Here is a 127,516-nt window from a genome sequence, read left to right as displayed (position 1 = left end):
GTGCTGGGTGTACACTAAACGTTGTATAATATGGTGAGAGAGTGAGTGAAGGAGGGAAGGAGGGAGGGAGGGAGAGGAGAGAGAGAGGGAGGGGGAGAGGGGCCTAAGAAAGGGAAAAGACAATGACGTATAACGAAATTAAAAACGGAAGAGACAGAGATTGAAAGACAGACGAATTAATATTATCCTCGCTTCACCTTTAATTTTCATCAGCCCGTGCTGCCATAGCAACGGCAAATCATCACTCCGTGCCTCTCTGAAAGGGAATGCGTTCATGATCAATCAAGAGCTGCGTGAGAAGCTATAGTGATAAGCTACACAAAGCTCGTTTGTCGACCAATCGGTGAGCGAGCATCCCTACGGTATCAGCGTGTGTTATCGTGTCGTTCCAGTATTTCGATGAAGCGAGCCTTTCAGCAAGTTGAATGAGTGAGTGAGCTCGGTCAAGTCCCCGCCTTATGCGTATATTTATCGGATACGGGGATTATTCGTGTGGTCATAAGCAAAACTGACGCCTTTGATAGAACGCATGCAGGTGTAAGGGCTGAAACTGACTGTGGGCAAAGTCAAGCGTAGGGCCGACAAATTGTTATCGACTCCATCACATTTTGACTGAAAGGTAAGAACAGCATCCCATCGTCTTGTGTTTTAATTAGAGTATAATTATTGTTTGATTTCTTTGTTTATTGTTTAATTTCTTTCTTTTTTATTTCTATCCTTCTTTCTCCAAAGATCACGGAAGTGTTCATCTTGCCGAAATTATTTTTGTCGAAATTATTTTTTTGAGTTGCAACACGAAAATTCAATATTCGTTTTGGATGCCATAACAAGGTTTTGTCACATAAATCATAAACATTTTCATGTCATGTAGGTAGCATTGGATAACTCTATTCGTATAATTTATGACTGTATGAATGAAGATAAAAACAAACCGAAGCTGATCAGTGGAAATTTAATTTGTACATCATAAGATGGTTTCAAAAATGGTCATTATTTTGTACCTTAAAAATAAAACGTCTCTGCCTCAACTGCCTTCCGTGAAGATTATTTCTGCTACAACACAAATACATCTGATTTTCCACTATTTGCCAGAGGCACACATATTATATTTCTAGAGAATCTACTCAATTCGCATTAATTATTGTCTGTGATCCTCCGCCACGACAAAGGGAGTCCGAGTGGATAACTTTGACATTTTCGAAAGAAAAAATGTGCTCTTGATGTCATGGTAATCTGACATTAACGACGGTTTTGTGTGAATCTACGAGATATCACCACACATGTGCAATTTTATGCATATGAGATTTGAACAAAAAAAATCAAAACGACTTTCTTTCAAGTAGCTCATTGATATGTCATACAGGAATTCTTCTCTCTGAGAATATATCCTCCACATCTCGGTTATGTGTAATGAAGACTTGCAGACAGTTTTCGATAACTTAACGACGGGAAGTGATTTTGGCGGGCAGGTTTACGCATGGGCGCCCTCCACAGAAAGTAAATTTCCAGGTACGGGATAACAGGATACAACAACTACAACCAGGTACACAGAGCAAGGTATACATGTATATTGGCGCGTATGAAATTTGAGCAGAGGATAGAATATGTGCCTTGGAGAATGGCCTGGGGATGAGTCAGGGGAAGAAGCTGTCGAATATATGACAGTTGCATACGACAGGACCAGCGTTGGCAAAATACAAGGTCTGCACGCATTTTGGAGGGTTTGCGATATTATTATCTAACGAAAAAAAAAAAAGAAGAAAAGAAAAGGCGCCTGTTGATTATCTCAGTGCCAGAATACAAGCAGGGAGGTGGTACCTCCCTGCTACAAGGACTGTACTATTATAATCATTCGTGCAGCAGTCCAAAGTCAATCAAACTGAATGAATTATATAAATGAAGCGCTTAATAAAATGAAGCGAAGTCTTGCCGAAGTGACCTTGTAGAGTGTCCAAGTTAGTTGAGATATAGGCCTGTAGATACGCTCAGCTTGTCTTACGTTGAATCGAGAAATGCTCACGATTGAATAATGGCTAAATTAAGAGTGTTCGTGAAAACGGTTTTCTTCCTAAGGTACCATGGAACAGATTCTACGTTAAAAAACAAACAAACAAACAAACAAACAAAAGCAAACACAAACACACCTGTCTTCTTTTGTTTACACCAAGGCTGCATGTCGTTAGAATAAATCATTCCCTGTCGTGCCCGGAGTTAACAGCAAATCCAACCTATCAAAATTTGATATATGTATATTCCCTGTTTTTGTCAAATAACCTTGTTGTTTAGGTAGCTATGATATACTGATGCATACACTGAACCATATGCATTTTCAATATCACTGGCAGGTTGCATTGTATTATTAATTTTCCATCGGCGCGGAGGCATTTTCTTTATCCCTAATGACCCCATTAAGGGTAGCTTGCTTGATACTCGAGTAATTTGGCGTCTGCTCGCGGGTAGATGTGACATCATTGAAATGGAATCGATGTAAGTTACAGACACAGCTCATGTGCGATGTATGTGCGAGTGAAATTCTGAGACTGACTCTGTAACCCTGTATTGTCCACATTAGGAGAGTCACATCGCTAATTGACGGAGACATTTAGGAAGAAATAATGAAAATGGGTAAAAGCATTTGGATGAAATAATACTGAAAATAGAGAAGCTGGAAATTCAGGATGCGAGATATCGACATTTCTTTGATCTGCCGCATTTGAACACACTTTCTCTATATAGATATCGCCATAGGGGTGAAACGGGGGCTTTGCGAAGGATATGTTAGATATCACACACACACACACACACACACACACAAAATCTCAATCGGACCAAATGGTCCTCCCCCCCCCCACACACACACACATACATTCACTCATCTGAGGGTGAAAAGTAATACATTCTATGACAAAATGATCTTGAATATTAAAAGCAATGTCTTTAGTGGAAAAAAAAAAGTCTTCAAGTTCAGAGAGCCGTCATTGGTCCTTTTTTTTTCTATGTAGGAAAATATAGATATATATTCATAATATTTCCCTATATAAAGGAAATATTTCAAGCAATATAGAATATTGTTTGAAATTTCAGTAGAGTTCATGTGAACACCTGTATAATCTATTTTTTTTTTTTAAACCCAACAACAACAACAAAGGGGCATTCAAAGGGTGGACAGTTTTTCCGGAGATGTGCACAAATTTCTCTACAGTTTGGAAATAACGTAGCAATGTAGCATAAGATAGTGCTGACATGAATTGATAGCATAGCTTCTTATGGGCACATGTATTTTTTACACGAGCTCAAGCAGAGTTAATAGTGGGTTGTGGGAGAAAGTTATCATTTCAGAGGCATAAATCACAAGTTAAAGATAGCAACACACGTTTTGTAGCATAAACATTTGTCTGCGGGGGTATTGAAAATACACCCTTTTTTGTTACTTTATAGACGTTGGGTCATGTTTGTCCTTGACAACTTCCACTTTTATACGGTCACAATCATAACAAAGTAAACCAAATAAGCTAGCTACAAAGTTCATCCATATTAAGAGCAGCTTCAGGCGTTTGAGGAAAGAAAATGAAATTCGAGAAATGTATTCGTTTATCATTGCTAAACCAATGAATAGGCCTGTACTTTGGACTCAACAATAACACACGCTATATCATTGACATCATGTCGACTATTTGTACGAACATGTCAAAGACCTTATACATTCGAAAGATTCAGAATATAGCTTGAGACATAATTCCATCCTTATAGGTAGGCCTACTTGCATTTTCAAATCTTCTTTGCGTACCATTACAGATCCGCAACTCGATCGAAATGGGTGACAGAAAAGCAGTGGTCAAGAACGCCGACATGTCTGAAGACATGCAGCAGGACGCTATCGAGTGCGCAACTCAAGCCCTGGAAAAGTTCAACATCGAGAAGGACATCGCGGCCTTTGTCAAGAAGGAGTTCGACAAGAAGTACAACCCAACCTGGCACTGCATTGTGGGAAGGAACTTCGGTAGTTACGTCACGCACGAGACGAAACACTTTATCTATTTCTACCTTGGACAAGTCGCCATTTTGCTCTTCAAGTCAGGTTGAACATTATCTACCTATACGGACTGCGGGTTGTTTGTTCAGCAACATAATGAACACTGCCACCTCCGCCTATCACTTGTACATAAGAATTATGTATCCACCTGTAATACACCTATCATACACCATGGATTAATCTGCATGCAGCTCTTCTTTCCCTGTTCTACGCTACAAAGCTGACTTCTTTGTAAAGAAAAATAAGTAATAAAAAATGGCTTTTGTGAATTATCCACTGACAATCTTTATACATCAGCTGTATTTTGACCATACCTGAGGTCTAATGCGTTGTTATTACATGTAATATATTTGATTTTCCCGCAGACAATGGATATAATGGAAACGTGCCTACTATAGAATACTTTCCACGTTAGCCGACTAATTGCCTCACATAAAAGCAAAGAATAAAAATGATCTTGTGCGTGCAACTACATACTCATCCCAGTGATTTATTGATTCAACCATATGAATTCTGGAATAAAAGCTGTAGAAGAAAGCTTGCACTTAAATAAAACAAAACATTCTCTTGTAATTCAGGAGCAAAAACTAAAGAACAATCAAATTTGAAAGTGCAATTTTATTTATCACTGATAATTTGCAACCTAGTTATTTCAGTAGCCCTGTCCTGCACTGTCTGATGTGAACTCAAATCAAGCACACAGTCCCTTGCACAGTACTTATACTAAAAGTACATACTATTATAGATTATATTTTGATTTTCCAGACTCCCGCCTGGGGGGGTGGGGGGGGGGGTAATGATATTTGAATTATCGCTTCAAAGGACCGATATAGCATATGCTTGCTACTGTAGCATTAAAAAAAAAATAGTTTGAAGGAAAAAAAAAATCATTGGATCACATAACTTACCCCAAAAAGTTAATTTGTATAATGAATTTTGTGCCATAAAGACTAATTTGTAAAGAATTTTGTGACATGAAAACTTTAATCTGCTTACATTAAATGAATATTTATGGATGCGCTGTGATGATGAAGATGTATTATATTTCAATAAAGCTTAAAATATTGATTCCTGATACATTTATGTCACGCTGATTGATGTCATTGATCTGTCCTAATCGGAAGATAGGTCATCCCTCTGAAAATACGTCACAAAGAAATAAATAAACTCATGTACTACTTCTATCGCACAATTACAAGATGTTCCGACATTTATCCCGAAAAACACATTTAATTATCTAAACTGACCTATGTCCGATTACTTATGTTTGGTTTACTGAATTGATCATTTTTAATATGATTAAACTGTCTGAATACTATTTCAGGGTCTAGAAATATAGCATCTTACCTATAATATTTTGCAGAAAACCCCATCCAATTTAGTTAAGTGGTCACAGAGAAATGTGGATCGTTCAGTAAAGCATGTCATGGGTCTGTTTCTTCCTATGATGCTCTTGGAACTGCACACACTGTACCGGTATTAATGTGTAAACACAATGGACGGAACTTGAAGGGGAGGGATTCCTGAAAATGCTCTACAAAAACCTTCGTTTCTCTTTGACCACTGAATCAAATTGGCCGGGACTTTCTGTAAGATGTGGGTAAGAAGTTATACACGTTAGTTTCATACTTTGAAATTGCATTTGGATTGATTCACTATTTCTAAAGTTACCGTTGCGGAGGATCTCGTCAGAATTGTATTGGGGGGGGGGGGAGGGTGACATGGGTATGTACGGATCAATTTCATGATGAGTGCTACCTCTCCGAATGGCCCGTCCGCAGTGGTATCAAAAGAAAAAAGGAAAGAAAAGAAAAAGAAAAGCGCGAACATCAAGGTGAGGTGTGCGTGAGCATTAAAACGTGGAGGCGTGTGTATCCCTGCTATGTGTGTGGTATATTACATAAGTAATCATTATGTCAATCCCATGAAGCGATGAAGCAAGTTGACATCACTTGAGAGTTTTGCAGTTAGCCACTGCTAATTCTCATCGGCATGAATAATTATACGTGTACATGTATAATTTGTAGCAAATTGTGAAAACGTGTGCGTGTGTGTCTGTGTGTTTGTGTTGTGTGAGTACGTGTATGTGTCACATTAGTGAGTGTCATATGGGTCACAATCTGCAAAATTTCAACAATCTTTTTATCAAAATGAAGCAGATTGAATTAAGACTTAAAAGGGACATGACATTTATGAGCTTCAGCTAATGTGCAAATAATGACAGCCAATATATGGGTCAATAACACATGTAGCTTGTTTAATTATCTATTTTTCTGATTGTATCCATGATTATATTCTCAAATCTTCATATTGATCCGGGAGCAATACTCAAGCTATCTCAACGATATTTCCTAGTGTGGGTTGATCTCTTTATTCAAAACCTTGTTCCTTAAGCTTGAAAGAGCTCATTTTATGGGGGGGGGGGGGTTACATTAGAGTGTCCATTAAACCATTGTCAAGACTCCTGAAGAAGGCGTAGGACGCCGAAAATTTGAGTCGAATAAACTCATGCTTTATTGGTCAAAAATGCATCGCCAGTTTGTTTCTTTATATATATATATATAATATTATATATGTGACGTGCATCACAAACCAACAAAAAGTCTCACCTCTTGATTTTACGTGGGGGCCTAAAAAAGGTGAACGGCTCAGCTAAGTCAATCTCGACTTTTTCATATTTTCTGAAAGAGCTATTCTTTTCAACATTATTCCTGAGTTTGGGATCATGAAATGAATGGGAAAGTCTGTTTTCAGCAGTTTTTCTACAACTTTTTTTTTTTGGTAGAGTAGTGTGATCAGGTATGTTTTATAGACTGATAGAGGCAAACATTTCTTCAAAAACCCTTTACACATTCTTCCCTTTCAACTTTTGAAAGGATAAAGCGATACTGCTTTGAAAGGCAACATTTCTTTTTAACATTCATTGCACAACTAGCACGGCTTAGTAAGATTAAGCGCTTGAATAGACCCACTACTTTAGAGCCTCTTTTCTCAGTATACACTTTTCCAGATTATGTGTTTTCTTTTCTATGTTTAGATGATTATGTTAGGAGAGTCCATTTGAATTGAGTTATACAGAATTCTAAAGCTCAGAATCTGCCTCAGAATCTGCCCCTAACTAAAAAACCATGTCGGGCGACTTTTTGTTGGTTTTGTGATGCAGGGTCATATATATATGCATACATTTATTTATATGTATAATTATATGTTTATTTATTTATTTATTTGCCTCACACGCCCTCTATACCTGAACACAACACCGACAACACACTCGTCCAAACCAACCACAAACCATGGAGCGCCGTGCACTCCATCACATAACAGCGGCTGCTCATCGCAAAATGTCTGTATACTTTTTTACGTATGTTAGTATCATATCCGAATGTGTGTGTATGTGTGTGTATAGGTGTTCTGTATATGCCATTTGCTCACGTCATGAATATAGTGCTATGTGTAGTGATATTGCATGTAAGTCATGTTATTACGATATCACTATAGCAGTGGCACATTTGTCATTTTGCGTTTTTGTTTGTATAGATCCTGATGAAGGCCTATATGGCCGAAAGCTCGAATACAAAATAAAGGAAATAGGAAGAAGAAGAAGCTACGTCTCCAGTGGAATACTATACTGTCTTTCGTCTATATATTTATCTGTATAAATCATAATCTATATGATAATATATATAATTGTGCATAAAAAAATCATTTCACATTGCCACAGCTTAGATTGTTGAAATTGCCGCTCCATTTTAAATGTCGACGAAAGAGCACAATTTTTATTGATTAAAAAAAAAAAAAAATTACAACATGGAGTTCTGGTAATGTACAAACAGCAAACTGAATTTGATCAACGTGACAATGAAGACTTAGCGCCCCAGAGTCGACTAAATTGTTGCTAACTGGCGGACTGGTATGTAGCACAGTGTGTTTCGAACTCCTTTCCGAGTGAAATTTTATGAGCTTGTCATGCGTTAGCTCACTCAAAGGCGCCCTCACATCCAGCTCCCTTTTGTCTTCTGCTGACTTGACAAAGTCAACAAAGTATGCAATGATTATAGATTCTGGATTTGTTTGATTGAAACGTGTGACGGGTTGTAGATCATCTATCTTATGTCTGTTTGGGGGTAATTTGTTTGTTTGTTTGTTTGTTTGTTTTGCTTCAACTAAGTTTTGTTTCTGATTCTGGCCTTTTTAGATGTCAAAAAAAATCTATAAGCTATCAAAAAGCCTCCACAATAGAAGACAATCAATGGTCTAATACAATATAAATTTAATGTTTGATTCTGAGAGTCACTGTGAGGTTAAAAATGTATTACAAGATTGAGTGCATTATATATATATATATATATATATATATATATATATATATATGTACATATATACATATACTGATGTTTGTAGTCCGCGTGTAACAGTAGAGAGAAGATGACGAGTAGTGTGGTTGAAATGTAGGGTAATTGTTCATGTCGACCCTGAAGACGTGTGTATACGTCGAAAATTTGGTTTGAATAATTCACTGTTGGATTGAAATGCATCACTACACTACTTCGTCATCTTATATATATATATATATATATATATATATATATATATATATATATATATATATATATATATATTTGTATATGATCACATAAAACGTGGTATTGTATGGTGTAAATTTTCTGTGATCGCAGATTATTGCAACATTTTATTATCAAGCCATCCATGAATTTGTGATGCTGAAGTAATCATCAAATGGAATATTGCAGAGGAACGGCAATGTACGCCACGGGAACAGGAGTGTGTGTGTGCGTGTTTTTGTTTTTGTTTTTGTTTTGTTTTTTGAGGGGGCAATTGGAGAGGGTATCGATAATTCGTTTATGCAAGCCTTTGGATAATGCGTATGTTCTCTTTATGCAGGGATGGGAGAGGCATGAAAATCTTGATGCATATTCCCTCAACTGTACACGGGTCATATCCGTACTGTACACGTGTGGGTACCGTGTTATTTAAATACAATGAAAAAAAGAAAGAAATGTCTTCCATTTGCTTCAATACTCAACCTGATCCTTGGGGGAAATCTGACATATTAACAAATTACCAATCTAGTGACTCACATAATCACAATCACATAACTTGCATAAGATCAAGATTTTCCTTTGACCACCTTCCTCTTAAAAAAAAAAATGGAGAAGACATAAACTCTACGTATACGTGTTACAATGCCATCGTGCACAATAATCAAAATCAATATTATTTCCTACAGTTTTATATGCCTTAACGCAGTCAATCCCTGTATGTGATGATGATGACAGTAATTAGTGGCATAATGTACTCGTTATACTTCTGAACCAAAAACTAAAACCTTCATTTTCTGATGCTACTTAAACGTTTTTACCATTTGTGTTTTAAAGTGAGGGGGGAAAGGAGGTTAACATAATAAGCAGAACGTTGTGAAAATATGCCTTCAAATAGACGGGGGGGGGGGGGGGAACTGCGCTATTATAGCTACACCCTTTCCAACCCCAATGATCCGGGCACAATATCCCGACAACACCCAGTGTGGTCAATCGTCTCAACAAGAAAGACCCATTCTTTCCTTTCTGTCCCTCTCTTTTTTGTTATCTCAAAATACACATACATCATTACCATTTACCTCCTTTTTCAGAATCTTTACACAAGCTAGTGTAACTATTGACGGAGCATCACAAAACATGAGGGAGTGCCAATCCTCCGACAAAATATGCCGGAAAGTCACGCAACTCTGCACCACCCACACAAAGTGATTCAATGATGACGTTAGCGGGTCTGGACGCCTCGCTGGGTAGAAATTAAACATGCCGCTCCCTGACAACACAGTTAAAAGCTACGGTTACAAGCTACTCCAGATGCAGAATACCATCCAATGACGATTCTCCCCAGGTCGCTATATGGATTCATTGAAAAACAAAATTGTGTAAATCCAGCGCAGAGGGGGAGGTATTAAAGCATTCGATGTTGACGTACATCAGAAAATTGATGAAGCCATGATGATGAGAATGAATGGTCCAGTTTGTTTCAGTGAAATTTCACGAATGAGCTAGATAAATCTCTCGGCTTTTCTGCATACAACGTAATATTGGTGTATATTAACCTTTTCTGTTGCAATGGGTCAATTTATTGTGCCCAGACCTCAAACACAAACCAATGGACAGAAAAAATGAGGCACAAAAAGGGTTAACTGATTAGTCCTGCGTCCCGAGTAAAGAGAAGTCGTGTAACTCCACTCACAATATTCACCGATATCGCATAATGTCATAACAAGAAACCCAAGGAACGCAGACGAAAAAAAAAAAAATGTTTCTTTCACCAAGGAGTGATACAACCAATAACTGAAACATATAATCAGACAATATTAATCATGAGGTGAAATAATGTCAACAACATAACAAAGAGGAAAATACCTGGATATAGGTAAACCATATGGTTGGAATGAGGGGCTGTGGAGTCAAAAGCCCATCAAACGCGTTGCTCTTCTATTCATTATAGCACACTAGCTAATAGTAGGCCTAATCCAGATGAAACTATTGTTTATCATCATTGATTTACCATTATAGCCCGGACTGCAATATAGCAGCAGCTGTCGAGTGTCAACATAGACTATTACAATCTATCACATTGTTACCACGAGCTTCGTTATGTGAATTTTTATGCGGTTTTTTCTTTTGTTGTTGTTAATGTTGTTGTTTCTGGGGAACATAATATATACCACATTCTTTCCCTGATGTCCATTTGTTGTCCCAAATATTGAGGAACGGACGTATCTCTTATACACTCTATTCGTCTTCTTCAACATAATGTAATGATACTAGCAGTGGATATGCCATAGTATACGTTAATTCGATCATAGACTTGAGGACTACATTCACGAGCTACAACCAACACGCCCACTTTTCTACATTTTTCTCTTTTCAATTCCACGTGAGCTAAACACCTCACTGAATACAAAGCAATCACGAGCTTGAGAATTTCTCTTGTGAAAAGCTGCTGTGAAAAGCTTCAGGATTCTGAACATTTTACCCAATGAAATCCTTTTCCGCCAGACTGACCTAGTTTTCCAGATTGTAATCCATGCTTCTCTGGAAAAGGGGAGTGTTGTGACTTTTGTCGAATTAAAAAAAAGCGCATTGAATCGCTCGACTGTGTAAACTTATATATATATATAAAAAAAAAGGTGTGCTTTCAAAGAGGTATGTTCAGTCCAATTTTGGTTCAGTTCGTTTGAGATCAATAGACTGTCGGGTTTTAACAAAACCTCAAAACTTAATCTTCTTCTGGCTAGTTTCTTCTTGCGAACTGATTGAAATCGTAAGTTTGTATAAAACTACCGCATTTTTTTTCTTTCTTACTTCCCTATATAGGGAAAGTGTTTCTTCTTCTGACTACTTCACCTGACATTTAAATTTCCGCATATTCCTATCATAGGAAATGCGTTGAGCTAGCCCTCATCTGATTGCGAATACCGAATGTTCATTCTTGTTAAGACTTAATTCTTGTCTATACATGTATACTTTTCTTCTTGTCAGCATAACCTCGAAATGACAGAGCGAAAGGCAGTGGTCAAGAATGCTGACATGTCTCAAGACATGCAGCAGGACGCTATCGACATCGCCACTGAAGCCATGGAAAAACACAGCGTTGAGAAGGACATCGCTGCTTACATCAAGAAAGAGTTCGACAAGAAGTACAACCCGACTTGGCACTGCATTGTGGGAAGGAACTTTGGCAGTTACGTCACACACGAGACGAAACACTTCATCTACTTCTACCTTGGACAGGTCGCTGTTCTACTCTTCAAGTCAGGTTGATGAGTGACTTGCGTTTTGATGATGTGGATATACGTTCCACCAGCAACGCCAGATGCATTCGGGATAACCATGATGTGTCAGAAGCATCTCATTGCCCGTACAATCACGTCATGTCGCAGAGGTTCTCAAAATTGTTTAATGTGGCCCGGCCAACGGCGGACGGCAGATATTTCATCAAAATAGTTCTTCAGAGACCTCGTGACAAAAAATATTATAACACTCTAATTACCAACAAATTACTCTCAAATGATATATTTTGTGACTATAGTCTGTGTTGGATCATCGCGATCATTATATTTCTCCGATTGTTAATTTTTTTTAATGATATGCGAATGAGATGTCGGATCTACTTACTGCCTTGTTTGGTGCTTTTTAGGAGACCACTTTGCTTTTAAAGGGAAGAAATGTAGAAAAATATTTTACTATTTGTAATTGTAGTTACATTATAGTCCTGTCATAATGTCTGTTGAGCGTCCGGACCTCCGCATACAAAGTTTGCTGTTGTTCTTCTTCTTATTATATTTGTTTGTTGGGGTTTAACTCTTAGAAAGATATAAGAGTGTGTTGCTCAATATAATCATCGCTATAACATATCATTTTCGTGATCGCAGCCTAGGGACACTAATGCATTATCAATTCAAATTCATTGTGTATTCGTTCTCTCTGGTTATGGATAGGGCAACGAGTGAATGAGAGAGTGGGTGACTTACGATCTTATTTCATTACGCTAAAAATTTTACTTTCTCCATGTGCTTTTGCAAATCGATTCAAGTTTAAAGGAGAGGAACAGTTTTGTTTTCTTCATACATTACGTCATTTTATTTGTGAAAAGAGAAATGAATTACCTTTAAATTCTTATTGTTGAGACAACTTGAATGAGAGAAATATTACTATGAAATCGCATTAGAAAGTTCTTGAATGGCATTGTGAATCATTTTACTCTTTGTAGTGTACTCGTATTTATAGTTGTACACTTACAAAAGCATTTTTAGAAGAACGTAGTGTGATATTGATTGTAGTGTTAGATAGATATTCATATGATTCAAAGCACCTGTGAAACACCTGCAATACAGTGCATAAAATTTCAATCTATCTTTCAAGTCAAGTTTATCGGTTCCCAATCTTATTAAAGTCAGTTTTATTGTTGTTGTTGGTGGTGGTGGTAGTGATGCTGTTGCTGATGACGATTTACAAAAGAGAGAGAAAAAAAAAAATCTGGTCAAACAGGATAGGGTTTCGTTACCATTGGTTACAGCGCTAAGATGGAGCAATGATCGTTCACTTGACCTGTTGAGCAAAGAAACTCTTTAACATGCTAAACATGTTCACTGTTAAGGTATAGATAATTTTGTCATCTTGTTAATTAAATATGTAATAACTACAGTTCTGCAAACCTTACAGTGACTTGCACATTATTTTTTTTAATTCATGCACTCGAATTCTTCCAAAGGACCCTCAAAATGATATATGTAAAATGATCCTTAAAAGTAGCAGTGATCTATACTTTCTCTCTTGTATGCAAAGACCGAAATACATCTGAGCTAATATAGACCGGCTCTGTAATGTATTCAGATTTTATGCATGCTTTGTTCACAAAAGCTGCCCTAAGAACCAAAGGGGCTTGACCTACCTGGCAACAACTGAGCGAATTCTTGCATAATGGAAGGAAGCAGGCTGTAGGAAAATAGGAAAAGAAGCATCCGTGTAATACATTACAGAAATTGTCTATTTCACACACACACACAAAGGTTTACTTTTTTTTCCATTCTTTCTTGGCCTATTTTATCGATTTTGTCTTTATCCTCTGTGTTCTGAAATCAAAGGCTAGGTATGTATCTCCTTGTATGGCTTTATATGTAAGTGATGTGTGTGGTGAGTGTGTGTGCGTGTGTGTATGTGAGTGTGAGTGTATGTGTATGTGTGTGTGTGTGTGTGTGTGTGTGTGTGTGTGTGTGTGTGTGTGTGTGGGTGTGTGTGTGCCTCACTGCGATCGCGATGGGCACATGCCAGTACTTATGACTCGTCATCTCGCAAAAGACTTTGGCCCTATCTGGAGAAGATAGTCACTGACTGTATATACACATGTACCTACAAAAAAAAAAAGTTTCAATGACTGTTATTCCTCTTTTGTTCGACCATTCAATGCGACAGTGTATTGTATTTTGTTTGCTTGTTTGCTTCTTTGTTTGCTTGTTTGTTTGTATTTTGTGGTGGATATTTTCGGGGTATCACTGTTTAAATTCAGAGTTCGTCTCGCACATACATTATGTTTAAGATGCACACACCAGACAATCATTACAGGACAATGATACACTGTAAAAACATGGGTGTTAGATTTAACACCACGGGTGTTAGATCTAACACCGATCAAACTTCAATAAAGGACCACACCCACATGTGTTAAAAATGCACTGTGATGGTGTTGAAAAGTGTTCACCTGACACTTCGTGGTGTTAATTTGACACTGTACCTGGTGTTAATTTGACACTGTACTGGTGTTAATTAAAAAATGACACCACATGGTGTTGATTTGATACTTGTTGGTGTTAATATCAATGGTTTAACACCCGTCCAGCTTCAATAAGGGACCACACCAGCTGGTGTTACTTTGGTGTAAAATTATTTTCACATTTTTTCAAAAATCTAGTATTTTAATGTAAAATTCTTGATCGTCTTGTTTAAATTAAAAATCAACAAGAAGTGCAGTTACTAAGAAACTCTTCAAAAAACAGTTTAAAATTTGGAAATGACACCCGGGGTGTTAATTTAACACCATAAATGAGCACCGAAAATTTAACACCAGCTCGGTGTTCACTATTTAACACCGGACTCTTTGCAGTGTAGCAAGTATGTATTATGGTAGTAATTACCAAACATCTTCACTTTACACCCACAGAGTTTACAGTAATATTGCGTGTTCTTTAATGACTTAAAGGGAAAATCTGCTCTGAAAATAAGTTTGTGTGAATGCAAGCAGAAAAAAAATGAGAGACAGAAGGCGGAAATTGGCCAAATCCTGATCAAATTTAAGAAAGTTATTTATTATCATTTTGAAATGGGTGATCAAAGAACAAATTCATAAAGGCGTAAATCTATAAAAATTGCTATAACTTTGAGAGGTAAAATTTTAGTCTTCCGTTTTACCCTCCCTCAAAAAAAAAAAAATAGAACAAACATAATATTATACAATGCATATTTTTGGATAGATTGTAAACAAATTGGTACAAAATGCAATGGAAAGTGAAAATTACGTGTACTGATCTGTTTTATTTTGCTCATAACACAATAATTTTTGGCAAAAAAAAAATAATATTTTACAGGGGTAAGAACTAAATTGATGCGAACATACAATACATTGTAGGCCGGGTTGTACTACATCTTTAATGTACGAATATACATATCAGACGATTATGCAGTCTTTGTTATACTCTACAGAACGCACAAAACTGTATAAGGACCTGAGGACCATTTTATGAATTCATCACTTTTGACAGTCTTCAGTGGTAACAAATTAGGAGTTCAAAGATATCTTGCCGGAGCTGTTCAGTGCTTCATCATGCTATAGTGAATACATTATATTTGTCTTCCTGGTTCACGACGCGACGATCAATAAAGTGGACACGACTACATGTAGGTCGTGACACGCACAATCCCAACGTTGAGTGCCGAATAGATGTACAGAGCACACACAATTCAAGTCAAGTGATCAACAGTTTTGTTATATGTTTAAAGACAGACACTGGACACCGTAAAATTCGATCAACTAGGCAACATCGATAACAGAGGAAGGAGAATGGAAAACATTAAAACGGTGGTAAACGACATACAGAGTGTAATATTTGAATGACAAATTTACTGTTATCTCATTTTCAAGGTGACAATTGAAAGGAAAAACTGACCAGCGCCATTCACTGATCTTCGATAAAGCTGTAGGTCATCACCTGCACGTTTGCGGCTGTACATGTTTCCGTTGACGTTGATATGGAAACTAGGAGACAGAAGTGATGGAGTGACTGAAACTCGAGAGCATCGCCATTTTTCTCATTTTTGTTTACTCATTTCACTGATGCTTTGTAGAAGAGGATTTTCACAGAGAGCTCCAAGGACAGCTATTCTTTTCTCACCGATTCACATACTTGTGTCGAATTCAAAATTGAAGTTTGCTATAGGGAATTACGTGATTTCACACCAAGATATGACGCGACCCGCAGAAATGAGAGATTAAATATATCTGGGGAAAATATAATCATATATACTTTTCCATTTTCACCATACGCAATTGCTTTAGGTCATCAGTGGCGGGATAGAGATATGGCCGGGGTGAATGAATTTTGCAATTGGATCGGCTGTCAGATTAGCTTATCCAATTCTGTCTGCATTAAATCAATCAGTTGAAACATATATACAAATTAATATGTGCCCTTAAACTTTTCCAGATCTTCCCTCGTCATAAAAATCAATATGTAACAATCCATAAATGCAAAATATTAATCTTGAGAAGCAAAAATGATGATTAACGGTCAGCAACCAGTTGTTCGTTGTCGTCGTAATGGGGGCCAGAGTATTTCATTGATGTGTAATATTAAGAGGAAGGTAAAACATTATTGTTTCATGTACGATGGAAAAAAAAAACAATTCTCCAAAGGAACTAAAAACCTCTTTGATTATAGACATGCAAACAAATTAAGAGAAGAGCAAGATAACAAAAATACTAGCGATCAGCCCGAGTGCGCGCAGACACACACACACACACCTCTTCTCTCATCTCAATTTCAATATTGTCTCATACATCTCATTACTCATCTTTCTTGTCCTCCTTTTTCGCTCTCTCTGTCACACGCACATACACACACTCATGACAGACTCTGCAAATGAATGCATGTACTACAAATTTAATGTTCTCTTTTCGTTTGTCGCCGGCGAATTACAATATTGCACCCTCGGATTTTGAATCCATTTTTGAGGTTTCCTGGAATAAAAAGCTGATCGCAAGTTGGAAAAATCTTCATCACTTGGTATAAAACGCAAACACAATTATTGTATTAAGATTTTAGTCTCTCAGAGGCATTACAAAACTGCCAAGATATTAGGCCTACCATTTTACTCGGAAAAAACACATATTGTATGAAATAAGTGTGTATTCTTAGTTGTATAGACAAGTTTTCATTACAAAAGAAAAGAGGGTGTTAATAGCGTATTGTTGACGAATAACAGAAGGCATTCATTTTCGCTTGATTTCCTTTGGATAGAGAAAAACGCTACAGTATTAATTGTCAACTCCTCACTTGATCTCCCCTTATCAAGTAAATGCAAATATTAGGACATGCATGGTTAAAAGTATGAAAAGCCTGGAATTTCATATTATACCTTTGCAAGAATTCACCGTGACGTCGATGTTACAAGCTACTGTTATAAGCTACCGTTGACCAAGAGTATCATGGGTTTACTCATCTGCAGAAACAAAGTCAATATTACAAAATATTTTGGTGTGGGATGATAATGGTTAAGCTAGTATAATATCAACATTGATGGTTGATCCCCTTGAATGCATAAGCCCAAAGAGTTACAGTGATAAGGACCACGCATACAACGATGATTTGATATTCCACTTTGCCATTAATCTGTCGCATTCTTTCTGTCCAGGAACTCAGTTACAGTTTGTTCATTCATACAGTGCTGATAACCATATTACTCTCCAACAGACTATTCATCTAAGGGGTAAGTAGATATTTCTGAAATACTCCATCTGGAGATGTTTGTCATCATGGTCATACTGGGTTGTCAACATTTTTGTTGAACGAGCAAGATTTCATCTATATTACACAAATCTTCGTGACGTGTTACACGGGAAAAATAAATAATGTTTTAGATAAAAATGTCTTTGGTGACCGAAGCGTGCACTTTTCCATTAATTGTTGAGTTGTTGCAATACACAGTCACATGAACGTGATTGCTAATGCTAACTTAAAAGATAATAACATTTCATAGGTTAAATTCATGTGTATGTATATATGATATATATATATATGTATATATATATATATATATATATATATATATTATAATTATACATATACGCATATATATATATATATATATATAATTATATATATATCCGTATATATATCATACACTTGTAATGAAATCAGTGGGTAACAGCCAAAGAGCAATAATTCACTGAACATAAAGAAGTGTTACAGTTTGAACAAAGATTAACACATTAATGTCACAACAAGCAACAACCGGTAACACTTGAAATAAAATAGCACGTATAATATAAAACTATTTGTATTTACTTTTTCCGGGTGCGTGTGTATCTGTGTCTATAATACTACCTACAAGGTATTGCTATCTATGATTTTTTTTTTTTTTTTGTCCTTTAGAGGAAAAAACCAGCCACAGACCTTATGAAACACCCCGGATTGGGGGGGGGGGGGGGGGGGGAGAGATAATGCTATATAGACAATCCAAATTGCACTGAAAATCTAATTTCATTCATTCAGGGCCCCACTTCGAGAATCGGTCTCCATCATGACGTCGAACTATAAAGCCTACGATGGGAAAGCAAAATCGGTGATCAAGAATGTCGACATGCCAGACGACATGCAAGAGTTTGCTACGTCTACAGCCGAGGTCGCCATCGGCAAGTTCTCCATGGAGAAGGACATGGCGGCCTACATCAAGAAGGAGTTCGACAAGAAATACAACCCGACATGGCACTGCATTGTTGGAAGGAACTTCGGCAGCTACGTCACACACGAGACAAAACACTTTATCTATTTCTATCAAGGCCAGGTTGCCGTGTTACTTTTTAAATCTGGGTAGTCTCGTCGGTCAGAGATGCTTTTTTCTGAACAGATCCATAATAGGAAATTGATAGAGTATGCAAAATCGTGAAGACCTTCAACCACAAACTGGTTTACGACAACAACGGCCACTGCAGGATTATAGCCTATCCAATTTACCTATCTACCTATAAGGATTATGATATGACAGTTGTCTACTCTTAGATGTAATGTGTATTCATTTGCATTCTATCTGCTACGGAAAAATGAAATGCATGTCATCCACACAAGCATTATGGTAATCAAAAAAGCACGATGGCGACAATTTCTCTTTGATAGCAGTCGGTCTTAGTTCTCCAAATGTTGATATTAATCTGTGTAAAATTGGTGGGGGGGTTTTTTTGTGTGTTTTTTTTTTTACGAAAGAGAAGGTAACGCATAAGATTGCATTTCATAAAAATTTTCAAACATTTTGGAACCGCTCCAGACTTGAACACGAGTGAAGGGAAGTTTACGCCGAGTCGCGCCGAGTAGTGGCAAGTTGTCCCGAGGATCCCGATGAGCTCTTCACGAGTCATTCCGATATTTTAAAATCCAACTCGTCGACACTCTCCACAACTCGATACTACTGTACAGCAAGACTTTGCAAAACCTCGTTTTTGGTTGGTGGAATATACACAGTGTAGTTTTTGTGTTTTTTTTTTTTGCCTCTGTGAGACTGAATTCTGACTTCATTCGAAGATTTCGGGCACTCTTGGGAGAGTGCACTCCTTCTGCGTTCAATCTATAGGCGACCATAAACTCTATCAGGAAAAAGAGGACGTTTTCATCAAACGTCCATTTTTTTTCCTTCTCAGATTTCATTCCGTGTTTTGATTGTGACTGTATCAGTGAATATATCATCAACACATACCGGGCGATGCAATATCTGAGTACGTTCTACTTTATTGTTCATTACTGATTATTCTTTTCCTACTTTAAAGTGAACCGGTAACGAAAAAACGCGACAACAATTTATTCTTAGATGATCAAAGTTTTAATACGGGTTTCTTTTAATTATGATGGTGAACACAATGAAGTTGTTAATTTGCCTTTAAAGCGATGTGTAATCTCAGCTTGTAGGTAACAGAGATGAAAATGTCCACTCAATTTAGTCATTTTTGCAGCCTCATGGGAATCGCATGCATGTTTAATAATGTGGGGGCGCTGTGGCATAGTGGAATAGACTCCCGACTCCCAATCGGAGGACCAGAGTTCGATCCCTGCCCAGTGCTGACGTTCTGACTTGGACAAGATGTGTTTACTCAAAATTTCCCTTTCGACCCAGGTGTACAAATGGATATTATAGGGTAATACTAATGGCAGTTCCCTCTGGCAGAGCAATGGAAAACACTAAAGAGGCTACCCTTTAGATCTTAATATCTTTTCATTCATTTAGTTTGTTCCATTTCCAGAAGAAACATGTAAATATTTTACAGAAATTGAATACATAAAATATATAATAATGCATAATAAAAGAAAAGTTTACAGAATATATTAGTGTACGGAAATGTTGGAAATGGGAAGCAATGCTATAAATTATGTGTGGTGTTGTCATCTTAATCTACAGTATCGTAAATAAGCAAGAATGAAACATTATTCCAGGACTGGCACTATTCTTGTAGTCAGCATTGGCGCTTTTACAAACTGACAGTAAATATGTTTATTACAATTATTGTCATCGCGTTGCAGGTACATTAAATCTTATATGAGGAATGAAAAACCAAATACGCAAAGCTATCGCCTCTGTGTTATGTATTTCGTTATTAAACGCCACTCAGTCTGTTATTAGAATGTCATCGCCTGTAGATTTGATTCGTTTCATTAATTCAGTACCTGTGTGTGCTGCTGCTGGTGAGCGTGTCTTTTTCCGTTAGAATGTATATGAGCGAAAGAAAAGAACATAATTATTATGTTATACAGGACTACAAACGATTAAAATAGCCAGGATAATCTACACAAGATCATGGAAACACGGGTGGACGGCCGAAATTCGCTTGTGCCTATGCTTCACAGAAGGGCCCCGTTTTATCAAAAGATAAAATAAATTTTAATTTCCTTACCACACAGGCTGCCATAGACTTATAGTTGAAATCAACTATATAATCAATTTTAACTCTTCATAAAACAGGGCCCAGGGCTATCAGGCATTCATGAATTGTGTGTTTATGTGATGCGTAAATGACCCTCCAATGTTCATAATGTGTCTTTCTGCGTAGTCGTAAACCTATCTATCGTATGTGGCGCCCGAAACTCCGAAAATTGATTAGTTTGCAATGTGAAATACTCTTGTATTTTCCACTGAGCTAGAAGAGCAAAGTTTTTTTTTCTTCATATCATTACCGATTGCCTCTTCATGTATAGAAATCATAACAAAGAAATTGAAGATGTCTTACTGTACCCAAAAACATTCTAACAAGTCTAATCAATCACTCAGTCTATATAGGCCTACATGTGCACGTGTATATCTCAACACGCATTAACTTTCTTTTCATTCTTTCTTATACTTTTTCACGTATCATCTTGATGAACCGATTGATGATTAGGCCTAACCAAGTTCAGATTGCATATGAAATAATAATTATAAGCTGTGATATAGCCAATTGGATCCAATTCCTTTGTAAAAAATGAAAACTGTATGAAAGAAGAATACCCTGGCATTTCAAAATACTATGCAATAATTAATCATAAATGGATTTGCAATGCAGAAGATAAAAACAACACGTTCATACTATCAAAAAGATCAGTGAGCATATTCCCTCCTCTTCTCTCTGTTCTCTCTCTCTCTCTCTCGCTCTCCCGTCACATGCCCATCATGCGCCAACGTGCAGCAATTCCGCAATAGCGCCATCTGCCTCCAGTTAACACCCAACCCCACCCCATTTTTTTTTAAGATTCTGTACAGAGATTTCGTACATAACACGTGACAGGTGGCTATCACACGTCATGGGTATACATCACAGTATGTTACTCTTCATCACATAACATGAGAAACATGTGGACATATCGGCTGACTAATTTTTTTTTTTTCATGTTTTTAGTCTGCCGGCGTATCAGTCAACAAAATAATGATATGCATAGCATGCATGGTCACCGTAAATTTGCAACAAAAAAAGTATGAAGGTTACATCGTACAACCGAAGAACAATTTAACAATTAAAGTTAGGCCCTTATACGTGTTTCTAGGTTTCATGAAAAGTTCCACGTTGCAAGACAGAATAATGATAGACAATAGAATGTGGAAAGCCCAAATAAACAGACACAAACAAAAAAGAGACAATGCGAGAGGAAGGAGAAGGAGAAATGTTAAATTGAAGTCTTTGAACGCTAGACTAACATTGCGAACAATGTCACTCGAAATTAAAACTGACATGGAGACGGGCGCTTGCTCTATTGTCTTAGGCAGCATGCAGACGATTATTAATTGCTGTATGCAATTTCAATTACATCCAGTGGCTACCGCCGTATGTCCCCATTCAGTTCTGGAAGTTAATTGCGTGCCCTGGCGCGCACACACATACAGACGCTTTATCTCACGAACACTCGCAAACCAGCGACACCATCATCACTGATGAGGAAAGTGAAAGCGGGAGAAAGCATGGTGTTGTTAAAAGCTACAATCGCCCATGGTCGTCTCGACCAATCAGCGAGCAGTAATAACAGCCCAACCGTGAAGATTTACACACTTGGCTTGCAAATGTGATATTTTACCCTCACTTAATTAGTCCATATGCGGCGGTATCGCGCGAGAAAGTCACTCATTCATGTCCACATCTAATCAGATGCCGGAGGTTGATTGTTCTCACCGCGTTCTGTCACAAACGGGCGAAGATTACTTGTAAAAGAGCCGGACCAGTGCATAACACGTTGTAGCAGTCTCAGACTGTGATTGCAGTCTGATGCTGAACTCAGAGGAGAACGGGTATACCATCAAATGGATGCCAGTGATTCCAAATCCTCATCAGTGACATCATCACCGCAAGCATTGTTCCTGTCTCGGCGATGATGAGGCATCTTTAATGAAAGTAGGTAAAAGTGTACGGGTACTTCGTGTGACAATCTTGTTTGTTTGCATCGTATTTCTCACCTATTTGCATGTGAATTATACCCACTCTGTTTGGTCGCCACACTTTTGTTGACGGTGTTGGAATAGAGCAGCAACAGAATAAGGTAAGAATGCATGAGACCGTGAGAGCGAGGATCTTGAGATGCTGAGAGGGAAAACAGTGGTGTTGATACAGATGGAGACGAGTTGGAGAGGATATTAACGAAGGCAGCGAACTCGAAACAGACACAACAATGAATGATGACGTAGAGGATACATGGTGTTCCATACCAGTGACATGATGAGCAAGAATGATTCTTCTAATTATGGCTTAAGAAAAAAAGTGATTACAGTGGTGGTTATGGTAATGATGATGTGTAATGCATGGTGGTGATTGTAGTGGAAATGTTTTATGGCGGTGGTGGCGCAATGTACTAGCTGTTTCTGCATGGTGGCCCTGACGATAATGATGCCCCCTCTCGGTGGCGCCACAGTGGTAGTAATTTTTAGGATGGTGGTAGTGAAGTGCTGGTGCTGGTTGCTGCATGGTATCCTTTTCTTTTCTTTTTTTTTTTGGGCGGTGGTGACGGTGATGATTGCATTTCTTGATTGTTCCAGTGGTAGCGGAAGTAATTAGAATGGTAGTCAATGGTAGAGTGAAGTGCAGATACCGGTGCTGATTGTTGTTGAGATGGTAGTCATGATGATGACGATGACTTTTCTTGGTGATGATGACTTCTCTGGGAGGTGGCAATGGTATTGATGGTGGTTATGATAGAGGTCGTGAAGTGTTGGTGCTTAATGCTGCTGGTTGATTTGCTGCATTTTTTGTCGAAGTTAAATGGTTGAGGTGAAGATTCAGCTTTTAACTCTTTGCGAGATATACATGGAAAACACTTTATGTAATGTTAACGAGCGTACAATTCTAAGAGGCATTCAAAGCTTATTTGTTTATTAGTTTTGAAATAGCTGAGATGTCGAAACAAAGTTGAACCAGGCGATCCTAATAAAGGGTGGAGCCCACCTTTTATTAGGACCGCTGTGCTTTGGATATCTCAGCCATATTCCAGAAAGAAGTTTCATCAATATTAAAATTTTGATTCCTCTTAGAATAATCATTATGCTCTTTACAGATTTTTTTTCATTATCTCCAAAAATCATCATAAAAAATGCTGGAAACCTGGAGCCTCATCTCAACCCAAGCTGCACTATCTCTTTAAGATGACGACAACGACGATGGAAGCAAGGGTGATGATTGGTGTTTCAGTAATTACTGAATACGGAGGTGCCAGCGATGGTATTGCTAATCAGGTGCTAACAGTGACAATGAGACTGGTGTTGACGAAGGTGATGATGATGGTGGTAATGGTGGTGATGGGGGTGACGGTACACGTTGTCAGAGGTAAGAGAGTATTTTGGCATCGTTGATGGTGCTGATAGTAATGATGGGTGTGGTAAGGGTTGCAATTCCTGCCACTGTGACCGTGGTGGCGGAAACTACGTTACGAGTTGGATGGTCTATATAGACAAATAGAATGTACTGAGAGATTTGTCTGTTTGTTTGTTTTTCTGTCTGTTTTCCTCCTTTTTATAGGGTGGTGTTTGGTAATTTGCACTGAATATCATAGAATGGGATAGTCAGCGTCAGAAAAGACAAGTTAGTTACATAGAATCAGTAGTATGTAGTATTAAAGACATGAACGGACAGATGAACCCATAAGACTTGTAGGCTCTTAAGAGATTTACGTAGTGAATGAGCACGAGTGATAAGATATCAGAGGTGAAAAGTCGCGAAATGCCCGACGGAAATCCGTTGATAATAACCATGAAAGAGGATCAGCTCATCAACTATGATGACGTTGCTTGCCGCAACGTTGATTTCAATGTTGCATTGGCCAAACTGTCGAATTGATTCTGGCTGTATTACCACTCTGGCTACTCAAATCGCTATTATTTTAAGTATGAGAGAATTTTGATAGTACCTCTTTAAAGAAAGAATTTTGAGTACCTCTTGAAAGAACTCAAATGCCAGTTTTAATTGAAGACCTGATTATAAGAAAGACCCAAGTCAAAATTTTGGCCAAATTCAGTTTGACATGGGAAATTGTAGCTTATGCATGGACTCATCTTGTGTATAAATGATAAATCCTAAGTACCCCCGAAAGTGCCTGAAATGAATGAGTTAAATCTCATATGAATGTAAAAATGAAGGACTTGGGTCATTCTTACATTCATATTATAGCGCCCTCTCTCATCCTTCTCTCATCTCTATAGCAGAATATCATGTATAATGATTCAAAGAACGACCCAAGTCCATCACACAAAATAGCCTCTCCACAATTAATGTAGATGTTAACTGTCATGATAATATATGTTCTAATTTGTAGATGTTGCCTTCCCATCACAGTTAAATAGAATATCATTGGACAAATAAAAAGATACGATTTTTTTTTTTAAAGTTTACTCGAAATGGTCTTCCATTGACTTGGGTCGTTCTTATATTCAGATACTCAATTATTAATAAGTTTATGTGCTTGTCTTCCACAGCCCCTGCACCACGGCCATCAATCTATCAAAAGTTAGAGCGGACCATTTCTTCAAGTGCAATTTGAGAACATTAAAGGTCATCAACCGCCTCGTCCTCTATCAGTCTATTAAAAAGGCAGACAAGAGGAAATGCCGGAAACAAATGCCACATACACGAGGACGATGGATGATCACAAGGTCATGATCAAGAACGCAGACATGGCGGATGGCATGCAGCAGGAGGCCGTCGACTGCGCTGCTTTTGCCTTCAAGAAGTTCACCATCGAAAAGGACATCGCGGCCTACATCAAGAAGGAGTTCGACAAGAAGTACAACCCGACATGGCATTGCATTGTGGGTAGGAACTTCGGCAGCTACGTCACGCACGAGACGAAACACTTCATCTATTTCTACCTGAACAAAGTCGCCGTGCTCTTGTTCAAATCTGGGTAGATTTTCCGAACAGAAACATTAATTTTCCGCTGAAGAGTGGAAAAGCATCAGGAACATGATTGAGCAAAAACAAGTTTCTTCCAGGTCTGAGAAGTCCAACCAAGCATGCACCGTCTGACAGTGCCAACAGGAATGATCGATTGACGATAGCAATATCTTGTGACCGTGTCATGTGTTTCGTGTTGTTTGACTATTGTCGTGATTGTGTACAGTGTAGTGAAATCAGTCCGGTGTACTGCAACCAGTCTGTTGGTGTCTACGTATCGTAATATTTTGAATGTCATCAACAAAATCACTATCATGGTGTTATATTTTTAACAAGGTAGATTAAAAGACATTTTTTTTTTTTGCAGTCGGAAGATTTGTTACGCAATCATATCCATAAAAAGACACATCATAATAATATTTATCCTCTTTATGATCCCATACTGAAATTGTCAATGGTCACATCGTATCCTTTCAACGGTTGCTTCACAGTTTACAGCACTCCCGTGATCGTCGCATAGCGCTGCTGAAGAAAAGAAAAGTCGCTCACGTAAATTCAATAATAACATTCATGAGGGACCTTTCCCGGAGACCTTTTAATCGTACATTGAAATATTTGCTCTGCAGACCACATCAGATGACTGCAAGTGTAGTACAAAAAGAATCAAATTGTTCTAAATTAGCATCCAGTGATACCTACTCCTGTGCCCAGCACGCACACCGTTCCTGACGCATATCTTTGTACTCAACGACAGTATGGTATTATTATTCTACCAGTTAACCTGCAGTCTTCAAGGAATAGCTGCTCTAATGTACTAATGAATGTATATACGCTGTTGCTCCATATTTCGTCCTTGTAACTTTGAATGAAGAGCATTTCAACGACACTGTAATCGAAATATGATGTAAATGGCCAATCGTTATTATACAGTAGATATTAGAGACGTGTTTAATATGTTAATAATTGTATATTTCATCTTGTATTTATTTTGTAGTTCATGACTGTAAAGCTTGTGATGTGTTGTCTTTAGTGATCAGAGGGGAGTGACAAGCAGACAAGGGAGTAGAAACCAAGTATTGCAATGAACATATTTTATTACTTATATGAAAAAGACATGGACATTGGTTGTTTTAGAACTTGATGCATTTATACTTTTGTATAAGAAACGTTCGGTGCCTCAAATAATGATGATGACATTCAATGCTACGGCAAAATGAAGAGTTGAGAAAGTATACATGCAATTGTAATTGTTTGTAAAGATGTGTTCTGAATGACTTCAGTGGATCAAAGAAACAAACTAGGTACAGTTCAATTTACATCCCGCGTTAAAAAAGGCGGATACTGTTTGTGCCAACATTCACGAAAATCTCCGTGACGGTGGTTGTTCTTGTTGTTTTAGCTAACTTTCTTTTTTTTTCTTCAGTCAGCATTGATCCCATTAGAACGAGCGAACATCTATAAAGTTCAGTTGTAAAAACATCCTGGATCTGTTCTAAGTTAATTTTTTATTCCCAAAACGGGATTCAGGGAGTAAATAACACTACTAACATTGACTAAATAATAGACTGCAATCTGTGCATGTAAACCTTCAATTGCACGCAGGCAGGATGATGATGACACAATTAACAGTCATTTTACTGATGAATGACGCTATAAAAGTAACCGCAGGGAAAATAAACTGAATCATTATTTTCATCACCATCACAAAAATATATCTTCTGTCATCATTGCACCATCATAGTAATTATACACGAAAAAATATATATAACCAATATCATCAGTGCGTGCCATGCTCAAACGGTAACATTGCAGATATTCATGCCCTTTAAATTTGTATCGACTGTAATTTGAGATAATGTGACATTATGTAAATACACCTTGATTGAAATCAATGTAATATTGATGACTAGCACATTCTTCTGAAATGTTCGTATAAATCTTTATTAGAACAGATTTGTAATATTTGGTATAGCAACGCTCAGATTGCATTATAGGCATAGGTAAAATTCATTATTGGAGCAAGCAGCTTCGAGGAATCCATATTTTGTGGCATAACAATTATTTTGATATTCAGTTGCACTGAACTTTAGACTTGATCGTAAATGAAACCACCCCACACCTGATCCAGATTTTTCGGGGTTATCCCACTATACCGACACCCACGAGTCATACAGCCCATGAGTTCGACAGTGAAAACAGGTCCATGAGTCATACAGCTCACAAGTCATACAGCCCACGAGTTCGACAGTAGGTAAAAACAGCCCACGAGATCGACAGATATCTCGTGGGCCTTGTTAGCTTAGTGTCGAACTAATGGGCTGTATGACTCGTGAGCTGTATCACTCGTGGGTGTCGGTCTCGTGACGTGCACCCGATTTTTCTTTGTATGCCAGTTCGGATGTTGCACAATGTTTTGACTATCTTCGTGTCGTTTGAACAACCATATTTTCTATCAAACTGTCTATACGTGAGCCTATTCCAGTTTTCAAAATTAATAATGTCTTCCACGTAGTAGACTCAGTAATAGAGGAAGTGCTTTAAGCCGTAGGTTTGAAAAGCACACCAAAATAATCTAAAAGTAGACCACAATATTTTGCAGCTAAAATTTACACGTTGCTTGATTAGGCGTTTAATCTTTGACGAAATAGAAGGAGTAATTTTTTGCCATTTCACTTAGTTATTAGCCATAATGATTTGAATACCATCGGTATGACAATGACAAAGGTGACTTGAATAAGTCAAATCAGATATCCCCTTTAAAAACAAAAAACAAACAAACACTCCTTATTCTTGTAGATTTTCCGTCATCTCCCCCCCCCCCCTAAAAAAAGGCATGCATGACTTCAGGAGAGTGATGATTTACTCAATCGACAAAGCAGTTGTTTCCATTATAGTGAAAAACAGACCTACACATTGTTCCATGAGTTTTACCATGAGCGTCATGAAAATGGGAAAAGGATAGAGGTAAATTGAGGCTGCCCTTAGCTGAACGAAGAATTTTTTTTTTTCATAAAGTTGATGTATTCCCTAAACAAGTCGCGTTCATAAGTAATAAAACAAACGGAGCACAACCAACGCGGATGAATGAATCTTGATTTGAGTGTCATAAGCAACTAGCAGGGACAAGTAATTATTGTTGAAATCATATTTGGAGGTAATTGATGTATGTGCGTTTATGACAGTGTTGTCTGTGCTTGTGTGTGGTATGAGTATTATTTCATGTCTACATAATTTTATATGATACATTTAATATGCGTGTGTATGTATAATATAAATAAACATATTATATAATTATATATTGTATAATTATATACATACCTATCATAACACACACACACACACACATATATATATATATATATATATATATATATATATATATATATATATATATACAGTATATATATACATATTACATTTATCAGATTATAATCACATTAGTCCATGATATACTGGTTTACAAAGTAACTACAATTGGCATCGCAAGTACACCCACACAAGAATGAGACGGTTAAATAATAAATGAATAAATTAACATTTATCCTTGTTGGTGTGACGAATTCTTAGATTTCCAAAGTTCAGCGAAATAAAAAAACAAAGAAAGAAAAATGATTATATCTGTGTAGCTCAGACGACTGTCAGAGATCTGTGGTCGCTGCAATAATTTTATCCTTTTTTTATACTGCATTTCTGTTTTTTCATAAAATGAGGCCGTGATTACCATCTGTAGAGCTACTACACACAATCCAAAGAGGGCGTCCTAATTATAAAGAATAGATTGAATATAAAGAATAAATTGAATAGAGTTCCTTCATAGGAACTCTCTAGTTGTGTGAAGTTACAAGGGGCCCCCAAAGTGGTGCTGTGCTTCTTTACAGAGGTGAAGGCCCTATAATACCAATAGGCTGCTGCGGTTTTCATTCATTTATTTATTTTTCCCATTCCCTACGGAAACATAATCATAGATATGTTACTGAAAATAAATACATAAATCACATCACAATACATAATAAAAGATAAGCTTACAGAATATTATAAGTATACGGAAATGCTGGAAATAGGAAAGAATGCTAAAAAGCAGTGCTTGTAGGGTGTATTTCCCCCCCCCCCCCCCACCCCACTGCTTTACATAGGAAGCGGAATTACAACAGAAACTCACGATATGGAAACTAGACTAACCTGAAACAAATACCCTGGACAGAATTGAAATCCACACACCGTAAAGTCGCTGTCAGGCAGGAAGAGAGAAGGAGGGAGGGAGAGACGAGAGAAACTGATTACCGAGATGGTGTGAAGATTAAGACAGAAGACTATAACAAGAGAAAAGTTCTAGTCAGTGCCCTGTTTGGAGCCGCTTAGCATATAATTGCTTGATTTAACGGAAAATAAAGTTGGATTTTCCATATCTTTTGTAACAATTAAAGGATCAGCAGAATTTACGATTTCATGATGGTGAGACATAAGACATTAATTTTGGTGATGACACTCAGATAAATTCTCATAAATAATCAAAACATTTTCTTCAAATCAGCCTATTTTCTAAAATATTGGGGACACTCTTAACTATAACAGAGATCATTCCAATATTTACGTCTAGCAAATGTATAGATTGTGGGGGGAAAAGGAATAAGCATGAAACTTTAGAAAAGCGTGTGAGTTCTGTGAGCATCAGCTGCTTGTTGTACAGCTTAGGCCTATTTGATGAAATCAAGATCGCAAAGAAATGAATTACTGATGGAAATCTCTAAATTTCATTTGTAGGCCTACATTAATAGAATGAACATTGCAAGGTGTGGTCGTGGAGATGGTGGTGGTAGCGGTGATTGAACCCACTGATGTCCACTGATGTCTGTCTTCTTGATCGGGGCTTTCAAATTTAGCGTTGTAGACAAAGCACGGAGCTGTCCATACTATGTTGTGCGAGATGGGATCAACAGCTGAGCGGAAGTAAACAATCATTGTTGCATCGATCATTTTGGTCTCACCTCCCTGTAGCTAGCTGAACTCTCTATCACTATCAGCTTCGTTCGTGGAAAGGAAAATTCTGCATCGCAGCCATGTTTGGTGCGAAAGACTCTTCAAAAAAGTCCGATCTCCTCGACAAAGCGAAAGCAGCCAGAAATGAACGTGCACTACTTCGTCGCAAAGAGCAGGCAATCATATCGATACAGGTAAAATAGTATTATTTCTACCTGCAGTAGCTAGGAGCACAGCTACGAATGGCATTGTGTAGTCCCACATACTGAATTATATGTTTGTTACGTTGGCATTCTTTCTGTACAGAAGGACTCTCACTTGGCTTGTTGGAGGGGGTATCTACAGGTGTTATTAAATCAGTTGTCAGTTGATAGGAAATTTTATCTGGTATCTCGGCCCTCGGGCTAAACTAACGTGGTAGTTTACAAATGTATCAACATTGCATTTGCAAGTACAAGTAGACTCTATTCATTATCTACATGTATTTTGATTAATTATCAGTGATTATGGAAAAGTGTCAATGGGTTCTACCTACCGTACATGTACCTCAATAGTTCTAGCTAGCTGGTGCATTTGCCATTGCTATTGAGTGTATCATGATGATCTAAACTTAATAATGAGTAAATTTACTTAACAGCATCAAAGAAAATGTATAAATTGTCAAATAAACTGTCAACCAGTTAGAGACAGACGTCCCAAGGTCAGTCTAGAGATAAATTCAGTTCGGGAAACCCACTCACAAGGGGGGGCCCCTCCTTATAAGTAACCCATCCCCCTTATAAGTAACCCCCGGGGCACCCCTTATAAGGAGTCTCCACGCTTTTTTGCAATGCAACGCGAAAATGAAAGGACTGCGGTAATTCGCTTGATTATGTCCATAAAGCTTCACAAGTTTCCTAGTTACTCACGAAATTTGAGCAAAATCGGTTCGAGGCATCATATCTAAAATCATGGATTTAAATGCGATGTCAAACGACCCATGTGAATGCTGAAATGCGAGCGATTACTGGCGTGAGTGTCGCCAGGCGCGGCGGCGCGGCAATGCTTGAGTGCAGACGTGGCGACTGAGTACGGAGACTTTCGTTCATTCAGGTGGCTATGAACGAAAGTCTCCGTACTCAGTCGCCACGTCTGCACTCAAGCATTGCCGCCGCCGCGCCTGGCAACACTCACGCCAGTAATCGCTCGCATTTCAGCATTCGCATGGGTCGTTTGACATCGCATTTAAATCCGTGATTTTAGATATGATGCCTCGAACCGATTTTGCTCAAATTTCGTGAGTAACTAGGAAACTTGTGAAGCTTTATGGACATAATCAAGCGAATTGCTGCAGTCCTTTCATTTTCGCGTTGCATTGCAAAAAAGCGTGGAGACTCCTTATAAGGGGTGCCCCGGGGGTTACTTATAAGGGGGACGGGGTTACTTATAAGGGGGACGGGTTACTTATAAGGAGGGGCCCCCCTTGTGAGTGGGTTTCCCGAACTGAATTATGCCTAGCCGTAGCTTCTATTCTAAGTAAATTCTAAACATTTTGCCAGCTGTTGCATGGAAATGTTTATGTCAAGGCCAAGGGTCAGGCGTAGTGTTAACCTGTGACAACAACCTCCCACCATGACCAAACACCCCTCTGTACCCCTTTCCTTTGTAAACAGATGATGGATGTTTGTTTGGGGTTTGTTTGCTTGTTTGTATGCTTTGTTTGTTTGTTTTTTGGCAAGAGTTCCTTTTGTACTTTATGCTAATATTTTTGTCATATCATTTTACACTATAAAGCTCTACTAGTACAATTATTGTGACTTGTTACGTAATGCACACTGTCCCTACCATTTGCCAAGTGTGCATGCATGCATCCACATGTTAAGCTATTATGAACAAGGGTAGGGTAGCGTAGAGTGGCAAGTATAGCAAAATTAGTGGGGGGTACACAATTGTACATAAGAAACTTTTTCCATTTTCTTTTATGACCTAATATTGGTGCTAAAAATCCTAGCCACTCTGACAATTTCCGATTAATTTTACGATCTGAATGATATTCGAGATTGAAATGATCATCTTTCACAATCTCTTCATGCAGGCTCTTGTCAGAGGTTTCATCTGCAGGCATAGATACCGACAACTGATGCTTGCTGACGTGGACAGGATATGTGAGTCAAACTGTGGGACCCCCAGCAATCCAGATGCTATCAGCCATTTCTTTCCAGGTAATTTTTGGGACAGTGAGTAAATCTATGCAAACACATAAACTGTACTGTGAATGAAAGCAAGAGATTATTATCTTCTGGCAACCAGGGATAGCCTTCTCATTATTGCTGCCCAGAAAGCAGTATACATGTAGTTGTAGATGGCAGGTTGGATTCCCACTGTTCCTTTTTCTGACATGTTTTTTTAAAATTCTGTAAATCAGCAGTTGCAATCTTACAAATTTATATTACTATTATTAGTACTGCTTTACCATGCTTATTGTGATCTTGATATCAAAGAGTTTGATGAACACATAATTATACTGAAGATATTTTATGAGGTTACAAAATGAACATTCCACATGTACACGTGCATGTACCGGCACAAATAGAAGCAGAAGACTATGGAGATACACTGTATAATATTAGTATGTACCACCTATCCTCTTCAGCTGTAGCTTGTGGAAGAGCATAATGTGCAAAAGTGGAGTACAAGGTTTCAGTGTTACTGGCCTGATTGATCATTCTCTTTAATAGGGTCTAAAAAGCCCACCCTGACCAGAAGAACAATTATTGATAAAAGAATATGTTGTTGAATAAGGGAATGCATGACTGAATTGTTGTTACTCACTGGATTTTATTCAATCTATTGTGAGAAGGTGTATGGTCCATCATTGTGCAGCAAGATACTTAGTGTAAATCATTTATTAACTTTCATCTATTAAAGCATTTGTTTATTTTCGTTTCTGATGCAGCCCACAATGTAATAAGGCATATTATACATCATTTGATATCTTTGATTTTTTTTTATGCAAAAAAAAACAAACAAACCAAAACTGAATTCAGAAAATCAGTCTTGTTCATTACAAATGCATCAGGTTTTCATAGTGACTTGTCGCAAGTGGAAAATGGAACTACATGTATACTCTTTTACTCCAAATGAAAACTCTTTGAGATTATTTCTTTCTTTCCCCATAATGGATTGATTCTCCACTGGAAATGACAAAACTTTTATCGTTCTTAAACCCGTTGAGGACAAGTTTTGAGTATACTCGGGCAGGTGTCTATGGGAAATGTGTGTTGTAGCAAAAAAAGTCCATCCTCAATGGGTTAAGGAAGTGGAACAATGGAGCTTTCATGATCTTTACATACAGTACATACTGTTGCCATTTCTTGATTTTTTTGTGTTCAACAGCTACTGAGGCTTACCAAGCCATCAAGAGGTTTCTGTATGTCTTCAGTGACAAGAATGAGCGTGACAAGAAGGTTTGTGGAATTTTTTTTTATTTCTCTTTTTTTTCATTTCAATGTAAATGCATCATTGGAAAATTGATGAGGAGCATGCATTCATAGATGAGTGTTCAATCATCAAATTATGGGACTGCCTTTTTTTTAGCACACGTAACTGTAATTCTGCCGATACCAAACAAAGCTCAGTCAAGTGACTAGAGGATAGATACAACCTGTACGCCTATAAGTGTGTAGTACGCATGGCCAATACCTGGCAAAGACTGTAAAAACTGTTCAAGCACAATTGCTGGTAAGTTATGAGAAATATGAAGTGTGTACCAGCAATGTTAAGTAATGCAATGAGATGATAACAAACAATTGTAATGTTTGATTTACAGTTGTATCTACAAATATATAGATATGAAGAAAAAAAAAGTCCATTTTCTATAAAGTCCTAAAGATTTCTTATACACTTTTTGTAGTGTTGTTATACCATCAGTATTCTGTTTCTGTTTTGTCTGCAATCATTATTCCCATTTGCAGCGTTTTGAGAAGGTTTGCCGCTATGTGATTGCTAGCATGGAGTCAAGCAAGGACATGAAGGTAAAAAGAAACTCTCATTTGTGTAGGGATGAATTTGAAGGGGAGGGGTTCACTTTGTCTGTTCACTTCAGTGGCACGATACAAATTGGTATCAGACAGCAAAGTTGCATGTATGCTTATGTAGTATCATTACCATAGCTGTGTGCCATACGCATTCTTGTTCCAACACACACAAAGGTTTGCTTGTCAAGCAATTTCGTATCAGAATTTGAAATTCCCATAGACCTCCACTAGTGACACACCATTGGTTCCACTCCCGGTGATTGATTGAACCTTAAAAAGACTCAGTGAGGATGACTTCAATCTGATTTCAATCATTTTGACATTGTCTCAACTACACTTGGACGTCATTATATCTTTCTCCGAAATGGCTACTATACATTTGCAGTGATATTACATTTAGATGTGCATTGAAGAAAACAACAACAACAACAAATTCATAACTTTTGTTATGTCCCTTTCATACTTTTTTTCCCCAGGTGTGGTATGTGTCCCTGGCTCTCAACAAAGAATACTTGCTGCCATGGATATACCAACTCAAACAGATACTTTGGATGTGTGCCTCTCAGCTGAAACAACTCAAGGTCAGTAGAAAATATATATTAGGGATATATATGTATGTGTATATATATAGAGAGAGATTTGATAGGTACTTATATTTGTATATAAATTTCATGCTGTACACTTTTCACATTATTTTGCTGTCCCTACCCAGAAACTCGCAAAAAGCATCTGCAATGGCAGAGATGCCAGCCAATGCAATGTTATAGTATTTGGTTTGATAAACAAAGTGAAATACAAATATCACTTATTGAATGTTCAACTTTTCATCTTTCAAATAAAAAAAAAAACACCAAACAATGCCTGTATACACCACAGGAAACTCCAGAAAAACACTTCATCACATTGAAAGATGTACTACTAATTGATTTAACCCCTACAAAGGTGCTGAATGAAGAGCCTAAATGGGCGAGAAATATGTGGATGCAGTATAATTTTTTCATCAATGTTGATGAAGCACATGTAGCAACATTTTACTTGCCCATTCTTACCAGGGAAACATTTCTTTTTTTTTTACTGACATTCTACTAACCCAAGGCAAATGGGCTAGTGTTGGTGTCAAGATTTCATGAAAATCTAATTTTAGTCTTAAAAAGATTTGATTTTTTTAGTATATTCCATATAAGATATTATGGGGGTTTTTTTATGTCAAGAAGTTGGCATCCCTGTGATGGTACTTGTGACAATACTACTGTACAAGCTTGTATGTAATACCCTTTAACACATATTGAAGCATTAATCAGACTCCTTTATGACTGCTTTAACTTGCATTTTGATTTTTTGTGCATGGAAATTATACAAGACAGAATCAACTGAGGAGTTTTTGTAGTGATGGCAGTAACAATGAAATGAGATTTTGTAATGTCACATGATGTTGCCATCTTTAAGTAAACTATGTCCTTACAATATTCTTGTCTCACAGCCTGACCTTCCTGTAGCAGCCAGGAGCATTGCCCTCTACCTACACATGTTGGTCACTTTCACAGACACAGCCACCTGGAAGATATTCAAGATACCTAAAGGTACATTAATATCCCAGTGGAATTCCTCCTGACATGCAAAGTCACTGTGGCCTCTGTTGAGTTAGGCAATGATGTGCACATTACAAAGTCTTTGGACTCTTGTTGAATAAAGAAAGCATGCATTTTCCTTCGCTTTCTCTGCAGTATACTTAGCCCCAACAAACATCATCAACCTCTAGTTATAGTGTCTCCCATTCTACAGGGGCAATTGCTCAGTAGAATATCATAAGATGTTTATACAGTGCAGTTTGTCTACTTGTTAGACACAGTTATAGGGTGACAAGCCTGCAGAAAAGTACAGAGTACCGGGGACAGAAAGGTTGTTAGGGCATATGGTTGTACTGTTTGAAAATATGAGTGCTGATTACCTCAGAAATCTTTATAGCATTGTACACTTTGTCCAAAATCTCTGGCACAGAAAATGTCAATGGATGTTGCAGAAGATCAAAGCTATGTGCTTACATTTATAGCTATGTGCTTACATTTGTTTGTTTGTTCGTTTTTTGTTTTATTTTTTGATGAAGAGTATATTCAGGGTAGAGAAGCAGACTACACAATAGGAACATAGAAAAAGAACAAAGAAAACAAATAACTAAGCTTCTTATAAGAGAGGTAGTAGGTGATAAGACAGAAGTATGTTTTAGACTTTGTGATGTTCAGATCTTTGTCTATGACCAAAGTCAACAGGTACCAGTATGTGCAGATGAGAAAACATTGGAAGGGGATTACATGTCTCAAATGAAATGGGATAATGGCCATATCATACTGTTTATTTTCACAAGAGTTTAATTTTCATGAATTTCACAAATCACAGTTGGACCTGTGAAAATGTTGCCATGCACTAGGGTAATAGTGCCTTTGAAACAGCCTCGGTGTCAATTCATGAAAACATCTTCTGGAAATGTCTATGACCTTATTAGTGAAAATATCTGTATGCAAAAATAAGAGCTTATACAGTAGAAATACCAGCCTTTACATTACAGGCTGATATACTGTACAATATACATTTGCTGAAATGATGCATTGATACAAGTCAAACAGATTTGATTTGAAGGTTATCTTTATAGAACAAAGATATACAATGTTTGTAACCTTGCTAACTGCACTAAATGAGGGTAGGATACAATAGCAAGCAATGGATACCATGGTTTTTGAAGAACTTGAATATGTTTTTATTACTTTTTTTCTTTAAATCAATGAAACTAATATGTTTTATTGATAGCTGATGCCCTGAAGTCCAGCATGGGTCAGATCTGTTCTAATGTGATGGGCCACCTGACCAGCAAGGGGCTGTATCCTGTCCTCCACACCCTGCTGACCGAGGGACTGACCAAGAGACAACCATCCCTCTCACCAATCATCCTAAATGCCACCATCACAGTAGCATGGAGGTATATAAAAAATGTAATATATATTGTTTATAAGATATAATGAAGAAACTATGTACACTTGCAATCAACATGGTAGCAAAGAATAAATAAAGCAGTAGAAAAGAGTGATCTTCTTAAAAGAGCAGCTTGTGAGACATGGATCACTCAAAAAGTAATAACAACAACAACAACAACAGTATACCAAAAACATATATATGCAAAATTTATCTAACTGTGTACTGTTCAAGCATTTGATAATTGACGTATATGATGCTAATGATCTGAAGCATATTGAGAAAGAGCAGAGAAAAAAGGAAGTGAGGTCGGTAAACGCGCCACTCCATCACCTGGACAGGTGAAAGTAGTTTGAACATGCCAAACGTGGGACTGTCACTGCTGTACATGTTGTCTATTAAATTTTCCTACCACTACTGACAAGTGCTTCACTCTCTCTGTGTGTGCATCTTGATACTGGTAGGCCGCTGGTATCCAGTGGGTTCTCCACCAATCTCCTTCACATCTTCATCAGCCACATCCTACCAGTGCCTGGACTTCTGCTCCATCTGTCGTCAGGGAATTCAGAGGTTAGACCAGTTTAGTAGAATCCCATGGAGGGTTTCCCCCAAGTAGAGTAATCATGGGCAAGATTTTGGACAAAATTGTGCCTTTAGTTTTCCAGTGCATGGAAGGAAGAGTTTAGAACATGGAGTATTAATTACACTTAAGGATGTGCCCAAGATGCCTACAGACTGTGTTATGCTTTGGTCGATTTCAGTTTACTATTACTATGATTTTATTTTTTTTTTGAATGAGAATCAAACAAGATAATAGCATGTGAAAAGAAGCAAAAAAAATGTTTATGAGCAAGAATCTGTTGGGATTAAAATTCACAAGATTCAAGTTGTTTTTGTTGTTGGTTTTTTTTTTTTGTACCTGGGTTCAGTGACATTTCTGGTAGTGCAGACTTCTTCTGTTCATAAGCAGGATGTCACAAAAATTACTCTACAATCGTGTCAAAATATGCAAACGGTGTAACACACAGCCTAATTTGAATAGAACAATCAGGATAGCTAGTATGGGAGATCAACAAAAATATTCATGTGTATCCCCCTTCTTGTTCATCCGTCTGTGTTTAATAATCATACAGTCATTGAATCTGATGAGGAACAGCGCCCTCTTGGCTCACTGCTTGAAATTCCTGAGCTCCGACACTGGGTGCAGCATGGTCCTTACATCGGTTGATGCTACATATGCATTGTGTCTTCTTGGTGAGTCCATGCATGCCAGGATTGTCACTTTGCTATCGATCATTTCCACAGTCATGCAGTAGTCAGAGCATTCTGTAAAATAGCTTTACAATGAACTCTCATTAGCTCCTTAGCTCTGCCCTGTTACACATGAACAAAAAAAAGGTAAGATACCTTTTGCTGAAAGGTAAATCAGTGGATATTCAGATGTTCTTGACTTGCCTGCGACATGCCTGATCCTTATGACTCAACTATACAATAATTTGTATAAAAAGTTCACCCCCAAAGCTGCTTGATTGGGGAAATGCTTTTCAAGACATTAACGTCATATTCAGTCTTTTTATACTTCTTGTTAACAAGTGTGTTGTTGGTTTTTTTCTTTTCTTTTTATTGGGGGTGACATTTCATTCATTATTGTTATTTTCAGAATAATAGCCAGTCACACATGCTACAATGTAGTCAATGTGTCTCATTCATTTTTGTTCTTCAGCAAACATCGTTTACTTGGCACATGTTGACTGTGAGGTAAGTACTTTCACTCTATTCCATTAGTGCTTGGTAGTGGTTGTATAGACATGATTACTTTAACCCTAAAAGGACTGGGAGGGGGGCATCATGGCGGCCATCATTTTTTGATAACTTCCAGAATCTGTAAGATCTTACTGCAAAACTTAACAGCTGTTTTCTTTAGAGTCTTATGCATCTGTTGATACCTAATTTGTGTATATACAATTGTACCTGCGGCGGTTATGGTGTTACATAACATTTTACGGTCACATGCCAGTCAAAAATGACGTATTTGTATGTGTTTATGTGTAAAATGAATGAGGTTTTGCAAGATTCTAGTGTGTTTCTTGTGTTTTTCTTGCACAGTCTGTGTTTCAGCAAATAAAATGTAATCTGAAGTTGAAATTGATTGTTCTGAATACAAAAAAAACATAAATCAATAGAAAACAGAATAAATAAAAACAATAATTAAGATAAGAAATACTGAAATACTCATGTTTGGTGTGTGTAACAAGCAGAATTGTTAAATTGATTACCTCATTTTTGGTCTTAGACAATCAGTTTTCCTATAAATACATGTCAAATAACTTCCTTTCACATATTTCACAATCAAGGGATCACTAGACAACCACATTGGCACAAAATAGATTTAAAAAAAGATTAAAAATCCACAAAAATTTGCATAATTAATTACCCTTAATTAGAAAATTATGGTGTTTTTTGTAAAATTAACTATGCATTCTTGTAGAGTAAACCAGCTGCGTGCCGAATTTGCCGACAATCAGACATTCCATGGCCGAGATCTGGGGGGGGGGGGGGGTGAACTAATGCACAAAATGATGTGTCTCATCATTTTGTGCAGGGTATGACACTCAATTTTTTTTGGGTAATAACAATATTTTAGCCTGATCTCTTATTACATTCAATACACAAGTAGTCAAGAAGATGGACATTTTTCGTAATTTGGCTTTTTCTGCCATAGTAATTTGACATAAGTACATTAGCAATTGTAAAAATTATTGAGACAGCAAAATGATTTTGTTCTTTTTTCTTTTTTTTTGTTGCATATTATAGCAAAATGATTTTGTTCTTCTTGCTGTTTTTGTTGCACATTATGAATAATACATTCATATGCAGCAATGGTTATTTTGTTTTTGTTTTGTCTGTACAGAATCTCCCGGATCATCTGCCAGCTTTCATGGTAAATATTTACAGCTAATAAGTAGAGTACATACCAAACTGTAGTTTTAATTACCAAAATAAATGTAACTGGTAAATTAGTGAAAGTATATTGCATCCTTTATATCATTTTGGGTTGACCTCTTATATTAGTAAGTGTGTGCGTGGTTGGAGATGTATGTGTGTAAGCGTATGTGCACATGGGTGAGTTAATGTGCGGTACACGCGCGCGTGTATTGTATAGTAATTTGAGTTTGCTTAACTAAAGAATTTGAGGTATTCATAAATATCATATGAGCTCCCCCGTGGAGACCTAATTAGCTCCTTTGTGGAGACAATATGAGCTCCCCTGTGGAGACATAATGAGCTCCTTTGTGGAGACAATATGAGCTCCCTCGTGGAGACTTGGTACATACATATATATCTAATAATCTTGTTTATATTTTTCTAAGATTTATAATGTCTGTTTTATGTTAAGTGCTGTCTGGGGCAAATTATTGTATAGGGCCCCATTTTTCTCTCTCTTCTTTCTTTCTATAAAACAACAACAACATATTGCATCCTTAGTTGTTTTTAGCATAATATAATGAAATTTGCTTAACAATTTAATGAGTCCTAAAGTCCCTTCAGATGATATTAAGTCACACATACATTGTACAGGGAATAGTTATTTTGAATTGTGTGTACATGTATTGCGGGTCGATCATTACATATTCTTTGTTTTATGGGAAACTTCTTGGCTTTATTGTTTGTCTCGGCAGAAAGTGACCACTGTACTGTTGAATCACTGTCTCACATTTGTGGGCAAGAAGAAATCCAACACCACATCCTGGCATCCAGTGCTTGGGTGGTTCTCACAGCCATTTGACAACAGGTCAGTACAAAATGAACTGTGTTTGTTTGTTTGTTTGTTTGTTTGTTTGTTTCATTTCCATCTGAGAAGATGGCTGGATAGCCCATATTCAGCAGCAATAGCTGGTCTTCAATGGGGTCCAGTTGGATGTACAAGGCGTATGACTTCACTGGGTTAAACACCCTGCTCTTTGTGATGAATGAATGAAGCAGGATCTTTTACGTGCATGAGATGTGACTCTCTCATACACGGGACCTCCACTTTGTGTCCTATCTGAGGGACAGAGTGTTTTGCCTCTTACTAGAGGGGATGGTATGATTACACACAACATTGCTCAGTTGGGCCCAGGAATTGAACCTGGGTCCTCTGGATCGTGAGGCAGACACATTACCAATTGAGCTAACTCACCGCCTCACTTCGTATTCCAATCACCAGTCAGCTTCAGTGCTTCCTCTATGGATTGCTGCAGATGCCCTAATACAAACCTACTGGCTGTAAATCCTGATCACGCTATCCTGTAATAATCCCAGATTGAATTGTTGAATCAGTGTGCATGATACGGTCCATCTAATGATTATAATCACAGCCAACCCTTGGGATGAATTGACCAACAATCATTAAGGAAAGGCCTTACTCAGGAGTATACTTGATATTTAAAAATGCCATTTATATGAATGCATGTTAACCGGTTGAGGACAAGTCCCGAGTATACTCGGGCAGAGGTCTATGGGAAATGCGTGTTGTAGCAAAATCAGCCCATCCTCAACGGGTTAATTGAAGTTATACTTTCTACTATTTCTTGATGGATGCGTCCGAGATTGAGTACTCAGTGCTATGCCACTTTAATACAGCTGTATCTCTGTCCATCATAAGTGTTTGCATGCCAGCTGTTTCATGCTCAATATCTCATATAATGCAATCAATGTAGTTCAGAGGTCTTCTTCCGCTGTATGCTCATGGTACCGTTAGTCTCAGGGAAGGCTCCATTTCACAAAAAGTTGCTATGATGGCAACTCTTGCTGGAATGGCAATTGTCATGGTAATGACAAGACTCCAGCGTCTTGATTGGCTGTTGCTCTGGGAAGTTGTCATTCCAGCAAGAGTTGCTATCCTAACATCTTTTATGAAATCAGGTCCAGTTGTACTCTCATTCCTTCCCTGTAACCTCATGATTTATTTTTCCCCCTGAAATTTGTCTGAAACTGTCTGTGTTTTTAATTTCTTTGTTTTTACAATGAATTTATATCATACGTATGGCAGCTAAGAAACCTTTATGTTAATAATAATGATGATGATGATGATGATGATGATGATGTTGATGATAATAATATTGATAATAATAATAATAATAATGATAATGATAATAATAATAATAATAATAATAATAATAATAATAATAATAATAATAATAATAATGATAATGATGATAATAATAATGATAATAATAATGATACTAATAATAACAAAAATGAAGGTGATCCCTACTGTCGTTGGAGCACTCGGAACAATGCCAAAGCAGCTGGGATGGCACTTGGATGATGTGGATGTGCCCAATCGAATGCAAACACTCCAAAAGTCAGTGCCAGAATTGACACATGACTGACAGGTGAGAAGATACCAGCATTGGTGATTTATTTGTGTTGTCATTGTGTGATAGGTTACAAGATGCCATGGGCCATGTGACCCAGCAGCTGCAGCTCCTCTGGGGCCAGTCTGTGCTACAGACCTGTGTACTGAGAGTACTGAAGGGACTAGCGACAGAGGAGACGTCCGCTGCATCCAGCCCCAGCGACAGCAAGACGCCGACAAAAAGTGAGGAATTTCCACTCAAACTTCCTCAAAACTTGATATTAGACTGAGGCAGATGAAATTGTAATGATTTCCAGTCTGGAAGACATATGACAAAGGTTTTTGTGATATTGCTTAACCCTAACTAGGCCGGGGGGGGGGCCTCCGAGGCCCCCCCCCCCCTCGACGTTCCGCGCGCTGTATCGCTAACGCGAAAAGCTATCGCTGCGACGTTTCATGACTTTTTTCTGTTGAGTCTCCCGCATCTTTTGACACCAAATTTGCGATGCCCGGGTGCGCTGTTCCGGAGTTTTGCATAAATATGTATGTGCATGTCAGACCAAAAATTGCTCAAAAACGTGAATTTGTGTACAATTTCAATGGAAACGGTGCTTACAGTCAAATTTCATAAAAGCATGATTATTTTGGAGTTTTATTGATTAAAATCAATCAATAACATATTTTCTTGTTCGCAACAATGTCGTGGACAAGTTTCATCGAAAAAACAATGAAAAACATAAAGTCGAAAAAACAATGAAATACATAAGAAATTCAAAAAACAATAAAATACTTAAGAAATTTTTTAGGATGGCTCAATTTTTTTCTCTTATATTTGCTAAGAACACTAAAAAGAATATTTACACAAAAAAATGTGCCCATTTTGAGCTTTATTTAGTGATTTATACCAAATTGTCTGATTTCATTGCATCATTATGCATAAATTAGCATAATTTAGCATAAATGATAATTTTTAAAAAATCTAACTTCGTTGAACTTTAGATTACATCATAGGCAATGTGTGTGCCAATTTTCGTCGCGATCGCGTGGTCGATGGCCGAGATCTGGAGGGGGGGCCTGGGAGGCCCCCCCCCCCGGCTCTATGATCTACCTAAATAGCCCGGCCTAGTTAGGGTTAATATACTGTAAAATGAGGAATGTTTGGTGCTTTTTAATTTCATGAATTTTGCGAGAGCCAAGATTCGCAAAATTAAAATGCACGCGGAAATTCTTAATTACACTATATGCATTGAATATTAGAGGCAACTCGCGAGAACTTCATGCTACGAAAAAGGCCTTTGGCTTCAATTTGCGAGAATTTAATGCAGCGAAAATATTGTGTTTTACAGTACGTGCTCAGTTGTCATGGTGTTCAGGTGTGGTAGTGTGACACAGGAGCAATTAGAAACCCTTTCTCAAATGTACAAGTCTCCTCGGGCAAGGTCCTTAATAATGTTTTCATTTCACTGTCTGTAAGTTTGTATTGGTCGCCTGTGATGACAGGAAAATTGTGCACTTTGTTATTGAGAAAGCGATCCCATGTCACTGTCATAATTTCTATGAAATTCAAGTCAATGCACTGTATTAATTTAACAAATCTGACAAGATTACACACATATACACAGTAAGTTGGATGAAGGATTAAGAATCAAAGCAAGAGGCTAAAAAATCAGTGAAATAAATGACCCATTGTCCTTTAGCTCAGTTTCACCTTTTTGTTTTATACACGTAATACACATGTATATGCTTCCACTCCCAAAGGGTGCCATAGGAATTTCTTTTTTTTTTTCATTTGACCCCACCACGACTGCCCTCATATGAGAATCACAGCTAATTTGAATGAGGTCAGCATACTGGTAATTATACTTGGGATCTTGTGCAAGGAGTCTATGGAGTCAATTTTTTTTTCCAATGATATTTATTCACTTCTATGCAAATGATACCGTAAACAGCCATTCAAAATTGGTATTATTCTTTAACTTAACAAAAACTGATTATTGGTCACAATAAACAAAAATAATTCCTATAGATATTAAAGGCATTTGTTCTCACACACACACTTGGACAAACACATATATGTTTTAGTAGTACTGGTTTCAAGCAGCAATAGTGTTTTGCCATTGTATATTTCCCAGGCGGTAATATCCTGAAGAAGCTGCAGCGGATGACGTCCAAGCTTGGAAATCAGAAGTCCTGTAAGAACCCCAACTCACCGGAGGTGGTCCAGGTGTGTGCCCTGTGCACCATGTACCAGACGGCACTCAGCACCCTCACAGAGCTCAGGCGGGACATACTTACAGGTAGGCAAAAGATCTTGCAGTCACAAGGCAAGGCAAAGGAATCATAAGGTTGTGGGTTCAAATCCAAGCCAGTATCCTACTCACCATGATAAAGAAAGATAACACATCATGTCATTGACTTATCAAGAGCATAATCATTACAATATTTTGAAATTAATTAGTTCTGTTTTGTTGTTTGTTTGTCTGTTTGTTTACAAAAAGCTCACCATTTTCTGCAGTAGACTCTCAAATTGTTCATTTTCATTTTTTGTATATAAATATATAAAGATGATTTATTTTGACATTCTGATTTCCACTCATACATGTGGTAGTTTTCTCTAGTCTATAGTGTATATGCTTTTAATATGTTCTAAGTAATTATGCCTCCGCCAACGAAGTGGCCGGAGGCAGTATGTTTTCGGGTCGTCCGTCCGTACGTACGTCCGTCCCGTTTTGTTTTTGTCGATATCTCAAGAACCGTGTGGTGGTTTTACATCAAACTTGGTATGAGGGTATATCCTGGGGGGATAATACTTTATTTGGATTTTAGGGTCACGGGGTTGAAGGTCAAAGGTCACAGGTTATTTTTTAAAATGTGATTTTCATGGTATTGGTACACTTTAACATAAATGCACAGGAAGGATAGTACACTGTTAGCACAATTCCCGCCATGGTGTCAATCTTATGGTAGTGCTCTGATCCAGCACCTTACAATGCAGCACATCTATATGAAGGTTTTGGTTTCACTTTATTCAGACTTCGGGAATTTGTGATGATGCATGCAAAGGAAACAAGCCAAATAGCTCTATCACACACACACACACACACACACACACACACACACACAAATCCAACTCAATAAATTGTTGATGGTTTTGCAAGCTCTGTTTGATAGCCAACTGTATGTTTTCCATCTGAAGAGGGCTGCATACAAAAGTGTACCTCTACAGAGTTCATAATAACAAGCACTGAGTCATTGAACTGTACATGTCTTTCAAGTATTGTTCAATGGTGTGATCTTTCTCCATTGGCTGGTTCAATCAAGTAGCATACTGTACACATGAATGTATGCCATTTATACATGCATAAAATTTGCTATATATGAATAACCGCAGATCTGACAATGTAACAGAATGGCTGATCACATTTATATATTCATATATAATAATATATATAATCACATACATCGTATATATTCATATATTCATATAATCATATATTCATATATTCATATAGTCCTATATGTAGTATGGACCTGTTGATCATTTGTGATTATTTGTAATTATTTGTAATTAAACAGTTACAGACAAGCCTGATTTCACATAGACCATGTACAAAGTACAGCCGGGCCAAAGGCGGGGCCTAAGGCCGGACCCAAGGCCATGGGCCTTAGCCCGGAACCAGGGACCCAGAGCCCAAGTGGGCCCAGGCCCAGGGGCCCAGAGCCCAGGCCCGGTGGCCCACGGGGCCCCGGTGGCCCAGGGGCCCAGGGGCCCAGGGGCTCAGGGGCCCAGGGGCTCACGGGGCCCAAGGCCGGGCCGAGGCCAGGAGCCTGAGTGCTGGCCCAAGGCAGGGGGCTGCCACCAGACTGAGACCACTAAGAGTACCAGTCATGACTTGCTGTGATAATGATGTGACAGGCCTGTGCATACAAACGTGTATGTGAATACACTGTACAGGGCTGTGCATATTATGTAAATACACTGTACACTAACTATACACAGTCATGACTTGCTGTGATAATGATGTGACAGGCCTGTGCATACACATATTATGTAAATACACCGTACACTAACTATACACAGCCCAGTCGCTGTATAAATCGCGACAGGGCTGTACCTGAGCAGCCCACAACACAGAGCAAACACAAAGCAAATTTTACGATTGCATTTAGTTTTGATACTTGACATCATTTTTTGTCACCTCAAACGCATCAAAGACAGTCTTTATTAATGAGACTTCATACCGTACCTGTTTTCCTGGGGTTATTTGTGGGAATTCTGCGATCTGGGTACTATTCGCAAATCTAACAACATGTGAAAATATCAACTCCTGATCATGTAACGTGCATGTGTACATTTCTGTGTTTACTGCTGTATTCCATGAACATGAATTCAACAACTACTATCCTGTAATATGAGCTGCCAGGACAAAACTCACATACGCTCTGATTCTGTATAGCAATCACTTTCAAAGCAATGTATTGATACATTTCTGCCAGCTAAAAATTCTTAAATGTTGGTTCACCCATGTGAACGGGTACAGAAACTGAAGCCTAGGTGGTGGGTTAAGCAGAATTGCTGCTGTCCTTGCAGTCCCACTCATATGTTTTCATGTTAGTCTAATGCTAGTTTGTGGCAATAAGAGAGTGTGCCAAGCAGTTTGCCAAGCAGGGATTCAGCTGGATGTCGAAAGTGATTAGCCATTCTGATACTTGAATTTAACAATACCATTTAACAATTCCATACCACCTAAAACCCCAACCCTATCAAATTCTTTAGAATTTCTGCCATCAAAACAATGATAGGATAATCTGCAGACAAAGTAGATTTTTTTTTTGTCACAAATCTGCTGTTACTGTGTTATTACCTCCACCAAGGGGGAAGGTTATGTTTTCGTGACCGTTGGTTTGTTTGTTTGTTTGTTTGTTTGTTTGTTTGTTAGTTTGTCTGTGTGCAAAATAACTCAAAAAGTAGGTAACAAATTTGGATGAAACTTGTAGGAAAGGTTTAGATTGATACAAGTAACAGATGATCAAATGGTAGTGATCTGAGAATTTTGGAGGAATTTATGAAGGATTTTTGATATTTTGGCAGGTAGGGTCAATGAACTTGGGAGTTCAGGCTGCGCGTATTTGAGGTTTGCATGCGCGCACTAAAGTGCGTGCTCTAGTTTCTGCTAGGGCGAGGCACGCCGTGCAGCTGAGGGTTTATGATGTAACAAAGGCTTCTATATTGGGAAATTGGGCGACTTTCAGCACACAGTGCTGTAAGTATGTATGGGTGGAAATCACTTCTATGGAAGGACAAGATCAGTGGTGGAAATGAGCTGCATGCTTGGCGGAGGTCTTCGCTCTCAGAGTGCTTCTGTATTTTTGAATGTCTTCCTCTGTGAAAAATGTGAAATCAATGAAAGGAAAAAATATGGTACCTGGTAAATATTAATAGCTGTGCACATTATTCACACATGTACTATACAATGTATGACAGTAGCATATATTCACTCACAAAAAACACTGATACATGTAAAGGAGTTAAAGAATCAGCAGACATAGTTTTACAAGATGTATTGCAGAGTTCAATTAGTATTAGTAGTATTAGTAGTAGTAGTAGTAGTAGTAGTAGTAGTAGTAGTAGTAGTAGTAGTAGTAGTAGTAGTAGTAGTAGTAGTAGTAGTAGTAGTATAGTAGTAGAAGTAGCAATGATAATAATAATGATAATAGTGGCTACTTGTATAGCGCACAGGTCCGCTTTTTAGTGCTCATGGCGCTTCATAAATGAAAAGATAGATATAACACATGTTCAAACATGACAACAGAGAAGAAAATGGCAAACAACAACAAACACATACCAGATAAAGAATACAATTGTTCCGAACATTATAGACTGCAATTATAGTCCTCAGTGTGAGAGGAATAGGTAAAGTTTTGAAGTTTGGATTTGAATGTTTCTGTAGATGACAATTATAGCTGTACACACAGAGAAAATGTTCCAGTTAAAGAGGAACGTAGTCATACAAAGTGTATGTATTTCACATTTTTCAGTATTTTCAATCTTTCATATCCATATGCAATGGGCATAATGGACTCATTTGCATATCATTTGCATAGTATGCTATCATGGGGTGTGAAAGTATGCTGAGTGTTGACATATAGGTCATCCACTCATTGTATCCCCCGAACAGAGTTCGGAGGATACTATGGATTTGGCCTCGTTTTGTTATATCATTGGACATGCTATCATCTATCTCTGAGAGCATGAGTGTAGCTTTTGAAGCTGCCCCGAGTTTTGAGAGTTTTTCCCTCACTTCACAGTCGCCAAAAAGAGAACACTGTACTATCATGAAAGTTTCAAATTCTTAAATGCTCAAAGCATTAAATTTGCCCACTGGCAAACAAAGGAATGGTATGGATTTACTCACCTTGCCTTGAATGCAACTGTATTCACACAGGACTGAGCTACAGGGACCTGCTCCTGCCCAGGCTGTGGAAGTTCATTGCTGAGCTCGGTCCACACGGAGGTCTACGAGTGTTCCAGGACTGTCTGGCCAACAGCCCCACCGACCAGCGGTCCATTCTCTCAGTGCTCATGCTGTTTTGTGACAGTGCAAGCTACCTCATAGCGTGAGTTGATCAGCTTTCTTGTCCAAATTAGTCAACTCTATCTGGATGAACATGTGATGGTTGTGTTCATCATGGAAATTCAGTGTGTGTGTGTGTGTGTGAGTGTGTGTGTTCATGTAGTCGTCATAGTAGTAGTAGTAGTACAATGTAGTAGTAGTAGTAGTAGTAGTAGTAGTAGTAGTAGTAGTAGTAGAAGTAGTAGTAGCAGAAGTAGTACACGTAGATCAGTGTTCTGTGTCTTCTTTGTCTTTTCACAATGTGCTGAGTTGATACCTTTTGCTGATTATTACAAGTAAACCTAGGGTGAACCATGAGGGTTCGTCATATTTTGCCCATCTTCTGGTGTGTAGTGTTGGGTGGACCACTTCACCCAGTGAAATAGTACTCTTCTCTTTGTGATGAATGAATGAAATGAGATCTTTTGCGTATGAGTCATTATCCCCTCACACATGGGACCTCTGTTTAATGTCCTATCCAAAGGAAAGATTGTTTTGCCTCTACATAGACAACATGATTACACAAAACATTTCTTAACTAGTGCTCAACAGGACTCAAACGCAAGCCATTTGATTTCAAACCAGACACACCGCTGACTAACCCCACCTCACCCTTCCCTCACCCCCCCCCCTCCCTTGATATGAGTATCAAAGATCAGAAGCCCTAAGTTTTATATCAGAAAGAGCAGTGATTTAATGTGCCAAATAATCATATGATACATGAGTAGAGAGACTGGTTTGCTATTAGCCTCTGGTATTAGATGAAGCATTGTTTAGGCATTATTCTTGATATCAATTACTGTATAAGCTGTTATTTTCAATACAGATATTTTCGTGAATGAGGTCACGGCCATTTTCGCAAGATGCTGTTTTTGTGAATAGACACCAAGGCTATCATAAGTGCACAATTGCCCTCGCAAATGGTAACATTTTTGTGTCTCATTGTAGTCGCTGTCCAACAGCCATTTGCGAAATTCGCAAAAACTAAACCCTCACAAAAATAACAGCTCATACAGTAGTTCAGTGCCTTTATCACATATTGATGTGTAATTACGATGTCTCACTGACTGTGCATGATCTTTCTAGGATTTTGGACGATGGTGAGTTCTATGATCAACAGATACCATTCCATCCGGACGACCTCATAGCTGTTTCCTCATTCCTCAATCTCTTTGTCTTCAAAGTCATCTGGGAGCATAATCTGGGTAAGCTGTGAAAACATTGATGAAGATTTTGCTGCAATCAACAAGACAGTGAAATAAGGGCTTTGGAATTGTGGTAACTATCTAGGAGAGAAGTTTGCACAACGAGATGTATATCTTGAGTGTTTGAAAAGTCACTACATGTAATTACTTCCCAACGTATTTAGGAATGCTTCCACACTTTAAAGGGAATCTCTCCCCTAAAATTTAGATTTGAGAGGTGTGAGAGCATGTCCTAAGAACTCTAGAGAAAATTCTATCCCATCACAAAAAATGTCCCAAACTGTGAAATATTAATTTGAATAAATCAGCACGCACTAGTGCGCGCTGCAATAGTAGCCACGCGAAGACCATCAGCATGTGCACGTTTCCTTCGTTCGCCTCCGTCTGCACACAGCTATATCGAATACTGTCTATCGGTTTCGCCTCATCAAGCCATTTGCATCCGCATGAGTAAAGGCTGCCGCGGCTGCCTGGTCAGTGGCCCGGCTGCGTACGTGGACATTTGCGTGCATTTGCGTATTTTGAGAGTATCGTAGTACACTGATCGTACAGAAAATTATCGAACTACGCAATCGAATGCAGTCGATATGGCCAGAAGACTACTCTTAGATCAAGGTGCAATGTAATTTTTGGCACTTTAGAGCTTGCTCTATGTCTCTTTATATATTGCTATATCTCTGTATGTGAGTAACGTTGTACTCTTATATTTCATAGGGATATTACCAGTACAATAACCTACAATGTCAGAAAACTTAATTTCTGTGTACAGATACACTTTACCATATTCATTTGCCATCTTTGCAATATTTGTTTATGTCATAAAAGCACAGTTGTTTGATTGGTGCTGTCATCATGGCTTGTATTACTGACTTGGTCCGCAATCTTAAAACATTTTGCCATCTTGCAAATTTGTGTCCCCTATGTTTTTTGTGTTGTTATTTTCCCCCATATCCTACCCAGATGAAAATCCCAAACTGCAGAGCCTGTTCAACTCCACCCACACCCTGCTGATGCTGCTGTACGACAAGGATTGTAGGAGACAGTTTGCTTCGCCCGGCCACTGGCTCGTCAAGTGAGGCATCACCACATAGCTCAGAGGCAGAAGGGGAGGGGAATTGTGCTGTTGTGCATACATTTATACCTGCCAACTGTTTTCATTTGATAGTGCTCAACATTCCTAGTATTCCTTGTATTCTCAATTTGGTCAACACCTGCTTATAGCATCATACGGGAGATGGGTTAAAAACGCCTATGTTTGCATTCCCCCCCCCCCCCATTATTCCTATTTACTGAATTTTAGGGTTGACAGGTATGCATACATAGTGCAAGTTTTCCTGTTTGCCATTGTGCAGATGATTGCAAGCAAAACAAGCCAATGTCTAGTTGGTTAGTGTGAAAAACCTTTTCTTTTTATGAGATTTGTGATTGTGATTATCATTCATGAGCTTTGAGGAAACTTCACCCAGCACCCTGCTCCTTCTGAATAATTTAGTCTGTGAATGATTCACTCATTCTATTTTGTTTTTGTTTTGTGTTAACGGTGGTGATTTTTTCTTTCGTTGTTGTTGTTGTTGTTGTTGTTAATGTAAATGGTAGTAAGCTGTTATTTCTCTATTTTTCCTCAGAGAGCTCAAGACGAGTACATTTAAGTCTGAACATGAGAAGAATTCCAAGAGATCAGAACTCATCCTGCAGAGAATGCCCCACGTCATCCCTCATAGGGAGGTGAGATAATGCACAAATTGAAAAGATAAAAGGATCTCATCAGGATTGGTTTTTGTTTTTGTTTTTTGCTGTATTTTCTATCCACGTCCTGTCACGGATGCTGTTGTGAATGTTTCATTGAAAGTTTTGGGTTTTGTACTGCTTATGCACATTTTCTGTAAATCAAAGTAGGCTTTACAACCATGAGGGCTTGATAAGATGCTGAGACTATTTGATTTATCTCGACATATGAATATAGACATATTTTTCTGATGGCTACTAGAAAGGGCAGAAGTAAGCATGGATTGTACAAGACAATTTAAACAAGGCATCCTTTATTTGCTCTTGATGACAATATGACACAATCCATTCTGATGTCAATTCTGTTTTGAAGAAATTTGATGGCTCTAAGAGTATCTCGGAAAAGGGAGTTCCCAGCCTGTTACTTATGATTCACTATTTAATTAAAAGCTAAAACACCGTCATCAAAAATTCATTCATGTAATCGGACAGATTTTGATAAATCTTGTCTTAGACAGTACATCTTCCTATGAACTTGTCTTCCTATATATCTGTCTAGCTATGTCTGTTTTTGTATCGATTTATCAATCTTTCTATCTATTCATATACTTATTTATCTATTGTATCTCTCAATGTTTCTATATGTGACCCGCTACAACAAAAGGATCCTAAAGTTGCTGACGGGTGAGCCGAGCATGGCCCAGAAAAATGCTATTTTCAGGCCTTTCCTTTGATCATTTAGCTTCGAAATTTCGGCAGATGATAGAAGATACATTAGACTGCAATATTATGTTAAAACAGAAATCCGAACATTTTGACAGATTATTGTGATCTGACTTCAAACTCGATTTTCTCGGCTCACCCGTCAGCGACTTTAGGATCCTTTTGTTGTAGCGGTTCACATATATTTATCTCTCAATCTATCTACCTATCACTCTGCCAATCTATCTATCTATATGTCTATAGCAATTGATTTATCTACATATATCTGTATATAAATCTACCTATTGTATCTCTCAATTTATCTATATGTTTTATCTCTCTATCTATCAATCTGTCAATCTATCTATCTGTCTATACGTAGCAATTATTTTATCTACATGTATCTGTAAATAGAATTACGTACCAACCCATTGATCTGCCCATCTCCCTACAGAGAGTAATCCTGTTTAGAAGGAGGGTGAGTGATGAGAAGAAATCACTGGGCTACACTGAATCCTCCATGTCTCAACCTCATTCTACCTATGTCACAGTCCACAGGGCGAGGCTAGTAGAGGTGAGTTTGTGAGTTTAACCCCTCTCTTGTCAGACAGAATACCGCAAAACCAGAAATGTTCGCGTGCATTGTAATTTTGCAAATTTCGCGGGAGCCAAGATTCGCGAAAGTATATACATACGGAAGTTCTTGTCTACACTCTATGCATTTAATGCCAGTGGAAATTCACAATAACAACAAAAATTGCCATGCCGCAAAAAAGAAATCTTGCTTTAATACAGTATGCATCAGAGTGACATTTGTCTAACAAAAATGCAAAATGATTCTCTATAGTTACTGCTACTTGGTTAGTTGTGTGTTGCTGATATTTATGATGTTCACTCTTTTCTTCTTTTAGTTTTATTTTCTAGTTCAGGTGATTGTTTATTACTGGTGCCTTCCTTTAAATAGCTAAAGGTAAAATTAGTATTGGGTATTAGATATGTGTTACGCATAATTGCCATTCAAACTTGCAGAGCATACCAATAATGTTTCAATACCCTTTTCTATATTTTTTAATTCATTTTTGCAAAGGATTTTCAGAACTTTTAGTGACAGCAATCACCCAGAATTGGGCAAAAATTCAGAGTATAATTATATATATATATATATATATATATATATATATATATATATATATATATATATTTTTTTTTTTTTTTTTTTTTAAGTTGCTACCATCAATTTGTAACAAGTTAATATAAGAAACCAAAGAAAAAGATTTGTCACCCGAGTGATGGTTCACTACTCTGTGCCTCTAATGTCCTTAGGATGGTTACCAGCAGCTTGCATCGGTGGCAGCCCAAGCTCTGAAAGGCTGCATCAGGGTCAACTTCATCAATGAGCAGGTCAGTGTGTCATACACCCGGTCACTCATTTGGATCGTGCTTGTTCAAGTGTTGATAAGGGTCATGCGTTCACACATGTAATCCATCCAGTTACTTTTTTCCTGTCCATCACATAAATGTAGGTATTGAAGCTTTTCATGTTTGTTGATTCAGAAGAGAGGCCTCACGACTTTACCCTTTCTACAATATCTTTGCAAGAAGACAAATTATGCCTTTATGATATGACTTGTCCACATAGCAGGCGCCATGTTTTTAAGAGTGGATGTGGGGAGGCCAGTATATTTCTGGGGCGGCTTCTGAGTTTCATCAGCTAAAAAGTCAAAAGTGAATTTAAAAAAAAAAAAAAAAGGCCTTCAGCACAACTTCTGCTACCACTTCTGACAAGGCCTTCAGTGCAACTTTCTCATTCCACTTCCAGGTTTCTTCAGCTGACAAGCAAAAACAAAACAAAACAAAACAACCACAATCTTTTTTTTTTCCCCTTGGGCCACGTGGGAAAAAAAAAATTGGAGGGCCCAAGGTGGACGCGCCCTGTGCATTCCTATGTATTGTGCAAAACAAGTGGGGAAGGGGGGGGGGGTGAGTCGCCCATGGTTATGCCAGCCTTGGTCCAGGCATACTTATTAAATTCCATTAAGGTGAATGCTACAAGTGCTGACATTTTGTGCATTCAAAAATAAGGTAAAGTACATGCCATTTTAAGTTTTGAAAGGGATGTTATTCTATTCATTGCATATTTCCTTGTGACTGCAGCTTTATGATTGATGAGTCACTGTGATGTATGTAACTGAATGGCATCTCCCACCTCTCAATACAGGGTCTGGATGAAGCTGGTATTGACCAGGATGGAGTCTTCAAGGAATTCCTTGAGGAAACTATCAAGACAGTCTTCAACCCATCACTTAATCTGTTTAAGGTAGAATGTGATCCATGCTACATATCAACCCATAACCCTTTATGCGTTGTTGCTTGAAACTGTAACTTGCCATGCTGTTTCATTAGCGTATGATTAACTTTGTAAGAAAGGGGAAAACAAACTTGACAGTCCTACATGAATTTCAGTTGGATGAAAAAAAAGGAGAAAAAGAATAGAATACAAAAAGATATGCAACTGGAATATTTGACAATTGCCTTTGGTATATCAATTATCCATAACATGATTTTTCTGGCCAAATAGGTAAGATGATGTCATCATGTTTTGGAAAGGGGTTTGGAAACAATGTATGCTTACTCTCCTCAATGAACTCAGCTCCATAGGGCCCTTGGTAAAAATGAATTGATTTTTATACAGCTGATCTTGACAAGGGACTCTTGTTGAAAATGGGTGTGTGGAGTGTCCCAGGTTAACCCGTTGAGGACGGACTGATTTTGCTACAATACGCATTTCCCATAGACACCTGCCCGATTATACTTAGGACTTGTCTTCAACGGGTTAAGATCAAATGGATGAGAAAAACAAAAATGTATACTGTATATATTTATGTGTGGGTATGATTTACACAGTTTGTATGTATTCCCTTGCTCTCAAGTTTAGCTTATCATTTTGACTGAGGAGTTTTCTCATTTCTCTGCAGACAACAGCAGAGCAGAGATTGTACCCCAGCCCCACCTCATACATCAATGAGAACCACTTGCCACTCTTCGAGTTCGTTGGGAAGATGCTCGGCAAAGCCGTGTATGAGGTCAGTACCGACATTCTCGTCAGGTTTAATATTCCATCTGAGACAGCTTGACTGAAATAAGTGTGTGCAATATGGCCTACGATTATTGTTTAATCAACTCTTGTGTTATGCGTTCTGAATGGATTTTCCTACTTTGGTTGCTGTTTTTTTGTTTCCCTGCAATACATCGCTACTGCAGAAGATTGCAGGGTACTCGTATGCAACAAAGATTGGTCCTTTCTCCCTGGATAATCTTGCCCGTTTGCGTATCTTTGCTGTAACAGGTTCAATTGTTTGTTTGAAAGAGAATTGTGTGGTTCAACAGGACACATGTTGTATCCTGCCATGACATACACCTATGAGAAAGAGAAAGAGAGTGATATAGTATGCAACAGGGAGTAAGGACACAAAGAATAACGAGAGGATACTCGGATCACCTAATGATATGATAGATATATTATTTTTTCATGAGCTAACTTTGTAGCAGTGCAAGTTTATATCACAGAGATTATCTTTATGGGGGGGATGTATGTGAAGGAGATTTGGATGTTCTGGAAGATGTGGGAGTAAAGAATAAATAAACAGTTGTATCACTATTAAGAAGCATGTTTTCCATCTGCAGAATAACTTGGTAAAAAGAAATAGAAATGTTGGAGGTCAAGCACTAGGTTTGTAGAAATGTGATGCCTAGCAAGCAAGTAAGATCAATGGAGTTGTTGAAACATGTCAATAAATTCAATTAAAAAAAAATAAATGACTACGAGGTGATTAAATAAATGTTGTTGAAATTGACATTCTGACATCATTCTTGTTTCCGAGCAGGGCATCGTGGTTGAGGTTCCCTTTGCACACTTCTTCCTCAGTCAAATCCTGGACCATAATCACAGCAGCCTTTTCAGTCCATTCGATGAACTGCCCTCGCTGGACAAGGAGCTCTACAAGAACCTCACATTCGTCAAGGTCAGTGCTGTACCAACCACTGATCTCTATAGAAGTACGTTATCTGGATATCTCATTGGCCCATTTACGTTGTACAAAGAATTGAAGCCACAGACTGCACCGCCATCTTACCAGGCACACTCTATGGGGACTTGCATGCATTTTCCTACAGAGACTGTCACCAAAATTGTGTGATGTTGTGAGCTCCATACACAAGTATATGAGCGTTGTGGGTGTCAAGATGTCGGCTTCAAGCGTTTGGCCAATGAGATATCCAGATATTTTCTATGGAGATCAGTTTGTTGTACTTGGTGTTGGGAAGTTTTCATGGGTTGACAGAATGACTGAAATTATATTTTTCAGTGAGCAGTTCATGCTGTTGCAGAGTGTAAATGATACAAAATAGTCTGAATTTCCCGACTGAATGAGTCTGTCATTGAATATTGCTCTCGAGATGAAATGTGAGTTTTTAATCTTAGAGTTAAGGCTGACAGATTGAAAGTGTAAAGTTGATCGTAAACCATCTGTCTGTCTGCATTTTGATGTGTGTATAGCACAACCATATGCTACATAGTTCTGTGTGCATGAGAGTGGAAACAAAATGTAATTTCTTCAAGTTTTTTGCACACATCGGTGTGATCTCTTTCTATGGGTTACTGAATCTGCCATAGTTAAGTTGAGTAACATTGAATTTTATTGATATCATGGTGGCATTTGTCATATGGGTAGAACAAGTGACTTTACATCGTTGTCAGAAGGTCAGATTGTATATGTGGCTCTCGACATTTCAGAGATGGATGAGAGTCCCTTTAAAATAGCAGATTGAAATTCATATTCAGAAATTTGCTACCAGATAGAAATGCTGAGGAAGTTAATATTTTTTCAAGCATTTGTTTGCTTGTCTTTCTGTGTGCAATAATTCCTGAAGAGTTATGGATTTCAATCCCCAGCTAGGTCCTTCATGGAAAAAGGAACTAACAGGAATATTTAGTTACTGATCTGTGACTAAGATTCCCCCCCCCCCTCCCAAAACAAAAATATGCATACATAGTTCTTTAATGCAAGTGAAGCTGTGGCCATGCTGAAGGTTTACACACTCCAGTGCTTTAGGACTAGCACAGCAATTCGATAGAATGATGTTTCATTTTTGCTTTATAGAAATTTCTAAACAGTTCCTATGCTTACAGATCTTTTCTTTTCCTACCCTTTCAAACCACTCTCTTTCTGATGGTGGCAACGTTAGCACTACGACGGTGATGTGTCCGACCTTGATCTGGTCTTTTCTCTCGATGAGGACTTCATGGGCAAACTGGTGACCCACGAGCTCATCCCCGGTGGGAAAGCCATCACTGTCAACAACCAGAACAAGTATGCCACACTTGCTTTAGAGAAGTTTTGATGTCCACTTTCCGATTACACCTCACAAACAGAAACCTTTCCTCATTATTTCTTATATCCGAAAGGATATCAGGATTGGGATTTGAAAAGTAGAAGTGAAATTTGATAATCTTTTCAACTGCCTCCTGACTTCATCAAGAGAGGGAAAAATTGATCAAAATATTTTTTTGAATATCTTATAGCATTTTACCTCTGCTTTGAAATTATAACTTTTTGGATCATCGTACGTATTTGCATTAGTGAAAGAATGGGTAGAAGATAAGTGGCAAGATGTATTGTCAGTCACAATTTTAGATTCCAGTCTTGAACCTCTTTGCTTCCTCTGTGTCATTTTTTTTTTTTTTTTGTAATCACGTGCTTGTTAAGCAGTTCATAACTTCTCACAATTGGTGAGAGTCCATACATGTATTAGTATAAAAGCTTTATACAAACTTATTCAAAAAGATATGATTATTTTCGCTTTCAATGGCTGAAATCAATTAATTTTAGCATAATTATACTTATAATAGGTTCTGTAATAAATGTTGTGAAAAAAAATGAAAAAACAAAAGGTCAAAAAACAATGAAATACATAAGAAATTCATAGAACAATAGAATATATAAGAAATAAACGTTGAAACCAGATTTTTTTTTCAAGTACATTGTTAGGAATGCTACAAGGAAGAATGTCACCAAAAATTAGGATACCATTAGCTTTATTTTCTAAATTAGAGTAAAATTTATGATTTCACGCATAGTAATTAATATAGAATATAAGATATGAAAAATTCATTTTTTTTCTTTTATAGTTTGGTAGATTTTGCGACAAGTAATGTATGTGCCAATTTTCAGGGCAATTGCGCGATCGACGGCCAAGATCTCAGAGGGGGGGGGGGGGGGGGGGGGGGGTTGAATCAACCCTCCCGCGACCACAGAACAAGCCAAAAAGTCCGGCCTGGTTAGGGTTAGAATTAAAATGTACGGAAACATGTTTGCTTTTACAGTATCTCACCATCTCTCTCCTTCATACAGAATTAAGTACATCCACCTGATGGCCCACTTTAGGATGTGTCAGCAGATCAAGGACCAGACCCGGGCCTTTAAGAGGGGGTTCCTTTCCATTGTCAACCCCCAGTGGCTGGCCTGGTTCTCTGGGCCCGAGGTGCAGAGGCTGATCTCGGGCGACGTTAATGCGTTGGATCTTTCCGACCTCAGGTGAGTGGCCCCACTCCTAAGCAACAGCAATGATTGATTACTGGCTCCTCTCGTATCTATTTTGTTTCACTTTTAAATCCTGTATACATTTGTATATTTTTACTCCTCGACATTTGACTGCATTCTCTTAGTTTTTGGTGCAGTTGCAGAAGACAACAAACGTTAAAACATGATTACAATTGTAATTTCTATGAATAACTATGTATGGACTGTAATGACATGAAAGAATAGAGAGAACAATAAAATTTCATGTCCTTTGATGTGCTCCTGGTCAAATAGAATCACACATACTAATTTTGGGATTTACCTATACTTAATATTTGTCATGAAGCACTTGCTTGTACCTTTGTGAGATAAAAATTTTGTTTGAAGTGTAGCCATTCCTGCACTTCTTCAATATTGTACTGTGGCTTGAGTCTAAGAAGAATGTGTATAATAAAGAGAGCAGGTCATCTTTGAGAAGTTAAATGTAAAACAACAACAACAAAAAACAAACAAACAAACGATAGTTAGTGAGGGATGTTAAAACACTTGGCCTATTGTCCATGCCTTAAATAACTATAAAAGTAAATTAAGAAATACATGAAGAGCTGTATGAATATTTCAGCATTCTAGATCTGTTGCCTCATGATAATAACTTGTAATCACAGTATTGATTACATCTTGGTCCGTTCTGCCCTGTAGGAAGCACACCCAGTACTACGGAGGATTTCATAATTCACACCGCGTCATCAACTGGTTGTTTGATGTCCTCAGCAACGACTTCACCCAGGAGGAGAGAGGACTCTTCCTCAAGGTGAGAGACAGGGACAACAAGATACAAACAGAGAGATAGCCACAATAATAACGACAGGGGCAGAAAATGGAGGGAGATCTCCGCCCAAGATTTTTTGGTACGATGGGGCAAAAATTGAGATGAAAAATATGTTGTTTTTTTCTATTGCAAAGGCAGAAAATGGAGGGACACCTCCACCCAAGATGTTTTGACAGGATTGGGCAGGAATTGAGATGAAAATTAATGTTGTTTCTTTCAAATGCAGAGTGGATTATATCACATAAATATCTGAGTGTTATTTGAGCCCTTATCTACGTATGAACACTGCTTCACACATGGTTACCATCATTAAGCTCAACTCTTCTTTCTTTGTTCTACTATGTATGTTGTTATGTATTTTTGCATGTCTTCTTATTGTACTCATGAAATGATGGTGGATAAATTAAAGTGAATTGAATTGACTGCAAATACAGTGCATTGTTAGAGTGCACTCCCATTATAACAAATACGGTTATAACAAAATTCTTATTCCAACAAAGTAAATATTCAGGTCCCAAAAATATCATCAATACATCATTACGTACTTAAGTGTTTGTTTGTAATAAAATTTCTATATAACGAAGGAAAACTGCCAGTCTCGAGGACTTTATTGTACGTAACAGGAGTGCTGTGTATACCCAAAATGATTCACTGTCATCACCTTTCTTCTTCACTGAACAGTGTACCTAAAACCCTAACTGGGACCAAGGAGGTTTAAGAGATGGAGTTCCAACTGGCTGTAATTATTCAAACAGTTGTCACTTTTCTATTGATGTACAAAAGAATTCCACAGGTGCATCTGTGCCTTTGGTGGCGGGGTTTGATGCCGCCGTCTTGCTGAGCAATCTGAAGATTCATTTTGAACGTTAACTTAATGCTGGCTATATTTTGCTTGTTTATCTATTAAATGAAACGAAATCTCACTTAATGATAAAACTCATTAAACAAAGGTCAATCCCTTCAAGAAACATGTGCAAAAGTGTAAATCAGAGCTGTATCATGTGAAAGTGTTTAAAACTGTACCCTCCCAGAAAGCCGGTTTTATCACTTTTCCACTTAATTCCTCCAAATAAAACTGATATGGAATAATCTTCGAGTATAATTCTATATCAATAGATATATCAGATTAGTGGCCGGGCACGGCCAGTCGAGTAATTTTCATTTTCATTTCATCATTTTTTGCGCAATTTCTATTTGCGCATCCCCTTGTCTTTACCATCATATACCACCTATCTTTTATAAGTAGGGATGGCAAAAAGTAATTACCATCACAAAGACATATTTTCGTTAGAAAGTGGCTGATGATTATACAATGAGACATGAGTCAATTGTCTTCCTATCTGCACGGCAGATCCAGTTTGCCACATGCTTCAAATACTTTCGAGTGGCGGCATCGAACATGACTTCAAAGGAAATACGACAGTTGTGACTCCATTCTCTTGAACCTCCTTGCTCGGACGTTATGACAAACTGTATATCTTTGCAGGGACGTTCACAGTGACTGCTTGATCTATTGATATCAACATTTCTCATTCACTTACTAGTTGCTTTGATCTGGGGCCACCCAACATAGTCTTGTACCTGAGCATGAATTAATACACATAATGGAGTAATGCCTTGCAGTATCAACTAATAAGCCAATCATTAATGCTTGTGACTTTGTCTCTGAATTGAGTTTATAATCCTTATGATATTCAGTTATTATTAGTGCTATAATGAGTGCTATGTGGCTAATATTTGTCATGTAAGCATTTCTCTATCCAAAGTGACCGAATATCTTGACATTTTTCTTTTCTTGTATGCTATGCTACTTATTAAACCTGTATTCAAGTGATGAACATGACATTGAAGCCATAATGTGAATGCTTGTAGTGTCCATGATTATATTTTTGATCATCTGACAGTTTGTGACCAGTTGCTCTAAGCCTCCTCTTCTTGGCTTTGCACACATGGAACCTCCCTTTTCCATCAGATGTGTAGAAGTCAGTGATGATCAGGTATGGAAGTGTCGAGTATCATCCATTGATTATTATGATCATAGAACAATTCTCATGTACTTCGTAAAAGGTACTAACCCACTGAGGATGAGTCCCGAGTATACTCGGGCAGGTGTCTATGGGACATGCCTGTTGTAGCAAAATCAAACCATCCTCGACGGGTTAAAGTCCACTGCATTGCTAATGTATGTTGTAATATTAGTTAATGTGTAGCTTTTTAAAGAGAGATTTGATTCACAAAGTTATTCCTTAACCCATTAGTAACTGAACTACCCAGAACAGCCCGTCCACTTTTATAGTCTTATGCTTTACTATTTTTATTGTTTTCTTGTAGAATTTATGATTACATAATTTGAAAGAGGTCAAAGGTCAAAAATAATGTCAGAATTATTTCTGTGACACACAAGTCTCTTGGAAAAGTCTTAATAGGCTTTCAAATAAACATAACTTGATAGACAAAAACTGTCACAAAACTCATGTGGGAGAGATGTTGACATTCAGCTGACACATGCCACTGGCTATACTGAATGCCTCTTCGAGTTGATTTGTACATTGTGTACATTCTTTATGTTGTCTGTGCTACAAAACAAAGCTCAGTGAGCTGAACCATGGGGAGCAGCATTTGGTCCACTGGTGAAAATCACAGTTAGCACATTTGAAAATCACCACTCAAAGCGTGCGCAGTGCTTGTATGAGACGGTCACCACAGCTGGTGACTAAGATGCCACAGAAATCAAAAAGTCCCTCATGATAGCATCCATTTTCAGCTAACATCCTTTGCTTATTTTGTTGTCTCTTGATAGGACACTGGCGACACAGTGGGCAGCGTCCTTCGAGGCTTCCTACGCATCCAGCGTCGAGACCCCGTCAGCCGCCTTCCAACCTCCTCCACGTGCTTCAACCTCCTCAAACTCCCAAACTACCAGAAGAAGAGCACGCTGAAGGAGAAACTGCGCTATGCCATCACCAGCAACACCGGTTTTGAGTTGTCATAGCAACAGTGGAGGACAAAGATGCTTTGTTCAAACACCAAAACTTCAACGAGGATGAACATGTTGGTTGGAGTAAACTTTTGTGTCCTTGGCAATGATGATGTCATAATGGGGACAAAACAGGCTATGCATTTGATAGTATTTGTGACCGTGCATCACAAAACAAACAAAAAGTCGCACCCCTTGATTTTACATGAGGACTCAAGAATGGTGAAATGGGTGAACCAAGTCAATTTTGAGTTTTCCATATTTTCTGAAAGAGCTATTCTTCTACATTATTTTTGAATTTGGAATCATGAATTGAGTGGGAAAGTGGGTTTTCAGCAGTTTTTCTACAACCCCTTTTTTGGTAGAGTATTATGATCAGGTTTTTCTTAGAGGCCCCTTTCATTTTTTGAAAAATCCTTTGCACCCTCTTCACTTTCAACTCTAATAACTTTTGAAATGATAATGCTACTGCTCTGAAAGTTGACATTTATCATGGTCAGAGTGTGGTAATAGACCATGCTTAATTTCAGCTTAATCTGATAATCCCTTAATTGTTGGGGCTACAGTGGTTAACATCATGTTTTTGTTCCATTCATCATACAGGTAGCACGGCTGAGTAAAGATTAAGCACTTGAATAGACCCTGTACTTCAGAGCCTCTTATCTCAGTTCACACTTTTTAGAGTGTGTGCTTTCTTTTCAGTATTCATATAGGTTAGGAGAATCCATTTGAATTGAGTTTTACATCATTTTAAAGCTTAGAGTCTGCTCTTTCAGAATCAAGTCTTAACTAAAAATACATGTCTGGCGACTTTTTGCTTGTTTTGTGGTGCAGGGTCACATTTGTCCATACTTCAAAACTTCCCCAACGAGGGTTGAACTGAATACGACAGATGAATAGAGACAAAAAGAGAAATATTTTCCAGACACTGGAGTATATCAGTAAAGGAGGATCTGGTAGGATTGGATGTTGCCATGTCATCAGTAGTAGAATGGAATTCATGTCGTCATGGTAACAGCTTGGCTGAAGGTGTGTCCCTCATAATCATTTTTTTTTCCCCCAGCATATCAGAATTATTGTTAAGGTCACTGTTTGGCAGTAGTCCTGCTTACTTGCATACTATATAAACCTGTAAGAAAAGTGAGGGAAATCCCTCCTTGATATGAATAGATTATCTCCACATCAAGTTTCAGTATACAAATGACGCACAGGTCTGAGTGCGTCAGTCGGAATTGTGTGCATAAGGTAACTATGGAATGCTTAACCCACGAGGCGAAGGCGAGTGGGTTTAGGCTAAATTCCATAGTTACCGCATGCACACTATATTCCGACTGACGCACGAAAGACATGTGCGTCATCTGATTTATAGAATGGGTAATTTTCTTGTCAAAAACCCATTTTTCTATCGTGTTACCCGATGACAAAATTACTGGGTGCATTTCCTTTTGGCTTGCCGTAAACGGGCATGCATACCCGTGCTTACCGTTTTTACTGGATGCATGGCCACAGAGAAGAGTTCTGTGTGCATGGCGATTTTACTGGATGCATGGCCAGCCATGCATCAGTTTTACTGGATGCATGGCCAAGCTGAGTGCGCGAACGCTTGCTTTAGTGCGCGAACCTTTGTTACAAGTACGCGTACTCTTGCTAAGTGCGCAATAACATGTTTACCACTAAACGACTCAGCGTGCGGCCAGTAAAAATGAACACATAGCTCTCGACCAATCAGATCGCAGGATTCTCGCTACCCATTCTATAATACAGTATCTATGAAAGGATGCTGCTGAAAAGTTTCCCATCATGCTGCTGTTGTTATGCTGTCATGAATGTTTGTCATGAGGGCAGATGGTGTATCATGACATATGAGCGACAATGACCGTATGTTCTCCAGACAAATTATTCATACTGTAGTAGACAGATTGTTGCTTCATCAGTCCATGTGATATACATTGCCAGTATTGAGTAACCTACGTATGACAGAGAGGATGAAAGGAAAGGAGGAGATGAGGGAAAAATATGTCTTAAGTGCAATACAAAGTATTTGTGTGTTATATACTATTTTTAGCTGCTTTATGTCACAGATTGAGTCTTAGACTAGTACTCAGTTTATGCCTACATGAGTCATTAACATAATCGCACACCAGTGCTGAAGAGATAACGGTGTATTTTCTCGAGATCTATTAGTAGGAAATATTGCTGAAACTGTTATGATAGAATGAATTGATTTCATTATGCATATAATGAAAAATATAAAACACGGGGATAGACGAGTCTGTATGAAAATTTAAATCTGGTGTTTATTTCATTTTGCTTGGCTGAAGCCATATGTGTGGGACTCCATTTATCATAACGCAAAACCCTCCACAGATGCCACATTAAACTCCCACAAGAATGCAGTTGTAATGGGTCTGGCATTCAATGCACACATTTTCCAGAGACAAAGGGACTATGACGACTTGTACATCGTTATATAGCTGCACAAGTTTTGTCATCAGGATCATGGCAGCATGGTGCAAAAAAATTATATTTTGTTTGCTCATGAAGAAGAGACATTCAAAGGCTTTGTGTACACGCCCCATGTTTTTTTTTTTTTCCATTTCCTTGACATCTGTGGTCTTGTATTCCCTAAATTCCTTGAAATTTCTCGCTCTCGGAGCAGCAGGAAGAGTTTAAAACAGATGTAACCACAGGCTACTCCAGTGCTATGTATTTAATTGATGCTGCAGAGGCATTTTCTTTGCAAGTCAAAGATTGTGCTTATGATGAGCATTAACCCTTTTCCCCTTTTTTCCTTTTTTTTTTTTTTGGGGGGGGGGATGAAGGGGAAGGGGGTTGAGGGAAAATTGGAGAGTTGAAATCCTCTTACCATATCAACTCTGCTTAACTCTGTATGTGCCATGGTGGAAACCCCCTGTGTGCCACATTATTCCGAGACACGAAAGTAGTCATACTTTGAGAAAGAATACTGTTTTTTCAATTTGTATAACCTCTACAGATAATGGTAGGCAAAGTTAAAGAGGAATGCCACACTTTTTTTTTCGATATAAATTGTATGATGAATCTATTTTTAATTTCTCTTTCGAACGACCAGTTGCTATATTACTGTAAAGGCATGACTTTTGCACATAAAACCATGACAGAAACTTAGAATGTACGAGCAAATCTAGTTGGGAACACCACTTGATAGTCAATCACCACATAGAATGCAAGCTGTATATGAGAGGAACAAAACCACGAAAAACGCTTTCATTGTGCCGCGGGATTAGCAGTGATTAGCGATTTATCGATCGGTTTTTGGCGGCTTTGTTTGTTGAGCAGAATATGCGAAGTTGGCACGCCGTCGACTGAGCTGGACGTGCGAACGTGGCACATAAAGAGTTAATTCTTCTACCTGCAGTTTTATATGATGCCTTTGCAGTGTCTGTAACATATAGAATGTGCACTTAAGGGTTAAACCTTAACATGGCTGGGGAGAGGGGGGGGGGGGCGGGTTGACTCAATTCCCCCTCCCCCTAGACATTTTCCACAACCATTTCGCCTTGTGAATTTTTTTTTTTTACCGCACTGCTCACGAACTTTGTACTTTCAAGTCTCACACATCTTATGACACCATTTTCGCAAAAATCAGGCATACCATTACAACACTGCACGATCTTTTATGCATGCTCATTAGACTGAAAATGGCTCAAAATGTTAGCTTAGGGTAAGGGTGGGTAAGAAGGTGGATGAAGAGATGAGTTGGTTGTGGCTGAGGTGTTTGGTGTGGAAGCAATGATTAAAAAGGTGATTGATGGGGGGGGGGGGTTCACAGGTGGAGCTGATAACAGACTATTCATGTATCTGTTATGATGGAATGAACTTCACTCGGGAGTATGAAGTAGCTCTGTACCCTTGATGGATGTGAAAATAATCATCAAAATCAATATTCATAAAAAACAATATGATTTTTTATACTGACCCATCACATTATCCTTTCTTGGTATCGTTTTAAGAATATCATTTTTATCGTTGTGTCCAGAAAGTTATAATTTCAATGCATTATCCATGATCACGCAACATATTCCTGTGAATGCATCTTAACTGAGTTTGTGGAGGATTTCTATCGTTCTCCCACTGACAAGTGGTGCTCTCAGCTCGGTAATGTTTCTTTGACTTGTGCAAAGACATTAATCTGTACCATATCTGTTATTCTTTCTCTTTTTTTTTTTTTCCAAAAAACGTTACAGTCAAGGAGTGAATAATTATTCAGCCTCACCAGTAAAAGAAAAAACAAAAGGAAATGAAATTGAAAAATGTTTTGTTACATTTACTACCCGTGTGTGAGAATGACGTCGATAGTCAACCACACAAAATGTTTTAATTGCATTATTGTATTAATCATTATAAATTTTATTAAATACTTTAAAAAGATTATGCTTCTTGATATTTTCCTTGCGCGTCTTGTTGAACTGTTGCCCTCCATTTTGCGTTGGTGGAGTTGACAGTACGAGGTGCTCTTTATATGAATTCTGCTCTGATTGTAACCCTTGCCGGAAACCCTTGTAGCGCTTGCTTAGTAAATGACAAGGTCATAGCACTCTTTTATGGCCTGTTTAGAAATGAGAAACATTTCATAAAAACCCATTTCGTGTACAATAAAATGAGATATCTGGATTGACCAGAAAAAGAGATTTGATCTTCAAATTACCAAGCAATTGAATGAGACAGAGCAGGGAGAGCTGGACCTCTTAATCATTTAGTGAAATTTTTATGAATTCTGTCTCGTCTATTTCAAATAGCGTTTCAAACTACAAAACAATTACATGACATTTGTATTTAACAAAGTCACAGCACTGGAGATTGCACGCATGCTTTCAACACTCTCTTTTCTCACGTAAGACAATTGTACGCGATTGGTCACATTGATTTGTTGATGTTATTCATCAGAGTTTTGCACCTTTAAACCTCACAAACTGCTCGCAATACTTCAATGGTTGGGCAAGATGACATTATTACCAAAATACAGCAAGCCTCGCAAAAGCTGACAAATCGCGCAAGTCGATGCAATTAAAAAGTCTGGATTGTCGCCGATGTTATTTTTGACAAGATTATACATCTATGTGTAACTAGTCGACAGATCGCCTATATCCACATGATTTCTTGGTCCCAATAGGAGAACGTTTCTACCCTGCAATACATTTGCGTTTAATTCGAAGCATACGCTTTGAGTTTGGTATCTCTCAAGCAGACACATAGGCCTATTGCTCTTATATATATATATATATATATATATATATATATATATATATATATATATATATATATTAATAATGCTGAGCTAAAAGAAAAAGAAAGAAAATAAACACCTTCTCCAGTTCATATTTTTATATAGAAGATTTTTATGAAAAACAGTGTATCAAATATAATATATTAAAGATAATTTAATTGGCTATCAACCTGATACATTAATACAAAGGGAAGTCTTACGCATGAGTAAACACTCCCAAGGCACAAAAGTAAAAACTGCAGAAATTGAGATTTTGTCATTCACTTGTGAATACATGCACCCTTTAAAGGAATGGTATAGTATTGGTGGAGATGAGGATTGAGCTTTCAACTTTTTGCGAGATACCAAGGAACCACATGTAATATAGTACAGAGCATACCATTCTAAGAGGAATTCAAAGTTTATTTGATGAAAATCGGTTTTGAAATGGCTGTGATATCCAACCCAAAAAAAAAAAAAAAAAAAAAAAATAGAGTAAGACAGTGATCCAAATAAAAGATGGATCGCTTTGTTTTGGATATCTCTGGCATTTCAAAACCAATTTTTATCAAATTCCTCTTGAATTATCTTGAATTCCTCTTGGAATTGTGATCTCGTTCATATTTCATAAGATGTTTCTCATTATCTCATTAAAAAAATAGAAACATAAAACCAGGTATCAAACAAAACTGTACCATCCCTCTAAGATAGCTGTGATGACAAAAGACGCAATGAGAGACATGTATGAACTAGTAGATATATGTTTTCGTTCTCTTGTATCACTTTATGTCCTCAAACAAAGACAAAGTGCGAAACTAAAGGGGAAAAATAAGAATTTCCTGTAAACTCAAACTTCAAATGACATGGGGAGTAAGCCGAAAAGGCTTTTTGACAAAATAGAAAAAAAAAAATCTTTATTCCATTTTTTTTTTGTAGGAATTTAAGAATTCATGAGACGAATTCAAGAACTAAATATCATTTTTGATTTCTCTGGAATGACATTTCAAATTTCTACAATTTTTGTTGATATTGCTTCTTCTCTAATGTAATTTGACTGTTGATTTCACAGAATATTCTTCATTTCCCTTCACTTCTGTTAGCCTTTCTTTATCGTTGAGGCCTCCAAAGACATCATAGAGATCATAGGTTAATTAATTTTCTTATTAAGTTTCTTATTGAGTTAAATTTGTTGTTCATTTCTTGCGATTTTTATCTTTGTGCCTTGGAAGAGAAAACGAATGTGTTCACTTTAATGCGTAACGTTTCCCTTTTTTATTGACCTTTCAGATTGATAGCCAATGAAATAACCTTTCACATCGTATATAAAACATTAAAATTTAGCCAAATGTTCTATGAGAAATATGAATTTGAAAAAATGTTTACTTTTTTCTTTTCTTTTCTTTTTTTTTTTTTTTTGCTGAATGTATATATAGATGTAGGTAAATTTGAACATGTCCTGACATTGCGAAAATGTCGATCCATTGAACGCACGGGGAACGCAGTGTATCGCAACTATACCGTAAGTCCCATACTTATATCTCAGTTCTCGTTTCTCCTCTTTTCACATGGAAACCACAACACATTCAACCCATTTTAGGACATTATTAAACAAGTATGTCAACGTAGCTGATCATAAGTTTCGGCTTTGTAATGATTTATTTGCTTACGAGACTCGTGACTGCACTTGCCTTTCTGTTTTAAATTTTTAATTACACTCCAAACGTCTCCGTCAAGACAAAGAAGTATAAAGTTCAAAGATAATTGAATTACCAAGAATTCCAAACTTTGGAAAAGTCTGATCATTCTACAACTATCTTATAGGCCTACATATGTTCATTCCAAAACAAAGAAATGACTTAATATTGCCGCTCACTCCGTTAACACGTGTATTAAAGTCGACATTCGCGTATTAAGTCGACTGATTTTCACATTATGAATAATGACGACAATACTGTACGCAAGTCTTACTGTATTTGCATTTCAGATCCTCACGAGCAATACTCTCAAAAGTCATTACATTTCATTGCATTACATTACATTACATTACATTACATTACATTACATTACATTACATCGCATTACATTACATTACATTACATAAGATTTCATTCGAAACAACAGACACATCGGATCTCTTATGTACCTCAAACATAACTACATGTATTGAATGTTTTAAGCATATTATCAGAAATGACAATCTTCGTGCGTTTTGTCTGCAATGGTTAGCAATGTACTTTTCGCTATTCAGTTCAATTAAGTCCAGTTTATTTTTGATGATGATGATCCAAGGCATTTTTATAGCGCCATACATCTGTTTTGAAAACATTCAAAGGCGCAGACTCCTCAAAGAGAGTTTGCAATTGAATTCCTGCTGAAAAATGCGAGTCTGGATTAAGGCCTTGAAGTGTTCTAGTTTGTCAAGGTCACGGAGAAAATAAGGGAGGGAGTTCCAAAGGCGAGGAGAGATAGTGGAAACACTCCCTCTCCATATCCATTTTTGATAGAATTCAACAAAATTAAATGAAATGTAGGATTAACTGTACGAATCATTTCTTATGTATCATTGCACGTCCTGTAGTACAATCTAGGGAAACGTTTAAAGAGATAGAGAAAAAACTAAAGCAATGTCAAAGTGAAGACACACTACATTAGAGGAAACACTTCGAATTAAGTTTTGAAAAAGAAATCATTGTTACCATCTTCATGAGCAAAGCTTTACTGGAAATTATTATGGTCAAATATAAACTTACAATCGAGTAGTACACTTTCATAAAGTACATGATAATGGCGTCACTCAATGAGTGAATAGCAAGCTTTAGATCTGCGGACGTGAAGATTATATATAGTTATTAAAACGACGCACCCTCCTGGGTTGAACAGTGGGAACAGTGTTGCCTCGCGCATGACTAGTGCAGGACACCGTTTCTATCCTGATAGCGTCGTTTTTTAGTGTCGCAGATCTAGAGCTCGCTATTAGCAGTAAAGAGAATGTGCAGTGCTGTGATGATGTTGATCTGTTAAAACGCATAATTATATAATTATATAAAAACTATTATCGTATATCATATCATAGCATATCGTATGCTAATATGATGTGGAAGACGTTATTGTAATATCACGGCCTTAAACTTATTGTTGTAGAATGATATGGGATATAAAGGTACGAGTTTCTATATGTGTCGTAAAGATAATTGAATATAAGGATTTTTTTTTTTGTTTTGCATTCTCTTTTAAATATATTTCACAATGTTTACACTGTTTAAGATTATGCCTCAAAGAATCCTGTTATACTCATCTGGCCCAAGATGGTTTAATGATTTCTGGGCATGATGATTCTGGCATTTCAGGGTGATGTGAATAAACTGCAGAGTTTGCGTTGAAAAGAAGCAAAATCAAGCTTTTAAGGAAGTACGAGCTAGTGTATCATTTTTTTTTTTTTCATAGAGACAACGAAGAGTATATGACCACCACTAAATGTCAATGGGATCAAAAGGGGTGAATTAAGGGCAATCAATGACCAATCACATAATACGTTTCTCGGGTGAAATATTGGATTAGTTTTATGTGACCCTATGAATTCTCCTTAACATAATTGCCGTAGGTATGGTAGACTCAAAGCATTGTTACAACAACAACAAAAAAGAGTGAGAGAATTTTTAAATAAGACAAGTTGTAAGAAGTTTCTCAGACGGTGTAAGATTGACATGTTTTTGATAGAAGTGCGAAGGTTTAATTTATATTCATTCCAAGTTAAAGTGGATTCAGTTGTATAATTCCGACGAATTTAATGGATCTCACTTCAGTTACACGCAATCCATCAAACAAATTATAATCAGACTTATTATTGGTTTGTGATGAAAATATGTTTACAGCGTATAAACTTTTGGACAGTGGGAAACGTTTAGAGCCAATCTATTACACGTAAACCATTCAGAAACTTCGTCTTTTTCTGTGTTTAAAATCTTAATCAGTGTTTCAAAGTCCTAATGGGAGTACCATATGCATTGATATTATACATAATCAATATAAAGTTAAGAGTTTATACACACTAACATCATAACCCATCATAAAAAAAAACCCATCATGAAAATCATAACCCATCATAAAGAACATAAAGGCAATCACCGCAAGTCAGTACGAACTTTCAGTACACAGAAAGAAAAAAAAAAGAAAAACTATTCAGCACAGAAACAAAGTAACATACAGACGAAAAGTAAGACCTGTCAAGTTAAATGAGTCCAAGATAAGCGTAACGTTTTAGACAGATATTGTGGACAGCCAGTCCCGTCTCAAAGGCTCTACAGGACCAAGATGATTTCTGAAGAAGTCAAGCATCTTCTGCCATGCTTTAACTTGCGCCTCTGCATGCAGCTTCAGTTCGCCGCCCCAACGGGCGTATACGGGAGCTGTTGGATTGTAGACACATTTTTTTTTTTTTTTTTTTTTTTAGAAATATGTTTGACCCTTTAGTCATATCTTTGATTAATTTGATTTGTTTATTTATTCACCGTAAATTCAAGCAAAATAAGTGTACAGTAAATGTATGACAGGCAATATAAAAACATATAATCAACAGAAGAATACATACTTTATATATATATATATATATATATATATATATATATATATATATATAGAAATACATCACATAGAAAAGGGAAGAAAGCAAGAGAAAAAACAAACAAACAAGCAATGAATGTGTAGGGTAGGATCGCCCATTCAGTTCAGTCTACGAAGACATGACTGTTCTTCCATGAGGTCCTAACACGAAAATATCTTTATTGACAATACAACATACTTTAAAAGAAAATTATCAAAAAACAACAGTTTAACAGTGGGAAAATGTTTCATGCATCCCCGTGTTACTAATTGTTAGTATTTTTTTCTTTTGGAGAGGGGGTATTATTATAATTTTTCACTTGGCAGTAGCTGAGAACAGTGTCATTCTATTTACTTTAAACAGGAAATAACTGTAACACAAGTCTTCCGCGTTTCCACAATTTTATCAGCCCATTCGTCAGAGTTTCCAATTGTTGATTTCATACAGATACAAAAGGATAGAACTGCATGTGAGTAAAAGCAATACTATAGGTTTTCCCGCCCAATTTCATCAGATTTGCATTCGAATTAATGACAAGGCGTTCAAATTCAAGAGATTTTTGTCACTGCTCTTATACTTTCACGGTTCATTTCAATTCTTTGAGTATTCAATTTAATTTCATGCCATTCCTCTTCGATTTTATTTCATTCAATTTAGAGAGAAATTCATTCAATTTAACGACTCAAAGTTGGCATTCAATTTTGCGCCAGCCGGATAGACGTTCAAACTCGCACAAAATACCAGTTTCAATTTCATTTATAGGCACAAAACTTCGACCTTTGAACGTTCGAATTCAATTAGCATAACCAAGTCCTGTAATTCTATGCAATTTTTACGAATATTTTTACGTTGATGAATGGCAAATAACATTCATCAACATTCAGTGTTATCATGGAATTTCAACATCTCTTGTTCATATATTTTTTATTCGGCTAGTTTCACTTTATTTCCCCATCAAAATGGATATGACATTATTCTACAGAATGGTTAAACTCCAACTTTGCTAACATAATGAGAGATCACATGAGAACATCGATATGTCAAGTGTGTTTATAGTCGTATTACAGACTTTGTTTTCAGTCACGTTTGAGGTTTGAAGTGTGTGTGAGATACATTGCATTGGGATATTCTTTCTGTTACATATTTATTCATAATTTCGATAATTCAGTCTATCAGTCTCTTCAGCCGTCGATATGTTGACGAGCCAGGCACCTTGACGTGCACGTCTGAAAGTGGTTGTACCATTATTCAAACAGACGGAGAATACACAAAGAACGTGAGCAGCAACGAAAAACACTGCCCAGATGCTGTAAATGTTTGCCTATTCGTTAATTTGAATTCCTTAATGTTCATTGCAGCTGTGCTTGTGTGAATTTGAATGCGCTTCACGTGTATTTTTAATTTGAACGCCCTGTTTACACGTTTATGTGACAAAATCAGGAATTCGAATGCTGATGAAATAAATTGAATAAACTACTTAGCTTTTTGAATGCTGATCTCGGTGATCATTCAATTTCGCTCGAAAATGAATGCTCGCATCATTAAATCGAATGCAAATCTGATGAAACTGGGCGGGAAAACCTATAGTATCTCTAATCACAGGTCTTTCCACTGAATGCCAGCTGAAAAAAAAAAAAATGTCTGATTTTTGTCTGACTTACCGTCCAAAACATCAGGCACGTAGATCCGGGATTCCGTGCAGAGGGGAAGGTAGGGAGGATGCAGGTGGTGACCAGCACCGGGAAGGTGGACGAAGTCTACAAGATGGCCGTTTCCAGCTTGTCTCATCCGCTCTGCCGCCTTCCGAACGTAAATGAAGTAATTGGCTTTTGCTTTTAATCTTTTCTTCTTCTTTTTTTTTTTTTTTACTGTTGTTCTCATTGTCTTTTGCTTTGTTCTTTTGTTCTTTGTTTCTTCTTTGTTTTCTTTTTTTGGGGGGGGGGGGTGGGGTGGGATCTTTTACAGGCTGTACTACTTTTCATACGTTTCCAAAGCTATATGAGTATTGGTTATAGGAGGGAAAACCTGTTTCGTGATGTAGGCCTATGTTATTAATAACAAGACCTCTCCTTATCAGTGATGGCCCCCATAATCAAACTTCATCACTTCATAGACTACGAAAGACCGCAATTGTTTCATTGTAATGCAGCTGTATTTACGGCTCATTTGGTGCGGGTTTGCAAAGAGGCAGACTGTGATAGAGAGTATAAAGTGGAGGTTTCCATTTGCTGGATTCACGTTTCCTGTCACTTCACGTATTTCCCAGTATATGCCAGTAAGATCATAAGTAAAGATTATTGGTGATTCGTTACGAGTGAGAGTAAAAAGCACAGAAACCCGGCCGCGACTATATGCGAGGAATCACATTGCCCGGTATCATTCTAACATATTTAACGGTAATCCGCAGGGCTAACATCATCATTCACAGTATAAACATTGGTGATGGTTCGCAATATCTCTTACTATAGCATATAACCAGCTCACCGATGCAGCGGCGGAGTCGTAGGATTGTGCAGCGCACGCAGTTTCTTCCATAAACGACAATCTTGATAATATACTCACCCTGATCATACATTTTTCCGTTGGAAGAAATAGATCATCGCCACAGACAAGGAGTTGGGTTGGAATCGTTAGATTTTCCACCTAAGACATTAAATACCATAGGTGATTTGATAAGATTCTTCATTCAAAACACTGTTAGGTTTTGTTTGTTTTGATTTATTTTTTCTTTATCAAATGTGGATCAGCATGTACCACCATTATAACTCGACTGCAGAATACTGATTTGGACTCATCTCCTTGGCACCTGCCATGGTCACTGTTTTTCAAGTTTCTTGTCCTGTACAGTAATAAAGGTTAAGTCAGAAAAGTTTCGGTTGAAGAAAATGATTCCAAAATTATGTTGTTCATCTGTTGAGCAATTATCCACGAAATAGATGTCACAATTATTATGTCTTTGAAGCAAAATGATGTCGGCGGAGAAATAAATGAAAAATAACAATAAAAATCAGTTCATAGAAGACATAATTTCACATCATAGGATAGTCTCTTACATGAGTGTACACATGGAAACGAAATCATCCAAGCATTTCTATGTTAACATATTATACTATCACTATCAATAATTATTTCAAAGAAAGTTTTCAACACTGATTTGAATTTACCGAAGTCTGTTATACATCCAATGCTTAAAAGTGCCGGCAAATATGTCGATGGAGCAAATGTCGCGGAGTATTTGTCGCGGAGTATTTGTCGCAGAACATTTGCTATGAAATCTGGTTCGAGACAACGGAATCGTCACGACCATCACCACCAAAGGGCCACCAAAAGTTGCCCTTTTTTTTAAAATATGGTGGCCTAACAACAATCTTTAGTGGCCCCGAACCATCGTTCTAGCACTAATGCCACCTCCCTGGTCGAACCCTATAGCTGCTTTATGCATACACCAGGAAGGTGGGAACCTCCCTGCATATACATAATAAAGGCGCTTTAACGTCAAGACAACAGATCAGTTCGTAATTCCACTTTGCGCAATGAGCAGAAAAAAGGTCATTTTGTACCAATAGACAGGTTGGTTTGTAAATTCACTGAGATAACCATTTGTGATGTGATACTTATTTATGTGATCCTTATAAATAGTGCTTTCCAGCAGCGCATTCATCAGACAGTCAGCCTGGTATTTTGCCATATTGATAGAAAGAAAAATCTTAAACATTCAGGGGAAACAATGCAACATACTTCCCCAGGTGTTGATTAACAGAATCATTCTGGTCACCTGCTCTGCGTAAGTTTATTCTTTGTTTGAATATTAATTCTATAAATTGTTGCGTCGGGGAAGCTCATGCATTCTACTTCCAGAACAAGTGAAGTGAAAGAAAAAATAAAAGTCATTTGTCCCAATGTACACATAAGTTAATTACGAACTGGCCTATATACCGTCTGTTGGCGCGATGTGCAGATTGTCGGCAGTTTAACGGTAGGAGTTCTTGATTGAATTTCCCTGTAACTTTACTGCGAGAACCTATCGTTATGCACTTCAAAGGCAGTCTTTTGTTCACTTTTCATGGATTCATAGATAGATATTACAACAATTATGATCATTACCATTCACTGCGAATAATGAATGACATCAAAATGTGTGCATTACTCACTGGGGCTACGTAGTCTTCATGATTTGCCGCGTCAAATACACGATGGTTGAAGTCAGTCTCTGTCCACAGTGTGCCATCTTCACCCGGCTTGACACTCGAATACCTGTCCTCGCTCCTTGATCAAGAAATTGAGATATGAAGTCGAGCATCTACGTGTTTTGGTTTTTTTTTTTAAGATATACATATGTATATATATATACATATATATATATATATATATATATATATATATATATATATATATTGTATTTTGTGAGATATGAGAGGGGAAGGAGAAATCGGTGCGTAGCTTTGACATCATTATTCCTCTCACTGTTCCTCTTCTTTTTTTTTCGGAAAAGTGCAAGAGTTGAAAAATTGGTTTCCGTCGCTAATATATATATATATATATATATATATATATATATATATCACGTCTAGATCTCCGTAGGTTCGCCGAAGACTTGTGGAAGCGATCATGTCAAAGCACAGACACTGCCTGAATCAAAGATGGTTCCTGAAGGTTAGTTGGTATTCAGAAGGTTCGCTATTTTGAATTACACAAATTCCCTATACATAGGCATACCTAGTTTTTTTTTTCTTTTTTTTTTATTCCGAAAATGGAAAGGGGTTCGTTACTCTGATAATTTTTTGGTGTAATTCCAAGGATTCGGTATTTCGAAGGTCGCAATTCCGAAACACACAGATTCCCTATACCAAAACGTTCGTTAATCCGAACATTTCTGGCGTTACTCCGAGCGTTCCTTATTGAAAATAAAATTGGGCCTAGTATTCCTAAAGTTCACTAAACCCGAAAAATGAAATATGGTTTCCTAATCGGAAAGTGTAAAGACGGTGCGTACTATTACGAACCTTTGGATAGGCGAACCTTTCGTTTTGGGATTATTGAACGCTCAATATATCATTTTTGAGAATCACGAACTGTAACCGTGAAACCGACGATTGCGGTTCCCGACGTCTTCTTAATGGACATGTAATAGATTTATCATTTATCATTCACTTAAATCTTTATGAATTTTCGGGTCTTAAAAATATGAATTTAATATTTTGTGTATGCAAACCAAATGTTAGGCAATTGTGAGGCAATGACGTCAGCACCATGCTAAAGTTACAGAGTACATTCTTTCTTATGTTCCCGTTCCACTAATTCGTGATCATGAGAAACCTTATGAATTTTTAAACTCTCCTTTAGTTTTTGGCTTCAATATAATGTGACTCTCAATGCCCTGTTCTTTTGAAGTCAATATATTCATCACATGAACTTGAACATATAGTTGCGCTTCATCTTAAAAACGGTTTCAACCATCAAGGGATGGGAACAGCTGTTACCCAAACTTTGACTCGCAAACCCCAATGACATTAAAACTGGTTATGTACTGTTTATGTGGCACGGCATGGCGCCATGAGTAAGGAGTCGACAAACGAATTTTATTGTGCAATATCTTATTTATGCCATTAGGCTTTAAACTATGAAGTGTTTAGCTGAGCAGTTATCAAGCCATTTACCTTAATGTTGGTAGAATTATAATTACAGTGTATGGCAACGAAGCCATAGCCTGGAAAAGTTATTGTTACACGTTGAGTATTATAAAAATAAAAATAAAAAAACAAAACAACTGGAAGCATCATTTAACAAGGATCAAAATTCACAAAAGAAATACCGCTGCCTACTATCGTGAGAGTATGCAAATTTGAATTCAAAAGTAATGAATGGGAGCTCCCATCCAGAAACGATGCAAAAATCCGATGACATATTCCTTGGATGGGAGCTCCCATTCATTATTTTTGTATATACACAGCACAAGGTAATCTGTCGTCAATACATAATTATCCTTTGTACAGGTTACAAAACTCACGCTTAAAAAAGATGTGAATACAATCATATTGGAGAATTTCAACAAATTCTTACGTCAGTGGTGCGGGATGAATTAGGGAACCGTCAGGAGTTTGAATTCCCATGTAGTAAAAGAGGACATCCGTGCATTTTGCAACTGAAATGCAACGCACGGGGAAACCCTTCAGCCTGGCTACTGCGCTAAGTGCCAATGAGCCGCCCACGCACCCACCGCTGATACCAATCCTCGTGTCATCAATACGGGGATGGTTTCGTGAGAATTCGACAATGTCCTGGGTTTTGAGAGTAATTGAAACGATATTACAAGCCTGACGTAGATATCTTACGTAGACGAGTCAATCTGCACACATAAATGACCGATGTATCAATGCTGTTGTGATTAATATATTGGTCTTTAAAATTGCTCTCTACGTAGCCATGCTAAAAGTGGGTAGTGTAAGGCAGGAGGAAACAAGAGCAGAGCTCCAGAGTACGTTAGGGAGTGGCAGGTACGACACTCGTCTTTCATCATCAGTTACCTTCACTTCACCACGCAACAACAAACTAACTGGCGATGCAGCTTTCTCCTCTACTACTCCCAGGCTGTGGAATAAGCTCCCTCCTCTTCTGAAATCATCACCAACACTCGATCACTTCGAACAAAATTTGAAGACCTACCTATTTTGATATCCCTGTATATGCACTGGACTTACTGTCACTGCCTGGTAACTTGTATATATTTTATCTCCTATGGCGACCAGGGATGACATCTCATAACGCTTTGTATGCAGTGGAAAAGGGTCTCTAAAAATACCAGCTATTGTTATTATTATTATTATTATTATTATTATTATTATTATTATTATTATTATTATCATTATGTACGTTTGATTAGCAAATGGCCCTACGGACATGTCTCTATCCTACATGTAAACATTCAGATTTTTGGTGCGCAGATATGTCATTTTTAACGTTAATTGTTTGAACTTTTTGTTTTCAAATTTCACACACAATTATGTTACATTTATACATGAATGGATATCAAATATTACTGATATCAAATTGACTCGGTCCACAGACAGAGAAAAATAACTCTGAGATGCATGTTTAGTAAACCGGTCTATTTAGTTCAGGTGAGTATATTATTATTATAACGAAAGTTGATTTAATTACACTAAGATAAATAACACGAGAAATGACAGAGTCAAGATTATGAAAGTTTTCCTGGACTTACATAAAACAGTTGGCAATCAAGGTACGCATTCTGTCCTTTCGGTGCACCTGTCGAGAGATCTTTTCCAGTGGCACTGAAGTAATTGAAATCAAAGACTGCAAACCCATGGGAGGCCAGAAGCTGAGGCCTGTCGTGAACACTTCTGTGGGCTAGTCCGGCCATCTGAACAATCAGAGGTAGTTGTGACGGGGCGACTGTTTCACAGTTATTACCAAGGATAAATTGCCATGGTACATATTACTTCCACATCGAAAAGATGAAAGACCTGTACTTGTCTTCAACTCAACTGTCGACGTCAGCTATTGCAACTTAGACATAACTTGACATGACAAATGCTACATGCCTGCAAGATCACATTGCTTTTCTTTTAATGACTTATGACGATACATTTACCATGATGTTGCATATTTGTCGCAAACGGCACTTTTATATTTCATAATTATCTGTCTTTTGTCTTCAAAACTTGACGACGAAATCGACGTTGAAATGTTAAATATCTTATTTCTTACACAACTGCTACCAGTATGCATCTTTTTTATATATTTTTCTATGATTTGTATAATCCTTTAGGTGGTGACGAAAATAATTCTATGATCCTCTCGTGCGTACACACATTGGGGTTAAAGATAAGATTACCTTTTCATGGTGTAAATAGTCTTGTTATCAAAACATATCACACAATGATTACGAAAAACTACGAAAAATAGGAGTACTAGTCACTCAGATTTAGGATGATTTTTTTTTTCTTGCATGACGATGGAAATTATTTTCCTGCTGACCATCTAAGTGAGAAAATGAATATAAATTTCACAAAAAACGTCCATACAGACCTGTCACTCCCTTTTTATCGGTGATTTTTTTCATTGCAGCAAAATACGTCCCTGAAGACTCGCTCATCAGTAGTGTTTACCTTAAAAGCCCTATTCGAATTCTGATGTAAGAAATGCATTTTTATTATGATGTTGTCTTCATACGTCATATCATATTTCTGATTCTGCGGTGTTGTGCCGACATATCTACATGGACATAGTGATCAATGTATTTGGATCACAATGAGATGAGAATGCTTTTGTCATATTCACCTGTTTCCTTTGGAAGATAAAGGGTTCCTTGGAATGATTTGCATTCTATGTTGTTCACTTCCACATACGGAGCGATGAAGCATCTTTGTACGGTTTCAGAGGCGAGAATTTCTCCGCGGCCTTGGTCTACGTTGGGCACATTTCCGTCGCACAGATCGAAAGTGTACACCCAGTGGTGTATGTCTGGATCGGCCTTAAAAAGTCTGGCCTTCTTTTTGGCGGATTCTGCATCAGGGACCACGCCCCACAGTAGTCCCATAGGGTGAAGTCCTGAATAGGTTCCTCCCAGGGATGGTTGTTCACTCACTCGGGGCAAACACAGAGAGAATACAGATAAGTTTCCACCACTCACATGCACATACACACGCAAATTCCCATTATTGTTTATTATGATATCGCTAAAGAGTAACAAAGTGATGATGTCACATTATATTGTTAGAGCTTTGATAGGAACCAGGTGCGAGTTGGGTGAGGATGTTTAAAGCCAGTTTCATTACGATGAATAGATATGATATCGCACTTTGGTACCTTGAAATGTTTATGAAATATATCATATACAATGTATATATTAATATGTATAATTATATATAATGTATGTAAAAGATGAAAATTTTACCCGTTCAAGAATTTATTTCTTTTTAAAGAGTGATCTTTATGTTTAAAATTTGTAACAATATTCTTCCTGAAGTATTTCACAATCAATTCATTCTGAATTGCTCCATTCATAATTACATCACTAGGAATGCTCAAAATATTCACACACCATTAGACCGGATTTCAAAAACTCAATTTTCCATATTTCACAATGGCCCTATTCTTTTGAATACCCTTCTTCCATCAATCAAGAGTAAAACTTTTAGTAATTTTGTAAGGCTTTATAAAAAAAAAAGAATATATATATATATATATATATATATATATATACATATATATTTGATGAAATGTACCTGAAACTATACGGATAAGTATGCATTCTTTCCACCTCTGCCTCTTTTCTTCTCTTTCATTGTATCTTCCACCTTTGGTTTATCATGTGAACATGTCTGATAATTGCTCACTTGAAATGTAATGATTGTTTGTAGAGGATCATTTTCCAACAAACCTTTTGTGTGCTTTATGATCCCTCCACTCATAATGTATAAATTGCATTGTCTTTTGATATTTGTAAAGTTTATGTTTTGATATGGAAATATATGAATGAATATAATATATATATATATATATATATATATATATATATAACGAAGAACCAAAAAATAAACTAGTACGAGACTCCTGAAGAAGGTGGAGGCCACCGAAAATTTGAGTACATTGAACTCATTCTTTATTGGCGAAATAATGCATTCCTAGTTTATTTCTTGATTCTTCGTTATTATTGGAGCCAATACGTGAATTTGCAACATGTTTGGACCTAGACTAAATAAGTATATATATATATATATATATATATATATATATATATATATATATGTAGAGAGAGAGAGAGAGTGTGTGTGTGTGTATGTGTGTGCGTGTGTGCGAGAAGGGGTCTCGACCGTGTACAGAACCAGTGTAGCTCCTTCATTATTCATTCAGCGCGAGAAGATGGGGCATTCACGGACATAGCTAGTTCGAAAGTCGCGAGACTATGTAAGGGCTGATTCTGAAAGAGTATGCAGACTCTAAGCTTTAGAATGATGTAGGCCTATATACACAAAGTAAATCAACACAAATGAATTGGCCTAACCACCTAAATAATGGACAGATGGTTTCAGATTACAGTATATTCAAGGGCCATAATATCTTAGTGCCCTGCTCTATGCAATGAATGGGACAACAACAACAACAACAAACATGATGTAAAATTCTGTAGAAAACCACAATGAATAGATCATAAGATTAGGCTTAAAATTTTTACATTCATTTAGCACATTCTAACCATGACTGAAAAAGAAAATGCGATCCTATTTGTTTCACAAGCAGGGCCAGTGACTTTCTTTTAGTTTTGTGATGTACGGTCACATTTATAGGCTTGATGTATGAAATTGACAGTTTTGATTTATGTTCACAGAGAACAACGAAATCCCGTCAGAATTTATATTTCAAGTATCTTTGTTGGATTCTGACCGTGATCACGTATAAGATACGTGCGGGTTTGTTTGTTTGTTTTTCTTACTAAGAAATACTATGATCGTAGAAGTATGAGTCAGGCCTATAGCTATACCCTCTTGACGAGAGTGGCACATAGTGCCTCGAACGTCGGACTCACCTCTCACACACCCAAGGCTATTAGCTTCGTATGTAGCGTGTGCTTGAAAAGAGTATTTTCCACATTCGGACTTCACGCTCGATCGCAGGATTACCAGTTGACCAGGTTCCAAACCACTTGCTCCAATGGTCACTTGCTCATCGACCATCCCTACCTGTGGATGAACTTTAATTGCTGGTCTGGAATGGAATAGTTTTAAGCCATTGAATGTAGGCATCCTGAGTAGCCGGCGGATCATCCTCGCAAATTCATGCCAAATTAGCGGAATAGCCATGTTTTATAGGCAGCCTCGTTTGTAAGAACATCCAAACCAGTAACACTATCAGACGTTTTGTGTATTGTCGATTCTCCCAATTTTATTATCTACATTTCTTAGAAAATGAAGAAATTCTCATGGACTGCTGACTGCGAATCTTGTTTAATGCAACAGATTATTCTTATGAAATATGATGACTTAGCATTTACTTTGCCAAAGCTTATTATACAGCGCAACACAATAAAAATCAAATCTCATGTTGTTCGCCGGTCTTGAAGGATGGATGGCGCGCAGTAAAACACTGTGCAAAGACTTGCGAGATCACACTTCAAATATGTAACTGGCAGAATACATTATGCCGTATGGGCCGCCGAATAAAATTGCTCTATCAACTGCCGCGGTCGTATACTAGTACCTAGCTGTGACGTCATTATATGATCACATTACCAGTATTTATGTCCTGCTGTACGTCTATACTCTGCTTTTGTCTAAAAAAAAAAAAACAAAACAAAACAAAACAAAACAAAACGGAAAAAGATAAATTTAGCGAATCGAGAAATTTTGTAAATCTGTCATTTACAGTGCATAAATTATGCAGTTTTAACATCTATCGCAAAAAAAAAAATGAAGTCTCACTTACTTCCTCCATACATTGTAAGTCAGAACTATTCTAAACACCAATCATAAAATGGTGATACGGATCCTAATCAAGATTAGCTATAGGAGCAATCACGTGATCAGTCTTTCATTTCGCGTATCTGAACATGCTCAGCGGGCATAAATAAGTTATATCATCAGAGATACAACCATGGATTATTGCTGAGATATACAATACGTGACTTTGTTCATTTAGTTGGCTAGCCGTAATCTTATTGTAACGTCAACGTTGATCGCATTATCAATGATTATTCACGTCTAACTTTTTTTATTACCTGCGGCAAGGGAGGAGGTTATGCTTTCGTTACCGTTGGTTTGTTTGTCCGTGTGCAAAATTACTCAAAAAGTTGTGAACGGATTTAGAGGAAACTTGCTGGAAAGGTTGAAAATGACACAAGAATTAAAACAGATTATTAAATTTTGATAGTGATTCAGCATTTTTTTTTGTGTGTAGATTTTATGAAGGTTTTTCGATATTTTGACAGGTAGGGTCAATATTCTCGGGAGTTCAATTTTTTAGGTTTTCATACGCGCACTACAGTGTGTTTCATAAAGCTGTTAGTAAAGTTACGAACAACTTACGAGCGACTGGTGATCAGTTCTGATGTGCTATATTTATCAGAATTTCCATAATTCAGCACAAGAACTGATCACCATTCGCTCGTAAGTCGTTCGTAACTTTACGAACAGCTTCATGAAACAGGGCCCGGGTCCATTTGGGCGAGGCGCGCCGCGGGTTGGCATTGATGACGTAACAAAAGGTTTCTATATTGGAAAATCGGGCAACTTTCACCATGCATACGTGGACGTAGGGGTAAAAATCACTGATCTCTGCGGAAGAATTGGTGGAAATAATACCCATTAGCATCTTGGAGGAGGTCTACGCTCTCGGAGTGCTTCTCTAGTTATTATCTCTGCTTTGATTTTTACATAATATTATGAAGCAAGAGGAGAAAGTGCCACTTCTTGCAATATGTCTTGAGAAAATGAGCAAATCTGTAATTTACACTGCCATTCATTCAATGTTATGATGTCTTGACTTAGATATCTCTCAAACGTGGCTTCAGAGTACGTAAGACTAGTTTCATTCATTTCACTTATCATTAAGGTCAGGTTCAACTGTTTTTCTTCTTGCTTCCTTTTCCATATAAAGTTGTATTGCTCTTTTCCCTGCTCGTGACAGAGTATTTTCCCCAGCTCACACTTTATTTCCTGACACTATCGTTATGCCTGCATGCACTACATGTCAGTCATTTCAATTCAATTCAATTCAATCTACTTCCACAAATCTGATAAGAGACAATTACATTGTACATCACAGCATACAAGAGACATCATAAAGGCAAATAGAAAATATACAAAACATAGGCGTTATATCGAGAGAAGTGGAGGAATCAACATGGGCTTAAACCAGCCTTTCAAGGTTAATCCCCATGAAATATATTCAACTATACATTGACAAGACAAAACAACAAGACAAGCTAGCATAATATGTTAATCCTTATGCATAATAATAATTTGATTAGAAATCATACAAAGCAGAAGAATGATTGACTTACGAAATGTATTTTATATCTTCTCTTGAATAAATTCAGACTGCAGACTATTGGTACACCTTAAGTCATTTGGCGAGGCATTCCATAAAGAAGGACCAGCATGACATATTGTTCGTCTGGAGTGATTATATCTATAATTTTGGAATATACAAATTATAAAATTGCCGAGTATTATATGTATTTCTAACCTGAGTAAAAGTGAAATAATTACCGAGAAAATTGGGCAAGATATTATTAAGATAAGAGTACCTAGAAATGCAGACAGGAATTTTGTTAATATCATACACTGTTAATAACCTAATTTTTTTCTAAAAATGGGCTGTGTATGAGTTAAGGGTTGAGATTTTGTAATAATTCTGATTGAACGTTTTTGAAGAACATAAATACGTTTAAGTAAATAACTGGCACAATTTCCCCAAATAATGTTACAATACAAAATATGAGGTAAAATCATAGTATAATACAAATTCAAAAGAATATTTGAAGGTACTGTTCCACTTATTCTGTTGATTGCACCAACAGCTCTAGATATCTTACAGCAGACTTCATCTACATGATCTACGTGATTCTTCCAAGTCAAATGATCATCTAGTATTACTCCTAAGAATCTAGCTGAATGTACAACGGGAATACTTGTGCCTGCAATACATAAATTTACATGTTCCGTATCAATTATTCTATTTTTGGTTCTAAAATTCATACATACACTCTTATCTACATTCAATTTCACCTTGTTAGCTAAAAACCATTGGTTTTTTTTTTATTCAATTCAGGGTTTTATTGCACACGAGTCCCTGAAATCTTTACCAGAAATAAATAAATTGCTATCATCAGCATATAAAATGGCTTCTAAAATGTTACTAGCATATTGCAAATCATTAATGTATAATATAAAAAGCAAAGGGCCTAAAACAGATCCCTGGGGTACACCAACACTGATAGACTGTATAGGAGAGGAATGTCCATTAACACTGCATACGATTCTGAAGATAGCTCTTGAACCAGTCTAAGGTTATCCCTCTGATGCCATAGTACTGTAATTTGTCTAAAAGATTGTTGTGACTGATACAATCAAAAGCCTTTGAGAGGTCTAAAAACATACCTATTACATATTCCTTTCTCTCAAATGCATGTGCAACTTTGTCACAAAAGTCAAGTAATACCATATATGTTGAATACCCTGGTCTGAATCCAAATTGTTTTGAATATAATATATTTTTCATAACATAGGTATGACATCAATCGCTTGTGAACAAGTTTTTCAAATAACTTAGAAAATACAGATAAGATAGAAATATGCCTATAGTCTGATGGGATAGACAGGAACAACTGTGGCAATCTTTAACGAACGTGGGAAGACACCTTGTTCGCATGAAAGATCAAAAATACTACACAGAGAGTGGCAAGATAATGGATAGATTTCTTTATAACTTCAGAATCAATATCATCATAACCAGGACATTTGTCTGGTTTGAACTCAGTAGCTGTCTTATGAATTTCACTTGGTTGTATGGGTCTTAGGAAAAAAGAATCTAAGCAAGTTCTCCTGGGTAAAAAAAAAATCACGAAAAGAATTTGCAGCAGGAGGCAAGTTATCTACAATGTCAGAGCCAACTGATCCGAAATAATCATTACAAAAATTAACAACTTCCTGTGGGTCTGTTATATTAACATTATTGTGTTTGAGACCAAAATATTGCACTTTATCCTTGGTTTTATTTAGAATATCATTTATAACATGCCATGTTCCTCTGATGTTGTTTCGTACTTTCAAAAAACGACTATGATGCTTTTCACGACATATTTTTATTGCACTATATACTATAATTGCGTATAAACACATTTTCTATAATCAGTAGGGTTCTTTATAATACTTTCGATAAAACATATCTTTTTTCTTAAACATCTTTCTCAATTCCTTTGTAAACCATGAATTAATATCAGCTTTTTACATCGTACTTCTTTCAGAGGAAAACATTGATTATATGCGGTTGTCACCTTGTCAATAAAAATCTGAAATCTATTATCAACATCACTGCTCCTATAAACATCATTCCAGTCGAAAGACCCAAGTAATCTTTAAAATTCACCAATACTCTCATCGTTTATAAATCTCTTGTAACATTTGGATTGGGAACAATTATACTTTTCAAACCTGAAAACTGTAAATACACTTAAATGATCACTAACATCATTTACCAAAACTCCGGATTTCAATACATTAATAATATTATTTGTGAAGATGTTATCAATAAGATTTGCAGAATTTTGTGTTATCCTAATGGGATTTAGGATATGGTGTAAAAGAGAATGAAGTTACCAAATCAATAAAACTATTTACATGTGGATTAGAAATCGTTGCTAAAAGATCAATATCAAAATCCCCAATGAGAAAACATTGTTTATTTTCGCTATGCAATGAGTGATTTTTCTAAAACAGACAAAAACTCATTCATAGTTTGACCGGGAGGCCTGTATACAATGGCAAGAAATATAATATTGTTTGATTTGGAATATATTTCAATAAAAATTGATTCTATGAAAGAATTAAAAACATCTAAATCATTCCTTTGCTTATATCTCATATCATTTTTGATCAAACAACCAACACCTCCTCCACGTTTACTTGTCCTACCACATCCAACGAAAACATACCCTGGCATATTGATTGATTCATGTGTAGAAAACCAGGTTTCTGTCAAAGCTATACAAGAAAATTGGCAAGAAATACCGGCAATCACACTGCTAAAGTTGACAAATTGTTCTTAATACTCGTACAATAAAAGTGAACCACAGGAAAAACGTTTTAGTTTTCATAATTGCTACAATTCATTACATCACTGAAGTCCTCTGGTAAGATATAATCAACATTACCAATATTCACATCATCAAAAGAGAAACTATTATCATCTGCTTGGAAACATGAATTCCAAATGGATTCAGAAGCCTTTAATATTTGCCTACGACATACATTACATAACTTAGAATCTGGAAACGTATAGAAGAAAAAAAAACAATGACACAAAACACAACAAAATTATCTCACAACATAAAGAATTACATCCCAAAACACTTGCTAGGATATGTCTACAGAAAGGGACCAGAATATATTACACCTGGAGATCAGTTAGCCAATGGCTGTACATGTAAGTCATAGTGCTATAGATGTGGCACTCACATCATGTAAACCAGTTTACATTTCATATCATCAATCTCGCACATGTGGCTTTTTTTTTTCTACAAATGATCTAAATCTCTTCTTGAGTGAACTATCTTTTTGAATGGGGTACCATTGTGAGTGTTGACTGAGACGAAGATCCTGCCGTCCATACTCCATGCATGAGTGAGCTTGCTGTTTGGCTTGCGGATCAAAGCATCCCACAACAATGCTCGATTGCTGTCAGTTAGGTCCTCGTGTATGGATATTTCACTTTTCTTTTCCTTCAGTTTCTTCTTCTTCTTTAGCAGGGTCTGACGACACTGGTAGGATGTCAACTTGACAACGATGGCTCTTGGCTTGGGACGAGTACCCTCAGGAGGAGGGTTCCTTCTTCGAACTCGATGGCACTCGAAGGGAGATCTACATCCAGCATTTCCTTCGATATCCGACGTATTGTTTCAGTTCCATCTTCTTTTTCTGTTTCAGGGACACCAAAGAAACGAACACAGTTCCGCCTCGAATACTGCTCCTGGTCATTGAGCTTTGTTTTCAGCTTGTTGATTTCATGAAATGACTTCTCGTTTACTTTTTTCACTTCACAGAGCTCCTTCTCACAGTTGTCGAGTTTGCATTGAAGTTCGAGCATCTTCCCTCCGTTTGTTCCATGCGCATGAGGAATATCACTGACTTTTGCTGCAACTGCATCCTCCACTGTTCTTCTGATAGCATTCAGGAATTCATTGTCCTGGAGTATCTCCTTCAGCAGTGCAGCTGTTTGTCGGGTCATACCTGTTAGGATGCAGAAACAAGTGAATGCACTGCACGGTAGAAGTACAATGTAAATGCAGAGACCAGTCACATACAAATTTGAGTTGCGTTGACAGTCTATTAAGCCCGTCCGTGGGTGCTGTTGATGATCCTGAATTCTGCAGAATACTGGTTGAAGACGTTTAAATAACCCACGGAGAGGTCCTGACGAGTCCAACACAGACACAACAGAGAAATATGCAGGTGGGACTGTACAGAATCAATTTGTAAAAGTTCAGTCAAAAGATAAATGAGGTGCACTCAGGATTTCAGATATTTGATCCTCAATACAGGGTCCAAGTGAACACAGTGAACACAGTGAGACACCAGTCCACGAACGGGTCACTGTTCACAAAGTTTAGCTGTGTTGGCTATAATCTATATAGATCTAGTATAGTTACCCATTTGAACTTGTTCAGATAACCACAGAGTTGTATAGGCATGTGGGGCTGTAGCGTGCACTGAGTTCAGAATGTGCAGCAATAAACACAGTAACATGGTCAAAGTTCACTCAAGATTTCCAATTTTCGATCTCCAGGCATTCCACTAACAAAATCAGTCTGTCATGTTCATTCTTGGTAGAGGTTATTCCAAAAACAGTCTAAAAAATGTGATTTGAGACCACCGTTCCAGCATGCAGCATTCAGCTTTCAACTTTCAACTGTACTAACAGCATAAACATGATAAATGCATTTTAATATCCAATAATCAAGGTATACATCAGGTAAGCAGCTTTCATAACTAAAAGACAAAAATGATGCCAAACACAATAAGTGAAATCAACAATGTTTTTTCAGCTGTAGTTCTATTTCAGGAGATGATTTACAGTCACACACAAAAAAAACACACACACACACAAAGAAAGATAACTTTATTATGTCTGTTCTTAAAGTTATACTATGAACTATTCCCATACACTGTTTGTTTGTTTGTTTTTTACTGTGAATGCTCGTTCATTTGGATATGACGCGAGCAAATTACTGTGAGATTAAAAGACACCATAACACAAATGCCGCAATCAGTGTCGATTCAATTCAAATGAGATTTTATTTCCAACATATCACATTTTTGTTGAAACAAAGTTCAAGGGGAAAAATACAATGCAAACAGCATTATAGATACATGCATATACATGTGAAACTAATGTTCATAATAATTGAGAATAAAAGAGAGGCCCACGTAAAAGACAAGCTTATGGAAATATGGGCCACTCAGAAAATCAAACTCGCAATGCAGAATTATAGAAACAAAAGCACGAACACAGGCACTAGACGTTCACGATAAACAAAGACGTAGGACAAACAACAGAGACAGAGGGAGAGGAAGGTTAGAGAGAGAAGAGGAAGGAAAGGAAAAGGATGAAGGAAGACAGGAATACAGGGGTCCTCGGCGCATGCAGGGCTATTGCCAGACATTATCTATTGGCATGATTGGCATGAGCAAAGTAATGATAACATTTATATATATATATATATATATATATATATATATATATATATATATTACATATATATATATGCACGAGATATAAGCATATGTAATTCAAATGTTATCTAGAAACCAACCAAAATTGTGTTTAATTTTCTTTTAAATACAGCAAGACTTGGTGCATTTTTTAAAATCATCACTTAGTTGGTTCCAAAAGCTTGGTCCTGTATAAACAAAAGTATTCCGGGCGAGGGAGGTGCGGAGTAAAGGTAAATGAACCTCATTTGATTTTATTGTCGGATACATATGAAAGCTGACATTATTACGAAATACATCATCAAATACTTTAGGCAACTCATTTTTTTTTCTGAAATTAAAGATAAATTGCCCTAATTGATATAAATATAAACCTTTTGTCTTTAAGATTTTACTATTCAAAAATAATTCGTCAGTGTGATCACATGGCTGTAAGTGATTTATATAAAGCTCTTTTTTGTAACAAATACAAATTTTCTATCAAATATTGATCGGTATTTCCCCAAATAAGTATACCATAGTTCAGGTACGGAAGTACAAGACTGTAATATAAATTAAGTAAAAATATGGGTGGGGAAAAATGCTTTAACTTATTAATAATACCAATATTCGGGGATATATATTACAACAATCCAGAACGTGAGATTTCCAGGATAATTTACTGTCAATATAAACACCAAGAAATTTGATCGATGAAACCGTTTGTAGGGGAGTGTCATCAAGCATAACGTTGCCTAGCAGCATTTCAAGTGAATTACTATACTCAAGTCTTTTGCAAATTATGAGATGATTTTTGCTTGTACCCATTGTGTAACATGTTTCAACTCTTCATTGACAGCTGATTGATAGCTTGTAAAAGAACTTCGGGGTCTGTGTGGGAATAGAAAAGATTGGAGTCATCGGTAAATAAAACAAAAGAGAGTGTAGGAAAACATCTACAAATATTATTAATATAAATACAGTAATAAATAAGAGGGGGTCTAATAAACTACCGTGCGGTATATAAAAAATGAATATCGCGCATAGCAGATACATTATTATCGATAAAGGTAATAACGATTCATAGCTGTTCAAAAACACGTCTATCTATCTAAAAGATGCCAGCATTAAAGTAAGCAATTATCAAAGTGAGTAGTTTTCTTTCACCCAAGATTAATATTGAGTAAGGAATGTGATTTCAAGTATTGTCAATACGTGAAGCTTTTTGAAATGGTGGGCCCTAGATAAAGAATGTGAAATATATTTTCCCGGCATATGAGGTCTCGACACTACAGGACTGACCAGTGTTACGATGACATAATATTATGTAACATCTCTCGGTGCACATGGATTGTATAATAACAAGCAATGTTCGGAGGCTTGTGCGAAAAGAAAAGGTGAAGTCTTTCTAGTCTACGAAGAGGGGAAAAAAGATGTAGCGTGAAGATGTAGGTATGTGCTATATAATATGTGCTGACGAAATGAAGAACAGGAGAAGGGCACATGAACATCCCCGTCGTCCTCAGTGGCAGATTTTCCAAGGCGAGCACTGGCGAGAGTTACCTTCGTTGAAAGACTATTATGAACAATTCTTTCCTGATTAATTATCTTTATCAATGTCTCAGGAGAAACGTTACCTCCCTCATTGCAGATCTGTCTACCCTAAAGCTCGACAAACAGGTGCAGTAATAAACTTGTAAGATTGGGAAACTTCATCAATAATCTTCTCCGTCTTCATTATTTTAAAGCAAGGCACATAAGAGTGAATACAGGTCATATTTCGCAAAAAAGAAAGAACATCAACAAAGCCTATCAAATAGGAACAGTTGTAGGCATGAAAATGAAATACTCCGCAAATCTCCATGTTTTAAAGATTAATTGAAACGCAGGTCTAGGAATTTACCCCTTATGACAACAAAAGTCATTCGTCATTTGAAGCTTAACGCTGTCTCTACAGCCAGACGCAATATGGTTTAAGTTTCGCCTTCAAAAGACTGCTAGCAGTGATTACATTGTATGTTCGAAATATGGATGAATGGTGTAAAAGTGAGCGATAATCACTCAAATGCTGTCTCAATGGGACCCAGGACGAGATGAATAGAAGTTTACGCGCAGTCATAGTGCAGAGACCTTAACCGCGTGTATAAAACAGTACACAAAGATACATGTTAGTGCACTTTACAGTCTAGTGGGATTTCGACAAAATAATGTGAATGTTGTTGTATTTGTAGACAGACTGGTAAATTATCCCGTTCCTTATAAGAGTCCATACCCAGTGAATTCAAGATAAAACTAAGATGTGAGCATGCATGATCCAAATGCAAATGAGAGGGGAGAAGGGGGGGGGGGTAAAACTGGTCGCATTGTGACAACCATTCTAAGAGGAATTCAAAGTTTATTTGATGAAAATCGGTTTTGAAATGGCTGTGATATCAAAAAAAAAAAATAGAGTAAAACAAAGTGATTCAAATAAAAGATAGGTCCCACCTTTAAATCGGATCGCTTTGTTTTGGATATCTCGGACATTTCAAATCCAATTTTCGTCAAATTCCTCTTGAATTATCTTGAATTCCTCTTGGAATTGTGTTCTCTTTCATATTTCATAAGATGTTTCTCATTATCTCATTTAAAAAAATAGAAACATAACACCAGGTCTCAAATAAAACTGTGCCATCCCTTTAAGATAGCTGTGATAACAAAAGATGCAATCAGAGACATGTATGAACTAGTAAATATATGTTTTCGTACTCTTCTATCACTTTATGTCAAACAAAAACAAATTGCAGAACTAAAGGGGAAAAATAAGAATTTCCTGTAAACTCACACTTCAAATGACATGGGGAGTAAGCCGAAAAGGCTTTGTGACAAAATAGAAAAAAAAAATGTTTATTCCATTCTTTCTTTTTTTTTTTTGTAGGAATTTAAGAATTCATGAGACAAATTCAAGAACCAAATATCAGTTTTGATTTTCCTCTCTGGAATGACATTTCAAATGTCTACCATTTTTGTTGATATTGCTTCTTCTCTAATGTAATTTGAATGTGGATTTCATAGAAGATTCAATTCAATTCAATTCAATTCAATTCAATCACAGTTTATTTCCAATCAATCAACGAAAATCAAGAAAAAAAAAACATAGTACAAATTTCCAATCAACGAAAATCAAAACATAGTACAAAGTATAAATGTCATGAAATGATATTGTTCAAACATTTGCAAAAGATTCATGTAGTATCCGAGATAAATTATATAACAACATATATTATGTTTTATATATACAATACTTAGGAGGAACAATACATATATACTTCGTGGACGTGCGGAAAATAGATTCGATTATGGAAAATAGTGATCCACTAAAAAGCAAAGCTTGTGGGATGTGGATCGCTAGATAAGTAATGAATAAATGATATATTATTCGAGGGTTTTTTATAGCTATTATATTTGATATAGATTATTTAAATCATTGGTAAAAAAAAAATGTATATATATATGTAGTTATATTGAGATACGCAGGTCGGGAGAAAAAATATATAAAGTATCAATGCTAATGCCCGGACACTGTTCACTGAACCTCGTGTACCGGGAAAATACGACAAGGACAACACACTCGTACGCACATTACCCACACACATATAAGACGCGAGACAGTACCGAGAGGAGAGAAGACGGTAACAATACAAGTCTACGAAGAACAAAAGACAGAAAAGGAAGAGGACAGAAAAAAGACGAGAGGTCTGCATGCAGAACATGCAAAGTGCTGCGACATCAGGACAGGAAAGCTCAAGCATGAATTAAAAAATTTGAATTTCTAAAATCATAAGTAGAGAGTAGATGTTTTCTGAATTTGTATTTAAATGTGACGAATTTGGGGGAATCTTTTAAACTATTATCTAGATTATTCCAAAGTTTGGGTCCGGTATAAAGAAATGTACTTTGGGCATGTGCGGTTCTCACTAATGGAAGATGAAATTCATCTGATCGTCGAGTTGGATAGTTATGTACATGGCAGTTTCGATGACATAAGTCATGAAATGTTTTAGGTAAAAAATTACTGTTATAATTAAACATAAACTGGCCAAGTTGAAACACATACAAATCTTTTATTTTTAGTATTTTATGGTCAAAAAACAAAGCGATTCTTCATTTCCCTCGACTACTTTTAGCCTTTCTTTATCATTGAGGTCTCCAAAGACATAGATATCATAGGTTAATTAATTTTCTGCAAATTAAATCGTGTTTCTTATTGAGTTAAGTTTGTTGTTCGTTTCTTGTGATTTTTATCTTTGTGCCTTGGAAGGAAAATGAATGTGTTCACTCATGCGTAACGTTTCCTTTTTTATTGACCTTTCAGGCTGATAGTCAATGAAATAACCTTTCACATCGTATATAAAACATTAAAATTTAGCCAAATGTTCTATGAGAAATATGAATTTGAAAAATTGTTTACTTTTTTCTTTTTCTTTTTTTTTTTGTTGTATATATATATATATATATATATATGTAGGTAAATTTGAACATGTCCTGACATTGCGAAAATGTCGATCCATTTCCTTATAAACGCACGGGGAACGCAGTGTATCGCAACTGTACCGTAAGTCCAATACTTATCTCAGTTCTCGTTTCTCCTCTTTTCACATCGAAACCACAACACATCATTCAACCCATTTTTTAGGACATCATTAAACAGGTATGTCAACGTAACTGATCATAGGTTTCGGCTTTGTAATGATTTATTTGCTTACGAGACTCGTGAATGCACTTGCCTTTCTGTTTTAAATTATTAATTACTCCAAAGTGTAAAGACAAACAAGTATAAAGTTCAAAGATAATTAAATTACCAAGAATTCCAAACTTCGGAAATGTCTGATCATTCTACAACTATCTTATAGGCCTACACATGTTCATTCGAAAACAAAGGAGTGACTTAAAATTGCCGCTCACTCCGTTAACGCGTGTAATTAAAGTCGACATTCGCGTAAGTCGACTGATTTTCACGTTATGAATTATGTCGACTATACTGTACGTAAGTCTTACTGCCGTGTATTTGCATTTCAGATCCTCACTCACTCACAATACTCTCAAAAGTCATTACATTTCATTTCATTACATTACGTTACATTACAATACATTACATTACATTACATTACATTACATTACATTACATTACATTACATTACATGGCATTGCATTACATATGATTTCATTCGAAACAACAGACACATCAGATCTCTAAATGTACCTCGAACAAATTACACATTGAATATTTCAAGCATATAAATTACAATCTTCGTATGTTTTGTGCGCAATGGTTACCAAATTGCTTTTCACTTTTCATTTCAATTAAGCCCAGTTTATTTTGGCTTATGATGATGATGGTGATGATAATTATGATGACGATACACAGCATTTTATAGCGCCATATATCTGTTGTAGAAACATTCAAAGGTGCAGACTCCTCCAAGAGAGTAAGCAATTGAATGCCTAATGAAAAATGTGAATCATGATCGAGGCTTTGAAGGGCTCAAGTTTGTCAGTGTCACGGAGAAAAGAAGGGAGGGAGTTCCATAGGCGAGGAGAGATAGAGAAAAATGTCCGATCTTCATATCCACTTTTGATAAAATACAACAAAATTAAATGAAATATAGGATTAATAATATTGTATGAATTATTTCTTATGTATCATTACACGTCCTGTACAGTATGTCCCCCAAAGAATTACAACGGGACCCCCCGCAATGATATCTTTAAGAATAGTGAATCAAAAAAATACAAATTCAGGGTATGAAACTATAACTCATTGCCCACATCTTACAGAAAACCCCATTCGATTTGCTTCAGTGGTCAAAGAGAAATGAGGAATCTTGTAGAGGATGTCGGGAATCTCTTCCCGCCAAGTTCTGTCTATTATTCACGCACAAGAGCATTGAATTGCTAAAATTGGAAGAATTAGACTCATGACATGCTTTACAACAATCTACATTTCTCTGTGACCGCTTAACCAAATTGAATGGGTTTTCTGCAAAATAGAGCTAAGATGTTATATTTTAAGACCCTGAAGTAGCACTTAGACAGGTCGATCATGTTGGGTGTTATCAATTCGAAAATATGATTGTAATTATTACTATTTTTTTTTTTTTGGGGGGGGGGGGGGGGGGCGGGGGACATACTGCAGTATGTCCCCCGCAAAATTACAATCAGATTTTCGCATTGATAACACCCAATATGATTATTTTATTTAATGCTATTTCAGGGTCTTAATATATAACTCGCAACATAGAATAGTAAACTTTCATAAAGTACATGATAATGGCGTCACTCAATGAGTGAATAGCAAGCTTTAGATCTGCGGACGTGATGATTATATAGTTATTAAGACGACGCATCCTCCTGGGTTGAACAGTGGGAACAGTGTTGCCTTGCGCATGTGCAGGACACCATTTCTATTCTGATAGCGTCGTTTTTTAGTGTCGCAGATCTAGAGCTCGCTATTAGCAGTACAGAGAATGTGCAGTGCTGTGATGATGTTGATCTGTTAAAATGCATAATTATATAATCATATAATGATTATTATCGTATATCATATCATAGCATATCGTATGCTAATGTGATGTGGAAGACGTTATTGTACTATCACGGCCTTAAACTTATTGTTGTATAGAATGGTAATGGGACCTAAAGGTACGAGTTTCTATATGTGTCGTAAGGATAATTGAATATAAGGCTTTTTTTTTTGCATTCTCTTAAATATATTTCACAATGTCTACACTGTTTAAGATTATGCCTCAAAGAATCCTACTCATCTGGCCCAAGATGGGCGGTGAGTTGGCTCAATCGGTAGCGCGTCTGCCTCACGATCACGCGGCCCGGGTTCGAACCCGAGTCTGGACTGAGCGATGTTGTGTGTAAACATACCGTCCCCTCTAGCAAGAGGCAAAACACTCTGTCCCTCTGATAGGACATAAAATGGAGGTCCCGTGTATGAGAGAGCAACAACTCATGCACGTAAAAGATCCCGCTTCATTCATTCATCGCAAAGAGCAGGGTGTTTAACCCGGTGAAGTGGTCCCACCTCACATCCAACTGGACCCCATGGAAGACCAGCTTAACGTAGCTGAATGTGGGCTATCCAGCCATCTTGTCAGATGGAAAAATTAATGAAAATGAAAATGAAAGATGAAATGGTTTAATGATTTCCGGGCATGATGATTCTGGCACTTCAGGGTGATGTGCATAAACTGCAGAGTTTGCGGTGAAAAGAAGCAAAATCAATCTTTCAAGGAAGTACGAGCTAGTACATGTGCATCATTTTTTTTTTCATAGAGACATCAGTTTGAAGAGTATATAACGATCACTAAATGTCAATGGGGTCAAAAGAGATTAATTAAGGGCAATCAATGACTAATCACATAATACGTTTCTCGGGTAAGATATTGGATTAGTTTTATGTGACCCTATAAATTCTCCTTAACATAATTGCCGTAGGTATGGTAGAATCAAAGCATTGTTGCACAAAAAAAAAAATTAAATAAGAAGTTTCTCAGACGGTGTAAACTTGACGTGTTTTTAATAGAAGAGCGGTTTAAATTATATTCATTCCAAGTTAAATTGGAGTCAGTTGTATAATTCCGACGAGTTTGATGGATCTCACTTCAGTTACAAGCAATCCATCAAAACAAATTATAATCAGACTAATTATTGGTTTGTGATGAAATATGTTTAAAACGTATTCCTTTCGGACAGGGAAAACGTTTAGAGCCAATCTATCACGCGTAAACCATTCAGAAACTTCGTCTTTTTCTGTGTTTTAAATCTTAATCAGTGTTTCAAAGTCCTAATGGGAGTACCATATATATATATATATATATATATATATATACATATATATATATATATGCAATGGTATCATATATAATCAATATAACGTTAAGACTTCATACACACTAACAGCACGATAAGAATTTAAGAAATCCCACCATAAAAACATATTTAAATGCAATCACCGCAAGTCAGTACAAACTTTCAGTACACAGAAAGAAAAATAAACGAGACAAACTATTCAGCACATAAACAAATTAACATACAGAGCTGACGAAAAATAAGAACTGTCAAGTTAAATGACTCCAAGATAAGCGTAACGTTTTAGACAGATGTAGTGGACAACCAGTCCCGTCTCAAAGGCTCGACAGGACCAAGATGATTTCTGAAGAAGTCAAGCATCTTCTGCCATGCTATAACTTGCGCCTCTGCATGCAGCTTCGGTTCGCCGCCCCACCGAGCGTATACGGGGGCTGTTGGATTGGAGACACATTTTGAGAAATATGTTTGACCTCTAAGTCATATCTTTGATTTGATTTGATTTATTTATTTATTCACCGTAAATTCATGCAAAAAAAAAGAGTACAGTAAATGTATGACAGGCAATATACAAACATATAATCAACAGAAGAATATAATTACTTAAATAGTAGAAATACATGATATAGAAAAGGGAAGAAAGCAAGAGAAAAAACAAACAAACAAGCAATGAATGTGTACAGTAGGATCGCCCATTCAGTTCAGTCTACGAAGACATGACTGTTCTTCCATGAGGTCCTAACATGAAAATATCTTTATTGAAAATACAACATACTTTAAAAGAAAATCAGTTATCAAAACCAACAGTTTAACAGTGGGAAAATGTTTCATGTATCCCTGTGTTACTAATTGTGAGTATTTTTTTTTTTTGAGAGGGGGTATTATCATAATTATTCACTTGGCAGTAGCTGAAACAAATCACATTATTCCTCACTATCTTCAGGTAATTATACGACTACAGTATATAGATTAGATCGTTGGTATTGATTAAAACAAACAAACAAACAAATACAAAGGGTGTCATGGCAAATGTTTACTTCCGATATGTCACAGCTTGACCTGCAGAGTTGCTTCTGTCTAAAGAATCGGACAGTATACACACCGATACAAGGTCTCTTCCCGTGAGACAGGTGACCATAACTTATTTATCGACCAATGAATTAAACGAATAAAATACAGATGAATCATAAAATTGAAAGGGAAACTAGAATGTGTCATAATGTTATGTTCTGAAAGTACTGTACAACTTGCATTAAAATTATGAATGCAGTGTCATTCTATTTACTTTAAACAGGAAATGACTGTAACACAAGTCTTCCGCGTTTCCACAATTTTATCAGCCCATTCGTCAGAGTCTCCAATTGTTGATTTCATACAGATACAAAAGGATAGAACGGCACGAGAGTAAAAGCAATACTAGTATCTCTAATCACAGGTTTTTCCACTGAATGCCAGCTGATCCTTAAGAAAAAAAAAATGTCTGATTTTTGTCTGACTTACCGTCCAAAACATCAGGCACGTAGATCCGGGATTCCGTACAGAGGGGAAGGTAGGGAGTATACAGGTGGTGACCAGCACCGGGAAGATGGACGAAGTCTACAAGATGGCCGTTTCCAGCTTGTCTCATCCGCTCTGCCGCCTTCCGAACGTAAATGAAGTAATTGGCTTTTGTTTTTAATCTTTTCTTCTTCTTTTTTTTACTGTTGTTCTTTTTGTCTTTTGCTTTGTTCTTTTGTTCTTTGTTTCTTCTTTGTTTTCTTTTTTGGGGTGGGGTGGGGTCTTTTACAGGCTGTACTACTTTTCATACGTTTCCAAACCTATATGAGTATTGGTTATAGGAGGGAAAACCTGTTTCGTGATGTAGGCCTATGTTATTAATAACAAGACCTCTCCTTATCAGCGATGGCCCCCATAATTAAACTTCATGCACTTCATAGACTACGAAAGACCGCATTTGTTTCATTGTAATGCAGCTGTATTTACGGCTCATTTGGTGCGAGTTTGCAAAGAGGCAGCCTGTGATAAAGAGTACAAAGTGGCGGTTTCCATTCGCTAGAATCACGTTTCCTGTCACTACACGTATTTCCCAGTAAGATCATAAGTAAAGATTATTGGTGATTCGTAACGAGTGAGAGTAAAAAGCAGAGAAACCCGGCCGCGACTATATGCGAGTAATCACATTGCCCAATATCATTCTAACCCTTTTAACGGTAATCCGCAGGGCTCACATCATCATTTACAGTATAAACATTGATGATGGTTCGCAATATCTCTTACTATTATATAGCATATAACCAGCTCACCGATGCGGTGGCGGAGTCACAGGATTGTGCAGCGCACGCAGTTTCTTTCATAAACGACGATCTTGATATACTCACCCTGACCATGCATTTTTCCGTTGGCAGAAATCGATCATCGCCACAGACAAGGAATTGGGTTGGAATCGTTAGATTTTCCACCTAAGACATTGAATATGATAGGTGATTCGATAAAATTCTTCATTCAGAAAACTCGTAGGTTTTGTTTGTTTTGATTTCTTTTTCCTTTATCAAATATCAGCATGTCCCACCATTATTAATCCACTGCAGAATACTGATTTTGACTCATCTCCTTGGCACCTCCCATGGTAAGTGTTTTTCAAGTTTCTTGTCCTGTACAGTAATAAAGGTTAAGCCAGAAAAGTTTCGGTTGAAGAAAAATATAATTCCAAAATTATGTTGTACATCTGTTCAGCGATTATCCACGAAATAGATGTCACATTTATTATGTCTTTGAAGCAAAATAATGTATGCGGAGAAATAAATGAAAAACAACCATAAAAATCAGTTCATATAAGACATAATTTCACATCATAGGATAGTCTCTATGAGTGTACACATGGAAACGAAATCATCCCTATGTTCACATAATGTTATACTATCACAATCAATAATTATTCTAAAGAAAGTTTTCAATACTGATTTGAATTTATCGAAGTCTATTTTACATCCAATGCTGAAAATTGCCGGCAAATATGTAGATAGAGCAAATGTCGCGGAGTATTTGTCGCGGAGTATTTGTCGCAGAGCAACTGTCGAGCATTTGCTATGAAATCTGGTCAACAGATCGTCATGACCATCACCACCAATCGGGCCACCAAAAGTTTGCCCTTTTTTGAAATATGGTGGCCTAACAACAATCTTTACTGGCCCCGAACCATCGTTCTAACACTAATGCCACCTCCCTGGTCGAACCCTACATGTAGCTGATTTATGCATACACCAAGAAGGTGGGAACCTCCCTGTATACACATAATAAAGGCGCTTTAACGTCAAGACAACAGATCAGTTCGTAATTCCACTTTGCGCAATGAGCAGAAAAAAGTCATTTTGTACCAATATGACAGAATGGTTTGTAGATTCACTGAGATAACTATTTGTGATGTGATAATTATTCATGTGATCCTTATAAACAGTGCTTTCCAGCACATTCATTAGATAGTCAGCCTGGTATTTTGCCATATTGATAGAAAGAAAAATCGTAAGCATTCAGGGGGAAACAATGCTACATACTTCCCCAGGTGTTGATTAACAGAATCATTCTGGTCACCTGCTCTGCGTACGTTTATTCTTTCTTTGAATATGAATTCTATGAATTGTTACGTCGGGGAAGCTCATGCATTCTACTTCCAGAACAAGTGAAGTGAAAGAAAAAATAAGAGTCATTTGTCCCAATGTACACATAAGTTAATTACGAACTGGCTTACCGTCTGTTGGCGCGATGTGCAGACTGTCGGCAGTTTAACGGTATAGAAGTTCTTGATTTAATGCCCCTCTAACCTTACTACGAGAACTTATCGTTATGCACTTCAAAGGCAGTCTTTTGTTCACTTTTCACGGATTCATAGATAGATATTACAATAATTATAATCATTGCAATTCACTGTGAATAATGAATGACATCAAAATGTGCGCGTCACTTACTGGGGCCACGTAGTCTTCATTATTTGCCGCGTCAAATACACGATGGTTGAATTCAGTCTCTGTCCACAGTGTGCCATCTTCGCCCGGCGTGACACTCGAATACCTGTCCTCGCTCCTTGATCAAGAAATTGAGATATGAAGTCGAGCATCTACGTGTTTATATATATATTGCCTATATATATATTTGTGTATTGTGAGATATGAGAAAGGAAGGAGAAATCGGTGCGTAGCTTTGACATCATTATTCCTCTCACTGTTCCTCTTTTTTCGGAAAAGTGCGAGAGTTGAAAAATTGGTCTCCACCGGTAATATAATACATCACGTCTAGATCTCCGTAGGTTCGCCGAAGACTTGTGAAAGCGATCGTGTCTTAAGGTTAGTTGGTATTCAGAAGGTTCGCTATTCCGAATCACACAAATTCCCTATATATAGGCATACCTAGTTTTGGGGGTTTTTTTTATTTTTTTTTTTTTATTCCGAAAATGGAAAGGGATTCATTATTCTGAAAATATTTCTGGCGTAATTCCAAAGATTCGGTATTTCGAAGTTCACAATTCCGAAACACACAGATTCCCTATACCAAAACGTTCGTTAATCCGAACATTTCTGGCGTTATTCCGAACGTTCCTTATTCCGAAAATGAAATTGAGCCTCAGTATTCCGATGGTTTCCTAATCAGAAAGTGTAAAGACGGTGCGTATTATTACGAACCTTTGGAAATGCGAACCTTTCGTTTTGGGATTATTGAACGCTCAATATATCATTTTCAGAATCACGAACTGTAACCATGAAACCGACGGTTGCGGTTCCCGACGTCTTCTTAATGGACGTGAGATTTTAATAGATTTATCATTTATAATTCACTGAAATCTTTATGAATTTTTCCAAGTATTCATAAAAAGATAAATTTAATATTTTCTGTATGCAAACCAAATGTTAGGCAAATGTGAGGCAATGACGTCAGCACAATGCTAAATTTTCAGAGTACATTCTTTCTTATGTTCCCGTTCCACTAATTCGTGATGATGAGAAACCTTATGAATTTTTAAACTCTCCTTTAGTTTTGGGCTTCAATGTAATGTGACTCTCAATGCCCTGTTCTTTTGAAGTCAATATATTCATCACATGAACTCGTAGTGGGGGGCGCAAGGGACTTTTTGGTTCAAATTCTTCCAAAAGCACCAAATTTGGCACACATGTAGCCCAAACCATGTATTTCGATTTTGATGGGCGCCAAGAAGGGCGCCCTCTGGGGTGGCCATATTGGCAAAAGCCAATATGGCCGCCATGTAGGTTTAAAGGTCACTTGCAATTGAAAACATAAAAGGGTTACAATCATTTAAAAAGTCAGATTTAAAGGTTTTCTGGGTCAAGAAATTCGAATCTGAAGTTGTTTTTATGGTCTGAAGTCAACTTTTACTTATAAGGTCACCACAAGTCATTTAGGGGTCAAACCATTGTATTCATAACAGGTAATTTGAAAAAGCCTTGTCCATGGTCAATATTCCAGGAATGCCAGCCTTGGTAATAGAATTCTGTTGTCGATAGCTGAAAAAAAAAAGCATAATTCTTGTGAAGGGCGCCCTCTGGGGCTGCATATTTGCAAAAATCAAATATGGCTGCCACCTACGTTTAAAGGCCAGTATAAGAATTAAAAACTTAAAAGTGTTACAATAATTTGAAAAGTCAGCTTTAGCGGTTTTCTGGGTCGAGGAATTCGATTCTGAAGTTGTTTTTTATGGTCTGATATCAACTTTTCCTTATAAGGTCACCCTAAAGGTCATTTGGGGTCAAACCATTATATTCACAATAGGTAATTTAAAAATGGCTTGCCTATAGTCAACATAGCAGGAATGACAGCCTTGCTAATAGAATTGCAGTTGTTGAGGGCTGTGGGAGAGGTAGGTGTGGGCTTTCTCACGAGTAACATCAATATATCTGCTTTCGTGTTAAAGATTTCAAACACTAGGTATACACTCATGAATGATAATAAGAACCCCTTTCTGAGAGTAATAAGGTTCTACGGATCTTACTCAAATCCTTATTTCACAAGAATATAATTTCAAGACTTGGTCACCTTTCAATTTCCCTTTAATGATTACTTACGGTATTTTTTTTTTCTGCATCATTTCAATTATGGCCTGTTATTATATGGCTACACAAGTTTTTAAGTGAGGTTCTGTCCAAAACTATGGAATATCATAGTTCATGTCACAATAATTCCACTTTTTTTACAGGCGCTAAGAGGAAAGATCTTCACTGACTGGTCATATTTGCGGAATTCAATATGTTTGCATTCGCTTTAATGACAGCCAAAAGGGCTCTTTAGAATTATGGGAAATGCCCTTTCAAAGTTTTTTCAAGATTTGTTTATAGGATTATTATTTTCATCTTCATCTGCGATGAATGCGATAAGAAACATACTTATATGAGAAATATATTCCTATTGCTACCTAATACATTAATAGTTTAGCAGTAAGGGAAAGGGCTACTCTCTATATTACCAGCATCCTTGACGTTGCCACTAAAAAGATAAGTGTTTTTATTTTTCTGTTGCAGTTCAGGAATCCTCAATCACAATGGATCTTCATAATTCAGATTTAAATTCAATAGAATAATAATTATGAAGATCACTCCTAATCTGGATGAAAAAAAAAAATCTGTCGTGTTTAAAGAGTTTTAGTAAATGAGGTTGGCATCAATTTGCTATTTTCGAACTTGTGTAAGAAAGTTCGATTCTAAAGTCCTTATAGGAAATTTTATGTGCTACCACAGCTAAATAGAGAATATGACGGTTCTGGTGACACCATGTAGGGAACAAGCATATATCACAGATGCCACAGTGACACCATTAACGGGGTACAGATTAGATATGCTATAGTACAACTTTCATGACACCGTCTAGGGTCTATTAAGATTCTATCCAAAGTGCTTGGACGCAAATGGGTATGATAACACAAGACGTATTAAGTTGGTATCTCGTTGGTCTGAAGACTATAGGTTGCAACTCCGGGTCTCCGCAACATCTCTACTACGCACATCTGCTGGAGACGAGCCCAATCTCCAGGAGAATCGAACATTTTCGACTTTTGCAGAGACTATTTCCGGCTTCCAGCTTGTCTCGGAGACGTCTCCGCGTAATCTCCAACACTGTGGCTATGTCGTGGGGACTAAATTTGTCTGCAACATCTTCGAGATGTCCCCGCATCTTGTGGAGACTCGTAATAACCTAATGGCGACAAGATGGAGAAGTCGCTGAGAAAAGACGTCTCTGATAAGTCCCTGCGACTGCAAAAGCCGTGCCGACATCCCCCCCCCCCCCCACTTTAAGTTTGCAGCAATATAAAACTACTGATCATGGCTCGTCTGACACCTGCTCTACATTGTGCATTTTCACCTTTATTCATTCATTTAATTTATTTTTTTTTCCATTTTCCATTTCTTTACACCTCCCAAATCATGCCTTGAAACAGCTGTAGTGCAGAAGAATGAAATTTGGTACTGAAACATTGCGGATAGTGGCTGATAGTAATTGCCATGTACCTGTGCCATCTGTACTCCAACTAAACTCCCTGATGTCAGGAATCGCAAAATGACCCATGCTGTCAAACTCGTTGGCAGCAGCACTCATCTTCGAAATGTTGATACAGCGCCGCTTGAGAAGATAGGCTGGTTTCTGATGATCTGCTCCCACGTTATGACGAGATGATGCCTACCCTCGTTGACGCTGGCTGCACAACAAACCTTGTTGCTCATCAGCCCTTGCTGCACATAAGCACGATTATTAAAGTGTTCTACCCGTTGCATGTGAACGGACTCGATACCATCGAGCTCAGGTCCAGGATGAAATATGTGTAGTTAATGTGTCAGTGAGTTATGGTTTGCTGACCCATACTACTTAGGCATTTTGCATGCCACATCAAAGCAAGTCTGAAGTAATGTTGCACCCTGTCAGTGCCTGTTGGACTCTGGAAGAGAGGTATGCTGTACAGGAAAGAGCTGGAAAGGCCTTTATCTTTCCAATACCAGGACCCACCAGTAACTCCCTCAGATCAGAGGGATTAAAAAAAAAAACAGACTACCGAAAATGTGATGTTATGCTCATCCGATTGTATACTGTTTTCAGAAAATGTTCTGCAACATTATGTCATCCTATGTAAGGATATCTTTGCGTAGATCGCATCTAAGTTGTTGAAAAGCTGAAGGGCTGTAAGATCACAATTCCTGTTGGATATTGCAGTCTCGAATCAGGTGCTCAGGGTGAGTTTTCCGTCCCATTTATTCTTGAAGATCTGTGCGCTGATAAATGAGGGCAGTTCTTTATTTGTTAATCTTATTTTTCAGGTTTGAGTGGTGCCATCACCATCTCTTGTCAGAGGACTGCACATTGTTGCTGCGCAAAAATGTTAAAGGCATAATTTACCATTTGCAGATGAAAGCATTAGTGCTTTAAAATAGTTCTAAAATGTGAGTTAGGGATAGAAACAACCACTGTCAAAATTTGAATCCGTATAATGGATGTTAAGTGTTGTTAAATACACAAAATGTGAACAATAGTTATAATAAAAATGTTTCCAGACTAAACCGTATACAGTTACGGTTTATTGAGAAAAATCCTGATATCTCCTTATATTTTAGGTTTTATGGCAAATATTTCATATGGTAGGATGTTTTATGATACAACAGACCTACACATATGCATTAAATGTGATATCTTGAACATTTTTGAAATCACTGCTCCCAAAGGTAAACTGGACCTTTAAGATTATTTTCTTAAGGATCAGTATTCCATACAACATCATTCCCTAGTCATTTGCGCCTCCAATAAAGAAACGGTTTCGTTTGATAAAAAAGAATCAAAAGATAAGAAAACCTTCAGCTGAATTGTCTTCACCTATTCCGATAAGATACTGCCATTAAAGGACTCTAATGATCGCATGTAGTTAACTGCCCCTAGAATGCTGGTCTGAGCTCGATTCCCTGGAATCTAAGCTTCGGCCATTGCTTCCTTCAGTGAAGATGCAGACGCTGGCTTGTCAAGGGAGAGAAGGCATATACCAATCTCAGCAGGAGGAGAATCATATCGCTTGCAAGCTAGAAGTTGCATAATTGACCATGAAAGGTGACGAGGTGGCTCAGTCGGTAGCGTATGACTTGCAGTCTACAGACTTGTGTTCCGGCACGGGTTTAAATCCCACTTATCTCAAGTCTAGCTGAGCAATGGTGTGAGTTGTCATATCGTCCCCTCTAGTAGGGGCACAACACTTTGCACCTCAGCACTAGGATATAAAAAAGTAGGAGTCCCGTGTGTGAAAGAATCACAAACCCAGACACATGAAAAGATCTCAAATCGGCAATCCGTTATCGGAAAACTCAAGGTGCATGACCCGGTAAAGTGGTCCACCCCAAGCACATACAACTGGCTAGCTATACAAACAGACCAGCTAGATGTATACGGGCTATCCAGCTATCTCGTCAGAAGGAAAAACGAAGACAAAATAAGATTAGGTGTGTTTATTACCCTCTTTGCCATTGCACCCTGATTCAGCACCTTGGAATAGGATGGCGGCCGTATTTAAGCATATAATATATAAATGAATATAATATACAGACAAGTATATTGAAACAAAGAAAGGAAAAACTGACCAGAAACAAATGATAGATAGTGAAAACTTTAAGCAAAGGAAATGAGAAAGAAAACGAAACCGATGGAAACCCCTTTTCTGTGCTCAAAGTTTCCGCTATATACATATAATATATATATATATATATATATATATATATATATATATATATATTATCAAATATTATTTTTCATCTATTTGTCATACTTTATGTAGGGGATCGGCCCTAATTGACCATTGAAGAAGTATGGAAGAGATGACTAATGGGACAAATTAGGGGTACCAGTGAATTGCAGTTGAATGCTCACAGACGTCATTTGGGAAAATGCCCGAAATGCCTGATTTGACCCTTACTTGACCTTGAAAGTGACATTGAGAAGTGATAGTGACATTGAATTGCAGAAATAATGTGCAGAATCACATTTTCTAACCCCGTAAACCCTTCCACATGGGATTCATTATTCTAATCAACCTTTTCAATTTGTAACTGCAGCTGACCTTTAACGCGGATGGCGGCCATATTGGATTTCACCAATATGCGGCCCTAAGGATTTTTTTGTCTTGGCGCCCATCAAAAATCGAAAGAGTATGGTACAAGGGACCTATGAGCCAAATTTGGTGCTTTTGGAAGAATCTGAACCAAACAACCCATTTTGAGCCCTTAGGCCCCCAACTATTGAACATAATTATAGTTGCGCTTCATCTTATAGACACTCAGTCGTCGCAGGCGATTTGCAGCTCAGTAGAAAAGCGCGACACGCTGCTCCTCCCGTTACCGTACCCCCCGTACGTACCGAATGCCGAACACGACGCTACGCAACGCACCAGCGAACACCCAGCTAGACTACAAGAGCCGTGCGAGCCGTCCACCCTAATTTCAACATGGACGCCCGAATACCTACCGAATGGGGCCGAATGGGTGCACGCACAAAACTGCACAACAGCCATGCGCATGAAAATCTCTCCTACGGGCCCCGCCCGCGTGTTTTTTTTTAGACGGCACAGATTGGGGAAACTAAAACTTTATCGGGGACCCTATCCCTAAACCTAACCCTAATCCTAATCCTAACCCTAACCATCAAACCCTAACCCTAACCCTAACCCTAACCCTAACCATAACCAAAAACCCTAACCCAACGTTTTTCCCATAGGTTTAACACGCGCCATGCCCGAATCTGTGCCGTCTTTAAAAAAAAAAAACGCGCCCCGGTGAGAGAGCTGTGTGTGTACGTGCGTACCTAGCCTTTAAAGCCCAAAGAAAGTTCTGGTAAGCCTGCAAAAGTTGTCAAATTTTGCTCCAAAATGTGAACGTATGCCTAGGAAATGTGCGGAATAACGCTGTAATAACAAGATATTCGATGGGTAACGACGAAAATGGGAAATATTAACCAAAAACGTTCAGTCTCAGAACTTACCAGAACGGGGTCAGGCTAGACTCGGACTCGGGGATAACTCGGCCTCGCTTTGCTTGACGGCGGGATGAGTTGTATTGGTTGTCCCTCTGGATTGTATCAGCGTTGTACTATGCATATGGGAGCGGCCTGTATAAAGTACATTGTAGCGTTCTGGCTACTCGCAGTAATGGTCCGAGTTGTTACAACGCGCGCATCAAAAACCTCTTTGGCGCGCATGCAAAATTAGTGTGCGCCTCTCAAGCACCTCTAAAAACAATCAAAGACGCTTAATAAACAACAACAAAAACTTCAAAGACCGCGCGTCTCAGCAACTGAGGTGATGTGCGTATACTAGTAGGCTTGAGGACCGCGCGCTGTCCATTTGTTTTGTACAGGATTAGCACGCACTTTCCTGTCTGCTCATCAAGGCCTCGTTTGGTACCCGTAGTATAGAGTACTGATGAACATGGCGATCACGAACTGTGTGTAGATTGTCTGAAATAGGGTCGAGTTTTCCCTGAGACCGAGTTAGTCTGGAGCCTTCTGGAATAAAAGTCGGTCTACCGACTTTTATTATTTTTCTCAAACTACTCCAAAACGAGTCATCATTCTGGCAAACCGCGTCAGCCAGGTAAGTTTCTTTGTAGACTCTTTCGATATATTGCAAGCAAATATGAAATGGTGCCAGACGAGTTCTCAGGCCCTTACCAGAACTTTGTTTTCACTTTAAACAAGGCGACTCGCTCTGCGTGCCCCCGTATAGCGCGTTTACCCCACAAACCTGTTGGCCGGCGAGCAGAGCGAGCCGCCTTTATCCACTCGTTCAGGGATGTGTACTTTTGTCGTTGTTGTTGCTTTATATTCTTTGACAAATTTGCGTACAAATTTGACGCAGAAAATACACACGGCACAATACGGCACACACGGCACACTACTTAATATTAACGAAGCTTGCCTTGGTGCCGTGTGTATTTTCTGCGTACACATCCCTGAACGAGTGGATAAAGGCGGCTCGCTCCGCTCGCCGGCCAACAGGTTTGTGGGGTAAACGCGCTATACGGGGGCACGCAGAGCGAGTCGCCTTGTTTAAAGGCTAGTGCGTACCTGGCTCCAGTCTCTGTTTATTTGCACTGTGGTGCCAATTTCAGCAATCTAAGCAATAATATTTGAAAATTTCTGGAAATATCCTATAACAATATTGTAGATTATTTATATATTACGTTATCAAATACCGGTATTTAGTTTTATAAATATGGTTTAAGGAAGAAATATTAAAACTCTAAGCTTGTTATGTCAAGTTGCAATGCATATGGCAGGTTGTTTTGTAGTTTTGATCATTGTCTGCTGCATATCCCATGTCAGCTGTGATACGTTCGGCCGGATCGTAACATGTCAATATCAATGTGTGTGGTGTGCGTGTACTGTTTGCAATAAAAAGTTTAGTAATGAAACTTCACAATGGAGATCAAACAGCCGTCCAACTCGAAAGACTGCAAGCGTATACTTGTATGACGCTATCGACGAATGGAGAACGCAGAGAGCCGTGTTCTTAGCATGCTTACTACTACTAGGACAAGTAAGACTAGATCATAGAGGCCAGAAGGGGAAGCTTCAGCGTCAGCGTGCCGATGAAAAATTTACTTTCCACTTGCTGGAGTTGCATGAACAGTTTTGCAGGAATTTAGAATGTGCAAATTCGTGTTACAGCATGCACGGTGGAATTGTAACTCAGCCTGAGACGTCGACCCAGCTGCCTGCACGTCCAATGCCACGGCTTACGCCAATCAAGCAACCCTAGGCCAAGTCAACAACTTCAAGGAATCCAGGTCCAGATGATTTGTAAGTACATGAATGATTGAAGTGTATATTTTGGATTTTCGTTGATTGGAAATAAACTATGATTGAATTGAATTGAAATGTAGGGCCTATAACGTTACAGCGCCTCTCTAACTCCCATAAAATTATAAATTTCTACTTGTACTGCCTATTCTCAAACTAACACGGTTAGACTCGACTCTGTCTGAGGTAGGCCCTAGAGCTTAGTAATCTACAAACTGTAATACCGTCTTGGGTCTGACGTTAGATCTATAAAAAAAAAAAAGTCATAAATTTACTCGTAACGGTTAGATCTAACGTTTATCTAGACACTGACTTTTTAATTTTACTTGAGTAGTTTGAACTAGGTAGGGAATTTCTATATACATCCCAGTCGCTGTTATTATAAATAAGGTTAGATGCTGTACTTCGCTTCGCACAGCGTCTGGTCGGGCAAGGGTAATTTCAAATCATATTACTCGAATTCCCCAAGAATATAATTTAGGATTTGCAAATAGATTTTAAAAAATTGGAATAGATCTACCTCAAGCTACATCATACTTGTAGGCTAGATCTAGATTCTAGGCCCTACTTGAAGTTGAAGTTGTAAGAAAATAAAAATCGATTGTCTTTCACCTTATCAAAGATTAGTATCCCATTTAAAGGTGGCAACTCAAAAATCTGTGATGCCCATGTTCGATGGGAATCCTTGCATGTGTATTGTTAACTATCTTGAAAATGCGAAATGCAATTCTTATAGTATAAACAATTTGCTAACACTCACAGTTACACTTATTTACAGCCTTTCAGTTCTCTGTTAGTTTCTGACAGTTTCTGTTCACTGAATCTGATTCTGAAAACTAAAACAAGTAAGCAAACATTTCAATTTGATATTTATCAAGACAAATTGCTAATTAGCAGATAGAGTTATTGCCAATGTTATTGTGATTTGATTCTGGTGTTGATTAGATATAGATCTATTTACAGAAGATGATGAAACGGTGTGTCGGTTGATGCACGGCCCCCTTTTACCACGACCACAGGTACACTGAGCAGTGCAACTGTGGCCGTTGGTTCTGCACGGGCACAGCCGCTTCACCGATTTGTATTTACAAAAACCTGAGCAAGTACATGATACAGGGTCTCCGACCCAATCGTCCATGTTCAAAATAGACAGCTCAGCGGTCATGCCCGCAACCCATGACGATGTGTCATCGTCCATGATGGCCATCCTCACATTTCCCTGCGCACATGTATCTATTGTCAACTGATTGTGGTCTGTAGCTGTACTCTAGTCTGATCTGATCTGACGAGTATAGTCGACGAGTGACGACGATCGACGATGTGCGATGATGATGAGAGGAGGCTGCACTATAGAAGGTGCGTATACGTATGTTATGTACATAGTAAAGGCAGCTCAGGCGCTATAACTACGGCAGGCGATATTGCGATCGCTACCGTATACCATGCATGCAATTCAAATGTACAGTACGTACACATCTCAGCTGACCTCGGCGCTCAAGCGAGGAATCGAGATACTATAGCGCGATACATTGCAGCAGGGATGTCTTGCGCACACACACATTTCGCTTCGTAGTAACTTCGGAAGCGAGTTTACGTGGCGCCACCCGCGGATGAAATATGTCCAAATACCCTCCCGATTGAGTGTCTTTAAAAACCATCAAGGGATGGGCACAGCTGTTATCCAAACTTTGACTCGCAAACCCCAATGACGTTAAAGGTCCAGTTTACCTTTGGGAGCAGTGATTTTAAAAATATCACATTTGATGCATATGTGTCGGTCATTTGTATTACAAAACAGCCTACAACGGAAAAAATTTGCAATAAAGCCTAAAATATAAGGAGATACCATTATTTTTCTCCATAAACCATAACTGTAGACGGTTTAGTCTAGGACCATTTTTATCACAACCGTTGTTCTTATTTTGTGTGTTTGTTAATATACTTAACATTGATTATACGGATTCAAATTTTTACAGTGGTTGTTTTTAATTCTAACTCACATTTTAGAAGTATTTTGAAGCAAAAAAGCTGGGTTTTTGTTTCATCTGCAAATGGCAAATTATGCCTTTAACTGGTTATGTACTGTTTATGTGGCACGGCATGGCGCCATGAGTAAGGAGTCGACAAACGAATTGTGCAATATCTTATTTATACCATTGGGCTTTAAACTGTGAAATGTTTAGCCGAGCAGTTATCAAGCCATTTACCTTAATGTTGGTAGAATTATAATTACAGTGTATCGCAACGAAGCCATAGCCTGGAAAAGTTATTGTTACGCGTTGAGTATTATAAAAATTAAGAAAAAACATAATTTTAATAAGGATAAAAATTAACAAAAGAAATACCGCAGCCTACTATTGTGGGAGTATAGACATTTGAATTCAAAAGTAATGAACGGGAGCTCCCATCCCGAAACGATACAAAAATCCAATGACATAATGTTCCTTGGATGGGAGATCCCATTCATTATTTTTGTATATACACAGCACAAGGTAATCTGTCGTCAATACATAATTATCCTTTGTACAGGTTACAAAACTCATGCTGAAAAAAGATGTGAATACAATGTTAAAGATCATATTGGAGAATTTCAACAAATTCTTACGTCAGTGGTGCGGGATGAATTAGGGAACCGTCAGGAGTTTGAATTCCCATGTAGTAAAAGAGGACATCCGTGCATTTTGCAACTGAAATGCAACGCACGGGGAAACCCTTCAGCCTGGCTACTGCGCTAAGTACCAATGAGCCGCCCAGTGACCCACCGCTGATACCAATCCTCGTGTCATCAATACGGGGATGGTTTCGTGAGAATTCGACAATGTCCTGGGTTTTGAGAGTAATTGAAACGATATTACAAGCCTGCCGTAGATATCTTACGCAGACGAGTCAATCTGCACACATAAATGACCGATGTATCAATGCTGTTGTGATTAATATATTGGTCTTTAAAATTGCTCTCTATGTAGACACGCTGTGTGCCAAAAGTGGGTAGTGTAAGGCAGGATGAAACAACAGTAGAGCTCCAGAGTACGTTGGGGAGTGGCAGGTACTACACTCTCACTCTATAGGCGCACTCGTCTTTCATCATCAGTTACCTTCACTTAACCACGCACCAACAAACTAACTGGCGATGCAGCTTTCTCCTCTACTGCTCCCAGGCTGTGGAATAAGCTCCCTCCTCTTCTGAAATCATCACCAACATTCGATCACTTCAAACAAAATTTGAAGACCTACATATTTTGATATCCCTGTATATGCACTGGACTTGGACTGTCACTGCCTGGTAACTTGTATATATTTTATCTAATATGGCAACCAGGGATGACATCTCATAGCGCTTTGTATGCAGTGGAAAAGGGTCTCTAAAAATATCAGCTATTATTATTATTATTATTATCATCATTACTATTATTATCATCATCTTTTTGTATGTTTGATTAGCAAATGGCCCTACGGACACGTCTCTATTCTACATGTAAACATTCAGATTTTTGGTGCGCAGATACGTCATTTTTAACGTTAATTGTTTGAACTTTTTGTTTTCAAATTTCACACATAATTATGTTACATTTATACATGAATGGATATCAAAAATTACTGATATCAAATTGCCTCGGTCCACAGACAGACAGAGAAAATAACTTTGAGATGCATGTTTAGTAAACCGGCCTATTCAGTTCAGGTGAATATATTATTATTATAACGAACGTTGATTTAATTACACAAAGATAAGTAACACGAGAAATGACAGAGTCAAGATTATTACAATTTTCCTGGACTTACATAAAGCAGTTGGCAATCAAGGTACGCATTCTGCCCTTTCGGTGCACCTGTCGAGAGATCTTTTCCAATGGCACCGAAGTAATTGAAATCAAAGACTGCAAACCCATGGGAGGCCAGAAGCTGAGGCCTGTCGTGAATATTTGTGCGCGCTAGTGCGGCCATCTCAACAATCAGAGGTAGTTGTGACGGGGCGACTGTTTCACAGTTATTGCCAAGGATAAATTGCCATGGTACATATTACTTCCGCATCGAAAAGATGAAAGAGGTGTACCTGTCTTAAACTCAACTGTCGACGTCAGCTATTGCAACTTAGACGTAACTTGACATGACAATGCTACATTGCTTTTCTTTTGATGACTTCGCTGTTTCGAATGATGGAGAACTTGAATACGATACATTTACCATGGTGTTGCATTTGTCGCAAACGGCACTTTTATATTTCATAATTATCTTCAAAACTTAACGACGAAATCGACGTGGAAATGTCAAATATCTTATATCTTACATAACTGCTACCAGCATGCATCTTTATTATATATTTTTTCTATGATTTGTACAATCCTTTAGGTGGTGACGAAAATAATTCTATGATCCTCTCGTGAGTACACAAATTGGGGGGTTAAAGATAAGATTATTACCTTTTCATGGTGTAAATAGTCTTGTTATCAAAACATATCACACAATGATTAAGAAAAACTACGAAAAATAGGAGTACTAGTCACTCAGATTTAGGATGATTTTATTTTTCTTGCATGACGATGAAAATTATTTTCCTGTTGACCATCTCAGTGAGAAAATGAATATAAATTTCACATAAAACGTCCATACACACCTGTCACTCCCTTTTTATCAGTGATTGTTTTTTCATTGGAGTAAAATACGTCCCTGAAGACTCGCTCATCAGTAGTGTTTACCTTAAAAGCCCTATTCGAATTCTAATGTAAGAAACGCATTTTTTATTATGATGTTGTCTTCATACGTCCTATCATATTTCTGATTCTGCGGTGTTGTGCCCACATAATCTACATGGACATAGTGATCAATGTATTTGGATCACAATGAGATGAGAATGCTTTTATCATATTCACCTGTTTCCTTTGGAAGATAAAGGGTTCCTTGGAATGATTTGCATTCTATGTTGTTCACTTCCACATACGGGGCGATGAAGCATCTTTGTACGGTTTCAGAGGCGAGAATTTCTCCGCGGCCTTGGTCTACGTTGGGCACATTTCCGTCGCACAGATCGAAAGTGTACACCCAGTGGTGTATGTCTGGATCGGTCTTAAAAAGTCTAGCCTTCTTTTTGGCGGATTTCGCGTCAGGAACCATTCCCCACAGTAGTCCCATAGGGTGAAGTCCTGAATAGGTTCCTCCAAGGGATGGTTGTTCTCTCACTCGGGGCAAACACAGAGAGAATGCAGATAAGTTTCCACCACTCACATGCACATACACACGCAAATTCCCATTATTGTTTTTATGATATCGCTAAAGAGTAACAAAGTGATGATGTCACATTATTTTGTTATAGCTTTGATAGGAACCAGGTGCGAGCATAAGCACTCGGGTTGGTGAGGTTGTTTAAAGCCAGTTTCATTAACCACCGTCGTTAACGATGAATGGATACGATATCGCACTTTGGTACCTTTAAATGTTTATGAAATATATCATATACAATGCATATATTAATATATATAATTGTATATAATGTATGTACAAGATGAAAAAGTTACCCGTTCAAGAATTTATTTCTTTTTATAGAGTGATCTTTATGTTTAAAATTTGTTACAATATTCTTCCTGAAGTATTTCACAATCAATTCATTCTGAATTACTCCATTCATAATTACATCACTAGGAATGCTCAAAATATTCACACACCATTAAACCGGATTTCAAAAAATTCAATATTCCATATTTCACAGTGGCCCTATTCTTTAGAATACCCTTCTTCCATCAATCAAGAGTAAAAACTTTAAGTCATTTTGTAAGGCTTTATGAAAATATATACATTTTTGACGAAATGTACAATGTACCTGAAACTATAAGGATAAGTATGCATTGTTTCCACCTCTGCCTCTTTTCTTCTCTTTCATTGTATCTTCCACCTTGGTTTATCATGTGAATTTGTCTGATAATTGCTCAGTTGAAATGTAATGATTGTTTGTAGAGGATCATTTTCCAACAAACCTTTTGTGTGCTTTCTATGATCCCTCCACTCATAATGTATAAATTGCACTGTATTTTGATTTTTGTAAAGTTTATGTTTTGATATGGAAATATATGAATGTATATATATATATATATATATGTAACGAAAAATTAAGAAATAAACTCGTACGAGACTCCTGAAGAAGGTGGAGGCCACCGAAGATTTGAGTACAATAAACTCATTCTTTATTGGCGAAATAATGCATTACTAGTTTATTTCTTGATTCTTCGTTATATTGGAGCCAATACGTGAATTTACAACCTGTTTGGACCTATATATACTTAGTATACATATATATATATATATATATATATAGAGAGAGAGAGAGAGAGAGAGAGAGAGAGAGTGTGTGTGTGTGTGTGTGTGCGACCGTGTGCAGAACCAGTGTAGCTCCTTCATTATTCATTCAGTGCGAGAAGATGGGGCATTCACGGACATAGCTAGTTCGAAAGTCGCGAGACTATGTAAGGGCAGATTCTGAAAGAGTATGCAGACTCTAAGCTTTAGAATGATGTAGGCCTATATACACAAAATAAATCAACACAAATGAATTGGCCTAACCACCTAAATAATGGACAGACGGTTTCAGATTAGGGTATATTCAAGGGCTATAATATCTTTAAGTGCCCTGCTCTATGCAATGAATGGGACAAAAACAACAAACATGATGTAAAATTCTGTAGAAAACGACAATGAATAGATCATAACATTAGGCTTAAAATTTTTACATTTATTTAGCACATTCTATCCATGACTGAAAAAGAAAATGCGATCCTATTTGTTTAATGATTCCAAACTTAGTAATAATCAGAAGAATCACTCTATCAGAAAATACAAGAACCTAAAGACTGACTAGGTTGACCTATTTTACCTCTTTTGAGTCTTCACAATCAGGGCCAGCAACTTTCTTTTAGTTTTGTGATGTACGGTCATATAATAGGCTGGCCTTGTATGAAATTGAAAGTTTTGAGTTATGTTCACAGAGACCAACGAAATCCCGTCAGAACTTATTTTTCAAGTTTTTTGATGGATTCTGACCGTGATCACGTATAAGATATGTGCGGGTGTTTTGGGTTTTTTTTTTTTCTTACTTAGTAATACTATGATCGTAAAAGTATGAGTCAGGCCTATAGCTATACCCTCTTGACGAGAGTGGCACATAGTGCCTCGAACATCGGGCTCACCTCTCACACGCCCAAGGCTATCAGCTTCGTACGTAGCGTGCGCTTGAAAAGAGTATTTTCCGCATTCGGACTTCACTCTCGATCGAAGGATTACCAATTGACCAGGTTCTAAACCACTTGCTCCAATGGTCACTTGCTCATCGGCCATCCCTACCTGAGGATGAACTTTAACTGCTGGTCCGGAATGGAATAGTTTTAAGCCATTGAATCTTGGCATCACGAGTAGCCGGTGGGTCCTCCTCGCAAATTCACGCCAAATTACCGGAATAGCCATGTTCTATTATAGACAGCTGGCCTCGTTTGTAAGAACATCCACACCAGTAACACTATCAGCTGTTTTGTGTATTGTCGATTCTCCCAGGTTTATTATCTAAATTTCGTAAAAAATGAAGAAACTGTCATGGACTGCCGATTGCGAACCGAGTTTAATGCAACAGATTATTCTTATCAAATGAATGATGACTTAGAATTTATTTTGCCAAAGTTTGTTATACAGCGCAACACAATAAAAATCAAATCTCAAGTTATTTGCAGGTGGATGGCGCAGTCATACACTGTGCAAAGACTTGTGAGATCATACTTCAAACATGTTACTGGCAGAATACATTCCGACTAAGATTCCTCTGTCAGCTGCCGCGGTCATATACCTAGCTGTGACGTCATTATATCATCACATTACCAGAATTTATGTCTTGCTGTAAGTCTATACTCTGTTTTTGAATACAAAAGCTACATTGATGGTGAATCGAGAAAATTTGTAAATCTGTCATTTACAGTGGCATTGCATTACTTATGCAGTTTTAACATCTGTCACACACACAAAAAAATGAAGTCTCACTTACTTCCTCAATCCATATTGTAAGTGAGAACTATTCTTAACACCAATCATAAAATATGATACGGATCCTAACTGCCTAATCAAATGATTAGCTATAGGAGCAATCGCAATATGATCAGTCTTTCATTTCGTGTATCTGTACATGTATAAACATGTTCAGCGGGAATACAACTAAGGTATAGGCCTACTGATGACCGGTACCACTGATCGGTAGATAACGGACGCTCAGAGATATCATTGGTTAGATAAACGTGACTTTGTTCATTTACATGTAGTTGACTAGCCCTGATCTTATTGTGACGTCAACGTTGATCGCATTATTCATGTCTAACTGTATTTATCACATACTCTACTTTGCTTTTACATAGGGAGTATGAGGCGAAAGTGCCACTTCTTGTGAAAATGAGCAAATCTGTAATTTACACTGCCATTGATTCAATGTTATGATATAATGACTAAAATATTTCTCAAACGTGGCTTCAGAGTAAGACTAGTTTCATGATTATTTGCACTTATTATTATAAGGTCAGATCTGACTTATTTTTTTTTTTCATGCTTCCTTTTTCCATAGTTGTATTGCTTTAACACATAAGCTCGTGGCAAAATATTTTCCCAGCTTGTGCGAAAAAAAGGTAAAGTCTTTCTAGTCAACGAAGAGAACAAGTATAGTGTGAAGATGTAGGTAAGACGTGCTATGTGCTGACGAAATGAAGAACAGGAGAGGGGCACGTGAACACCCCCGTCATCCTCAGTGGCAGATTTTCCACTTTTACACTTGCAACAGTTACCTTCGTTGAAAGAATATTATGAACCATTCCTGCTCTGATTAATTTCTCTCTATCAATGTCTCAGGAGAAACGTTACCTCCCTCTTTGCAGATCTGCCTACCCTGAAGCTCAACAAACAGGCGCAATTATAAACTTGTAGGGTTGGGAAACTTCATCAATAATCTTCTCCGTCTTAATTGTTTTAAAGCAAGGCACATGTAAGTGAATACAGGAATACAGGTCATATTTCGCAAAAAGAAAGAACACCAATATAGCCTATGGAATAGGAACAGTTGTAGGCATGAAACTGAAATACTCTGCAAATTTCCGTGATTTAATATGTTTAAAGATCAAATGAAACGGAGGTCTAGAAACTTACCCCTAATGACAACAATAATCATTCGTCATTTGAAGTTTAAAGGGGAAGGCTAGTAACTGATCAGTGGGAATCAGTGGAAATGCTGGGAGATGATTGTTCCAATCCTTATGGGATTCATTCAAGAGTTCATTGTATATCTATTGTTGTGTGAAAATGATTTGCTTCAGAATGGTCTCATATTCAAGTAATGTGCAGTTTAATGTTTCCAGGTTAGCGTCCCTGGTCAGTGACGGAGCATTAATCTGCACATTACTTGAATATGGGACAGTTCTGAAGCAAATCATTTTCACACAACAATAGATATACAATGAACTCTTGAATGAATCCCATAAGGATTGGAACAATCATCTCCCAGCATTTCCACTGATTCCCACTGATCAGTTACTAGCCATCCCCTTTAACGCTGTCTCCACAGCCAGACGCAATATGGTAAAAGTGAGCGATAATCACTCAAATGCTGTCTCAGTGGGACCGTATAGACGTGATGAATAGTATTTTAAGCGCAGCCACAATGCATAGACCTTAACCGCATAATAAATACAAGTGAGTACACAAAGATACATGTGAGTGCACTTTACAGTCAAGTGGGATTTCGACAAAAAAAAAATAATGTGAATGCTACTTTAATCAAAGGCGAAAATGTTGGGAACAGTATCTGTTTTGCTTAATTTGGGTATACGCTGAATTCCGGTACCCAAGCGAAGGGGACATAAACACAATGGCGATGCCCACCAGAACGATTTTTGAATGCTTCAAGGCTTCCAGGTTTCACTTCTTTCAAATTCTCAACAGACATGGCAAAACTAATTTCGTTGCGTATTAAATGAAAAGCTTGGGCTGCGTGATAGTTAACAGATTAGCATTACACAATTTTCATTGATATGCAAATTACGACAATTATGAAAATCATGAAACTTATGACAAATTATATATGATTGATACACTACATTTACCGATATGCACGTCAAATGTGCAAATAAGTGACCTTTAAATATGAAGTTTTCCTATTATACGGATCCCGTCTTTGCAGAAATACCTATAAAACACTCAATGTTTAGAAAAAAAATCTGGCTTAGATGGTAGCTCTAAGAATTTACGTTCCCGCAAAAGCAGAACTAGAAGTGAACAATGCTACCCCTGATGCTCAGATGAAAATATTGTCCGTGTCTGCTGAAGAGCTCTGTCATGTGTCCTGAAAATTTGTGAATGTTCCTGTAAACTGAAAACAAATTCTAACTTCAAGTGAAGTTTCCAAGCACAATTCATTGACTTTTTTTTTCTAAATTTCCGTCTGTCAGTGTCTGCCAAATATCTTCAGTTAAAAAGTCCCAAATAGTGAGAGAAGGTTGAGTTCAATGAAAGGAGATTCGATTTAATTTCCCACCAGAACAAATACAATCTGCTTTCATCACGATATCAGACTTTTAAGACATTTGTGAATAGTGTGAAAATCTTGATAGTCTACTTTATGGTCAGACACGTTAAACTAAAATATCATTTTGAGGATGAAGATTTTTCTCTTTTTTTTTTTTTTTTTTTTTGCTTTTGACAGAAAACTGCCCAAATATTTCACCCGAAGTGTGCACCAGATTGTTGAATTTCAATTCTAAAAGGGCAAAATGTCCCTCGCCTGGGACCCCTACCATGTGAGGTCCTTGAATTCCTATAGACATAGCACAATTTTGTATGGACAGATTTCTGAATACTTCTTCACCATCATGGGCATCAGATGTGTACCAGATCTGTCATTTCAGTTCCACAATCATGACAATAAGATACAATATGATACAATTTAACAATATGTCGGTATATGAATTCGTCAGTTGACATCCTTTGGTACAATCGTACATGATTATAACGAGAACTTTCAGCTGAAAAAGGTAGACATAAAGCAGTGTCTTATCATACACCATAATAGAGGGAACAATTTGAACAAAGTTCTAAAAAAAAAAAAAAAAAAAAAAACCGCGTCATCGAATATGTTGAGTACCATCATTATAAGCAGAGGTTTGAAAAGAAGATGGTCCCCTTTATATAAACATAAAACATAGAGTAAACCATCATAAAATACATTCAAATAACGTCACACAGTGGGTGAACAGCAACGCGAAGGAGTAACGGCTCTGTGATTACATCATAGAGCTGTATCATACAAAATAATGCAGCTCTATGGATTACATTGATCTGTAAATGTACTTTATGTATGTTAATGTGATGCGGATATGTATCTTGGCCTAAAACTCATTATCTAGAATTAATGGGAACCTATTGTATGATTTTATTCATGAGTCTGAAAAAAAAAAAGATATTAAGATATAAGGACTTTTTGAAATTCTCTTTTGAAAATATTTCAAGATGTACCTGACGTATATACTGTTTAAGACTTGGCAGCACAGATTTCTGGCCCAAGATGTTTTCATGATTTTGGGTTGCGATGATTCTGGGATTTCAATATGATAAAGAGTGCGATTGATGATATGGATGTGAATGAACTTCAGAGTTTGCCCCCCCCCCAAAAAAAAAAAAGAAAAAAAGATAAATTGTTTTAGGAAGACGCATGTTCATGTATATCTTTTCATAAAGACAGCAATCAGAAAAGTATGAATATAAGTCACTACTAATTTTCAGTGCGACGAGGGATCAACAAGGGAGAATTAGTGATCAATCACACGATACGTTTCTGGAGGAAAAGAACGGGACTTATTTTAGATGAGCCTCAATTCCCACAATTTTGTAGCACCAAGGAGGTTGAAGAGGAGGAGTAACAACAGAGTTATTTCCATTGCTCTATGTTCAAAGCCGCCGCTCAAAGATATTTGAAGCATGTGCCAAACAGGATCTGCCGCGCCGATACGAAGACAATTGACTCGTGTCTCATTGCGTAATCACCAGCCACTTTCAAAAGGAAGATATATCTTTGTGATGGTAATTACTTTTCACTGTCCCTTCTTATAAAAGGTAGGTGGTACAGACACGAGGATGCGCGAACAGAAATTGAGGGAAAAAATGCTGAAATGAAGATGAAAATTACTCGACTGGGCATATGCGGGCACTAATCTGATATATCTATCAATAAAAGAAATATACTTGAATATTATTCCATATTACTTTTAATTGGGAAAATTAAGCCGAAAAGTGATAAAACCAACTTTCCAGGATGGTACAGTTTTAAATATTTTCACATGATACAGCTCTGATTTACACTTTTGTGCAAATTTCTGGACGGAATTGACTTTTGCTTTACATGCTTTATTATTAACTGAAATTTCATTTCATTTAACAAATAAATAAGCAAAATATGGCCAACATTATGATAACGTTCAAAATGAATCTTCAGATTGCTCAGCAAGACGGCGGCTTGGAACATCGATCATCAAAGGCACAAGTGCACCTGTGGAATTCTTTCGTACATCAATAGAAATCTGACAACTGTTTGAATAATTACAGCCAGTTGGAACTCCATGTATAAAACCTCCTTGGTAGCACGTACTCTTTGGTAGAATCAGAGCATTTAGAATTTGAGAGAATACTTAGATAAGACTTCCAGACGGTGTAATATTCCGATTGTTTTCGAAATAGATGTGAAGGAACATGCGTAAACGTAGGGACAATTTATTGCACGTAAACCATGTCTTATTTCCATGCATGAAATCGTATTCAGTGTTTCAAAGTCCTCATCGGAGTATATGAAGAGCTTGCTTCCAAAAGGCACTAAATCCATTGAAAAATGATGGATTTAGCGCCTTTGGAAGCAAGCTCTTCATATAATATATATATATATATATATTATATATATATATATATATATATATATGCCAATGATACCATCGTATTCTTTTCCCATGCTGATTGCAAGTGTCTCATTTTGAAACTGAATACTTAACTATTTAACGAAATTGTTGTTTTGGTTCCGGAGCAATGTGCTATCTCTTAACTTGTCAAAAACAAGTTTTATTCATTTCAAAAGTCGTAGAAGAACAAATCATGATCCAGAAATAAATTGCTATTCATAGATGACATCGCAATTGAACGAAAATAATGTAATGCATTTTGGGGCGTTGTTATAAATGAATTTTCAAATTGATCTGATCATGTCAGACATAATATTACTCCCACTTCACGCAGCATTGGCGTTCTACACGTAAAACAATATTATCTTCTGGTGGAAACTCATTTGGTACAATTCACTCGTTTTGCCAAATAAAACTTATTTAAACACTGTCTGGAAAACTTCGTGTTTATAGTAATACAAATTCAATATTTTTGCTCCAAAAGAAAGCTATGCGTGTCTGTGCTGGGACTGATTACAGAGTTCACACGGACCCAGTATTTCAAAAACATCAGCAGACAACATTGATCTCTTACAGACTGCTGCCTTCATGTTTCGCTACAATGCTCTGTGTTTACCCTCTTACTTTATGACTATTTTGTTGTTGTTTTATTCGTTTTCTTTTATTCATAATAGGAGTTCAGATACTTATGTATCTTACTTAGTTAGGGTACTTACTAAGAGCCGTTAGGCTTTTAGCAAGTCCGTATGATGTACAAAAAAAAAAATATATATATATATATATATGCAGTGGTACAATCAACGTATAAGATACCATTTACAATACACCACATGGGCGTCACCGGGGGGGGGGGGGGGGTGCGCTGAGTGCGAACGCACCCCCCTTCAGACCCTTCAAAAAAAAAAAAAAAAAAAAAAAAAGAAGATTACCCCTTCCGTCTGCGAGCGACCTCAACGCCGGACGCTAAATGATTGCTCTTTTTTTAATAATTTTTTATCATATTTTTGTTTTTGTTTTGTTTTTGCACCAGGGACAAAAAAAAAAGTAATTAAAAAAAAATCGCACCCCGGGTTCTGGCAGCACTGATGTTCCTTTACAGTGTTTACTATCTATCGACCGTACTGTATCCGTATGGTATTTCACTCATTGTGCAACGGATTAGTGAATTTCAATTCTGAAAGTGCAAAAAGCTCCGTCGCGTGGGAGGGGGATACCCCTCCCACACCCTCCCTCGTTAGGTTTCCAACCATACACTTAGCAAACTTGGGGGGTTGATCGGTTAGATTAACAAGACTCGTCACATCTGGGGACTGACAATCCATTTCAAAGAAGGGTGCATCAGATTGTTCTATTTCAATTCTAAAAATGCAAAAGCTCCGCCGTCTGGGAAGGGGCTACCCCTCCAACACCCCCCCCCCCCTGTCAACTTCCATGTATCACTATGTCTACAAAGTGATGTTGCACACGTGGAAATAAGGGCTGAGATGCCGCGAGTTAGTCAAGCAGTTATCTTTTTCCTTTTTCTTTTGAAAGAAAAAAAAAACAAATTTCACCAGAAGTGTGCACTGATACGTTGAATTTCAGGTCTGAAAATGCAAAATCTCCCGCTCGGTCACTCCGCTCCCTCGCACATATTGCTATATTCCACCTTTAAGTTTTTGCCCCCCCCCCCCCCCCCCATCATGAAAACGGATCGACGCCGCTGGAGTGGATTATGCAGAGAAAAATGTGCTAAAATGTGTTAAAATGAAAGTTCATCATTTATTATTGTGACATTAATTATCATTAGGAGAAATAACGATCCCTATGCACTAAAAATCACGATACCAATTAGCAGCCACTTTACTCTGTGTCAGGAAACATACCATCTAAAGTTCATTGAGACTTACTTAAATTGACTCATTTCTAAACGGCTTCTTTTGCTTCATGATCGACCGCAATACTTTACATAATTTATCTAATGTAAATGTGAAGTCCTATAATTATGTCAATA

At 37.5% G+C, this 127,516-nt stretch overlaps 3 protein-coding genes and 2 pseudogenes across 3 annotated transcripts; all 5 read left to right on the top strand.

Annotated features, from left to right (window-relative positions):
* Positions 1–522: 522 nt before the first annotated feature.
* On the top strand, positions 523–4,304 carry LOC140226926 (dynein light chain 2, cytoplasmic pseudogene; annotated as a pseudogene).
* Positions 4,305–11,592: 7,288 nt separating this feature from the next.
* On the top strand, positions 11,593–11,862 carry LOC140226925 (dynein light chain 2, cytoplasmic pseudogene; annotated as a pseudogene).
* A 6,531-nt stretch (positions 11,863–18,393) lies between these two features.
* LOC140226924 (dynein light chain LC6, flagellar outer arm-like) lies at positions 18,394–18,687 on the top strand. The gene has a single exon (XM_072307354.1). It carries the CDS (start codon positions 18,394–18,396, stop codon positions 18,685–18,687), a length of 294 nt encoding a protein of 97 aa, XP_072163455.1.
* Positions 18,688–22,586: 3,899 nt separating this feature from the next.
* On the top strand, positions 22,587–26,384 carry LOC140226923 (dynein light chain 1, cytoplasmic-like). The gene is made up of 2 exons (XM_072307353.1): positions 22,587–22,711; positions 25,279–26,384. Exon 2 carries the CDS (start codon positions 25,408–25,410, stop codon positions 25,708–25,710), a length of 303 nt encoding a protein of 100 aa, XP_072163454.1. The 5' UTR covers positions 22,587–22,711; positions 25,279–25,407; the 3' UTR covers positions 25,711–26,384.
* A 4,335-nt stretch (positions 26,385–30,719) lies between these two features.
* Positions 30,720–64,813, top strand: LOC140226921 (ubiquitin-protein ligase E3B-like). The gene is made up of 28 exons (XM_072307352.1): positions 30,720–30,867; positions 32,748–32,874; positions 34,049–34,119; positions 34,627–34,686; positions 35,166–35,270; positions 36,170–36,269; positions 37,492–37,660; positions 38,118–38,223; positions 38,787–38,907; positions 39,377–39,411; positions 40,565–40,594; positions 41,334–41,446; positions 43,083–43,237; positions 45,127–45,291; positions 49,441–49,612; positions 50,695–50,813; positions 51,774–51,885; positions 52,439–52,538; positions 53,695–53,814; positions 54,564–54,641; positions 55,459–55,557; positions 56,216–56,323; positions 57,125–57,262; positions 58,485–58,609; positions 59,651–59,833; positions 60,518–60,629; positions 62,552–62,644; positions 63,448–64,813. Exons 1-28 carry the CDS (start codon positions 30,754–30,756, stop codon positions 63,637–63,639), a joined length of 3,222 nt encoding a protein of 1,073 aa, XP_072163453.1. The 5' UTR covers positions 30,720–30,753; the 3' UTR covers positions 63,640–64,813.
* Positions 64,814–127,516: the final 62,703 nt, after the last annotated feature.

The sequence above is a fragment of the Diadema setosum genome, chromosome 4 (genome assembly GCF_964275005.1).
Source record: "Diadema setosum chromosome 4, eeDiaSeto1, whole genome shotgun sequence".
NCBI classification, from domain to species: domain Eukaryota; kingdom Metazoa; phylum Echinodermata; class Echinoidea; order Diadematoida; family Diadematidae; genus Diadema; species Diadema setosum.
The sequence above is the reverse complement of the archived record's forward strand: the minus strand, read 5'-3'. Positions and strand labels throughout refer to the sequence as shown.

Bases quoted from the DNA above. Each gene is read 5' to 3' on its own strand.
- LOC140226921 (XM_072307352.1), top strand. From the start codon at position 30,754: ATGTTTGGTGCGAAAGACTCTTCAAAAAAGTCCGATCTCCTCGACAAA. The intron at 40,595-41,333 runs GTAAATATTTAC...TTGTCTCGGCAG, and splicing joins ATCATCTGCCAGCTTTCATG to AAAGTGACCACTGTACTGTT. The intron at 59,834-60,517 runs GTGAGTGGCCCC...TCTGCCCTGTAG, and splicing joins TTGGATCTTTCCGACCTCAG to GAAGCACACCCAGTACTACG.
- LOC140226924 (XM_072307354.1), top strand. From the start codon at position 18,394: ATGACGTCGAACTATAAAGCCTACGATGGGAAAGCAAAATCGGTGATC.
- LOC140226923 (XM_072307353.1), top strand. From the start codon at position 25,408: ATGCCGGAAACAAATGCCACATACACGAGGACGATGGATGATCACAAG.